At 40.7% G+C, this 144,179-nt stretch overlaps 5 protein-coding genes across 8 annotated transcripts in view; 3 read left to right on the top strand and 2 right to left on the bottom strand.

The window, feature by feature from the left end:
• Nucleotides 1–10,873: 10,873 nt before the first annotated feature.
• zgc:153039 lies at nucleotides 10,874–92,663 on the bottom strand. Of its 2 annotated transcripts, XM_004562847.4 has the most exons (13): nucleotides 92,090–92,663; nucleotides 89,155–89,289; nucleotides 87,355–87,492; nucleotides 86,917–87,219; nucleotides 82,996–83,103; nucleotides 82,804–82,915; nucleotides 60,624–60,781; nucleotides 50,344–50,426; nucleotides 42,554–42,678; nucleotides 27,371–27,563; nucleotides 16,866–17,040; nucleotides 15,403–15,549; nucleotides 10,874–14,600 (listed from the first exon to the last, which is right to left on the bottom strand). In XM_004562847.4, the coding sequence occupies exons 1-13, from the start codon at nucleotides 92,307–92,309 to the stop codon at nucleotides 13,645–13,647; spliced, it is 2,853 nt and encodes a 950-aa protein (XP_004562904.1). In that variant the 5' UTR covers nucleotides 92,310–92,663; the 3' UTR covers nucleotides 10,874–13,644. The 2 variants fall into 2 exon arrangements, 1 of the variants encoding a protein (XP_004562904.1); XR_013101619.1 differs by lacking the exons at nucleotides 10,874–14,600; nucleotides 15,403–15,549; nucleotides 16,866–17,040 and adding an exon at nucleotides 29,176–29,231 and having other exon boundaries at nucleotides 27,491–27,563.
• Nucleotides 92,664–93,213: 550 nt separating this feature from the next.
• Nucleotides 93,214–99,815, bottom strand: LOC143422021 (uncharacterized). The gene is made up of 5 exons (XM_076892158.1): nucleotides 99,572–99,815; nucleotides 98,869–98,999; nucleotides 98,550–98,636; nucleotides 95,526–95,669; nucleotides 93,214–94,960 (listed from the first exon to the last, which is right to left on the bottom strand). The coding sequence occupies exons 1-5, from the start codon at nucleotides 99,582–99,584 to the stop codon at nucleotides 94,778–94,780; spliced, it is 558 nt and encodes a 185-aa protein (XP_076748273.1). The 5' UTR covers nucleotides 99,585–99,815; the 3' UTR covers nucleotides 93,214–94,777.
• An 8,310-nt stretch (nucleotides 99,816–108,125) lies between these two features.
• LOC143422020 (uncharacterized) lies at nucleotides 108,126–113,513 on the top strand. Of its 2 annotated transcripts, none has more exons than XM_076892157.1 (9): nucleotides 108,126–108,799; nucleotides 109,906–110,118; nucleotides 110,362–110,473; nucleotides 110,697–111,190; nucleotides 111,372–111,682; nucleotides 111,794–111,969; nucleotides 112,332–112,504; nucleotides 112,686–112,900; nucleotides 113,192–113,513. In XM_076892157.1, the coding sequence occupies exons 1-9, from the start codon at nucleotides 108,432–108,434 to the stop codon at nucleotides 113,449–113,451; spliced, it is 2,322 nt and encodes a 773-aa protein (XP_076748272.1). In that variant the 5' UTR covers nucleotides 108,126–108,431; the 3' UTR covers nucleotides 113,452–113,513. The 2 variants fall into 2 exon arrangements, with proteins under 2 accessions (XP_076748272.1, XP_076748271.1); XM_076892156.1 differs by having other exon boundaries at nucleotides 108,127–108,799; nucleotides 110,362–110,497.
• A 9,507-nt stretch (nucleotides 113,514–123,020) lies between these two features.
• LOC101478149 (uncharacterized) lies at nucleotides 123,021–135,769 on the top strand. 2 transcript variants are annotated; one of them, XM_004562846.3, is made up of 5 exons: nucleotides 123,021–123,791; nucleotides 130,202–130,241; nucleotides 130,324–130,407; nucleotides 130,574–130,822; nucleotides 133,206–135,769. In XM_004562846.3, exons 1-5 carry the CDS (start codon nucleotides 123,417–123,419, stop codon nucleotides 133,742–133,744), a joined length of 1,287 nt encoding a protein of 428 aa, XP_004562903.3. In that variant the 5' UTR covers nucleotides 123,021–123,416; the 3' UTR covers nucleotides 133,745–135,769. The 2 variants fall into 2 exon arrangements, with proteins under 2 accessions (XP_004562903.3, XP_012777756.2); XM_012922302.2 differs by having other exon boundaries at nucleotides 130,202–130,223.
• A 7,627-nt stretch (nucleotides 135,770–143,396) lies between these two features.
• The window catches only part of chrd (chordin), a 16,145-nt gene continuing 15,362 nt past the window's right edge, over nucleotides 143,397–144,179 (top strand). The window contains exon 1 of the mRNA XM_004562844.3: nucleotides 143,397–143,872. Within this exon, the coding sequence (XP_004562901.3) occupies nucleotides 143,728–143,872 (145 nt within the window). The 5' untranslated portion in view covers nucleotides 143,397–143,727. The remainder of the gene's footprint in view (nucleotides 143,873–144,179) is intronic.

Here is a 144,179-nt window from a genome sequence, read left to right on the forward strand (position 1 = left end):
ACCGTTTAAGCACCGGCACCGTTTCAAAAGTACCGATTTGGCACCGGTATCGGATAAAACCTAAACGATACCCATCCCTACTGCTGATACTGTGTGTGTGTGTGTGTGTGTGTGTGTGTGTGTGTGTGTGTGTGTACTGGCTTCATAGCTCAGCTATAGACATATCAAAGATTTCACCATTGAACAAATGGACTCTGTTTTTAAAAAGTTAAGCTGGTTGAAGTCTCAGTGCATAAGCATAAGAGACAAATTGTTCAGAGAGAATTGGCTGAAAATCCTTCTAAACAAAATGAGATGGGAGTAAAAGAGTCACACAGTGCCTATTGTAGCCCCATAGTTCTTGTCATGAAGAAAGATGGGTCTATATGGTTCTGTGTTGACTACCACAAGGTGAATGAGGTGTCACAGTTTGACGAATACCCAATGCCCCCAGCTCAACAAGCTCCTTGACTGGTTAGGCACTGCTTGGGTTTTTACAACACTGGATGACAGCCTACTTAGATGATGTCATCATCCACAGTGACACCTGAGTGGAGCATATGCAGCGGGTGGCCATGGTCCTGAAGTCCCCAAGGCAGGAGGGGCTCACAGCCAACCCGAAGAAGTGTGCAGCTGGATGAATCTCGGGTACCACTTGGGAGGAAGGCAGGTGCGCCAACAGATGAATAAGACAGCAGCAATCGCATCCTACCTGCCTCCAAAGACCGAAAAAGGTGAGGCAGTTCTTGGGGTTGGCTGGTTACAACCACCGATTCATCCCCGACTTGACCAGCCCCTTGACTGATCTCACCCGAAAGGGTGTCCCACATCTGGTCCAGTGGTCAAAGCAGTGCCAGGCAGCGCTCGTGCAGGTGAAGAGGGCTCGCTGTGGGAAATCCCAACTTCACTCTCCTAACTTTTTCCTCCCTTTTGTTCTGCAGACTGACACCTCAAATAGAGGGCTGGCGGCTGTTTTATCCCAGCAAGTAAGGGGGCCGACCACCCAGTCATTTATATCAGCAAGAAACTGTTAGATCCAGAGGCTAGGTACTGTATGGTGGAAAAGGAGTGCCTGGCGATTTGCTGGGTGGTCAACTGTCTTTGTTATTATTACCCCCTGAGCTGCCCTTTCACCATCTGTACAGATCATGCCCCGCTGCAGTGACTCCATCACATGACGGATAACACGCCCGGATCACCGGATGGTATCTGGCTATCCAACAGCTGACCTCCATCATCTGATCATGTTTCCCCATGTCGAGAATATATCCATAGTGGAATTATGTTTTGATGCTAGGGCTGTCAAAGTTAACATGATAATAATGCATTAACATTGCTTTGTGTTTTTATTTCTTTAATTATTTAGCCAGTCAAGATTCAAAGGGGCTAGGAAAAGAATGCATGAGTGGATGATAGGCAATCTTGATTATAAGGTGCTGTTAAATCAGAATACGATAACTACAATGTTAAATCAGTTTACAAAAGTGCTCTCTCTTTCTCTCTCTCACCCCAACCGGTCGCAGCAGATGGCCCCGCCCCTCCCTGAGCCTGGTTCTGCCGGAGGTTTCTTCATGTTAAAAGGGAGTTTTTCCTTCCCACTGTCGCCAAAGTGCGTGCTCATAGGGGGTCATATGATTGTTGGGTTTTTCTCTGTATCTATGAAGCGCCTTGAGGCGACTTTTGTTGTGATTTAGCGCTATATAAATAAAATTGAATTGGATTGAATTGAATTAAACCAGTCCTTTTATAAAATCTCAATACTAGCCATGTTAATGCACTCTAGTACTTGTAGAATTAACACAATTAGCAATCAGAGATGGGGGGTAACGTGTTAAAAGTAATGTGTTACTATATTTTGATTACTTTTTTCAAGTAATGAATAAAGTAAGGGATTACTATTGTAAAACAAGTTATTAGATTACTGTTACTTTCCCGTAAGCATGCTGCATTACTAAACCGTGATTTTGTTTGTGAAAGTGTCTCATGACAATGGTTCGTGGTAGCAACAGATGTGTGTAGATCAACAATGGATAATATGGAGTACGGGACAGAGTACGACCGTGCAGTATTTAAAGCCTAGAAGTAATGACATTACTTTGAGTTTGATTCTGTAAAAAGTGACGATCGTGGCTCAAGAGTTGGGAGTTCGCCTTGTAATCGGAAGGTTGCCGGTTCGAGCCCCGGCTTGGACAGTCTCGGTCGTTGTGTCCTTGGGCAAGACACTTCACCCGTTTCCTACTGGTGGTGGTCAGAGGGCCCGGTGGCGCCAGTGTCCGGCAGCCTCGCCTCTGTCAGTGCGCCCCAGGGTGGCTGTGGCTACAATGTAGCTTGCCATCACCAGTGTGTGAATGTGTGTGTGAATGGGTGGATGACTGGATATGTAAAGCGCTTTGGGGTCCTTAGGGACTAGTAAAGCGCTATATAAATACAGGCCATTTACCATTTACAAAAACATTAGCGTCGGCTGTAAACTCTGCATGGGAAGAAAACTTCTTTCTACAGCAAAAAATTAAACTTCTAATCTGAGCAAGCAGATTAGAAGTTTAATGCCATGGGAATGTGAAATTCACAGAGAAAGCCCCGGATCCCCCCACTGACACGACCGCTGCGGGACCGGGCAAACCTCCTACAGGCCTCACTCCTGCTAAACAGGTGAAAATAGACTTAAGGGCAACAGTACCGCTCAATCTTTGAGTTTACTTATTTTTTGCTGTCTTTTACTTGCACTAATTTGAAAGAGTGAGTGTAAACACAAAAAAATATTTTATTTTATATGCTGGAATATGCAGAAAATAGGTTTAAATGTTAAACAAATTTCTTCCAGTCAAAGACTGTTGCATATGATTTCATTTTTGCTTGATGCAATGTGCATAAAGTTAAAAGATTAAAACTAATAAAACAAGTTTTAAAAATAGACTTTTTCATTTGATTACATTTCATATGATGGATTATGCAGAAAAAATAGAACTGGGCTAAAAGTCTATTGTTTTATTACATACTCAGGTTGTGTATCATGTTTTTAAAAAGTAACTAAGCAATAAAGTAATTACTTTTAAAAATAAGTAATCACTAAAGTAACTGGATTACTTTCTTGGAGAAGTAATCAGTAATTAATAACTAATTATTATGTAGCCGGGTGGAAGTTCGATATTATGGGACATGCCACTGGATGGCGCTGTTTTTCTTTTGGGGTACCTCTGAGAGCGGAAGGGATCATGGGGATCTACGGAGACATGCCCGAGTGCTAGCTTGCATTGGTTTTATGTGGGTGTGCAATGCCTTTTTTTCGCTGCGTGATCTGTTTTGAACGCAAAGTGTGCAACAGTTAAGGCACCAGGAGTGGCTGCCACCAACTTCGCCGTTCGTCTCAGAGGGATCCATATTCCGTTTTCTGCTGGATTAATGCACTGTATGTATTTGAGTTCACACTTGTATTATACTAGCTCTGTGGGTAAGAGGGAAATGTACCGTGTTAACTGTTTAATCTTGGCTCTGTATCTATGCAGGGGAAGCCACTACAGTTATTTTTGCACTGCTAAGTTTTGTTTTATTTATGTTTGGGTTTATATCAGACACGAAATGACGCTAGATGTCCTTGAGTTCCAGATGCTGATAAAGTTGGGGAAATAACCTGCAGTAGCAGTGGGTTACCAGAGCACAAAGCTGTTACTGGATAGGAGCTGTCTGTAACAATTTTATTTCTTTATTTTTACAACCTTGTTATTTTCTTCTGAGCACTTACTTTATCATTCAGATTAAAAGAACCCCAAAGATAATCTGTGTTCTGGGCTGGTTAATTTAGCCAGGCTACAATTATTTTGAAGTAACTTGATCAATACTGTTAGCAGTACTTGTGCTACACTGTTAGCACAGTTTGTAGCAATTCTGCCTTGTGTCATAAATGTTGAGATTTAAATTCAGGTCCTGACAATGCAATTTTTTGTCTTGGATAAATAAACTTAAACTGTCTTCTAAAAAATAACATTCTTAAAAAAGTGAGCAAACCTTTACTCAAAGTAGCTTTGTACCTCTCATTTGAAACATTTTAGAAGCAAATTGATTATGAAATGGTGTATAATAGATAGGATTTGACATCCTATTGTTGGGGTTGTTTTATGAATGAATTATCATAGTCATTTGCAGCAGTTAAAGATATTAACTGAAATTAATTTAAATAATAAAGGGGCACAGTTGTACTTCAATGCAAAAATAAAAATAAAAGCAGTTTTTTGTTAAAAGATTATTACTGGTGTTTTTTACTAAACTAAAAAAACAAAAAAACTGCCATAATATTGTTACTCAAACATCCCCTTGTCAAATTTGTCGCTGCATGGCCCTGCAGTCTATTGTGACAAGAATTACATAGATGTACTCCCTGAAGCTTAGGCAAAGTCAGTTCTGCACAGTTCTTGGGAGAAGACACTTTAAAAGGGACACTCAGTTCAGATATTTCAACCAAGTAAGCATGAAAAAAACTTCATTTCACATTGCATCACTATCTCAGCAAATCAATTTACAGTGCAAGTGGAATCAGAATAATTTATTAATCCCTAAAGAAATTATATTGTTACAGTTGCTCCAAGACAATCTGGTTGTTAAGTGATGGCGTATGAATCCTACTTATGGGTCCAAACTATACTGCATTCCTTAAGACTGATGTCTTTTAAACGTGTTTTAATGCTATGTATCTTGTTCTATATAATCTGAACAAGCCCCTAAAATAGTTAGTCATCACTGAAGGCCTCTGGGGTTTTTTCATATCATTGTTCATCTGACGCACGTTTTAAAACTCAGTGTTTAAAACCTCACGATGTAACTATAGCCTATCGGCTCAAGGTTTACCAGACACCAAATATTTCAACGTCAGTGAGAATGGTCTCGCTAACAGACCTAACTAAATTAAATAATACCATATACTTGAAAGCTACAAAATAGAAGAAATAGCTCTACTAGATTAAATTTTATATGATTGGTATTCTACTCTAAACCACATTAGATGGTGGAGTTTTAAAGAGAGAGGGCCACAGACAGGATTTCTTGTGTTGTTCAGTGTTGCATTTGGGTAATCTCAGCCTCTCGCTGACTGAGCTACACGTCATGGAGCGGGCAGGAGGTAATGTCAAGCACTGTCCTTGTCTTGGCCAACATTCACCTCTCACCAACTTAATAGAAAATAATAATAATGGATACTTTATTGATCCCCATGGGGAAATTACTTGTTTTTCTCTGCATTTGACCCATTCACTCTGTGAAGCAGTGGGCAGCCCACTAAGCAGGCGCCCGGGGAGCAGTGTGTAGGGACGGTACCTTGCTCAGGGGTACCTCAGGGTAGCCGTTAAGTGGATTCGAACCGCCGACCTTCCGATCATGGGACGACCACTTTACCTACTGAGCTATCCCTGCCCCATAATTTTGCCTCATGATAATTTTGTGACCCCATTATCATATGTAGTTGAGTCCATCGACTTCAGGTGGCATGACGATGTGGGAATTGTAGCTCTAAGACAGAGGCCTCCTCCAGATAATCCTAGCGTACCAGACCTATAAAGAATCCTGCCCTGCCCCTTGATTCAACTCACCACCAGTTAGTGACCGGCTGAGCTCACATCTTAAACTGAATGTACAGGGTGGGCCATTTATATGGATACACCGTAATAAAATGGGAATGGTTGGTGATATTAAAGTCCTGTTTGTGGCACATTAGTATATGTGAGGGGGCAAACTCCTCCAGATGGGTGGTGACCATGGTGGCCATTTAGAAGTCGGCCATCTTGGATACAACTTTTGTTTTTTCAATAGGAAGAGGGCCATGTGACAGATCAAACTTATTGGTAATGTCACAAGAAAAACAATGGTGTGCTTGGCTTCAGGCTGTTTTGTTGCTTTAATTAATTTATTATTAACAATAATATAAAATTATGCACAAAAGGAATTACTAATGTAAAAAAAAGTGGTTTTATTTATCTATGTTTATATATAAATATTTACGGTGGCCCCTAGAGACAAAACACATACAAACTCCAAAAAGCACGTACAAACTCCAAAACACAGCTACCTAGATCACTTAAATTACACAATTGAAAGCATACTTTTATGGTTTGTGTATTCATACACAAGCACTCATATATATTCAAATAATTTTAAGAAAAATGTTCATTTATCTGTTACTACCACACACCAAATCCAGTCGTTGGTAGTTGCTGGCTTGTGTAGCCACTAGGTAACAAAAGCTCAACACAGCGCCTAGCATCCTGGAGCACTTCTGTTGTGTTTTGAAGTTTGTACATGCTTTGTCTCTAAGGGCCACCGTAAATATACTTTTATTTATTCACTCCACATAAAATTTAATAAATAAATCATATAATACAAAAACGAACTATTCACAGTTCAACTTTTAACTTTTTCAATTTTCAGCTTCTTCCTTTTAAACAAATTTAGGCACCTTGCCCATGCCAAAAGTGCTGACAGGCGGAGGATAGTCCTCCCCCAGCTGCTATCAGGGCAGGAGACATTCAAACCTATGCGTCCAAACTGCAAATGAATCGCGCATGAGCGAAGCTGCTGCTCCCGCACTGACTGTAACGCAGTCAGTTCTTTTACTGTTATGTGTTATATATTGTTTTGTGGACCACAAGTTTTTAAAATACTTATAAACACACACACACAAAGTAACTCCACCAGAGTGCCTATTTCGGGTCACTTTTGCCGGTCCAAGCCCGGATAAAGGAGCAGGGTTGGAATTGTGACATTAAAAAAACAATAATTGCTAAAAGATATAAATTATAAATGGATTTAAGACGTTTTTTACTGACTTTATCTCTCTTCCACGATGTTATTTCTCTCTCCAACAACGTAGGTTACAATTACATTAGCATGACCAATTATGCAAATTAGGCGATGACGTCATTTAGCAACTTCTAGCGGCTTTTAGGACAGCCAATAGCGATTTTCCTTACTGTGGAGTTAGCAACACTGTTCGCGACCGACACATCACTACCAGTGTTGCCAACTCCTCAGTAAGGAAAATCGCTACTGGTTGTCCTAAAAGTTGCTAGAAGTCACTAAATGATGTCATCGCCTAATTTGCATAATTGGTCATGCTAACATAACAGTAAAAGAAGAACAGACTGCGTTACAGTCAGCCCTGCCCTGATAGCAGCTGGGGGAGGACTATCCTCCGCCTGTAAGTGCTTTGGCACCTACCCGCTGCTTATTTAGAGTAAGAGCGATACGCGCTTTCACGTCTAAAAGTCGTCATAAATAAGTCTCTAATAACGGCAGATTTGTCACTAGTCGCGTTTTAGAAAAAAAGTCGTTAAGGGGGTCTGGGTTTCGGCAAAGCCATTTTGATCACCGTCTTGGTAGGTTTGTTGGTAGGACTTCATAATACAGCCTACAACAAAGTGGATCATTCCCATCGAATCAAAAACTAAACACAGACGGTGCAGCTTAGCAAAGTCCAGCAAGTGAAGTTGGACTTTGTAGAAAGCACTCATCCAGATGCTCCTGGTGAACACTCACTAAATGATTGACCTGCCTACCTCTTGGTAGGGTTGGTCATCAAACTATGTAATACAACCTAGGGCTAAGTGCATGTCTCCCCGTAGAATTAAATAGTTGCGTTGGCTCTTGTCTGATATCACGATTTAATAAAATCTAACTGCAAATCCTTGTCAGAACATTTCCACCTGGGTTGTCTTGGTGCAGTTTCCAATTATAATGCACATCTTGGTCAAACATGGCGGTTGGCACTGTAGTCCACTGAGAGAAAGCCAGTTAAAAATTAAGAGAGCAGAGTTCATCACATGGCTGTGTTCACTGTAAAATCCAAAGCTTAAAAGTATGAGTGGGTCAGCTGGAGTGCAGTTTGGCCAGTGGTAGACATGACTGGTTATTAAAATGCAATTTTTGAGTACTTTCTAAAGCAAAATGTGCCAAAATTGCTCAGTTGGGAGAGCGTTAGACTGAACATCTAAAGGACTGTATTTCGAGCCTGGGTTTCGGCAAAGTCATTTTGATCACCATCTAGCACTTGGTAGGTTTGTTGGTAGGACTTCATAAAACAGCTTACAACTAAGTGGGTCATTCACATTGAATCAAAAACTAAACACAGACGGTGCAGCTTAGCAAAGTCCATCAAGTGCAGGTAGCATTTGTGGAAGACCACCCTGCAGAACACTCACTATATGATTGACCTACCTCTTGGTAGGGTTTGTAATCCAATTCCTATTCAATTCAATTCATAATACAGCCTAGGGGGGCATGTCTCCCCCTAGAATTAAATACTTGCATTGGCTTTTGTCTGACATAATGATTTAATAATATCTAACTGCAAATCGTCGCTAGTACATACAGTGAAATAACAGGTTAAAAGTTCACATTTTTACAGAACAGAAAAAATATATATTTAAATGTGTGGACCAGATGACAAAAGTGTGACTTTTGGAACCTGGGTAGCTCAGATGGAAGAGCATCAGACTCTTTTGTCAATCACAAGACAACTTGTGTTCCAACAGTGTTCAGTTCCTTACTAATTTTGTTTTTTTTACCAAAGCAACATGTGCCAATTGCAGTGTTGTACACAAAGCTATTTCAACTTTACTCTGACCTTTACTATGGTCTTAAACAGAATCATACCCTGCATTCCCTTTCCTCCCTACACCTATAAACAAGTTCCTACTATTGACCCCAGAATGTGGCAATCTATGCTTTATGAATGCTTTTTCCCCCCTGGTGGTGGTCAGAGGGCCCGGTGGCGCCAGTGTCCGGCAGCCTTGCCACTGTCAGTGCGCCCCAGGGTGGCTGTGGCTACAATGTAGCTTGCCATCACCAGTGTGTGAATGGGTGGATGACTGGTTGTGTAAAGCGCTTTGGGGTCCTTAGGGACTAGAAAAGCGCTATACAAATGCAGGCCATTTACCATTCTTATATTTTGCTTGTTCTTATGTTATTGTATTTTTGCACACCTCTGTTGCTTGTGAAGCTCGCACACAAGAATTTCATTCACATGTACTGTACCAGTGTACCTGCACATGTGATGTGACAATAAAGTGATTTGATTTGATTTGAAGTATTAAGCCAAGAAATTCTTTGTGAAATGGAAAAGTAAATGCCACTTTATGTAATCCGTTTGTTCATACATACACATACTGATTGACCTAAAAAGATGTAACTCTTAGACCCCCTTGTATTCATAAAAATTCGACCAGCTGCCACGCAAGAAAGTTGAAAGAGACTTTCAGGTTTCTTTTCATTTTTTCCAAACAAACGGACTATTCATTTGCCCCAAACAATGACAAATTGATACCAAATACACCCAAGTGAGAGCTGGTAAATAAGGTCAACTCAGCCACATGCAATGAGATACTAGTGTGGGAAAAGAACAAAGGACGAAAGTGAAAACAGTAACCCTAAAAGTAAAGCAGCAAGTAAACTGAAAGAAGAGCAGACAAGAAGAAAACAGAAAGAAGATGACACACACACACACACAAAAAAACCCCAAAACAATTATGACATTTTTACTGGCATCTGTCCAATATTTACAGATTTATCATTTTTGCCCCCTTTTTTCTAACTGTGAGTTCACAAGGTATTGTTTTTCTCCCTTGAATGTCTTTTAAACATCAAACATTAAAAACATGAAATTTTCTGCAACAATATCTCAGAAGGTCAAGCTTTGGAAAAACACTGTTTGTTCATAGTCTATGATTGAAAAGTACCCAGTGAAATGCAAACTGGCTAATAGCTGCTTAGAAAATAGAGCTGTGCCATGAAGAAGTAACATGCTAAGCCTCACTTTATTATTGCATGAGATGTGCAGACCTTAAGGATTGTTATCATCAAAACAGCAGATATTGAGCATTTACTGAACAATCCTAATATCATCCTACTAAAAGTGGACAACACGCATTCAGTATGTAAGACATCTCAAATGCACTGAGACTGCTGTATCAATGTGAGAGCTTTAGCTATTCAAAATCTTAAAATGTGAGGATGCACTTTCTACACATTTGCATGCACACATGATTCACAGGAAAAGCCAGCGGCCTGTTTGGCCTCCGAAAACCTTAACTAGTAATTGAATCTGGGTGTCAGCATGACCAAATCCTACTTGACACCTCCCTTCCTCCTCTCCTCCCGTCTTCTCTCTCCCTCTCCGATCCATCTGATGACTCTGGCAATCTGCGTGTCATGTACAATTAAGTGGATCTGGAGATGTAGAGAGGGAGATGAAATTTAAAGTGCTGTAGAAATTAGAAGTGATGAAGTACGGTGGTGTGTGCCGATGGGATCCCCAGTGGTTAGAGCTCTGACACACTGTAGAGGTGACAGGTTTCCTCTGATCAGGGCTGCACACGTGGCAGAGCAGGGTTGTCATAGTAATAATAATAATAATAAGTGTATAATAAAAAAAAATGTATACATACTCATAACATTTGCATTTCCAGTGTTTATAATAGTGGCTCATTGGGTTGCATGTTTTTGTGTGGGTTGCTACTCATTGTGTATACAGTAATATTTCATTCGCAGCACATTTCTGTATCTCACTGATGGTTGCTTTTGGCTTTTTTTTGGCATCATTTACATTTTTTTTCATGCCAAAATTCAAAAAATGTGTTCATATTTGTGAAAATGTTTTAACCATTTGTTTTCAAGATGCAGTGCATGTACAGGCCATCCTTTTCTTGCTGCCTGTTTCCTAATGTGATAATAATAATTTAAAGGAGTCGAATTCTGGAGTCTAAAACACAACATATGCTATCCATTCAGGCAGCTCATTCCCAAACATAGTTAGTTGTCAGTTTTTCTTTTAATGAGCAAAATTTCTGACTTGCTAGTCTATATTTTCTTCTTTCATTAAATCATGTGTATGGAGAATGAAAGTAAGCAGTGATAGATTCAAGTGATAGATACTTTATTAATTATAAAGAGAATTTAGGCATTCAGTAGCTTGTTAAACACAGTGCATCACACAGGAGATAAACAGCAAATAGACTGGCTCTTATACAGTGCTTTTCTGCTCTATTTGAGCACTCGGAGCACTTATACAAAATGCCTCATTCACCTATTCACACAAGCACTTTCTAAGCCCAAGTGCTCTGTATCTAACATTCACACTCTGATGAATGCATCAGACTTGAGGTTCACATTTTTCTTGCACAAATATGTTGGCTGGCACGCAGATTGGAGCAGCCAGGAAGGAAACCACAAACTTTCTGATTAGCAGATGACCTGCTCAACCTCTTGACCTACAGCCACCCCAAAAATCGTCCTGATGTCTGATTCAAGCAAGCGTTCTTCTAACTGGGTCTTTCTCATGAACAGGTTTGTACAGCTGGGCGGAGCTTCTGTGCTTAAGGCTAGAGGAGTGTGCTTGAGATGACCATATTAGGAATATCCTCTCTTACCAACAGTCAGAAACTGTCTGAGCTTTTGGCTCTCAGGGATTATTTGTACATGGGATGATTTCATTGTAAAACTAATAGTATATTTACGACAAAAAGAAAGGGAAAATCTAATCAAACTGCTTGTCAACTGTAAATTGTAAGAGCATACGCCTTTGTATTTTTGATTCATGTTGGATTATATATCAGTTTGTTTGATTCATACTGATTGGGATTTGTTTCGATCTACTTACAAATTGCATTTTTCTTAAGACTAATTACATGCCATTAATGGTGCAACCAATAAACAAGCACGTCAGAAAACTAAGTTGCGATCTTTTTTTCTCTGCACACACGCAGACCCAATCCTCTCAGAGCCCACGTCTTTCCCTCAGTGATAAATGTCAGCCTCCCTCCTCCTGAACAGATATCGATGGTTATTTGGGCTTATTTCTCCAATCTGTTGTTCACCTCAGAACGGAGATGGAATCCATTTCTGCCTGGTTGGCAGCGAGGGTGACTGTAGGACAAAGTAATTTGGCTGGCTGGCACCCTCTAGAATCTCTCTGTCTGAGCTGCTGAGCTATCTCAGCCCTATTTCCAAAGTTTACCTCACACAAACAAGCGCTCACAAAAACCCCTCAGATCTCTTCTCAAATACGCATAAACTGGTCTAAGGCTGAAGGAAACAAAGTGCAGACATTTGGAGAAGTAGTTAAGTTTGATCTGGCTTTTGCAAACAATCTGAGCAGGTATAACAAAACAAAAAGGACATATAATACAAACATTTTATTATTTATCTGCCATTTCAATTTAAAAGTATATATCAAACTCTAAACATTTCATTCTTTCAATAAAGCATGTGATTTATTTTTTTTGCAGGACAAAGAAGAACTCTATAATCAGTTGCTTGTTGGGGGCTGTAGTGTCCAAAAGGGAACCCAGCTGTAGCAACAGAGTGGACCCAGTGGGTCGAGAAATAAAAATATGTGTCATTCCAAAAACTGCAAAAAAAACCCCCAACAAACATTTCAAGCCATGTCCAAAACCAAGCACCAACCTCTCTTCAAGTACCACACAGGCATGTTGGAGTCAGGGTGAAAAAGAGTTTCAAGTGTAAGTTGAATTGAATTAATTTATTTTACATGAAATATTTATGGACCCCTAGCCTTCAGATTTTTACAGAAAAGAGAGGGATTTTCCAAAGAATGGAAATCCAATTTGCCACAGAATCCTGGGTCACACAGGGATGACACACTATGTATATTGGTAATCTAGCAGTTACAAATATCCCATAAATTTGTCCATACAGTTTAGCAAAAGCTACATAGACTCACTAAAGAAATGGTTTAGGTAAAAGGCAAAGAAGTTACTTCAATTAAGCCTGGCCAACAACGCCGTACCAAAAATGACATATCAATAAAACATAGATAATCACAGTAACGATTTGCATTGTAAACATGTTAAATTAATGTTGGAAGGCTGCTATTTGGCAGTGGAGGGACAAAAGTGTATTTGGATAAAAGGTGGAGTGTGTTTCTCAGATCCCACACGCAAGATGTTTGGAATTAAACCTTAAAGGCATCAAGCACCATTGTTATTGTTCGGGTGTTTCATTTGTAAAGGCAAAAAATGCAGATTTCACGAGTCAAGGTCTAACAGTCCAACTCCAGCTCCCTAACTAGCAAGGCACTTTTTGATCTGGAAAAGTAAAAAACTAAAATAGAATGATTATTGTAAGAAAACAGGGAAGGAAGCTCTAGGAGAGGGGAAATTTAAAACTAGCTGAGCCTGCTGCGAGCGATTTAGCTCATTAATGTAACACTGGTGAAAAGTGAGAACAATTGTGCCATTTGACTGTGGTTTTTTGATTGACTGGCTCTACTTTTTCAACATTCACCTCCTGCTTTTCCCCTGAAAACATTATTTTGGTAAATCCAATCATCATCTGATTGTACTCATCTTATATTGAAATGAGGTCCATAAATGGAATATGATGGTGCCTTCAGGGGCTTGATTGGAATACTAGAATTTTTACTGGAGTGCACATATAAAATAAAGAAATGGTAAATATGTAGACAGTCAAGTTGAAACTGACGACTTTGTTCTGTGTCAGTGTAAAATGTGCAAGGGAGTGCAGACGGTCTCTGTGAGTGACGAGGTGTTTTGTTGAACTACTGTTGGGTGGACAGGTCAGACAAAGGCAGCTCTGAGGTCCACACACCTTCAGTGAATTCAAGAAAACTCTGTGTGTGAAGCACACTTCATCGAGCGTGCCGTTTCAAAGGTCGGTGGTGATGACTGGTGTTACGCCGTGGATGAGCAGCGTAGGGCCAAGGTCCTGAGTCAGCAGCTCCAGCTGGCGCAGGTAAGCAGTATAGCGGCGGGTGTCAGCTGGGGGGCGTGGCAAGTACAAGAAACGCACAGCGGGTTGGGGCCGGGACTGATCCAGGATCAGCTTGTTGACAGCTGAAAGGTAGTCATCTGACACACGTGTGGCGTTGCTTGGGAAGCTGTTGACGTAATCTTCTTCGTTCTCCTCATCCTCCTCCTCCTCAGGTTGCAGCTTCTTCTCTTCCGTAGTAGCATCCAGCTGTTTCTTCCCCCAGTTGCCTTGACGCTGCCAGTGTAGTGCCACCTGCTGATCCCAAGGCACGGGGTGGATCTGAGCCTTAATTCTCAACTCCTTAAGCAGCTGGCTGAGCTTCTCCTCCGGGCCCCTCACACTTCGGCCCTCCTCAACACACAGGAAGAGACGCAGTGTAGCTTTGCGCCAGTCCCGCACCATGTTAAGGATACATGCCAGCTGCAGCAGGAATAGACAGCAGGTATCCACATAGCTACAGCTGTCTGGGCGTAGGAGGTTGACTGGCCAGACATCCACATACACAGCTCTCTTCCCGGGAGTGCAGGAGGGAGGTGAGAGAACCTGGGCTCTGTCAAAGTTGTTGAAGTATCGAGCTAGTACCACGTTCTTGAGCATCTTCATGGCATCAGCAATGATAGCTACATACTCCTGGGACCCTAGAACCTTTCCGTCTCCAAATTCACCATAGTCCAGTCTGTTACTAGAGCCCCGCAGGGATACAAAGTGGAAGAGAGGAGGTTGCTCTGGCTCGTGAGAAGGACCTGAGGGATCTGTGGACTGAGTGCTCGACATTGATGGATCAATCAGTTTGTCTTTTGGAAGACAGTCATCATAGAAACCCAGGACAAGGGTGTTAGGACGCATCCCACCTGGGAAGAGGAAAGGCAAAAATTATTTCTTTTATTACCATCATTCATTTCCTATAATGTTGAGAGTGGAAGACTTAGAATGATTCACAATATGTCCGTTACATGGCCTGGACTGAAAGTGAGCAAAAGAGCAACCGATGGCTAAAGAAAATTTTTAAAAGACCTTATGAAAGCCTGGAGAACTATTACTTAAGACAACTTGAACAAAATAACAAGAAAATCTGGCTCCTTGGAAGCAAAATATATAGAACTAGTGAGTAACTCAAGACTTTTGCGCAGTACTGTATGTTTTGTGGCTCTGTAAAGACCTTTTTGATCAAATGTGACTCTTTTGATATGCTGCCAGTCCTTGCCCTTGGGGCGGGATTAGGGTTATGGTGCATTTCAGGCATGTTAAATAAACACATTTACATAGAAACTACAAGAAGTTAAAATCAAGTGCATTTTGGGCACATAGATAAAAAGTGCAAATAGCAGTTTGGATATCGCAGCTCAATAACCGACACAGCATATCATCTTAGAGTGTTAACGTGTCTGCTTCTGGATGTTTGGGCAGTTTAGTTCAATACTTGAAACTTTGAGTAAACATAGTAACCAAACCACTGGTTGAAGAGCAGGAACTATTTTTTGACAGTCTAAATAATAATATAATATAATGTAAATGTAAAAACATTCATTAGGCATTGGCTTTAATCAAAATGTAAGTACGTGGAAGGAACAAAAATCATATTAGTATATTGATACTTGCCTTTGAATTTAATAACAAATAAGGACAATGTGCGTTATTAATAGGGGTACTGACCAAGTCCTGAAATGAAGAGGAGATGTTGGACACCATGACGTACAGAATCAGCTAAGGTCAGGTTGACAAAGGCTTTGATATTTAGATGGTCCACCAGGGACAACCAGGACTCATATTGGGCCTGCAGAGGGTCAGACGGCAAAGTGTCTGGAAAAAAAACCATAAAGTTGAATTGCACTAGAAATACATCTGACAGTTGAACAGAAGTGTGCTAAGATTCAGAGAATGAGAAGGAAATGGACCCAGAAGCAGGAAAGCCAAAAAGTAAAAGGAGGGAGTGGAGAAGTGAGTTGACAGAGCTGGAATTAGAGGCAGAGCGTGAGTGAGATGCAAGAGAGCATGCTGAGATATGGAGGAGAGGGAAGAAACAGAAAGATGCAAGCGCAAATGACAGTGTAGACAGACTTGGATAAAGAATGAAAGATACAGGGAAGCACAAACAGGCGAGCAGGTGATCAGTCATCCCAAAAAAAAGCATCAGCATGTATGTAGAGGGCCATCCAGAGGCCACGTCTACAGGCGTCCTGTGGTTGTTTGAACTGTGCTAGAAGCTGCCATGTATTCCATTCAGCTTTAAGGCAAACAGCTGCTGCACAATTGTAAGCATAAATGGGTAGACTCAAAATAGATTAGCAGGGCAATGTGCAAATCCTCAACAACAAACTCCACTTCAGTGTAATTATGTGAATGAATAGCTCGCTCATATTTCTCAAGACCAAGTGGCTCGTCAAGTGAGAGAAGGGCCCTTCAGCGGCTAATGAACATATCATTTTTTTCCACTGTGAAACACAAAGGATTTGGACTGGGAGCACTCCATTCATGGCCAGTCCCGGTCTGCCATCATCTCCCCCACCCCTTTACACCCCACGGAAGACAAAGAAAAAGACAATCAATGACCTTGCCCCTTGAAAATCTGCAAGTGTGTAGAAAGGAGGTGCCTCCAGAGCTTTGTGCGTGCGATTACTTCCCTCGACAGCAGCAGATGAGGCGATGTCAAAGAGAACGGGTTAGCATTCTGAAGAGGTCCATTAAACAATGAACCGCTCAGTCTGGAACTTTGGACTGCATTGCCAACATAGAGGCGCATTTCTCACTCATATACTTTCCATATTTGGCCATTTTAAACTGAACCAAAATGAAAGGACTTTAGTGATAGTGGTATATTTGATATATTTTATAGCAATACAGTTGAAGTTCTCAGGGAAAGAAGATTTTTTTGTTGCCTCTGCTGCTTTTAAATATCATAATCATGTTAAAATCCTCCAAAAACAATATCTTCTCAGCATCCCATATTTATTTTGCTCATAATTAATAGTCTCTCTCTCACACTGAGTGGGTGTACATGAGAAATGGTGCAGAAGTAAGCCTTCGAATCCTCCTAATGCAAAAGTCACTGGAGAAGAAGCTGATTAAATAAACGAAAAAAGTTTCTCGAGGTTTAAATCGAACTTTGGTGTTCTTACTAAGGTCTCCGAGCTGGACGTGTCCCAGCACGTACAGGCCGCTCTTCTTGATGTCGTTGATGAAGGTGATGAGGCCCACGCTACTGCGAGGGTTGGAAACCATGAGCAGGATCTGAGGTCTCCAGAATTTGACGTGGTCCTTCCTCACGTCCAGCATTAGCAAATACTTACGCACCTAAAGGTTGAAGAGAGACATGTAAGCAGAGCTGTTGGAGAATCTGTGCGTTTTTAACCCCATAAACTCCTACTTCACTAAACCTGCATTCCACAGAAGCCTCTAGTTTGACTTTCACTAAATCTGAGTTGTATCTGCAGCTGTCTCATGCTCAAGTCCATTTGAGTCCCACCAAAATAAATATCCAGATGTGACTGAACTTGCAATGACCTAAATTTTAGTTTTTTCACTTAATGTTAATTTCCATAATATTTGATATTGTGCAGGGGAAAAAAAACAACACTTCAAGCTGAAATTGCCAATATACAGTGGGGCAAAAAAGTATTTAGTCAGCCACCGATTGTGCAAGTTTCCCCACTTAAAATGATGACAGAGGTCAGTAATTTGCACCAGAGGTACACTTCAACTGTGAGAGACAGAATGTGAAAAAAAAAATCCATGAATTCACATGGTAGGATTTGTAAAGAATTTATTCGTAAATCAGGGTGGAAAATAAGTATTTGGTCAATAACAAAAATACAACTCAATACTTTGTAACATAACCTTTGTTGGCAATAACAGAGGTCAAACGTTTACTATAGGTCTTTACCAGGTTTGCACACACAGTAGCTGGTATTTTGGCCCATTCCTCCATGCAGATCTTCTCGAGAGCAGTGATGTTTTGGGGCTGTCGCCGAGCAACACGGACTTTCAACTCCCGCCACAGATTTTCTATGGGGTTGAGGTCTGGAGACTGGCTAGGCCACTCCAGGACTTTCAAATGCTTCTTACGGAGCCACTCCTTTGTTGCCCGGGCGGTGTGTTTTGGATCATTGTCATGTTGGAAGACCCAGCCTCGTTTCATCTTCAAAGTTCTCACTGATGGAAGGAGGTTTTGGCTCAAAATCTCACGATACATGGCCCCATTCATTCTGTCCTTAACACGGATCAGTCGTCCTGTCCCCTTGGCAGAAAAACAGCCCCATAGCATGATGTTTCCACCCCCATGCTTCACAGTAGGTATGGTGTTCTTGGGATGCAACTCAGTATTCTTCGTCCTCCAAACACGACGAGTTGAGTTTATACCAAAAAGTTCTACTTTGGTTTCATCTGACCACATGACATTCTCCCAATCCTCTGCTGTATCATCCATGTGCTCTCTGGCAAACTTCAGACGGGCCTGGACATGCACTGGCTTCAGCAGCGGAACACGTCTGGCACTGCGGGATTTGATTCCCTGCCGTTGTAGTGTGTTACTGATGGTGGCCTTTGTTACTTTGGTCCCAGCTCTCTGCAGGTCATTCACCAGGTCCCTCCGTGTGGTTCTGGGATCTTTGCTCACCGTTCTCATGATCATTTTGACCCCACGGGATGAGATCTCGCATGGAGCCCCAGATCGAGGGAGATTATCAGTGGTCTTGTATGTCTTCCATTTGCTGATGATTGCTCCCACAGCTGATTTTTTCACACCAAGCTGCTTGCCTATTGTAGATTCACTCTTCCCAGTCTGGTGCAGGTCTACAATACTTTTCCTGGTGTCCTTCGAAAGCTCTTTGGTCTTGGCCATGGCGGAGTTTGGAGTCTGACTGTTTGAGGCTGTGGGCAGGTGTCTTTTATACAGATGATGAGTTCAAACAGGTGCCATTCATACAGGTAACGAGTGGGGGACAGAAAAGCTTCTTACAGAAGACGTTACAGGTCTGTGAGAGCCAGAGATTTTCCTTGTTTGAGGTGACCAAATACTTATTTTCCACCCTGATTTACGAATAAATTCTTTACAAATCCTACCATGTGGATTCATGGATTTTTTTTTCACATTCTGTCTCTCACAGTTGAAGTGTACCTCTGGTGCAAATTACTGACCTCTGTCAACATTTTAAGTGGGGGAACTTGCACAATCGGTGGCTGACTAAATACTTTTTTGCCCCACTGTATGTGTTTTGCTCACTTTTCTGTGTCTGTTTTTTTTGGCATCAAGGAAAATTGACTTTTATTGGTCCTGAGATTTAGCATGAGGTACATTAAGGAAGGTTTCAGAAACTATGAATTTCATTCCTCTACCATCTGTACAGGCAGTCATCTTTAGAAAGATTTTTTAGCAACTTCTTCAACAACAGAAGCCCGCTTTCTTCTAAAGCAGTGCTTCCCAAACCTTTTTTTACTGGGCCCCCCTTTGTTTTACAAGAAAAATATTCTCCCCCCCTTGCGCGCGCACACACGCACAAACACATCCTCCAACCACACACACCCATATTTTGCCCCATTGCAGTTTATTTCACACCTCAAACATTTAGTAAACAATTAAGCAAATACAAGTAATCTGCAGGTAGTAAGAAAATAAACTACTAACTCTTTTACGCTGCGTCTGCACGTGATTTTGAAAACGCAGCTGTTTCGTCCACATGTAAACAGCGTTTGGAATCACCGAAAACTGAGATTTTTTAAAACTCCTTTTTTGGGTTTATATGTGGACGAGGAATACGGAGTTCGTCACGCAACATTTTCCACGTCACGCTGTGCGCCACGTTATTGTTTACATGAGATGAATTGCAGAATGACAGATAGTCAGATTAACAGTATTTTGTCTCTATCTTCAGGTTTTATACGCTTACATACACACATGCAGTTACTGTCCCTCCATTTAGAATTCAGAGGCGTCACTGTGTAATTATTTTACATGTACTTGTTTTTTTCCTGTGTATTAATATTCAACATTGCTATCAATACATTTTTCAAAAAATGCCTGTGCAGGTGAAACCAAAGGGAAGATATGCTTCACCAGATTTTCTAGTCTTTGGCTTAGAATGAAGTTGGTTTGGAAACATATTCAGCGATGCGATGCTTCATCTCCTGCTTTGCGTTTGTGTGGGAGCCCCATGCTAGCAGTGTCCAAGCGTTGTTTTTTTTTCCCCTTTTCATGCTGCGCCCCCCCTGCAATGGGGCCCCACACTTTGGGAAGGTCTGTTCTACAGCTTGTAGCAGTGACCAGTGATGAAGTTCCCACAGGACCAGGGATCCCAGTTCAACTAAAGCCTGATCCACACATGTCCCTGTACCAGACACTGCCATGGTTTTGTTGCCATGGATGAGAGGTAGATAAAGTATTTATAGTGTATAGAATAAAGTACTCTATAAATGTATGGTGGAAGTGGTCTCTAAAACTAGAAAAAGGCTATATAACCACTAGTCCAGATCCATTCATTGAATAATAATAATAATAATGGATTGGATTTATATAGCGCTTTTCAAGGCACCCAAAGCGCTTTACAATGCCACTATTCATTCACTCACTGGTGGAGGCAAGCTACGGTTGTAGCCACAGCTGCCCTGGGGCAGACTGACAGAAGCGAGGCTGCCATATCGCGCCATCGGCCCCTCTGGCCAACACCAGTAGGCGGTAGGGTAAAGTGTCTTGCCCAAGGACACAATGACCAGGACAGAGAGTCCGGGGATCGAACCGGCAACCTTCTGGTTACAGATACGCTTCCCAACCCCCTGAGCCACGGCCGCCCAAGTATAGAATAGTCAGACATGTTAAGATGTTTATATGCATGTATAGATTAGAGATGGACCGATCCGATATTACGTATCGGTATCGGTCCGATACTGACCTAAATTACTGGATCGGATATCGGAGAAAAATAAAAAATGTAATCCGACCCATTAAATATCACGAAAGCACCTCACAAAACTTGCAACACGCCGTAACTCACCTCAGAACGTTAGCACGTCGGAGCAGTATGCATCACGTGATAGAGCGGCTGTGGCATGCGGGACCTGTCGGTGGTCTGGATAGCATTTGGAGCTTCGCTAGCAACCCGGCATTTCATCTCCGACAAAGTTATCCCCGAGAGAAGTAAAGCAAGTGTGTAAGTCCATCTCTGAATGTTTGTAAAGCATTCCTGCGTTAAGCTTAACAAGCGATATATGGAGCGACTTCCTCCTCTTGCTGCTACTTCAATCATGAAACTGCTTAATGATCAGCTGATCGGCTTTTCTGTCGCGAGTCCGTGTCTGTAGTTTGCTTTTGGCCCACTTTGCACCAGAAAGAGGAAACCAGCGGTTGAACAACAGCAGCACGTTTAAGCTTGATCAGCTGCTGTTAGAATTTATTTATTATTACTTTCTACACCAGGATCTTTTTCTACGTAGCTGACGCTGGTAACTGTGCAGGGGCGGATCTAGCAAAGTTTAGCCAGGGGGGCCGATAGGGCATTAACAGGGAAAAGGGGCACAAAGACATACTTTTCTTTCTTATTCTCATTTAAAATGTCGAGCTTTTAATAAATAATTATCTGACACCCAAAGTTTTAATTTGATGTAAAATGAATAGAAGTCAATTACTGTATATAGTAACTATTAAGTCTAATATATATACCCTAGTAAGCTATAGTACTTTTTCCTTTGGGAAGGTACCATCTGTGCAGTCTGCAATTCTGTTGAAGAAAGATGTTGAATCTATTTAATATTTCTTGAAAAACAATTGATTTCTGTGCATTTTTTTTTTCCACACTGCATCAAATTAAGGTTGATTACGTCGATTAAGCATCATGAGGTGGAGCATGAGGGGTGGTTCCCTATTTTTTATTTATTTATTTTTGTTGTTGCTGGGAGTTGGAACCCTATTAGTTAGGTTGCTTAATATTTACGCTAAGTACTCTTTAAAATACCAGAATAGGGAGGATGGTGTAGGTTTAAGTTTATTAGATTGATCAGTATTGCTGAACTATGAAATTTTTTTTTTGCATACAGGTATAACAGAATAGCTTTAGTGTAGTTGTTGTTTTAAACTTGAGTATGAACTTATACAAAATGCAGCAAGATATTTAAAAAACAGCTTTGTTGATTAAAAAACACTATATCGGATTCATATCGGTATCGGCAGATATCCAAATTTATGATATCGGTATCGGTATCGGACATAAAAAAGTGGTATCGTGCCATCTCTAGTATAGATGTGTGTCATTCAGACTGTTACTGTGAAAAATGTGCCCATGTGCTGCTGCTTATGAATGTACACTTAAATGCCAGAGTGTATTAGAATTATATATATTATATATATTATTATATTTTACAATGCAAGCAATCATGCAGCCATCATCAGGATTCACGTTGATAAAATTGGCTCAAGGTACCATTAAGGAAATGCAGCTGAGTAGAACCAAACATTAGGACTAAACAGCAATGATTAACGCTGACTACATATTGATCATTAACTCTGATGACATGTTAAAGCTGCATCCTACGCAGCCCAATTTATCTCTATGATAGAAAATGGTAATGGACAATTCCATGCTTTTCTTCAGACTTTTTGGAGTTTTGAGTGTTAAAACCAAGGAGCAATTTCAGGGCTGAAAAGGAAAATGTGACAAGACTGCTGTTCCTCTACTGACCAATTGGGGCTGGCTGAAAAAGCAAAGACATTCCAGTCACTGCCCAACTTCACAGCATTAAATAGAAATGATTACACTCTGATTAAAAAAAAGAAAGAAAGGAAGAAATATTTGGGTCTGTACAGATATCATCACCTTCAAAAAGTATAAGGTGGGTGAATTTTCTTTCTATGTATTTGGACACCAACAAAGCCTGAAGGAAGGACTGGTGTACTCTAATTATCTGACAAATATTATGGACTGGTATGCGGTACAACAAATGAAAAATGTTTGTGCTTCAGTTCTGGTGAGTGAAGTTATAGTATTTTATTATCTGTTACTTAACACTAATTAGCACATACACATCTATGTATTTTGAACCTGTCAAGGTTATGGATGCACCTAATAAACCAATCTTGCCAACATTAGTGGATAACTTAAAACTAGGGACGTGTGCGACCAGTTGACCACGCTATTGTCACTAGTCAGTACCAGACGTATTGGCATTTAATCCGATTGCTATCATTTTAATTGATGCTGAAATACTTTAAATTGTTGTGTTCTAAATGTTATGCAGCGATGTGCCACCAGATGGAGCATCACTGAGAAATGAGATTGCAGGGAAATGAGCGATTTCCAAAGGGTGGAGGGGCTCTCGAAAGAGGAATTCAATAATTCGAGAGAAGTTCAGAGCAGAGTTGCTGCTCCTCCACATTGAAAGGAGACAGCTGAGGCATAAGGTTAAGATGTTTTAGCCAGGGTTGGCCTACTGGGAGGAGGCCAGGGGCTAGCCGAGGACGAGCTGGAGAGATTACATCTATTCTTACATCTGGTCTGGGAATGCCTCGATGTTCCTCCAGATAAGCTGGAGTAGGGGACTGACAAGAGTGAGGTTTCGGCTTCTCTGCTTAGGCTGCTGCCCCCGTTACCCAACTCCAGATGGGTGAAGAAAACAGGTGGATGATTTATCATTTTGTTGTTTTAGACAGTAGTTGTCATGAATCTTTGAACAGCGTTCATAATGCACCACACTTTTCAGCCGCAGTTTATCAGTTTTTCGGATATTTTTAAAATACATGGACTTTTTTTATAGTAAAGAAATCGATTTAGGAACCAGGCACATCAACTAATTCATTTCAAAACCATACACAGAACATACATTACACCCTATAAGAGATTCCAGATGAAACTACAGGATACATATCACTGTCACATATGCAATGATTCGTCACCAGGCACGTTCTTACACATGTTATGAGACTGTCCAGTTATATCCAATTTTTGGGTCTTTGTGAACTCTGTGTTATCTGAGGTGCTGGAAGTTTTTTTATATCCCCAATCCTGGTCTTTGTCTCCTCAATGATACCTCTGAAATCTCCTTAAAACAAATACAATGCAAAATGTTGTTCGCCGGATTCACATCCGCAAAGAAGAAAATTACAAAGCAATAGTTCAGTCCTGACATTTGTATGGAATCATTCTGGATACGATGTCTTATCCGTATCATTAATCTTGAACATACCACAGCAAAATTAAATAAAGCTCGACCCACGACTGTCGAAGCTTGGAAAATCTTCTCATCCAAAGTTATCTCCTGGAAGAGGCAAGAACTGGTTGTAACTGTGTGTTTTTGTGTTTTTTCTTTCCTGTCCCCATGCCTTGTGACCAATGTTTGCTTTGCTACTGCAGTTTACAGTCGTGCTGTATATGTCTGTACACCCCCAACCCTGTTGTAAATCAATAAAATGTTGATCACAAAAAAAAAAGAAATCAATTTAATATCATATTTCACAAAGAGACTGTTTGTTTGAAATACGACGTGCAATGTTGATAATGTGTGACGCGAGGTGCCGCTCAGTTAAGCAGTATGATTCATTACTGAAGAATGTGATTAATGGCTTCAAATGCCTTTGTTTAGATTGATTTTGACATTTTCCATTAATCGATTCACAAATTCAGCTTGATATAATAATAATGGATTGCATTTATATAGCGCTTTGCAAGGCACCCAAAGTGCTTTACAATTCCACTATTCATTCACTCTCACATTCATACACTGGCGGAAGCAAGCTACAGTTGTAGCCACAGCTGCCCTGGGGCAGACGGACAGAAGCGAGGCTGCCATATTGCAGCCCCTCTGAGAGCCCGGGGATCGAACCGACGACCTTCCGGTTACAGAGGCGCTTCCCAACCCCCTGACCCACGGTCGCCCATATCTGAGTGTTATTTAGTTTTAGACTAGTCGGTTAGTAATTTTTTTCCCCGTTTAGTCAGCTGCCAGGAACATCTCTATTTAGCACACCACCCTCTGGTCCAAATATTCTGGCTCCAAAAAACGGACATGGCAACAGCGACTGCTGCTATTGTAGAAGTTTCAAAATGCCAATCGATGGCATAACAGTAGCTTTTATTTGCAGTCTATGGTTAAAATTGGTGTTCCTGGTATAAAAGGAAAGTTGGGGAGGAAAAAAATAGTTTGAAAACCTTTAAATACATTCAGACACTTGCAGGGTGACTATAAAACAGACAAATGGAAAACTTCACTTGAGAATATCCTAAAATAGTTAAAATGGCTTCCACTTAAAAGTACTTTCAGGGTGTGCTTCATTTTATGGACTATAATCACTCTTGTGCTGCAGCTGGAGTTTAGCCTGAAAAGGCCTCGAAAAAGCCTCTGACAATAACGACTGTCTTAACAATCCAAGTTCAGCTCAAGCTGCTGAGTTTATGTTTGTGTGTACATGACTATCAATCAAAACTTGAGGATGCAACCAGCATTATTATATCATGATTGTCACACTTGTTTTCGTTTTTTTGCTGTAAAACACACACACACACACAAAACATGGTCCCAGAGGCAGCGTCCAACTGCCTCCACTCATCTAATCATCTGTCTTCCTTTATCTCTCCATTTTCCCATCTTCTCATCCATCAGACTATCATCATTTCACTGTCGCTTCGGTCTCATCCATCACTTAGTTTCTCAATCACTCAACCCCACTCCCTCCTTATATTCCTGCTTCCTTCTTTCTTTTCCCATGATACCATCAGGCTTTGGTGCCTCAGTTTGTCTTTTTCTCCTCTCACTTTCTTTCCTAAACTCTGTTGTCAGCTGCTTGTTATCTCCAATTGAGATTTTTTTGTTGCTGTTGCTGTCGTTGTAGAATGCTGTGTTTTGTTTTTGTTGCTTTGCTTCAATGTCACCCAGCTGGCAGACCGCCACACTGGTTACTACTCGAGGGTGCAGGAGCATTGGACAAGTGTATGCATGAGCTCAGTAAATGTGCATGTATGGTCTCCTCTGCTGAGCCCATCAGTATAATCATTTGCGCTCTTTGCCTGGGGAGGTTTGAAAGCTCGGAGGGCCAAGCTGAGGCTCATTTGTGAAATGAGTATTCAAAGGGTTTATGACTTACATTTTAGATATTTGGAAATAAGTGCGGATGCACTGATATAAGTACCTCGTTGTTTGCCAGCAGCCTATTGGCATTAAAGATGACATTCGCAATGGCAATGTTTATCTAGAGTGTCAAATCAATTTTGCGCTGGATAAATATTCAAACACATTGTGATTTAACAGGTCACTTAATTTTATAATGACATAACAAAACAACAACAAAAACACTGGAATTCTAACTGACTGTCAGCCAAGCTGTTTTTAAAAATATGAATTACAGCCAAAGACTGTAAACAAAAAGTGGATGTAGTTGCCAGATCTGAAAAGTGATGCAATATCATTCCCTAATGGCCAGCCCCCATGTGGGATTTGAAGATGTCTAAGATTTCTAGTAGCTTCACCTGTGGGATGAAAATCCTTTGTCACCTCGTTTGAGTTATTGTGTTCAGAGTTTTAGAAAATTTGACCTCTAACTTTAACCTTGAAGTTGAAGTCACTGAGATTAATGTACCTATGGTACTAATTTGAAAATCGTACACCACCTGGTTCTCAAATTATCACACTGATGAACTCTGGTGTCAACGGCAACAGCCCGCCCATCAGCCTTTTACAGCTGAGGGGTAAAAAGCTATGGTAGCTATTATATGGATTAAAAACTATAACAAAGGACTTTACATAATTATTATAATAATAACTACACATAGATTGAGTGTTTAATAATGGAATAGAGATTCATAGATTGACTGATGATATGTTAAAATACATTTTAAATATTATTCAACTACTGACAAAGCAGTAATATGACTGACCAGCTAAGTGCAGGTTTAAATAAACCAGTCTTCAGCCCTCATCCGTACCTATCACCACCATTCTGGTAAACAGAGCTATCAAGGGTGGCCAATTGAATTACTTGAGAGTAGCTGCTGCCTCAGTGTTGTGTCTTGTGTAAGAGAAACTGCAGAAGTGGGAGGAGATGATACTAGAAGAAAATGGGAAAAGGGGGTGGTGAGGATTTGGAGGAAAAGTGCAATAAGTTAAGTGGTTGTAATCATGTTCTGCCTCCTGACAAGCGAGTGGCAAACCCAGACACCCTCTCTGCAGCCTTGGCAATGACTCCCCCACTCGGCTGTGGGCCGTCCTGGCAACGGTGAGCTGTCTCCTTGAGAGCAACAGGCTGGCCCGCTAGAGGACATGAAGAGCTGGATGATGTAAAGCTCTGTTTGTGTGTATCAGTGTCATAAATGTAAAGAGCTTTGCGGGGGAATAGATGTAGGTGTGTGTGTGTGTCTGCTAAGCCTGATATAAAGGTGACAGATAGCTGCTGTAGGGATGACAAGGCGGCATGAGTGAGAAAAGAGAGAGGGGAAAATGTGTGTGTTTGTCTGCTAAATGCAAAATCATTGGCTGAGGAGAGGCAGCGGAGAACTGTCTGTGTTTGTATTCGTTTGTGTGTCTCTATAAACCTGATAGAATGGTTGCTTGGCAGAGGTACGGGCTCTTGTAAAGCTGAGGGGATGAGATTTTAGTTGCTATAGTAATGACAAGGCAATACTGAGTGTGTGTTTGTGTGTGTGTGTCAGACCTGGTGGAAAATGAGAGCCTGGCTGATGTAGCCCCAGCTGGAGGTGGGACTGAGGTAGTGAATCAGCAGAAGCAGCAGGAGCATGAAGGCGATGCTGGCCGAGGCGTAGATGGCATTGATGAGGAACATCATGATGGCGCAACCGATGATGCCCAATATGCATGTGTGCCAGGTGAAATAACGAAAGGTGGGCCTGGGGAGAAAACAAGGGTGGTGAAGAGAGCACCACATTAGAATATTAGCCACCCCCCCACCAGCCCTCCAGAAAAACAGACTGCAAACCTCTGAAGTCATTCAATACTGGAGGGATATTTGTGCTTTTTTTAAAAAATTGTTTTCTAACTTAATACTCATTACTATTTTCTTACTAACTAAATGGTTTTGACTCTTCTAATATTCTAAAGATGAGATATTGCTTTGCTTTCAAATCAAGCCTTGAGAAACGAGAGAAAAAACCCTGCAGGAAACAAACGCAGTTTAACTCTCTGCTCTATGCCTGTTTCTTTTTACTTGTTTCCCAAGTTCATTCAAAAGGAGACCAAGTGTGCTTGGTCTGCACTGAATGCATTCACATAATCTAAACTAAGTTCAGATGGTACTATAGGGTATAAGGTTTTTCTGAAATTACCAACCAAACAAATAAGTAGACACTTGTAAACCAACTATAGTAAACTGTTTCAGAGTATTTAAAGTTTAGTTGCATTGAAATAAAGGTGGGTGAGCTCTACAAAGTTCTGGCTGTGTAAGGGGTACAGATTTAAACTGCCAATCTCCCTTTCACAATAACTTCTATCAATAGCAGCAAAGCTTTGGTTTGGCTTTTTAAAAATGCAAATACGCTTCTACTGCAGAGCCCAGTGAAATTAGATGTATGAAAAAACAGACATTGCGAAGGCCTACTTTACACTTTAAAATTGACATTTTATAAACAAGGGCAACACAAACAGACCGTCTGAAATGTCTGTAAAATTCTGAATCCCACGTAATAAACAGCATGTTCCATTTGTGCGTCGCTGTTTGATTGGACTCCTTCAGAGGATACAGTCAGACAAACCTTTTGTTAGTGACCAGCTTCCATCGCACACCTCTGAAGAAAGATTTCCCAAAATGTCAGAATGTTCTTTAAAATGAGAAGGATTTAACAAACCACCAAGGAGTTTAGTGAAACAGCAGCTGCAATGGAATGAAGATTCTCCTAACATGGCTGTACATGTACTTGGGCTGAGAAAGATAACTAAGGGAAGGCCCTACTGAATAAGTAATGTCTGGCAGGAGCAAAGAATTACATTCTCAGCCAGAATAGTACTGCTCCCATTCTCCAGTCAATTTTTATTAGCAATTAGCAGTTGCTAATTTTAGAGTTAGCAACTGCTAACTGCTGATTTAATCAGACACCAACTATGCTTTTAATACTTAAATAAATACTTTAAAGGATGTCTAATCAGCCAATCACATGACAGCCAATGAATGCGTTTAGACACGTTCACATGATGAAGACAAGCTGCTGAAGTTCAAACCGAGCATCAGAATGGGGAAGAAAGGTGATTTGAGTCAGTATTTCAGAAACTGCTGATCTACTGGGGTTTTACCACATAGCCATGTCAAGATTTGTACAGAAAATGGTCTGAAAAATAGGAACTATCCAGTGAGCAGCAGTTGTCTGGGTGAAAATGTGTTGATACAAGAGGTCAGAGAAGAATGGTTAGACTGCTTCAAGCTGATAGGAAGGCAAAAGTAACTCAAATAACCACTCGTTACAACCAAGACATGCAGAAGAGCATCTCTGAATGCACAACATGTCAAACCTTGAGGCAGATGGGCTACAGCAGCAGAAGACCACGCCAGCTGTCACTCCTGTCAGCTAAGAACAGGAAACTGAGGCTATAATTCACACAGACTCATCAAAAAGTAGAGAACAATTATTTATTTATTCATTATTGTTATATACATATATATATATATTTTTTTCTACTTTCTTTTACCTCCTCAGTTATTTTACTTTTCTTTTCTTTTTTTCCGTCTCCATGCTTACAAGTCCACATATGCTAGTAATTGTTTACAATTGAATCTGTATAAGCATGCTGTGTTAAAAAAAAAGCAAAAAAAACAAAAACAAAGAGAGAACAGAACATTAAAAAAGTAATTTTTCATAAACAACAATAAAGAGTGGATCCATCCTTCCCTGTGTCAATGGTTCAGGCTGGTGGGATATTTTCATGGGACACTTTGGGCACCTTAGTATGAACTGAGCATCATTTAAATGTCACAGCCTACCTGAATGTTGTTGCTGCTGACCATCTCCATCTCTTTATGACCACAGTGTACCATCTTTTGATGGCTAGTTCCAGCAGAATATCACATTTTTATCATAAAGCTCAAATCATCTCAAACTTGAAAATAAGATCACTGTATTCAAATACACTCCACAGTGACCAAATGTCAATCCACAGGAGCACTTTTGGGATGTGGTGGACATCTGCCTGATCCAGTCATACCAAAATGATCCAAAATCTCTCAGGTGTGTCCAGTACCCTCTTGAATCTGTGTCATGATAAATTATGGGAGTTCTGAAAGCAAAAGGGGTTCAAACCTGCTACTGGCAAAGTGTAATGAAGAGTGTATATGCTGTGAAGTAAAATCTCAGGCCTCAGACTGCTTGATAATTGTTGTGATCTTCTGCTTTGCCTAGTGTATAGTTGTGCTACTTACCATGGATTCTTTAAGTATATATCGTATCAAAGAAGATAAAAACTGGGAAAGAGCCATCTGGAAACTGGACACATTTTTACCACTGCTAAGGGAATCTTTTATACAGCTGCTACGGCCATAAAAGAATTTAATTTGTCTGAGTTTCACTGGAGAATTTCAGTGACACGTGAATTCCCACTTGCTGAGACTTTTGTACTTTCACAGACATGAAATACATGAATGCTTACCAGTTGTTTGGAAAACACTAACATTTAAAGTATGAATTTTATAGAAATCAACTACACAAAATTTACAGGGAATAAATTGTGCTCCTTAGGGTTTATCACCAAGGTCTTTATGCAACTATCTTAGCTTTTGACATCATAACATTTTAATTTCTGCCTCTCATTACCTCGGTTCTGTGTTCCTACCTGATGCTCCAACAGCTTGAGATGCAAATTTCTTGAGGGCAATATACTATTATCTGTCCTTGATTATACTACCTTAATTAAGTCAGGTTAAATTACTTGGCTAAGTAAACCTCATAATGAAAAATCTTCAATCAATATCTATATTTTAGAAATTATGCCAACTTAATATCTGCCATAATTTTGCTAAAGTGTTTTTTAAAGGTTTTTTTTTTTAACCAAAAGTGATGTCTCACTCTCAATGTTAGACAAACCATAATTAAACATCAGAGTCATTCCCTAATGTGTGACTTCACAGCAGCATCAAAACTAATGTGGCGTTAATGCTGTGACAAGATCAATTAAAACAAACAGCACACATAGGCTGCTGCTGCTTACTGCTTTAGACCTTTCAGTGTTTGTGTGATCGGGCATAAATTCTTATATGAATGCATGAATGCATAAGGACACATTAGCTGGCTTCCATCCACAAATACTTGCATGAATTTTTGTACTAGTTTTAAGTGGAAATGAGTTGGAGGGTCATGGAGTTGGGAACTGCACAGAGGATGGAAATGCTCATATTTTTGGAGGAGCATGTAACTGACCTCGATTTCCCTGCAATAACTGAAGCTGTGCGGATAAACAGCCATTAAAATAGTCCCAGCTGTAATTACACAAAGCAACTCAAATGACCGGCGGGCTTCCTTCCTGGATTCACTTACAGATTTAGACTCTTTGTAAGAGACAGAAGCAACAACTGCTGAACACAACGATGCAGCGAAGTGCTAAAGTACGGAGAGAAGGGCAGGGGGGTGGGCCCACCAGAAAGCTAAATTAAAAGAGAAGACAAACACAGAGCTCAACTGAAAGAAGCAGCCATGAGGTAGTCATTAGTCTTTCTGTTGGTCAAGCTGTTAAAGGCAAAGGAGCAAAGCGAAATGTGTGCAAGTCTAAGATTAAAAACCTGAAAGTGAAATCTTTCAAAGCCAAAAATTGCTAAGGCAAAAATTTTCTTAGTACTGGCTCAATAATGACAGTTTTTAACTGTGTAACTGAGTCAGTAGATCCAGCCTATTTGCCAGAAATACTCGTGACTAAAACACTAGTAACATAAGCCCAATTTATGAGCGGGATTTACAACAGCCGACAAATGAAAATTTAAAAAGCAGAAGTAGAACAGATGGAAGAAACATCCTTCAGTTTTGTTCACCAGAAAGAACTTTGCAACTTCTCCGTTGGAAACACTCCAAACAGCTGATCCAGGGGTAGAGGGTAAGCGAGTAAATAAATAACTTGACATAACTAATTTTAGGGAAAGATGTTTATGGTTTTTGTCATGAGGTGCACATCAGGTTGGTGAGAACAGAAATAATGAAACGCTCAACGTCACACCAGCTGAGTTGCTGATGCAGTTTGTGGAGTTTATATGATTAACATAATTTGGGTTAATGATTAAAACTATAAAGTTATAGCTTGGAATAGAATAGAATAGAATAGAATAGAATAATCCTTTAATTGTCCCACAAGGGGAAATTTGGTATAAAAAAAGAAAAAAGGACTCTGTGTTGACACTGCCAGCTCGGAGTGGCGCCGGAAGAATCTTGGACTTGCTTAGTGTTGTATTATATTGGAAGTAATACTTACAGATTAACATATCAGGAATAATGGAATAAGTTTGTAGTTTAATTTCTTGTGCTTAAAATGTATACTTTTATTTTGATAGTCTGGCAGAGACAGGAAGTTAGGCGAGTTCAGAGTGGAGCCACACAGTTTTTTGACCTCTAAATCTCTGCATCCATTTTAACTGAACTTTGTAAGCCTTCGATAATTCCGGATTCAGTTACTGTGTACCTGTTTTGGACATTTTTGGATAAGGAAAGATTTTTGGATAAGAAAAAAAGGGACTAAGTGGAGAGTCGAGCTAAGGCTTCATTCACTGGAAAGCGACACATACTATTCTCAGAAGCATTTAAAAGAGCAATGAAATAACATGGGGAACTGAAACTCACACCGAATTTGATGGATGGCTGGTTAGCAACTGTTTAAGTTACAAAAACGCTGGTTTCATTAGAGTTTAATGACTAACACTTTAGGGAAAGTTAAGCCTCCATTTTGAAGACGAAACAGTAAAACACTTGAACTTGCTGGAGGACGGTATCTTCTTAATATTTCAGCTCCCTCCTAGCTTGTTCCCAGTGTTGTACCATACAGGCCTTCTGTCTTCAAACTTTGCTTTTATTTCCTCTTGACCTGATCACTTCAGCATCAGCGTTGCCCACAATTGTCTCATCTAATCCTTCTCTTCATCTCATCGAAGAGTTGGTGTAATTACGATAAAAGCTTGCCCACCCGGTCTGCCTCCCCCCTTTACCATCAGCGACGACGGTCCCCTCGTACACTCACCTCGCACGCTCCCCTTTCTCCCCGCCTCACTTGTTCTCAAGCAACTGATGTCACTTAGCTGACACAGCAAAATGCTGCCAATCAAATCCCCAGAGACATTAAGAAACGCAGAATGATGAAGACAGAGAGAGAGAGAGAGGGAGAGAGGGCCAGGCTTTAGCCAAAAGACACGTCATAATTGAGAAGTAGGGACAGAAATGTTATCCTTCCTCACATACACTCCCAAGGGGAGGCGAGAAGAAGATGCCAGATTCTTTAAGTAAGAGGTCAGTGAGTTTGAGACGTTACGTCATGCAGCACCCCAACACTGGCACAACACCAGTGGGGACGGGACTGACCTTAAGAAACCTTAGATCATTTGATATTGGATCAGCCTGGTAAATTGCATCCGCTTCCTCTTAGTGCTTGATATATGAGATACCTGAGCAAAGGTTCAACCAGAAGTCAGAATATTATCTGAAAACTCTTGATGCAATTTAACAAGAGAATCATGGCAGGATAAGTTTTTTGCATCATTATTTTTCTTAAAATCTCTTCTATTTTCTTTGAAGGGAATATAGTATGTCCTGTCCTACTAAGGTTTTTCTCTTCTGCTGTTGAATACCTTCATTAGAAAACACACCGTTTTATCTTTTGTCTCTACATGTTCACGATTAGTAAGTCTGAAGTCCTATCACAAAATATTCCCAATCAATTGCAGCTTTCATAACCTAACATCACTAGCAAAGGGGAGCCAATGACAATCTCCTGCAAACATTGGACAACACTGGTGTACAAATCTATGATTCAGCTATATTTCATAGCTGAATTTGTTTGTACTCTACAAACACATCTAGAACTTCAGATCATGCGTGTGAACAAGCTCTTCTGGTTTTCCTGTCAAATTAAACAATAATAGCATAAGCAGAAAAAATTTAGACCGTAACCTTTTATTTTAAACATATTCCAAAATACTTTATCTTATCATAAAAATAACTTCTGTCATTGTGAATACTATCGGCTAATTTACTTGGAAGTATCTCAGTCTCTATAAACATACAGTTCCAATCGATTATATTACCTCAGTTCTTCTATTAACTGCTTTTAGAAATATAAGCAGCAACTGTAAAAATGTTAAAAAAGAGTAAAGAACCAGACAAAGAGTATAAATCAGCTCTCTCTTATGTATAAAACTGTTAAATGAACTTTATACATAAAGGTCATCCAATACAAGCCCTAGGTGTTGCATTTTAAGATAAAAAAAAAAAAAAACAACATCCAAGGAATACAGTTGTTCTTCAGAACCAGAAAGGGTGGTCTGTAAATCCTATACTGCCTGCACATTAGGGTCTATGGAATCTTTCAAGAATAGTGAGGTCACCTTTCAGTTGTTGATCTCTTAATCCATACATAACCTGCTCCAGAACGCAAGTTACCACTGTGATGGACCTTAATAAGATGAAAAACAAGGATTAAAGCTGAAGTCACCTTAACAAGCTCTGAATCCCCCTCATATTACAGGCCTCTGCCTTTCTGTAAGAAATCCTACACTCTGACATATGTCACAGCAAATCACTATCAGTTTCTGTCCCTGTTGTCCATACTCAGTTCTGAATCAGCAAGTCTTTTGGGTCAGGCTGATATTATGTAGTTTGAATTTGAGTACAGGAAGAGCAGATATCCTACTGTACAGTTTGGTTCCACAGGTTGAAAAGGCCGCCGAGAGAAACTAGTGATGTTGGGCTTGACTTCACAAAGTATGATACAAAGTGACGGTGTTCATGTATGAACAAATATCAGTTTAAAAAACATCTGTAAACTGAGTATCGACTATACTGAATCAGTATCATCACTAACTGAAAGGAAGCATTCAGCAGAGGAGCTCCCCTTAATGTTGTCTGAAAGCAACTTGATGAGCTTAATTGTGATCACTTTGGAATGAATTTACATAAATTAAATAAGCAACATGGAAGCTGAAATGTGTAACATAAGATCATTTTCTCTCCAGCTAATTCTGACACAAGCTATCCAAGTCATGTGGGAGTCCTGCATGTTTCTGCAATTAGAGAGCAACAGTTATTTGTAAAACAGGAGAGAGCCTTCAAATCATAATGCAATAATGCTTTTGTAAATAGGTAACTGCTATGCTGATGGATTTCTAGTGCTTGGCTAGACCTGGTTTTGTACTGAAATGAGCATAATGGCCTGAACCAACAACAGGCAGAGGCACCACTTACTATTCCACTGAAGGGGTTTAGAGTCAGAGCCAGAGTGTCACGGCATTATGAAGTGTGATGTGTTCACTTGCTGATACTGAAGTGCATTTGAATGGTGATGGGATTCTGTAGCTTTGATAAAAATTGAATGAACTCCACAGTTGCTGAATATGAATGGCAATTTGCAAAAGGTTATCCACTGTACATTACAGCATCAGCCTTTCATCGAAAATTGGAGCACTTGATAAAACTCAAGATGAAACGGATCAAACATCAAAGTGTATACCTCAATATATCGTTCGCAGAAGTCTCCCTCGGACAGGATTTTATTTTCAGAGGTGGTGGGGTGTTTCCCTATTACATGCTTTTGTCTGCAATTTCAATGTCTGAAATTTTACACCCTCTCCACCCAAGGAATAATTACAGGCCGGGTTTCACACAGATTTTCACCAAACTCCCAGGTCCTCTTGCATTTAAAATCCAGCTCGGAAATCCACTTTGCATTTTAAAAATATGATTATACAGCTGCTTACTGATACTGAGTTTCATCAGCCTAGGATAGTATGGGAGCCAAAGTTAAATAAAACCAAGTGACACTAGCAAGACGGTAACATGACTCACAAACCAGCAAATAAACTTTCCACATAATATTTGCCGGCAATTGCAAAGTGTTTTAGATATACCTTTCTGAATTACTTTGTCATGGTTTGTGTTTTTTTCCCAGCTGTTTCACCAAGGTTTATGACCAAACATACATTTTTGAATATTTCCTATTGTAGAAACTACGTTTTCTATTAATAAAAAACATGTACTGGGAATTGTGTGTACCATTCGGCCCGTATACAGGAAAAAACATGGATGTAGCCATTATGTTACCCGCTAGTTTTGGACTCACATTTTGAAGCTTGATCATTAGTGTTTCAGCCGCTGCCATATTGTTGTTTTGAAGCTTGAAGGTACCTTGCACCTTGAAAAGGTGGATGGCTAAGTTAACAGTTAATGCAAGCAAGCTTGAATGGCAAGCTGCATCCATAAACTGCATGTGTGCAAAAGCATAGACAAAGGTTATAAAACATTTTTTAACGCATCCTCAAGCAAAACCCAGAGGAACTACAGTGGTTGTTACTTCCATGCTAACTTCATCTTACTGCTCTGGAGGTTTCCAACTGATTCCCCCCTACATTGGCTCCTCCCCGTGTCCTTTCATTTGCCATATCCAAGTTAGAATCCATGAAGAAGAAGAAGAAGAAGAAGAAGATGAAGAAGAAGAAGAAGAAGAAGAATCAGAATCCTTTATTGTTATATTTGGTAACTCTCGGCACATATCAGAAGAGTCCTTCGACCTCAGCTAAGAAACACAAAAAGTGGCAAGGGTTATTTTTTCCAGCCTTCATTTGAAGAAGTTAAACAAGTTTAAACAATTATTTCCACTGGGAGTTAGATAAATGTAACACTGTGCAGGGAACAATGTTCAGGGAAAGAGCTCTTCTTGTGATATATATGGCTATGAAAGTTGATTCAGGGAGCATACTTAAAATTGAGAGTAAAAAACAGCAAATAGTGTTTTTATGCTTTGTGATTCTGTCCCCTGTTACACCTCTGTGGACCCAAATGAGACTGAGAATACAATAAAGTTTAAAATATGCCACCAGCTCTGAAATATACAAATCAAAGGCATTACATGGGCACTTCCACTTAAAGTCTGCAATATTTGTTAATTCATTATAGACTTATTAACAATATTTACTCGAGGTTTCTCCTCAATTCCCCTCCATATTAAATCCTTCCTGTATCATTTCATATGCCATAGAGTTAAATGTTGATTATTTTAAGATACTATTTAACAATTTTATAGCTGAGCAGGGGGTGGCTCTAGCTCAGGATGTAGAGCAGGTCTTCAGCTGATTGGAAGGTTGGTGGTTCGATCCCTGGCTCCCCCCCAGTCTGCATGCCAAATATCCTTGGGCAAGATACTAACCCCCACTGGCTCTCCGATGCACCCATCAGACTATGAATGTTCATGAGTGTTAGTTTGAAAGCACTGACAAGTATAGAAAACAGTGCTTGTGTGAATGGGGCGTGTTGTACAAAGTGCTTTGAGTACTCCAGGAGAGTAGAAAAGTGCTATATACGAATCAGTCCATTTACCATTTACTTTTCATGTCTCCTTTAAAACTGACAGTGTTCCTTTTCTGTAACTCCTGAAATGCAGTTTAACCACAAATGGTTGCCATAGAATTTAAGGGCAAACAGTAGAAGGTTAGTACAGGTCAGCTTTCAACACAATAAATGAAACAGTGCCCGTTGGCCTGTAAAAAAAAAATGTTGGGCAAGTTGAGTGTAAAGCTGCTTGCCCATTTGGGCAAGTCACACCGTTTCCACCTTTTGATTCACCTAAGAAGCAAACTGACTGTTCTTCATCTCATACACATGCACACCTTCATACACCCAGTAACCTTTTGCACAATGCTCAGTCGTTTGCACATTTCTGTTGCACTGTTGTGTCTGCACTGTCTTTGCTTTGGGTTTTTTTTGCAATTTTTGCACATAGTCCTGTAGTCCTGTGCTGATTGTCTGTTATATGTCATATGTAGCACCATGGTCTTGTAGGAACACTGTGTCGTTTCACTGTGTACTCTACCACTACACATGGTTGAAATGACAATAAAGCCACTTGACTTGACTTAAAACTAAAGAAAATGTATCTGTTCATGTGCTCCCGTCTAGCTCCCAGTTGTTTTACAAAGCAACAGCTCAACTAAATTAAAAACAGACTAAAATTTGGCAGATATCTTGTAATTTGCTGAAGGCTGACAGCAGCCACCCTGTCTCTTTCTAACAGTGATACCTGCAGCTTGCAGGGGTTAGCCTGCTAACTTTAATGTATTAATTTAAAAGTGTAACTTACACACTCTTTTCTGATACAGATTTATAACATAAAACATATAGATCTAGTTCCAATTATGCTTTATTCTTGTACAATAAACTGAATTTTGTAAGGCAACTTTATATTGGACCATCACCAAGTCAGATCCCTCCATTAACAGATAATGACTCTCTAACAACCTATTTTTTCTCATTCATCCAGACCTTCCATCTGGATTTTTACACTACCCCAATCTCATTTAATAACACAGGCTGACTCATATTTGGACAAAGGACTGACCCAGCTTTTGTTTTTGGAGCTGATGGCTTGTCAATTTACACGTTATTACAAAGACGATTAAAGAGAACACAGTTGTAATTTGGGCATCACATGGCAACAAGCTGGTAAAAGTTTGTTTTTTGTCTAACTGAAGGTCACTGCATCTGTGAGTTCTATGCCTTCCATAAACACCCTTTGGCATCAATGCAGAGCACACAGTCGAGTCCTGATTCTTGGCCAGTGACCCTACCATACAGTGTGTGTGTGTGTGCGTGTGTGTTTTACATGCACGTGTTCATGCGCGTTTAAGCCACTAGTCCAAGTGGCTGGTGCCTGTGCAGCATCAGCAGCAGGACCACTCCACGCAGCTGGGGCCATTGCTGATAAAGCTGCGGCCAACACAAGCCTCTTCCCACAAAAACGCATAAATAAAGATAAAGCTTCAAACACACACCAATAAAGGGGAACGCAAGCAAGCGCACACATGCACTCACACATCAGTGATCAGAAAAAACAAAAAAAACAAAACAGAAAGCGTGACGGGGATGTCAGACAAACACCCAGGCTCTAAAATTGCATACCTTAACTCTCTCTGTGCAGACACATGCACGCGCGCACACATATAGACACACACACACACACACACACACACACACACACACACACACACACACACAGACACACTTAACAAGCAGGCATCTTTTCCGCTACATCATAATTGCAGCCCCCTTCCCTCCCCTACGCAACAGCAAATTTAAGGGAAAGGGAAATATTTCTGCTAAATTAGTTATGCTAATTACACAGTATTTCTCAGGGGGAGAGACAGCACTAAATGGCTTTTAATTCTTTTCGCCTGGAAAGAGATGTGGGAGAGAGCCAGACAGAGAGCACAGAGAGAGACAGCACAGAGAAAGACAAAAAAAAATTGAACGAATAAACACATAAACAACTGGCGTTCAAATTTGCCCAGTGACACAGCAACAGTGAACTAACGGAATTAATAGTGGGGGGGGGACGACACACACACATCATCTTATCAGCTCCGGAGGCCTTGGTCCCCTCGGCCAACAGAGAGGGGATAGTGGGAAAAGTTTTGAGGCTAACTTTGTGTCCTGTAGCCTTTGCCAGCGGTCACATATTGATAACGAGGCACGAGCAGATAGCACACAGCACTCTATATGGAGGGCACCAGAGGAAACACTTGGTACTGAGTGTGGCACACTCAAAGCTACTTATTCTCTCACACTCACTTTTGAGCAACCCGTTGTTCACTAAAGTATACAGTGTGTACTGGTGTCCACAGTGCACTCCTGTGGCAGTTAGCCATTGCTAATTTGGAAGAATACCAATGAAGGAATCGCAGCTTTGAAACATTTCTGCCAAAATTTAAAGTGAAAACTTTCCCCCATAGAAGACATGCTTTTGAGTGAATTTCCAAAGCTTCAGTAGCTTTTGCTGGAGCTTATTCAGAACTCTGTAGTAAGGCTATTACCAAAATAAAGAGGACATCAGCTCCATTTTAACAGAGTTTCACTGACCTCTAAGTATCCTACAGAATATAAACCTCAAATGGCCTCAGATCACGCTACATTTCTGACAGTCTGTCATGTTTATGCACCGACTCACACGCTTAGATCCTCCAGTGCTGAAATGTTGGTCGTGCAGCAGTTTCCAGAGATAAAAAGAGGAAGTAGCTTTTTTTATCTTTCTGGAATATAGCCAAACTTAAAATATTGGGGAAGCAAACTTGAATGATACTTACAAGAAGCTATTAAAGGTGCATTTTTAACTGATGTTCTTACTAAGTCGCGATTACCAAGTCTAAGAGGAGAAGCTTCAGCTAGCTTCAGTGAGCAGACAGCTACAGAGCAGATGCACAGTTTCTTCATCAGTATCAGATCAGCCTTCTGTTATTTCTCTGCATTTTTCTGCTTCTGTCTCTCTTTCGCTTCATGTCTCTGTTTCTCAGGGTCTCTGTTTATGTACATTTTATATAAAATCTTTGTTTGGATTTCTTGCCTTTTTTCATGTTAATATGCTTTTATATCCGTGAAGCTTTCTAAAACCTTTCTGTGCCATACTGACTTCATTTGACTCAGCAGGTAATATTCAGAAATGGGGATTTCAGATTGAGATTTTTAAGGTCAAACACGTTACTAAAGACACTTGCTATCTGTCTATATTTCTGCTGCTTCTTTGTAGTTATCTGAGACCTACAGAAAAATCATCAACATGCTGGCAAATAAAATTTTCTCTCATGGACACAGACTTTTAATTCTGCACTTTAAGGGCCTGGACATCAGTCTATTCAAAGCAGTTATGAACACATTCTTAGGTATTTTATAGATATGGACTTATTCTGTTGTGATTGCAGTAAATACACATTGTATGCACGCAAGAAAAAGCTGGAAAAAAACATGCCACATGCCTCTAAACAATATCACCAGAGGGATTCCTGACATATCAGTTTTTTTTATTAGTATTTGGCAAAAAGTTTAGTAAAATTTTAGTTCTATTTTTTTAATCAGTTTATTTGTGAAAAATCCCCATGCAATTATTTTGTTAACTAGCCAGCTTCTAGCTAGCTTATACCCCTGATAAAGTCTGTGGCAATCCTTACAGCTCAGCTGTCTCCCTAGAGGATGCTGTACTGTAGTCGGACACACTCAAACACCAACATCATGGACAACAGCTGGCAATGATTGTATCTCTGCTGCTTTAGAGATACAAGATTTAATGCAAGCTGCAGGGTCGAGCGAACAAGAGCTTCAGTAAGTGAAAGCCCGCTTCATTTGTTGCTACGCCATGTGAACCAATACTGCAAAACAGAACAACAATTAGCATAGCTACTGTTATTGCAATGCAGTACAATGGAGTTGGGAGTTCATCCACAGGACAGACAGACTCACTGAAGGGGCACCTAATGATATTTCTCTGTTATTTTCCTAGGCATCGCTTCATCTTCGACCTTCACCGAGTCCCGATCAATAGTTCTATTGCGAATAAATGGTTCCATTCAATATCGAAAATAGAAGCAACTGTTGTTGAAGAACATCATCTTACAAGTGCTCTCTTTCTGTGTGAATGTCCTTAAGTGACGAATTCAATGCCTAAACTGCTCTCCAGGAGTATAATTGTGGTGCTCAGCTCCAATATGCAGCCATCAGTTTAATCCACTCATATTGTGCACCTAAATGTTCAGAGAACAGCTGAATAAATCCCACTGCGCCCAGATCCAATATTACACGAATTACTTATCAACCTCTTTGTTTTTCCTCACATACAGTATGTTTGACGTTTGCTGCTGTATCCCGATTTCGGCTTCACTTGACTGATGTGTCCTTGATATGGGCAGAAGTGTTCTAACATGTCTTCTGCCTCATTTCCAACTATCACTGCAGAGGAATATATAACGGCAAATGCAGCGCTGGAGGCAATTTGTCACAACAATAAAGCGATGTGTGGTTTTTAAACAGTTCCATTTCCCCCATAACAAATAAAAAAAGTGGCAGTTAACACATTGGAAATGTATTTCACAGCCAGCGGAGAAAGTATGAATCTTTAAAATAAAAAAATAAAAAAACACAATAATACAGGTTATTGGATTTTCCAAGAGATTTTTCGTGTGACACCATCAACACCTCACAAAGAAAATATGAAATGAGTCATAAAAAGTTGCAGATCGAATCAAATGCCTGGCTGTGTCATGATGTCATTGAGACAGGGATGTGCATGCACACACACACACACACACACACACACACACACACACACACACACACACACACACACACACACACACACACAGAGTTGTGCTACTGTTATGTGAGAATGGTTTCCAGGAGCTTTTATAAATCAGAATCACTGCAAGCATCCTAGGAATACAAACACAGCACACACACTCTCTCTCTCTCTCTCACACACACACACACACACACACACACACACACACACACACACACACACTCCACAAACATTGTAAATTTAAATCTCTAAGCATCTCCACACGCTGTAGCTTGAGCATCCAGTTCAGGCTGCGCCTCCACAAAAACAAACAGTTTTATTGTCAGTCCCTGTCCAATATGGGGCTATAAGCAGTGGCCAGTTTTATGTCTTTTAATTAGTACACCGTCGCTATAGCAGCATCCAACTGGCAAGCAACCACCTCCAAATACACATATACATAAACAATAGCAGAGGGAAAAAAATACAATGGGGAGCGCAGTGTGCTCAGTGAGTCAGGAAAAAGTGATGGAGAACATGTGCAAGAAAGCCATGAGCTTTTATTATGGCACAGAATCTCTGTCTACATGTGTGTGTAAATTACCAGACGTGTGTGTACCTGAAATTAGGTGCCGAGGCCCATTCTAGGGCGAGACAAGCCAAGTCCACAGCAGCGTACACCAGCAGGAAGAAAATGGTCACAATGCTGGCGATGGTGTTGAGCTTCCCTGAAAACAGGACCAGCTAGAATGACCGAAACAAAGAAGCAGGGAAAGAAGGGGGAAGACAAACAGAGAAGAGATTAGCATTTAGAGCAATACTACATTCTACAGTCAGAACAGTGCATTTTATTCTTTTTTTATGACTTTTTTCCAGCGCCTAACAACTTTTCACTTCCAAAAATCTAAAATATGAAGTTAAAGCCATGTCAGCTGCTCTGATACATCTGAGCTTTGTTTGCCTCTTAGCTGGATATTTTCCAAAAATATAAAATAACCAAAAATAAATATATAAAATAATACCAGCAATCAGAGAATTGTTGGAGCTAAAACGTCTCAGAGGCTTTAAAGTGAGGTCTTAACAAGGGCAGAGGTTCCATACATTTTCAAGCCAAGGATCCCTAGATAATTGAGTTTTGGTCCCAAGAAACCTTTTTGCTGTGAGATATGATTATCTAGCTCCACTGTGGCAAAGAGGTGACATAAAGGATAGATTAGACTAGCATCTAGGGAGCAAGACACAGTTAAACTAAACTGTTCTACATTTTTCTGGGGATCTTGGAAGGACCACAGGTGGTCATCTGGCTCCACTTTGGGAGCCACTTACTGAGGCTAATGTTGAGTTTTAATTAAGATGGTATCAAGCCTGCTGTTCAGACAGGCAGCTATGTTAGCTATGGCAGCTACGTGACAAAACAGCCACATCCGCTTGCACTTTATATTCTCAGTGGCCGATTCAGGGGGAGAGCCGTACATCTAATAATAATGACAGCACATAGATGTATGAGACTCACCCTTTCTTACAGAGGTGCACTAGTTGACTTCTAATGGAGCAGGGAAATGATGACCTCATTATAAGCCCTGCTCCCTGCCATGTTCCCTGATATCAGAATGTGTGAACAAGGCTCTATGCAATTCACTGCGAGTAATATTTGGACGGGGAAGTCACGAATAAAGACAGTAAAAGCTTCGACTGTTTCACCTGACAACAGTTTACTTAGCATAATAAATCACAATGACATAGCTTAATGTTTGGACTAGAAATGGTCATTTTGGATACTGGAGTATTAGACTGTTGCTGCATATGCATCTTCTTTTAAATATATATTTCTCCCTCGTTTTACCAGTACCCTGTAATCAACCTAGAATTAACACACTACTATTAAGCCGTGAAAGAAAAAACATTATTTTTTGAATGACTGTCACAGGTCATCTCTGTGTTAGATGTGATGATGTAGAATATCCCGGGCAACTTATGAACGCTCATTTAGCCTTTTGTTAGCCATCTTATTCCCTAAAACACAAAAGCCAAAAATGGGGTATTTACATATTTATTAAATGGTGGAAAATAAAATGTGAAAATGCCTAAAGCAGTCATAATTTCAGGCATCTAACCAAAAATTTATTTAAAAAGAAAAACCTACATTTAGACCAGAAATGCAAAAGGCTAAGTTATATGCACAAAGCTACAGCACAATTTGAATTTTATACCAAATTATGTTGTTCTTGACTTTGAGCCACGAGCTGCTAGGAGTAAATATTAAAATGTGTCAATTATAAGACTAATACTCACTTTACTTGCTTGTCTCAAACTACAAGTTGCAGAATGTGCCACTAAATGCTGATAGCAAAGTTTAAGATCAGAAATTCAAATCATTATTAAATTATAAGTAGCTAAAAGCTTCACAGACAACTGTGCTAAACTGAAAACTCAATTCTGAGGGTTTCCTGCTCTTTCTGTAAATGCTTCAAACTTTTTATTCTATTCACTTCAATTCAGTTTTAGTTATAAAGAGAAAATTTACAACAACAGCTACCTTACAGCAGTACATATTGCAAGCTAAGCACTCTACAGTATTAGAAAGAAGACTCCAAAATGAAGTGATCTCCTTTTAGCAGCACTTGGCATGAGTGGGAAAGAAAAACGCTCTTTTAATAGGAAGAAACCTTTTGCAGAACCAGGGTCTGCGACGGCCAACTGGGGCAGTGAACATTGAGCAACAGGAGTGGAAAAGGGGGGCAAACAATCTGAGCCTTTAGTAGCACAGCTACGGGATGGTTCAGGTTCTGGCTCCCATTCTACTTTGAGAGACTTCTTAAGATGGAAACTACTTCTCCATTTCTTTATTTTATTATTTGCAACAACGTGTAGGACATCAAAACTATAAAATAACACTCAATGTGTGACATTTATTTAATTTATTCTATGTTGCACTTCATGGTTGTAAATATCAACTGTATCTACATCCAAGAGAATATTACAAGCAGATATCTCAGATGTATTTGACGTGAAACTACACTTTAAAAATAAACACACATGATCACCCCCCTCCTCAGCTCAACTATCCCTCATTTGAACAAAACTCTAATGTCACAGTAATACATGTGTGCTACTTTCACAACACATTATCACCATCACGCAAACCATAGCTTAGCTGTTCATTCAGTGTGTAAATTACACTCATTTGCAACAATCTCTGTTGAATTGTGGCGCGAACACGACTAAATTGTCAGAAATGGATATCTTCCCCACTGCTACCTTCCGTTCCTCAAGCACCTCACCTTCACTTTGGTGGAGAAACAGCACATGTAAATCTTTCAGGTAAAGACCGTCATTAGCTCGTCTGTGCCGAATGAAACATTTCCTGCAGTCGTTTCATCATCATGGAGTGGGCTTTTTATATGTGTTTGTGAGCTGCAGGGCCTGATTGCACAGACCAAGGAGGTAACTGCTGTACTGTACAAACACAGAACACCGCCTCTCTCTCTCTCCTTTTATTGTGTGTTTTATGATTTGCTACTGAGAAACTTCTCCAGAGTTGGGGAACATATTCATGAGCTCAAGGATATATTATTGGTATGTGTGGAGGGGAGATAGCAGCCACCATAAGGCAGATGTACACTGAGAAAGAGAGAGGGGGGAGAAAATGTAACGGTGGGGAGTTGAAATTAATGATGTCACATTATTGACAGGCGGGGAGAACAGGTCACCATGCACCGAGGGAGCAGTGAGGCTGGAGAAGTGGGGGAAGACAAAGAAGAGAGAGGAAGACAAGTGAAAAAGAGAAAGTGTGTGAGGGAGCACTGCTGACCTCTGACAGTCAAAGTCAGTGGGTGTCTCTTCAGTGCACCCGTGGGAGCTGGCTCTACCAGAGCATTAATTAGCCATTAACTCAGACACAGGCCTGCATGTACAACCGCTCTGACAGCACACCAACTGAGTGTGAATGAGTTGCGTTTGTGTGTGCATACACACACCATCCCGCTATTATGCGCTGATTTAAAAGACTGTTTTTACTGGAGAGCAGTGTGCATTAATTGCCACACAGGTCCTTGCAGTGTAAAGGCTCACACACACGTTTTTATTAAATAAAAAGAATAAAGTGGAAAAAGCTGAGTAATGCTTTTTACTACAGAACTGTGCTTTTCCAGACATGGCTAAGCATTACAGGTAACAATCATACAGCACATTCTAGAGTGTGTATTTGAGTCCAGATGCAGAAAGCCGGGTCCATCAGTTAGGACAGAGACAATTCGGTACAACACCACAGTGAATTTGAACTAAAACAATCAAGAATTAAAGACTTTCACCTTTCATTCAAGAGGGTTATAAAATAACTTGACTATGAAGACATAGTCTACAATTTATTATATTAGTATTTATAAAACGTAAAATGATCCTATCACGTTAACACTCAAATACAGACTAGAATGTCAAACGATTGGACCGGTACTGGTCCCAAACTCTGGAGTTTCCTTGTGTGTAAGGTAACCAGGGAGCAAAGTATAACTGACATCAGTCAAACTGTGCATCAAAAACAAAGACATCACAGAGGCAAGGAGGCAATGTTCCTCTACACCAACAAAGGGGAAAGATGTTTGTTGTACAGAGCTCTGCTTTCTCCCATCGTCTGTTAAAGACTCAAACAACTGTTTTATATTAACACGGATTCCATCAGCAGTCATTTCAGATTAAATTTGCATCCATGTCCATAACATAGCCACCCTCAACTCTTATATCCAACTCAAGATTCACGATTACCGGCTGGAGAACACCTGGTGGCTATCGACAGGTCTGTATCCATCTGAATTGCCTACGAGTCATCAAAAATGTTCACATCTGTCACGTTTCTTAACAAGATTTTAGATTCCATTGAGATTATTTGAAACCAAACGCCCGGCCTGTAGGACCAGCCTAAAACTTAAGCCTAAAACTGTGGTCAAACATTATCAAACATCACCGGCAGTGTAAAAATGACTAGTCAAGCATCAACAGTGATGAAAGCTGGAACTGAATCCAACAACAACAATTTAAGTTGTCCCAACAACACATCAGTGCCCGATTAGTGCTGGACAGTAGAATTAAAACTATGGATCAGCTTGGGCGTACTGTTATAGCCAGAGCGTTCAACACAACCATGTTGGTTGACATATGACAAATGCTGGTTGAAGAGTGGGACGCCATCACACAGCAGTGTGTGACAAAGTTGATGACCAGCATAAGGAGGAAGTGCCAGGCTGTTGCGGCTTTGTCCGGTTCATCTTGCTTTGTTTTTGCCAAGTTTATTGACGTCCTTTGGAAGTGACATACATACCATTTATTTTTCTTGGGTTGCAGCCTATATTGTCAGATCACCATCCAACCCTATGCTCTTCAGTCTTCTCTTCAACCATTTATACTTTTCTCTCCCTGCATTCCCCGACCATTTCTCCTTTACTTAGAAGTCCAATAAAGCAAGGCCCCTGCCGCCCTCTTCCCTCCTCCTTCCTTTTCAATCCCGCAGCACATGAGAGTTTAAGGCAAGATTACAATCAGACTTTTGTCATCAGTGAATCATTCAAATGGTGGAGGAAGAGGCAGAGAGAAAGAGGACAGGAGTCAATGATTTCTGATGATGGCAGCAGCAGCGACGCAGCTAACGATTTCCATCTAATTGCTCCTCCTCCGCTCCTGGAGAGTGCCGGAGATGAAGAGAAGGGGACGAGAGGGGGACAGCGAGTGAGAAAAAGAGAGGGCGCAAATAATGACAAGCCATTCAGCCTTTAACACTCACCTCTGATAATGATGGTTTAGTCAGGCCTATTTGCTCCTAAGATCCTCCGCCTGCTCTTCATCTCTATCCCCACCCTCCTCTACTCTGCCAATATTTTCTCCTGGTCTAAATTGGCTTCTTTCCTCCACTTAGGTGACACAATAGAAGAGAAAAACACTATGTGCTGTCTTTTGGTCAGAGTGGGAAAAAAGTGCCAGTTTTTCCCATTCAGCTGCTCTGATATTGTTCAGTCTTGTTCGGTTTGCGCTGCCTCTATACTTTAATCACCTACACACCAGGTTGTTGCTAGTAATGAACCCAGATGGGAAGTGAATCGATTAGATGATAAGTTACTCTTGTTTAGTTATAATTTTGCTTGTCAAAAATGCTTCTGAATGTTTTCCACCTCCCTATTTTTATTCTTGGACAGTTCTAAATAGTTTGTATTTTATACTGTGAAGCTGAAGGCTTAAAGGAATTGAAAGGATTAAGTTGTATAATGTTAATTCCACTTAAAGGTTTTGAATTCATTTGACAGCCTTTTACACCTGATTATCTTGATTAACTTGAACTAAACATCTGCTTAACAAAGCCCTAAAAAGCACACTTCCACGCTATTGGTATGATATTGGTGCTTGCGGTGGGAATTAACAGCAAAGACTCAATGTGAGCCCCATCAGGCTGAAGAAAGGTTCATCCATGCAGTCATAGATTGGTCCAAGTGTGAAGAAAGACAAAATGTAACGGCAGCCACCACCTGCCACCTGTTTGTCAGCTGCAGCTTCGTATTGTAGTCTCCTGAGTAACCGTGTCTGAAATAGCTTTTATGTTTCAGCATAAAGAAATAAGTATGCATGTTACAACATACTAATGTGGTTGTGTTTTATTTACAACTGTGACACTATAAGTGAAGTGGGTTGTTGGTTTGAAGACTAACACCATGCTAATGATAGTAGAAAGGAAAGTGAAGAGGGGGGGGGCTGTATTGACAGGTCGACAGATGGGCTCAATGTGCGATGGTGAAGAGAGAGTGAAGGTGAATCTGTCCATTTAACAGTTGATCTGCATTCCTCCCCTCACTTATGGCCATGAGCTGACCACTCCCTTAGAGACAGGACGATGAGCTCGACCATTTGGGAGAAGCTCAGAGTGGAGACGTTATCCTCCGCACTGAAAGGAGGGGGTTCGAGTGGTTCAGGCATTTGACTAGGTTGCCTCCTTTGTCCTTCCTATGCAAGGTGTTTCAGGCATATCCAACTGGGAGGAGGCCCAGGGGCAGACCCAAGACCCACTGGAGGGACTACATCTTTTTCGCTAGCCCCCTCAGAAGAGCTGAGGGAGGAAAGTTCTCTGCCTCTCTGCTTAGACTTGTGCTCCTGGATCCAGAAAAGTGGCAAAAAAATGAGCAGACGGAGGGATAGATGTTCTTCCTAGATTGGAGAAATGAAGTGAGAAGTCTGAAGCCTGACCGTTTGGCTCACAGGGATTACATCTACATCCACTGGCCTCCCGATTTGAAACTTTGGCAGCCACCATTGTAACAAAATATATATGACAGAAAAATAAAGAAACACATAATGGGTCCACTTTAATCTAAAGGGACATAAATGCCTGCAGCAATTATGAATAACATTATAAACTGTCAGATATCTGACAGATACTGCCTCTGTGGTAGCAGTCTGTAACCATGTTACAAAAGTGAACGCACTTCATCTTGATCCGTTTTCCTTCCAGCTGCTATCCTCTGCAAATCCCACAGCCTGTCTGCCTGTCTCTCTATTTATTTATATCTCTTTGTCTATCAAAAATTTTAAAGTGTTATTAATAAAAGATGGGGAAGGAAAGGAAATTTCAGCATCCTCACCTACCAATCAACACAGTAAAACTACTTAAAGTAAGTAAGTTGTGCTTTTTTGGAAAATTCACTGAACTCTATTAAACCAAAGAGACTTTAGTGATGCAGAAGCACGCCTTTGGAACGCATTAGTCGACAGAATAACTGACTTCAGGTGCCATTTGTTTAATGCAAATGCACAAATTTAAGCAGCACTATGACAGGTGTGCGTGGATGCAGATTGAGCGGTGATAGAAAACAAAGACATCAAACTGCTCAGGCTGAACTGGTGAATGAATACGTTTAGTTTGAAGGGAGAGAGGACTTTCTGATCTTCTTGCCTGAGGAAAGTTTCTTTGAAAAACACTGAACAATCCAAACAACAGGAATTCCCGATGATTTTGTCCCTCTACCTTGCCAACCTTGCATTAATTATACAGAAATAATATTGGCTTGTTTGAAGGTTCTCTACCTTCCTTATGTACTGAGAATTATATCTCTCGTAGAAGAATGTTACTGATTTCAGTGAAATATTGAAAGCCAAGTCTAAGGCTAGTGTTGTCTTGTTTGGACGTTTGATCACTGAAGCTCTTATTTTTGACACAGCATTCCTTTGCTTTTAATTTTGCTATTCAAAACATGTTTCCTCATTTGGATTTGTACAAAACATGAAGCTGACGGGACAAACTCTAACATTAGACTCTTTTCTCCTCAGCCCACACACTGATTACAAAACATTTACTTACAGTTATTTAGCAGTACTGCTTGACGTGATATAAAGTTGCACTTATCTGCTGATACTGATTTGCTTATCACTACTAACCTGCACTAGGAACCAGGAGATCAGCACTGAGACCCAGGGGTTGCCACTGCGAGATGTCTTCTTAGCCAGCCACAGCGCCTTACCTGCAGAGGTGAGAAAAAAACAAAAACAATAAAGACAGTGACCTTTTGAATCTTAGTATTAAAATATTTATCAGCAGCATCACCGTAACAACAGTCTTCCATGTTCACATCAGTAAAGCATGTGTCAACAGAACAGCTTAATCAGTGAAAGATTGTAACGAATGGCCTTTCTCGGTTTTAATAGACAGTGTTATCTATTAAATGTGTTCGTAGAAGCAGAAAAGAGGACACAGCTTGACACAGTGTCGATATCTGGGGAAGTTAAATAGCAAGTGCAGAGCACTGGGGTGTACTAAGAATCATGATTATTGGGTTAGCAAGCTATGTTGAGCTTAAAGTTTTCAGTGTCACAAAAATTTATCCTCTTTTTTAAACTGGCTAAATCACCATGGTAACGTATGTCTATGAACATATAACCTGTTCAGAATTTTATTTATATTGAGTTTCAGTTCAAAACCAGCAGGAAGCTTCATGTTTTCACTGATTCTCTGCAGTATAGATTCTCTGCTAAGGAAATACAGTTTACATGTGCAGTTTGTTGAGTTACACGTTACTAACACCGCCAAATGAAGCCCAACACTGTCAATGGAAGTGATGCAAAAATGTATAAATGTTTTACATACATTCACACAGCAAGAAGACCTGTTCAATAAGTCGAATAATTAATTTTATTTTGATGTGCTGACAAACTAAAGCAATTTACACACCTTTGGTAGACTATGAAAGTAACGTTTGATGTTTAAATATATCCAGTTTATAGTTTCGGTTGTGTTACTAATGCGCAGCTTCTAATGAGCAAACTCATCATTTTTAATCTGTGCTTTGATTTTTCAGAACTACTGCAGTAAAAATAACAGCTTAAAAAACACTGTTTTTCTACTTCACTATTTTATCATCGTCATCATCTCTGACTGGCGTAGGCAGAACTGACAGGGATTATTTTGTGTGGAAGAAGTGGAAGAAGAGTCACATGGTGCACAAAACAACTCTTTTCATGTGAGGAAGAAATAGAAAGCTTGGATAGCCGAAAACGCTGATAACCAACGTTGTGATATCCATTATCCCTCACTGGGTTTCAGGTTTTGTCACAGCAGCTGATCCAAAGAAAGCCTGGCTGTATTGAACTTCCTTCGCTGTATACCCCACAGGTGTCAGTCATTGTGCCTGTTGCAGGCCTTTGGTCTAATGCTTAGTTTATGTGTGCCATTTTTCGACCTCGTGAATGTGAGTGACGTGAAAAGCTAAGTCATAACTGCTGGTGTGCACCACGCTTTAGTGTCGTTTTGTATGGTTGTGTACGTCTCGCTTTTCATAACCTGGGATGTGTAGCGCAGCCATTAGTACATTGAAATGGAGGTGCGGCTGTCGCAGTCTGCATGTGCAACAGTCGAGGCAATGACCATAAACAAGATTTTGCTGGTATGCATTACTGAAAGTACATCCAAGTCCCTTTGACGATCTAATTTGTCACTCTTTAAATTCTGAACATTTCACTCAAGTAGGGAGATATTAACACAGTATGAGATTTAAAAAACAAACTCCTCCTGGAAGCGACAGCCAATCCCGCTCCGACTCGCTAGGTTCTGTTACTGCTTTCTTTCCATTTTTTATTTTATTTCCAAGAGCAACAGATATAAATAATAACCGATGATGGTAAAGTGCACAGAACAGATCTGATTTTCACTGGGGATGGTATTTTCTACCTTTACTGACATTTGCACAAAATTTATGTAATTAACTAAATGTCTGCTTTGAAAAGGGAGAGCGAGAGAGAGGGAAAGCGAGTGGGCAGGCGACAGCGAGGGAGACAAACGACGCGTCACTCTATTTAATACCTTACAGGCCTGTATGGTCTATTGAAAGATATTTACATACATTTACATACATCTCATAGCTTGCACGACATTTCATCGTGTGGCGATGATGGTATTTGCTTTGAACCCTGTGGTGGCTGAGCACAACAGAGGTAAGGCTGGTGAAAGACTATGGAGACGATAACGGGGCTCACACGGTGGAGAGACAGGAGGTGCAGGGACGAGACGGGCGGTCGAGGGGGATCTGAGTTTAAGAGTAAATTTCACAGATGGTAAAGGACTGGAATTAAATCAGCGCGACTTTAAAGTCAAATCAATGCGGCAGAGCAGGGAGATGGAAAGGATGAAGAGAGGCAGGGCAGAGGTGAAGGAGTTAGAGATTAGCAAGTTAGAGAGGAGAAAGAAATGGAAGAGGTGTGGGACAGAGGGAGGAAAAACAAAGAACTTCTTTTGAGTGTGATTGTGTGTGTGTGTGTGTGTGTGTGTGTGTGTGTGTGTGTGTGTGTGTGTGTGTGTTGGGAAAAATTGACGCATCCATCACTTAGTTTGCATAGGACAGTGGCAAGGTTAAGCAGTGAGCAGCATGCATGAGTGACAACAACCAGAACAACACACACGTCATGATCCTACTGTCCCTTTTACACACACACACACACACACACACACTACACATTTATGGTTCCACAGTCACTGACTCTTAATTAAAGACATTAATCTAACTTAAGTTAACCCTTTGGGTGTCAGTGAGTGAACAGACTCGTACCAGAGTCGTCTGCCTCTGCTCCATCAGATCACTTCATCGAGGAACTCTGACTAATACGGCCATTTATCTCCCCTGACACACACACGCACAGAAGTGCGGCTATACACACAGACAGAAACGGGCCAAATCCATTTGCAACAAACTTAACAAAAAAAGGAGAGGACGGGATAAGGAAGTTGCTCAGAGTCATTAATAACGACAAAGCAGCAGGCAGCGTCGACTCACACAGAGAAGTGATTGAAATCACACAAACGCTGCACTCGCTTGATATGGGAATGGCTTTGACTCAGAGGGTTTGTGTTCAGTTTTTTCAGAGTTTTTTTTTTTTAAGAAAAGAAATAAGCACCACTGATCCCTGAAATACACCAGCCGCCTACACATGGACCTACACACATGACAAAAAGTTTCTGCTGGATATTAGGACTGCTTTTTGGATTTCCTGTCACGGTGAAGGTACAAACAAAGTGTTTGTCTTTTAATCTGTGTAAAATTTAAATAAGAAACAGGAAGCAGTAATTTGAAAATCTCAAAAACACATTTTATTCACAATAAAACACACAAGTATATCAAATGTTTACGCTGAGTCTTTTTACTATTTCATGTTGCTCATTTTGAAACTTTCTGGCAGTGCAAAAAAAAAACGTTGGGACAGCTCCATGTTTACACTGTGTAGCATCCCATCTGCTTTAAACAACAGCCTGTGAACATCCTTATTGGGAAGACGAGTGTTGTCCCATTCTGATCTGATAGAGGGTTCTAGCTGCCTGGGTCATATTTTCTTTGTTTCTGTGTTTTCTTTTCTGTTTTGCTGGTGAAAGGTCTGGACTGCAGGCAGGCAGCTGCACTGTTCTACTACAAAGCCATGCTGTTGTAAAAGATGCACTATGTGGTTTAACTTTGTCTTGCTAAAACATGCAAGGCCTTCACTGTTCGAAGGGAGTATAAGTTGCTCTAAAACCTGTGCATACCTCTAAGTATTGATGGAGCCTTTCCAGATATGCAAGCTGCCAATTCCACAGGCACTGATACATCTCCATACCAGAGATGCAGGCTTTACTGATAACAAACCAGCTGGTCCCTTTCCTTTTTAGTTTGGATGATGAAGAATCCAATTTTTTTAGAGAGAATTTAAAATTCTGCTTCATCTGACCACAGAACAGTTTTCCGCAGTTCATTTTAAATTAACTTTGGCTCAGAGAAGATAGCAGTGTTTCTGCATCATGTTGAAATATGACTACTTTGTATCAAAGAGCAGCAGTCCCCAACCCCCGGGCCACGGACCGGTATCGGTCCGTGAGTCATTTGGTACCACGAGAGTTGAGGCTCGGGTGTGAAATTTATGGTTTTCAGGATTTTTATCGGTTTTTAGCGTTATTTTTTTAAATCGTTTTTATCGTTAACTCGGTTTCCCTGGCTCTTTTCCCATGTGTTATGAATAAATCTTATTTTTTTGGTGCAGGTACTGGTTTTATTTTGTTGTATTTATCTGCGACACCGGTCCGTGAAAATATTGTCGGACATAAACTGGTCCGTGGTGCAAAAAAGGTTGGGGACCACTGTCAAAGAGCTTCAACAGGCATTTGTGGATGGCATGGTGAACTATGATCCCAGAAAATGGGTTCATTCACTGATTTCCATGACACTATCATGACGGTTTTTAATGCTAAGCTGCCTGAAGGCCTGAAGATCACAGCCTTATCCCTTGCACACAGAGATTTCTTCACATACCTGAATCTTTTGATGATACAACAAACTCTAGATGATCACATACTTTACAATTCTGTTACGCACTCTTTTTTTAAATGTGAAAATGTAAACACAGCTAGGTGTTGGGTCTGCGCTTCCACAGGCCCCGCTGGTTTAGAAACTTGTTCCCGTTAATGACAAGCAAGGAAACAAGACAAACAGCTTTTACTTGCTAGCAAGGGAGACTGGTCGGAACCAGGCTCTTGGAGCTGAACGCTCCTCACCTGTCTCCTAGCCAGCATCAAATAAAAAGCCTTCCTTGCCGCCTTTTATTGAAAACAGTTACAGTACACACAAGCACCTCCCATTGTAAACCCCCCCTATGGTTACAAAAGATAAGGTACTATGTGTGTATGTATGTGCAAGCATCTGTATGTGTGTGTATGTGTGTGTGTATGCATGTGAGTGTGTGTGTTTGTGTTTGGGGGTGCGTTTGTGTGACCTCCTGCTCACCAAAAGGGTCATAAAAGAAGGAAGCTTACTAACCAAGAAAACAGAACCTTCAGATAGGATGTCCCTATAATAAAACACTGCAGCCTCCCCCATGGCGATCGTGGCTCAAGAGTTGGGAGTTCGCCTTGTAATCGGAAGGTTGCCGGTTCGAGCCCCGGCTCGGACAGTCTCAGTCGTTGTGTCCTTGGGCAAGACACTTCACCCGTTGCCTACTGGTGGTGGTCAGAGGGCCCACCGGTGCCAGGGTTCGGCAGCCTCGCCTCTGTCAGTGCGCCCCAGGGTGGCTGTGGCTACAATGTAGCTTGCCATCACCGATGGGTGGATGACTGAAAGTGTAAAGCACTTTGAGGTCCTTAGGGACTAGTAAAGCGCTATAAAAATACATTTACCAACAAACTGGTTGGAGAGGTGGTCAGAGACAAAGGAATGTCTTTGATCATGCTTGAACTAAGACTTACAAATTTAAGTAACACAATGACAACATTTAACAATTTGACTCCAACACTGTGTAATCTATAGTCAGCACTGCTCTGTAACAGATCACTTGCTCCCACTGTTCACTCTCTGGAGGTGTACATGAGAACAAAGTAACAACTTTGTTTCTAACATTCTCTCCCATTTCAGTTTAGCTCACTGTTGCAAACTTAGTTCAACATTTAGTTACTTTTCTTATTTCTTTAGCAACTTTTTCCTCAAATAACAACCTAGCAGAAAAGACTGACAGACGTTGCGTTGCTTCTAACTTTGAGTCACTACCACACAGCTATCATGTTTAACAAAGGTGTATAATTTTGTCAGATGACACTGAGTTAAAGTATTTGCTGTAGGTTACAATCAGCTCAAAAGATTAGAGTGACCACAGCTCTACAATAACTTAAATAACCAAAGACTTTTTCTTATACTTTCAAGGCAGTAAGCAGTTCTAACATTGTAATCTGTGGGTCTGATTTGTCTTGAGCCTAATGTGAACGTGTTAACAATAAATCCACGGGCATCTACCAGATGAGCCTCATGTAGAGGACCACACTGATACCCCCCTGCTGTAGGAGTAAATTTAATGCTTTCAGGAATACCCAGGGGCGTTCCCAGACCAGCCAAGAGATACAATCTCTCCAGCGTGTCCTGGGTCTGCCCCGGTGCCTCCTTCCGCTGGGACATGCCTGGAACACCGGAGGTGAGGAGGCATCTCACATAGCACTGTCTCCTCACCTAGGAGGCATCCTTGTCAGATGCCCAAACCACCTCAACTGGCTCCTTTCGATGTGGAGCTTCAGCTTCAGCTTCACTTCTACACAACAGACCGGTCGGTACAGTATCCGCATCAATGAGGCCACAGCACCAATCCATCTGTCGATCTCCCTTCTCCCGTCACTCATGAACAAGAACCCATGATACTTAAACTTCTCCACTTGGGGCAGGTGAATGTGAACGTGTTAAGAATATTCCACAGAATAGGAATACATATTAGAGGAAAATATGAGTAAACTCATTTAAATTGGAAAAAAAATATATCAAGAAGGAATAAAAAAAAAAAAGTCTCCTGAACCTTATGTTCTAACACTAACTACAGTGCTGCCAAAAGTATTTGTCCCCTTCCTGATTTTCTGGCAGAGAGCAGAACTCACAGTTTCATAAGTAAGGTCCTAAAGCAGCAAAACAGTCCAAGACCGGTGGTTGAAACCGTGGATGGACAGATCGATCCTCACTGCAGTAAACGCCAGGACCGCCTCCTACAACGCGGGTCTTGCCACTGGCGATATGAGCGCCTACAAAGCGGCCTCATACGGCGTGCGGCGCGCGGTGAGAGATGCCAAACGCCGGTACCGGGAACGTGTGGAGTCCCACTTCCACCAGGGCGACACATGGAGTATGTGGCACGGACTACGCACCATTACGGACTACAAAGCCAGGGACACTGCGCTGATCAACGCTGACTCTGCATTCACCAACGAGCTGAATCAGTTCTACGCCCGTTTCGAGGTTAGCCAGGCGGCTAATGCTATCTACCGCCTGACTACCGAGGACAGTGATGTCATCAGCGAGAGACCGGTGACCAGCATCGCGGAGCATGACGTCCGAGCGGCACTGAGGAGAGTGAACACAAGGAAAGCGGCGGGGCCAGACGGCATCACCGGCCGTCTGCTGCGCTGCTGTGCTGACCAGCTAGCAGGTGTGTTCACTTACATCTTCAACGAGTCCCTGGCGAAGTCTGTGGTCCCCACATGCTTCAAAAGATCCACCATCATCCCTGTGCCCAAGAACAGCAAACCCTAATCCCTGAACGATTACCGGCCAGTTGCACTGACCTCGGTAGTAATGAAGGTGTTTGAGAGGCTGCTGAAGAACATCATCTCCTCCTCCATCCCAGACACCACAGATCCGCTGCAGTTTGCCTACAGATCCAACAGATCCACAGAGGATGCCATCGCCCACGTCCTACACACCACTCTCAGCCATGTGGACAAGAAACAGGGTAACTATGTGCGAATGCTGTTTGTTGATTACAGTTCAGCGTTTAACACAATAGTGCCCTGCAGACTGTTCACAAAGCTGAGGGATCTGGGACTTAACAGCCGTCTGTGTGCATGGGTGTTGGACTTCCTCACTGGCAGAACTCAGGTGGTGAGGGTGGGCAGGTGCTTCTCCAACAGCATCACCATCAATACAGGAGCACCTCAGGGATGTGTCCTCTCGCCACTGCTCTACTCCCTCTACACTTCATACTGTGTGGCCACCCATGGCTCCAACACCATTGTGAAGTTTGCTGACGACACAGTGGTGTTGGGTGCCATCTCCAACAATGATGAGACGGCCTACATGGATGAAGTGAAGAATCTGGCATCGTGGTGCCAGGACAACCACCTCCAGCTGAACGTCAGCAAGACCAAGGAGCTGGTGGTGGACTTCAGAAGGGGTCAGCACAGAGACTACAAGCCCATTATCATCAATGGAGCTCCAGTGGAGAGGGTGCAGTCCTTCAAGTATCTTGGTGTCCACATCTCCTCAGACCTGACATGGGCCGCCCACATTCAGGTCCAGACCAAAAAGGCTAGGCAGCGCCTGTATCACCTACGACAACTGAGGAAATTCAGGGTCTCTCCAAAGATCCTCAGGATTTTCTATACAGGCGCTGTGGAGAGCATCCTCACACAGAACATGACATCGTGGTTTGGGAACAGCTGTGTGAAGGACCAAAAAGCTCTCCAGAGAGTGATCCGTACAGCAGAACGCTGCTGCAGGATTGCTCTCCCCGCGCTTCAGGACACCTACACCAGGAGATGCCGGACTAGAGCAGCGCAGATACTGAAGGACCCGTCCCATCCTGGCAACAAACTGTTCCAACTTCTGCAATCTGGTAGAAGGTTCCGCATCTTCCGGGCAAGGACAGAGAGACTCAAGAGGAGCTTCTATCCCCAAGCCATCCGTGCCCTAAACACACACACCCGCCCTCTCACATCATCTATAATTGACTGAGTCAGGACTCTTCCAGACACTAAACCAAGGCACAATGTACATTTCAATTCCTTTAATTTTAAATATGTCTATATTGTCTATCCTGTAAAATAGTCAGATGTCTATTTATATTAATGTACAGAATTCACCTGCTTGCTGCTACTACTGCACATTCACCCAATGTATATACTACATATATATATATAATGTTCTTCCTCTACACACCCCCCCATTTTTTTGCACATGTCGAGGAGCGTGTCAGGCTACATTTCACTGTGTGTTATACTTCTATAACTATGCATGTGACAAATAAAGAACCTTGAACTTGAACTTGACCATCACACTACCAACTAAGGTGTGAGTGCTAGTGGGATGTTCTTTCTATGAAATGTTGTGTTAGCTTTATGTCAGATGTAACAGGACTCAAACCTTCCAAATAGTTCCATGTCATCATAGCACTGAGGATCAACAAGATGTTTTTGCCCAATATGAGACGAGCCCTTGTGTTCATTTTTGGTACTCGCTGGAGTACCTGTCCTTTGAAATGTCTTTGTAACACAGTCATCGATCATCTTTTGAGAATGATCGATGACTGTGTTTCTCAGCTGTTTCGTTAGATCGTGTCATGATGTGTTTGCTTTTTGAGCTCTTTTATTCAAATTCTTTTTGTCACATAGGTTTTATTTAAATGATTTTCTGGCAGTAATTAGGCTTGAGTGTGGTTAGTGAAACAACTCTGCTTTCAAAACACTATGTGTTAAGTCTAATTGTTGAATGTTGCCATTGTGTTTCTTAAATTTGTATAGTCTTAGTTTAAGCAGTAGGATCAAAGCCATCTCTTTGATCCTGACCACCTCTCCAGCCACTCTGTGCTGGGGGAGGTTTTATTGTAGATACATCCTATCTGAAAGATCTGTTTCTTTTGATGTAAGCTTCCTGGGTTTACGACCCTTTGGTCAGCAGGAGGTCTAACACACACACACACGCACGCACGCACGCACGCACGCACGCACGCACGCACGCACGCACGCACACACACACACACACACACCCAGTGTATACATTTACATACAGTCCTTGTCTATGTAACCAAACGGGGTTGCAGGGGGAGGTGTTTTGTAAACTATTGTTTGAAGTTTGTCAATAAAAGGCAGCGAGAGGAGGCCACCATTTGGGGGGTTCTTTGTCGTGCTGGACACAGACGAGGCCTCCCTTGCGCAAGAAATCGATCGAACACCGTTGCCTTGTTTTTCTTTCATGGGAATAAGTCCTGGATACAGCGGGGTCTGAGTTTAGACCCAACACTATGGTTAATCACACTTCATTCATGACTGATGATTGTTTTTTTCTTCAAAGGGCCAATTGGGTTTCTATAGTTTTTATCCACTTAATACATGAAGTCATCATTAAAAACTACATTTTTTAATTTACTCAAGTTATCTAATATGACTTTTTTTTGATGATCTGAAACTGGTGGCAAATATGCAAAAAAAGAAATCAGGATATATAAAACACTTTTTTTAAAATATTTTTAACAAATACTATGAAAATAACAGATTATATAAGGCTTTAAAAATACTCCATCTGAAAGGGTAATTATGGCTCTAGTTATTAAAGCTGATGATATTGATGATTATTTCACCTGCATCAACTATAATCCATCTTATCGCCTTGCTGCTATTATTATAAGCAATACAAATTTTACAGTCAGGATTAAATGATATCATCTTAAGATTTTTAAAGAGTGTTTATTTCTCTGCAGCTGTAGGTATACAGTTGATTGTCTGGCAGCCAGCACTGCTATGAAACAGACACCAATGTTTTCTCTGTTGTCAGTGGCATTTTCATATAACAAATCACATCTGTGTTCCTGGCATATTTTAAACACTGAAATGTCAGTAACGATGGTTTCAGTCGAGATTTTGCGTCCCTTGGAAAAAAAAACAAAAAAAACATAGAGCCACCTACCAAACAGGTCATCCTTTGCCATGGCGTAGAGGACGCGTGAGGCCCCGATGAGGTTGCTCATGGCAGCAGACAGCGTGGAGGAATAAACTCCGATGAGGACGAAGGGGTGCCAAACATTGATGTCTCTCAGGAAACTGTAATCCCTCTGAAGGAGAAGGCTGCAACGGTTTGGAGAATAAAATTGACAGATAGGAGGAACCAGAGTGAATATTAAACTATATAGGACAAGTACTTTAACAAAGCACTGGAATTTTCGGGAGAGGTTTATGGCACTGAACACTGTTAAGTTGATAACTTGAGGATTTCTTGAACATTTTCAAGCACAGTTTTTGGGGGGGAAAAAAAGATTGTGCTCAGTTTTGACTCCTTTCTTAGTGCTTTCTATGTTTTAGAGTTGCTGATTAATTAGAATGATTTTCCCCTCCCATTTAACAAACTAGGAAAGAAGTCGACAGGAACATCATGGAATTTCAAAACCGTTGTCAGAAATTTTCCGAACCTTTCAGATTAACAGAGTATATCTTAGTACAACTTGGTCCTAGAAAAACTGTGTGTGTGAAATATCCACTCGCTGTTGCTTTTCTGTAGTTGTGAACTCTTTAATGAACACGTTCCAGACAGCTTTTGGTACATCTCTGACACTACATAAACATACCACCGCTGCATAATTATGCATCAGATACTCCTCATTATGTTTGTCGCCTAAACAAATGACAGAACATCTGCACCACAATAAAGTCTGACAACACAACAGAGCTGCTATTTTTGGATAAATACACTTGGTAATTGGCACGTCTCTGCAAAACACTGAAATGAAAGACATTATAACATTTGTAGGCACAACTTCATTTAGAACACACTTCAGTTATAGGTCCTATAAAGGTTAACTAAAAGGGTTAAAAGGAAATACCAAAGGCAGCAGTACACATCAGACAAACAATTCAACACACCAACCAGTAAAATGCTTCCCTCTGGTGGTGAAAGCTTTTGTGGAGTTCTACAAAGAGTAATTACAAAATGTAGCTTTAAATACTTGTCCCATTGTTTTTATAGCTCAATTGCAAATATTTGAAAAAAACAAACCCAGCTGCCTCACTAAACAGCTGTGACAAAATTAGAATTTTTATATCAAAATGTAAACTTTAACATAATCTTAACACCTTTACAACGATTTTTGTCAGTTACAAGTTCTGAAATAGTAACACAAATGTCAGCAAAATCCTAACACAATTCCATTTTGGCATACGATGATAACCAAGTAACAGAACCCACCCCAACAGAGATTATTAGCCAATACTATCTGTTTGCTAATTTATGTGTTATGGTATTCATAACGGGCAATCAGGTGAACTGACCCGTGGTCATTTTTTTTTTCATGTTTTCTGATACTCATCGATGCTGAAGAAAAATCCAAGTATGAATCAGAACTTTCACTCCAATTCACTATTTATCTAAAATGATTTCGATGCCCTGTAACAGACCTGCACTGACTTTTGGTGTGAAGACAAAATGGTAACCTGCTACAACCTAGTACGAAAAAAGAATGATCTTCCATCAACCCAGAGACTTTCATTTTAATCGTATTCTGTTTATAAGAGGAGCTCTAAATCAAGTAATTCAAAGGGTTATTTATCATTTCAAACTTGTTTGTCCAAAATGCGCTGATGTTCAATGAAAAAGAAAAAGATTGAAGAGGAGGTGATGATTACAATGCCAGGGTGCCTAATGATGAGATCCTGAAATAGCGGGCCCACTACACCGTGTGTTTGTGTGTGCGTGCAAGATAGACATGGAGAAAGAGAGATCAGAGAGTACAAAAAAAAAATCAGCAGGGAGCGCATGATTACGGCCAGCCCCCCACCTATTTTCAATACAACACAGCGAGAGAGATGAGAATTAGAGTGCAAAGTATTTCTCTCTTTTTCCTGATCCATCTCAGTCTCTCTTTGTAACTTAATACACACACACACACACACACACACACACACACACACACACACACACACACACACACACACACACAGTCCATCTATTACCCTCTATCTCTTTCATCATGGTGTTTTTAAACCCATTCAAGAGGTTTTTCTTGCTTCTCTTGCTCAGCCATCTTCATTTTATATCTACATGTACCACTGTCCGCTATCTGTTTTTCTCCATCTTTCTCTCCTAATTAAGTGTCCCATCACGTTTTCTTTCAGGTCCGCTGATTTTAATACTTATTATCATGGGCCTATTAAGTATTGTTCACTCCATCTACAGACCTGAGAACACTATTATTTCACATGGAGCCTGAGACGCAGTCAGTGCACGCACACGCGCAGGTTTTTTTGCATTACCACAAATCAACTAAACAAAAGGTTCTGCAGCGAAGTTAACATCACCCTCGAAATTAGGAAATGCCAACTACTTTGTTTATGGCGTGCGTGTGTGTGTGCGCGTGTGTGTGTGTGTGTGTGTGTGGTTGTGTTTGTGTGTGGTTGTGGTTGTATGTGGCGTGGGGGTGAGCACAGCAGTGAAAAGTTGATGAACTATTGCTTTAATCAGACTCCATGACATTTTCATAACACAGGAAAAACGGGAAAAAAGTTCATTGGGCTGATACTCAAATGTGCACGTGTAATTTTCACAGAAAAAGATGCATGCATGATGAGGAAATAATGTGTGTGTGTGTGTGTGTGTGTGTGTGTGTGTGTGTGTGTGTGTGTGTAACACAGGTGACTGATGATTTGGGTCAGAACTTATAGACTGATTATTAATTTCTCTGACGTGTGGCAGCAACAAAATAAATCTCAAAAAAGGTTGACATTTCCAAACTGACTCCCAAAAACAAAGCCACAGTGAAATGACAGTGATGACAAATGGGGTGTTTGTTTGTGTGTGTGTGTGTGTGTGTGTGTGTGTGTGTGTGTGTGTGTGTGTGTGTGTGAGTGAGAGAGAGAGAGAGAGAGAGAGAGAGAGAGAGAGAGAGAGTTGGTTCATAATAGAATGGCAGCAAATGCATTTTGCAGTTGTTAAGCACTACGACCTTGGCAGCAGGATAGTCCTGGGACAGACTGTCTCAGCAGGACAAAAGTGGAAAACTAGACACCAGCTACGTTTTGAAGGGTGGAGTTGGGCTTGTTGACATATTCTACTTTGTGACTACCTACATCACTATCATTAACAGATGACTGGACAGGAAAGATGGAGTATGATAACTTGTTCTTAATAAAGTTCATGCTTAGGGTCCCTGACCAACCCCCCCCCCCCCCAGTGCAAGCTACAGGGTAAACCAACAGAGCCACATCACCTGCAAAAACTAGAGATGAGATCCAGGGATCACAAAACCTGACGCCCTACATCCGTTTGCTGCATCTAGAACTGTTTAAATAGAATTTATGGTTGAGCACTGGTGTTTGCACACAAAGTTCTCTAGCTGCTGAGAGAAACTGACTGGGAGAATTCATCTAGCATGCATGCATTCCTCCAAAAAGATACCATGATGCAAAAGAGACACAAAGATAGCATCTAATTATGAAAAAGCAGCCCTGAGAAGCACAGACAGCGGGTACACACTGGATAGTTTTCCATTGTGTTTCTTTTATATTATTTAGTTTTATTTATATAGCGCCAAATCACAACAACAGTTACCTCAAGGCACTTTATGATGTAAGATAAAGACGCTACAATAACACACAAAAAAAAGCAACCATCAGCTTACCCTCTATGAGCAAGCGTGTTGGCGTCAGTAAGAGGAAATAATGGGAAGAAACCTCCGGCAATCAATTCTGACTTCTTACTTCCACACCTCAACGGTCAATCTAAGGACCAGTAGCACAACACTGCTGTGTGAATCACAGCAGAATCAAATTTATAAGAAGTTTGCCACCTGAAAAGCTGAATCATTACATCATCAGCCAGCCTGACTCCACCTGTGATGGTGGATTTGTTTTCAAGTGCAATCAAGTACAGCAGGAGTAAAAAAAACACTATGAACATAACTATAAGTTACAGAAAGAGAAAAATAGTGAAGAATTTGGTTCAAATTGGACAAAAAAAATCCCATCAATGTGAAAACAATGAAAGAAATAGCTATAGTCAAGGATCACCATAGACAAGTATAAAAATCATATTTAATTAAATTCAGTTAAAATTTAGTTTTAATAAACTGCCTACATATGATCAGTGGGGGCCTAGAATGGGTGGGGGTGCTGGTTAGCATAGACAACCCATACGGAAAAGAAATAGTAAAAACTTATATGTGATTACTCATGAAAGTGGCCACTTTCGCATTACTTTCATACATTGTTTTAGTAAGTATCCAAAACATACAAGTTTCATTATATAATTTTTCAAGGGATCTTATATCTGTTTTCACACTTATATGCTTTTCATACAAGTTTCACACAAGACAGATACAAACTTTATAAGATTTATATATATCTTTTCCATATGGGAATGGATGGATAAATAAGTCTCTACTGCTTTTGAGGCTGTGTATTCGCTACCTATGGAGTACTATATATGTATATCTTTGTGTGACCGTTGTGTGTTTAGCCTGTATAGTAATTATTGATCAGATCACCCTGCTGAAATGAGCTCTGCCACTGAAATAAAGAGGAGAACAAAAGCACAAGGGAGCGAGTGACAGATTAAAGGAACTCATTTAGAAAAGAGGAGGAAACAAAGCTCGATGACTAAAAGGAGCCCACAGAGATTGCTGGTCGATTGTTCTCACTCCTCCCAGTCCGCTCCATCCTTCAGCTTATTTGTTTACCATTTTTTATTCATGCCCTCATTTGTGTATTCATGCACATTCATCTTTTAATCCATCATTTCACGTGTTGTGCTCCTGATAATTCACCATTAAATTCACCTTTAATCTAACATTATGGATTAATTATCTGAGATTTTTCAAATGGGATGATAAATTATGAGTTGACATGAGGAGCGGGTACATGTGTGTGTGTTACGGTGCATTATGACATAAGTGCGGCATCGCTATCACAAATGCTGTGTATGCTGCTGTCAGAGGCCGAGGTCACCGCTCATCAGGAGTAATGTAACCACTGAGGATCATCTAGTTTAATGATCCCCGAGAATGTTCAATACATACTCGGATGAAATCAGAGTTGGTTACTGAGATAGCTTTAGCTTATGGCTAACATCACTTTTATGCTCATTGCACCATTATGTGGCCATTTGCTTGTCTAAAATATAGCTGTGACGGTCCTGTAAGTCAATCATTCCACTCACTATAAGATTCAAAGGTGCATTAGAAAAAATATACACAGTACTGTGGAAATAAATCTTGATTCACCACTAACTTATTTAAGTTCTGCTAGGGAAATGGGAAGTATGTATAGTTGGCACAGTACAGTGGTGTAAAAAAGTGGTGGCCCCCTTCCTGATTTCCTCTTTTTTTGTGTTTGTCACACTTAAATGTTTCACATCATCAAACACATTAAAATATTAGACAAAGATAACACTAAACCTATATGGCCCAGTGTGAAAAAGTGATTCAAGAATGCTCTTTGTGGACTAGCTCAGTGTCCAGACTTCCTCACCACCAAACTGAAACACCTTCAGGTCCCCTCTGACACCTGCTCCTGGATCAAAAACATAGCCAACCAGCCTCAATCACTCCAACTCAGCCCCCACCTCTCCCCCCACCACTGTCACTCAGCACCGGATCCACAAAGTGGCTGCGTTCAAGTATGCCAATGACACCACCATGGTTGAGCTCGTCTCTGATGGAACTGAGACAGGTAGAGAACTTGACCCGCTGGTGCTCAGAAAATAACCTGAATGTGCTCATAGCAAATGAACTCATAATGGACTTCAGGCGGCACACACAGATCCACTCCTCTCTCACTAGAAATGGAGAATGAGTGAAATCTGTGTCCCCACATCTCTGCTGACCTCACCTGGAACCACAACACAAATGCCCTGGGAAAAAGGCCCAAAAAGCAGCTGCACTTCCTCCATGTCCAGAGCACGAATAACCTGGTCCTGGTGCTAACTGGTGTCAACACGTCTGTTTGGTGATGGCCTGTAAAGACTACCATATCTTAACAGACATGGAAGCCTACCATGACCTGAATGACTAAAACCAACATAGTCATATTCTCTGTAAACAAGATCTCACACTGCTTCAATGATGTTGAGGTCTCGGCTCTGGGGAGGCCAGTCCATGGCTGATAGTGTTCAATTGTGTGTTTTTCTATCCAGCTGTGCTTTTATTGTATTGGAACTGTGTTTGTGATCATTGCCAAGCAGAAAAAATGAAGCCGTTGACAATCAGATGTTTTCTGGATCACATTGCAGGGTGCATTAGAGTCTGAGGGTACTCTTTTTTTCCACATTCACAGTTGCATCAATTTTGGCTGAAAATGCAGGATTCAAAACATGGCAGAGCCTCCACCATGTTTTTTAGATGGCTGTAGAAACTAACTATTATGTGCAGCAAAAGTTTCAAATTTGGATTCATCAGTGATGGAGTCCCGTTCTTGTATAACTTGGCATACATCAACCTGTTCTTGTTTCTCTTCTGCAAGAATGACTTCTTTACTGCAGCTCTTCCACTGAGACCATTTCTGATGAGCCTTAAGTGTCCTCCACCTGTTCAGTTTCCCCAAATGTTTCAAGGACACACTGCACACTGTGCTGAGATATGACATATTTTGGGCTAATAGCTCTTCAGGATACCCTTTAAAATTGTTATCTTTGGCAGTTTTCAAGTAAAGAAACGGAAGGAAATTACATGGGTGTTTTCTTTCCAAAAAAGGGGCTGGTAACAACATGCCTAACACGCCTATTTTAAATTGGTTCTTTGCCAAGTTGTGTTTTATGTGTAGCTGCAACACTGGTGCAGTTTACTCCTTTGCTTTGGATATCTGGAAGCAAAATATAAAGAAACAAGGGGTGGTTCAAGACTTTTGCACATCACTGTAGAATCTCACTGTAACATTGATGGAGAGAGATTCACTTCTCTGTTTGCAACAGAGATGGTGGTATGTAATGCTAAGACTTTTAATTAAAGACAATAGGTGATGATTATTTATTCCTTTAGATTTCAGAAACACATTTAATTCAATTTGTTTTCAGGCAAAAACAAATTCCAAGACCTGCACTATCAAGAACACCTTTAAAGTGGATATGAAACTCTTCAAGTATAACGGCTATGTCTAACCTTATTCCCCAGACAATCGCTTCACTTTTGTACTGTTTTTAACATCTTAGCTACTTACTTTTGTTTTCCAACCTTCAAATTCTGCCCACATGACACTGCCATGTCTTCATACACTCCTGCCATTTCAGGAATTTGGGACCCAATGACTTGCTTTCATTTCTGATGGTAATGTCCCCAGAAGTGAACAATTTGGTGTGTTTCACTCAGCTAAGACACTTCAGCAGAAGCGACTTGTAAGTACAGAAGTACAGAAAAAGAGCAGATTGTGAGGCAGCGGCTCATTCCTTCTTCATCCTCAAATCAGTTAACCTAGGGGACCTGACTGCTCTGGGTCAGCAGCCACCCTGGCTCGGTTCTGTCAGATGAGCATTCTGTTAAAAGAAGTTTTTCCCTCTCCAGTCTTGCCAAGTGTTGCCCAAGGAGAAAATTGTTAGGTTTCTCCACATGACCTAGTAAGGTGTCAGGCTTTTATGTTACTTGGACTTGTGCAGCTTGAGCTCATTACTGATGATCCACCTTTTTCCATGAACTTCAAGTCCCTACTTCAGTGGATCTTTAAGCACATGTGTTGCACAACATCTTTCACTTCAGTCAGGAACAAAATTAAGTTAATTGTTGCATTCAACAAAGCAAAACCTACATGAGAGACTGATTAGCAGGAGCAATGGAGAAATCCTGATTTTTAATTTCTAGCATCCTTCATTCAACAGCAGTAACATCTAAATAATTACTTCTTTCAAAATCCACATGTACTGCCATTTTTAACCCTGACTTTCTATTAAAATATTACCGTTTGCAGATGGGATTTACTGTTGGTCTTCAACCTCCCTTCATCTTGACCTTAAATGTACTTTTACAGCACAGCCAAGAGACACGAGGAGTGAGAAAGAGATGCACAGAGACAAAGCAACAGCCGAGAAGGAGAGGAACACAAAGTATAAAGGGAGGAAGAGAGGGGCCGTAAGAGTCAGCAAGAGATGGGGAGGATGGTTAAGTGCCCGCAGGGGAGTAGACTGTGGTTAAGGATTATTAAATGGGATCAATATCTAACAAGGCCTCTGCGTGCACAAACACACACACACACACACACAACCTCCATCGCTTTTTTCCTTATCAATTCCTCAGTCGCCTGCCTTCCCTTTCTTCCCAACCCTTCACACGTTCTCGGCACATCTTAGCCTTTTCAGGAACCGTCATCTTCTTTTATAAAATGTTTATCAAATCCTTTCCCCTCCAACATTGTCATCTTGTTTTTGCAGCAGCTCTTCATTTTCCATTTCCAATTTTCAGGGTTTTTTTATTCAGTCATTCTTTGCACCAACTTCCAATTTCCAGCGTCTTGTTTTTATTACTCGATCATTTGCAACTGATGCTTTTAACAAAGCATGACTGATGTGGGGTTCATGGTGAGGGGAAAGCCTTTTTATTAGGATTGCAAAAGACTCCAGTGAATAATTAACATTTTGAAGTGATGTGCATTAAATAAACTCACTGAACAGTTTGTGATGTGGTTATACCCAGACAGGGAAATATACTGTTACAAAAGGAGATGCTACAGAGTGGGCCTGTTTCAGTTAGTTGCAAAACTTTGCTGTTCCCCAACAATGAAGGCAAATGAGCAATTAGTGGCCTTGAATTTAAAATTTAGGGCATTGCCATCTACATCTTTTTGGGGGGCCAGAAGTAACCATTTATGGACAAGAGGACTGAGTGATCAGCTTGGTAGCCAGTAAGCTTGAGTAAAGGGTGCATCCAGTGGCTATATGAGTGAAATGCCTAGACACAGAGAGCAGACAGTGTTACTATTTTAGGAATACATCAAAATAACAGAAGCAAACAACTTTTTGCATGGTACTATATACATTTAGAACAATTAATCACACAAACAGCCAATTCATTCATCAGACATTTGCATTAAAATGCCACACACCACAAACATGGTATTGAGGTCCAGTTTTTTCAAATTAACTAAGGTGACACCTAACAGACAGCCATTTCATTTAGCTACCTGTGTTGGCAGCAACTTTTCACTCAAGGTAACAGTTAACCTTGTTAACCTTATGACTCCTAGGGAACCCTAGCTGGCCTACCCTGGCCCTAACCAAAACTGGAATTCATACCAGACTTGTTTCTACTATAAAGTTGTGCAGTTCAAATGGGAATCTATGTTAATGAGACTCACTTTGGGAGTTAACCTCAAAGGGCCACTTGAGGAACTGCAGCTTTTGCTGTTGTTGGTAACAATTTTTAAGTCGGGCTGCTTGTAATAGCTTCAAAAAGTCAATACAATGGCCTATAGAAATTTAGTTAAAAATAAAGAAATCAGTTCTGTTTCTTTTCCTTATGAAATCTAATATGAGCAGAAATTTACAGATACAATTTCAAACAAACCCTGGAAGCTCCAGAACAGCTCTATTGTTTCTATTATCACAAATGAGCTTAAACAGTTTATCGGAGTGAAAATGTTCTTTTACTTACAAGGTACAAGTTACAGAGGTGAAATATGGACTTTGAGTAGATGAGATAAAATCCTATATTAGCATAAGAGTCCATATTTCACCTCTGTACTTATACCATGGTGTAAGTAAAAGAAAACTATTATTATTATTATTTATAATTCAAGTTTAGTGCATCCCACAGACAACAGGTGAGGTAGCCATCAATTATAATGAGCTTCCTCATATCCATCACGGACAACACAAATGCCTGCCAAACCATTTTAAATGAAAAGCCCAGCGTCCACACCTCTCTGTGACCCAAATCCTCCCTTTCTCTCCTCTGTCTAAAGCCCTTTACTCCTGTGTCTCTCCTTCCCATTGCTGTAGCTTTTTATCCCGAGAGGACATGTTGTCGAAAACTTGGCCTGTGCCGCCGTCATTGTTACCACCTCCTCAAAAACTGGGACGGCAGCGAGAAAAAGAAGAGAGAGTGGGCGAAAGTGACTGGAATCTCTGCGGCAGAGAGATAGGAGGTGACTAACAAAAGGAGGGAATGCAGCTGTGTGGACGGATGAATGAATGATAGACAGGGAGGAGAGAGAAACTGGAAATGGAAGCCAAGAATGCTGCTGTGGGGTGATAGCACCAGGAGAAAGGGATGGGGAGAAGGAGGTGAGTGAGGATAAGAGCATAAGGAAGTGACTACACAGTGGACAATGAGGAAGAGAAGGCCAGAGAGCAAAGGGAACAAGCACAAGAATCAGCACACAATAAGTTAATAGACTACAGAAATAAGCATATGTAAGCTCATGTATCCTTTAGCTTTGCAACGCCGCCACAAAGAGGGGGCCTAGGAAGTATAAGTGTAGTTTTTGTGGTCTTTTTTGTGGTTTCTAGTCTTTTTACTTTTGCATCAACAGAATGAGATACAAGACAGCTCAGATATTTTGGCAAACATTAAAAAGCAAAACAAAAAAAACCTTACCATTAGCTAAATGACTGATATTTACTACAGAGACTTTGTATCTTTTTTTAAATATTAAAAAGTGACTGTTTTGCCCAAAGCTGGAAAAAAGAAACTGCAATCAAGAGTCAGATCAGATGAAATTCTTCTGTAGCTTTCCATTTTGGACTTTTAGTGTGCCATAAATGCATATGCCAACATCATACTGTCTTTACAGTTCTATAAATGTACCTCTCTTTTTATGGTTTTTAGGTGTTTTGAAGTTCAAAGGCATGATTTTCTCTATGTACCACAACATGCATCATGTCCTGTTTGGTAAGACTAGACCTCTATGTTCCCCACTTTCTCATTTGATTAGGTTAGTTTGAGCTCCCTCAGTTCTGTTTCCATCTCTGTATATGTGATCTTGGACTCTAAATGAGCATACTTGCATAATTTAGAGTTACTTTGTTAATCCTACAGTAATACTGTGTGCAGCCCCTCAGTTCATCCACTTAAATAAATCCCCCCCCCTTTAAGCCAACTTCTTCTGATTGGATAGGCCTCATGCACCTGCCTGAAATGCCATTTCAAGATATCCCCTCCCCATGTCATGACACAATCCAAAAATCCTTATGTAAAACAGAAATTCTGCTTGACCACTCTGAGTACCTTGGCTAAATCGTGTCTGTCTTCTTGATACTTCCACTGTGGGACACCTAAGCCGAAACTCTGAAATCCTACACGTGCTGGCTTTAAGCACAAATTTGAAATTGCATGTGTAGCACGCTGGTTTGCTTGGGTGCCAATATTCAAATGGAGAGCTGTGTAATTCTCTGATCAGTCACACTTGCTTTTGCAAACTCTATCTTAATAGCTTGTGGCCCACCCTTAGGCCACAGTCATTTAGTGGGAGACAGTAAAAAACCCTCAATTCTTAAAAAACAAAAAAGTTGAGTTGTAGGACTTGATCTACACAGAAGGTGCAGAAGCAACAGAGGAGATGATATTGAATAATTAAAAAAGTAAACACAAGCATGAAAGGTAATCCGCGCTAGGGGAGGGACGGTTAAAATATAGGATAGGAAGGCAGTAGAATGGAAATTGGCAGTGCGTGGGAGAAGACAAGAGACCGCAGACATACAGTGAAGTGTTTGGAAGAATAGCCAATGGAAAAAAGTGTTAAGCTCTGTGAAGAAAGATGTGTTTTCTAGAAAAGTGAGGGGAATTAGACACTGTGTGTGTGAGTGTGTGTGTGAGCGAGAGAGTAGAGGGGACAACAGAGGAGCTAGATGAGAGCGAGAGGCACTTCAGGGGGTGTATGGATTGCGCATGCATTTACAAAGCTGCATGTCAGAGATAGCACCACAAAAGGAGGCCCAGCAGATTCAAATTAATATAATTATCAAGTCGGTTATTAATACAAAAGCTTCTATAGCATAGGGCGGATTAGCCCACAGGTCACTCATGCACTGTGCTGCGCTCACACAAACACAAAGACGTCAATCAAGCAAAGACAGAAACCCCGACTACATGACTTTAACCTGTTAAGACTCAGCCCAATAATAATAATAATAATAATAATAATAATAATAATAATAACCATCATCATCAGCTTGGAAAAGCACATTGAGTTGTCATGCATTTCATTATCCACACACACATTACCAAAAGAGCTTGATAAAGTAGCGACAGGGCAATCTGTCATGGCTGGCTGGCTGGTCACATGAGGTTAATAGATTCCCCTTTATCTCCTATCCCCTCAGACTACATCGCCATCATCTGCAGCCCCTCTTACCATAGTGGCATATCATCAGCGATAATCTCAAAACAGACAAAATGCAGCCGCTCGATTAATGGTGACCTGAAAAACAGTTGGACAGTTTTTCCATCCAAATAGGCTTCATTTTCTTTGCAGTGCTAATAGCTGCAAAGGACAAAATGTGCTCTTAAAAAGTACATATGCAAAGTCAATCTTTCAGTGAAGGCCTTCGCACTTTTTTATATTTTGAAATATTTTATAATGATGTGGCATTGCTAAACTATAATAACTGAATCCATCAAACTTCAAAAGTCCATTCTGATTTATACTTAAAATAAAAATCCAACTCAGTTACTTCCTCTGCATGGAAGTGACTGATCACACTGCTAGGAAATTACAGGAAGGAAAAAAAGAAAAAAAATCTGTGAGCCCTCCACCTACAGCTCATAACAGAAAAGTTCAGCTAGCTGAAGCACATCATACATTAGTTCATGTTAAAACCGAGCCTGAACCATCTGAAGCTGTCAGCGCCACGGTGAATGATCTTATCCCTCGTTATAATGAGCACACGCTGACGATCGCTCACACCTAAGACAAGAGAGATGCTGCAAGAGCGGCACAAACACACTCTCGTAGGCAGCTATCAAGAAGCATTTTCAACAGCCCTTTTCTCACCTCCCTAACATTTACTTTTAAATACTCACAATCTTAACTGCTTGGCTTTTAAAAGCTATGATGGAGAGCTACAATTTGCAGAGGGTAGCAATTTAGAAGAAGAGCTCTGTGTAAAGGTTGGTCTGTCTGTCGAAATCTTTCAAAGAAGAGCTGCAGTTTGTAGAGAGAGCGTCACTGCCACACTTTGGACAACTTGTGGAACAGCAGGCAGAGGGTGTTCTGTTTTTGCTTTTATGGACAGACATTGGAGAACTTCAAAGAAAAGTAACCTGGACATATTAGTGCCAGACATGGACATGGCCAAGATGACCTACTCATGTTTCTACAGAATAGAGAAGAACGGTGATTTAAGAGACTAAACATGGCACAGTTGTTGGTGGCAGACAGTGAGCAGCACTGCTCTGAGTGAAAAGACTTTGTTGATGCTAGAGATCAAAGGAGAATGGCCAGAATACTTTCAACTGACTGGGGGTCAACAGTAGCTCGAACAACCACTTGTTACAACCAAAGTATACAAAAGAGCATCTCTGAATGCTCAGCATGTTGAACCATAATCATCTACAGCAGCAGACGACCACACTAGGTGCCACTCCAGTTGCTAAGAACAAGAAAAAGAGAATACAATTTGCACAGATTCACTAAAATTGGGCAAGAGTCTTGATCTCTGAGTCTGATGAGTCTCAATTTCTGTTACAACAATCAGAATGCTGTTTCAGAATTTAGCATAAACCACACAAAGCATGAATCCATCCTGCATTGCATCAATAATTGAGATTCATCAGGTTCTACAGCTGCATTGTGGAGAGCACACTGACCAGCTGCATCACTGCATGGTACGCAAACGCCTGCAGAGAATGATAACAACTGCGGAGAAGATCATCAGGACTCCACTGCCCTCTCTGCAGAGCATCTACCATCACAGAGTCTAAAGGAGAGCTGCCTCCATCCTGAAAGATTCCACAACCCCCAACATACAGGGAGTGCAGAATTATTAGGCAAATGAGTATTTTGTCCACATCAACCTCTTCATGCATGTTGTCTTACTCCAAGCTGTATAGGCTCGAAAGCCTACTACCAATTAAGCATATGAGGTGATGTGCATCTCTGTAATGAGAAGGGGTGTGGTCTAATGACATCAACACCCTATATCAGGTGTGCATAATTATTAGGCAACATCCTTTCCTTTGGCAAAATGGGTCAAAAGAAGGACTTGACAGGCTCAGAAAAGTCAAAAATAGTGAGATATCTTGCAGAGACCTGACATGGGCTGCCCACATTCAGGTCCAGACCAAAAAAGCTAGGCAGCGCCTGTATCACCTACGACAACTGAGGAAATTCAGGGTCTCTCCAAAGATCCTCAGGATTTTCTATACAGGCGCTGTGGAGAGCATCCTCACACAGAACATGACATCGTGGTTTGGGAACAGCTGTGTGAAGGACCAAAAAGCTCTCCAGAGAGTGATCCGTACAGCAGAACGCTGCTGCAGGATTGCTCTCCCCCCGCTTCAGGACACCTACACCAGGAGATGCCGGACTAGAGCAGCGCAGATACTGAAGGACCCGTCCCATCCTGGCAACAAACTGTTCCAACTTCTGCAATCTGGTAGAGGGTTCCGCATCTTCCGGGCAAGGACAGAGAGACTCAAGAGGAGCTTCTATCCCCAAGCCATCCGTGCCCTAAACACACACATCCGCCCGCTCACATCATCTCACATCATCTATAATTGACCGAGACAGGACTCTCTTCCAGACACTAAACCAAGGAACAATGTACATTTCAAATTCCTTTAATTTTAAATATGTTTATATTGTCTATCCTGTAAAATAGTCAGATGTCTATTCATATTAATGTACAGAATTCACCTGCTTGCTGCTACTACTGCACATTCACCCAATGTACATACTATATATATATATATATATATATATATATATATATATATATATATATATATACACACATATAAATAAATAATGTTCTTCCTCTACAGCCCCCCCCCTATTTTTGTACATGTCGAGGAGCATGTCAGGCTACATTTCACTGTGTGTTATACTTGTATAACTATGCATGTGCCAAATAAAGAACCTTGAACCTTGAACCTTGAAGAGGGATGCAGCAGTCTCAAAATTGCAAAGCTTCTGAAGCGTGATCATCGAACAATCAAGCGTTTCATTCAAAATAGTCAACAAGAAGCGTGTGGAAAAACCAAGGCGCAAAATAACTGCCCATGAACTGAGAAAAGTCAAGCGTGCAGCTGCCAAGATGCCACTTGCCACCAGTTTGGCCATATTTCAGAGCTGCAACATCACCGGAGTGCCCAAAAGCACAAGGTGTGCAATACTCAGAGACATGGCCAAGGTAAGAAAGGCTGAAAGACGACCACCACTGAACAAGACACACAAGCTGAAACGTCAAGACTGGGCCAAGAAATATCTCAAGACTGGTTTGTCTAAGGTTTTATGGACTGATGAAATGAGAGTGAGTCTTGATAGGCCAGATGGATGGGCCCGTGGCTGGATTGGTAAAGGGCAGAGAGCTCCAGTCCGACTCAGACGCCAGCAAGGTGGAGGTGGAGTACTGGTTTGGGCTGGTATCATCAAAGATGAGCTTGTGGGGCCTTTTCGGGTTGAGGATGGAGTCAAGCTCAACTCCCAGTCCTACTGCCAGTTTCTGGAAGACACCTTCTTCAAGCAGTGGTACAGGAAGAAGTCTGCATCATTCAAGAAAAACATGATTTTCATGCAGGACAATGCTCCATCACACGCGTCCAAGTACTCCACAGCGTGGCTGGCAAGAAAGGGTATAAAAGAAGAAAAACTAATGACATGGCCACCTTGTTCACCTGATCTGAACCCCATTGAGAACCTGTGGTCCATCATCAAATGTGAGATTTACAAGGAGGGAAAACAGTACACCTCTCTGAACAGTGTCTGGGAGGCTGTGGTTGCTGCTGCACGCAATGTTGATGGTGAACAGATCAAAACACTGACAGAATCCATGGATGGCAGGCTTTTGAGTGTCCTTGCAAAGAAAGGTGGCTATATTGGTCGCTGATTTGTTTTTGTTTTGTATTTGAATGTCAGAAATGTATATTTGTGAATGTGGAGATGTTATATTGGTTTCACTGGTAAAAACAAATAATTGAAATGGGTATATATTTGTTTTTTGTTAAGTTGCCTAATAATTATGCACAGTAATAGTCACCTGCACACACAGATATCCCCCTAAAATAGCTAAAACTAAAAACAAACTAAAAACTACTTCCAAAAACATTCAGCTTTGATATTAATGAGTTTTTTGGGTTCATTGAGAACATGGTTGTTGTTCAATAATAAAATTATTCCTCAAAAATACAACTTGCCTAATAATTCTGCACTCCCTGTAGACTGTTCAGTCTTCTGCCCTCGGGACGAAGGCTCAGAAGTGTGAAATCTAGAACATCCCGACTCAACAACTCCTTCTTCCCCACTGTTATCAGACTCTTGAACAGCTGACCTATTTTTAACAACATTAATAATTTTTGCACATTAGGTCATCTTGCATATTAAGCCAGTATATTAAGCTAATAGCTCTTTTGCACACACATCCACTTCAAACTTAAATTTTTTGTCTTCATTTATCTCTTCTATTTGTATATATTAACCGGCATCTGTGTGTGGACAGCAAAAAAAGAATTTCATTGCACAGAGAAATGCTTTCTTTGTACATATGACAATAAACACTTTGAATCCTTGAATTGGTAGTGATAGTCTAATTATGTGGGGCATACTTTCTTTGCACTTTTTGTGCCCTTCAGTGCCCAGTGAGAATTATTTAAACACCATAAGCAAACCAAGTATTGTTTCTGATCATGTTCATCACTTTATGACCACAGTACACTGATTTTCTAAGACTGTTCTCAAACAGGTCTCTCGGACATGACAATGAGTTCACTGTACTCAGATTGCCTCCATAGTCACCAGATCTCAATCCAGTAGAACACCTTTGGAATCTGATACAATGGGAGACTGGCATCATAGATGAAAAGCCGACAAATTTGCAGTAACTGTGAGATGCTATTATGTCAACATAAACAAAAATCTTCCCCCACCTTGTTTAGTTTATGCGAAGAAGAATTAAGACAGTTCTCAGGGCAAAAGTGGGTTCAACTTGGTACTAGCAAGTTGTACCTAATAAAATGTTAGCTGAGTGCATTTGTCAATGCTTATGGTGCCTAGGGCAATAGTATCGCTGTTTTGGGATAAATGTTACATCAATTAGTGAGCGTTTTCTAGATCTTAAGGTGGCAAATACTATTTAGTCTCAGAGATATACAGAAGGTCTCCTTTAGCATCATGTGACATTTCTGTCATCATGTTTTAACCAAAGCCACAATGTTTTAATAAATTTTAATATGCAGTTTTGTAGTATAAGTCAAGCTAGTAAGAGTAAAAGAAAAATTGAAATTCTACTCTGACATCCCTGAGATCCAGCATCCATCCAAATGAGGTCTATATATGCACTAAGCTAAACTACCTATTGACAATCTACAAAGTTTAATAAATAGCTGCACCATCATAATAACCATCCAGATAATGTTCATAGATTAAAAAACAATTTTTAACCAATTAGTAGACTTTATTTAATTTTTCTGCAACAATTAACTCAAATTTAATCAACTAAAAATTCATAATTTATTAACAAAGTGCTATCAAGTGTTTGATAATTGAAGCAAATATATTTCAGATCAGGACAATTTGGCTAGCCAGAAAAAAAACAAGTGTAATTGACTTTGACTTGACGTGAATAATAACTCGTGAGGATTTTTAGTATCTTGATAATAATCAGCCTGTTTTGTTTTGTTTTTAAACCATAAAATGAAGACATAGTTATTGTAGTTACATCACAACATCTGGGGGTAGTTTTCACCAAGTATACACTCTGAATAGGTGTATGAGACCTGCATTCATAATGGATGGCAGTTTTTTTCCCTCATTTCTGGAACCATTTGCACTTGAAAAATAGATGTTACTTGAATTCTCGCAGTGTGATAAATATGGGTCTTCCAGCAATTTCCTTGCAGAAATTCAATAAAGTTTTATGATGCACTTCAGGTATTGTTGGTAATATTTTTCAAGGAGTGAGCCAGCTTAATGTAGCAGAAATAGCAGTGAAGGTTTAAAATAAATGGGGTTTTTTTTTTGCAAGCGGGAGATGATGTACAAGGCAGCTCACTACTTACAAGCAGGTAATGTCTATAAGCTCCTGTTTGCACCATGAGAAAATGAAAGCTGAATCTTAAAATGGACTGTTCAGTGTCCCCTGACACCACAAGTACACTAATTAGCTGATGGTAGCAACTAGTGAGCAAATTAATACAGTCTTAAGAGTTTGCACAAAACATTGGTCTGGTGATTCACTCACCCACCCCACACCACAGATTGCACAGACTATTGCATAAATTGTGGAAAGTACAAACAGTGAATTCCAGCTTCTTACAGGCAAAAGACTACAACGTGAAAAAACTACTTCTTTCAATAGGATGAGAAAAGCCAACATGCCAAAGTATGCAACTGGTTTAAAGTTAAAATTAGCAACCATCCTTTTCCATGTTTTCCACAATTAAACACATTTAAAGTCAAAAATCTCAAAGTCAGATACCTGAACCACACAAGGAGGAACAGAAATACCAGCAGTTCTAGGAAATGACTTCATATTAACCTCAATAAACCAAATGATCCTAAGCAAACTAACGAAAATAAAAGAAATGATTTACCAGGCATGAAACCTGCTGTACGCAACCTTACACCACGTGTGCCGATGTCTCCTTCTTTGTTGGAAAGATTGCACGGTTCTGCAAATAAGTTGATGATTCACTTTCTGTCTCACTCATCTGTTCCTTTTACTGTCCTTTCATAGGAATCCTTTGCACTTCCTCTGTACAGTGAAGAAATAAGTCGTATGACCAGGTTTCTAAGAACAAGTGCAAACAAGTGCAAACAAGTACAAACAAGTGCATCACTGACTGATAAACATCGTCCGTCGTACATAAAACTCAGAACTAGGCATCAGTTATGTTACACGTTTGTGCAGTTATATATGTTCTTGGTTTGTGGTCACCAACATTTTGGTTTGAACACACCTGACAGCCCTGTGTGACCAATTCATACAAATCTAATTGTTTTAATTGTTATTTATTCATTTTATAACATCATGGAGGTTTTTTTGTACATCAGTTATTTTGTATTGAATAACTGATTTTCTTTTGGCTAACGGTTTGAAAAGTTTTTGATGACCCTTTTTAAACGTTTTACCTTTAATCAGAGTTATAGCTTGCTCTAACTGGCTTGCTCTACCTGTTTGTCAATTAAGCAAACAACTTTTAACAATTTACTTACATTTAATTATTTTGAGGATTTAGTCTTCACTTTTAGTTTTGGTAATTAACATCGCCACTTACACTTGTTACGTCACACGTTCTAAGATTTACCACAGTAGTCTAAAAACTTTACATTGTAATGACGTGGCGGGAATGAGAATTGGCAACTCTGAGAGTACTCGGGTACAAGTTAGTCAGTGTAAAATCACCACTCTTCCACATCAAAAGGAGTCAGTTCGGATAGCTCAGGCATTGGACCAGGACACCTCCTGGGTTCTTCTTGAGGGAAGTGTTTAAGGCATTTCCAACTGGGGTCCCCTAGGTGGGTCCTCCCAGTTGGACATGCCCGAAGACACCCCGGGACATGTATAAGAGTTTCAGTTTCAGTGTAACTCTATGAGCTCCAGGTGTAGGCAGGGGAGAGGGAGGTCTGGGCTCTCTCCTCATACTGTTCCCCCCACAGCCCAGAAACAGATGAGCAGTGAGGAAAAAAAAAAAGCAAAAAAAGGATGTACACTAATGGATTAGCAGTTTTCTTACTTCCCTATTAAATATTAGCCACTTACAAAAACTCAGTAAGCTATCCGTTTCATTTCTTTATTACTTTCAGCTAGTATTCAGTGTTCATTCAGTATACAATCAATCTGTATTCCTACTGTGTACACATACACATTTAGATCAGAGAATACGTCACCACCAACATACACGTTTTCATCCCCGATACGAGTCATGTGAGAATGGCCTACTCTAGTGATAAACACAAGGTTACCTTTGTCATAATTTGTTATAATACAACACACAATATGTGTGCATTTAAATAGCTACATCATGAAAAGGATATATGAACATTGGTGATTCTAGAAAAACACATTCAACAGTGCAGATGTAGAGAAAGTGTGTTAAGAAGCTTCTTGTCACCAAGTATATGTGTATGGTAGGCAGATACAGGGAGGGCGCTGCAGCAGAGTAAATGGTGGCAGTATTGATCTCCGATGCTCTTTTATAGCCCTGTCATGTCAGTTTAGCACCTTGGCAACATTCGCTTTAAAGCTGCATCAATTCTGAACTCTGACTTTCAGCAAAAGGCAGATAGAACGAGACATTTAGAGTGAGGAAGACAAAGGACAGCTAACCAGAGAAAAGCAAGTGGTAATTGCTACATCAAGAACTTAATGTACCTAACCTTAAGTATGAAATGAAAACATTTCACACTTAACAACATACCTGGATTTAATGATGCTTTTACTTTTATAAAAAAAAAAAAAATCACACTTGAGCCACTATATAGTAACATCAGTCACTAGAGCAAACATACTGAACAACATATAAAAGATATGAGAATCCCAAATGTGTTTCCATTATAATGGTTGGCTTGATTAACTGACACCTGGTATTGATAACATCTCGCTGGAATGAATGGTTTTGAAATCGGCCTCCTCTGACGCTCCAATTCTGCGTGGTGAAGCAGAAAATGAACCCTCTCTGCATTATCTGACACCTTATGAGTATTGGATCGCTGAAGGGAAAATGTGCTGTGTCCACTACTACAGCACTGCATTTGAACTCAAAGATTTCAGCAATATGAACGGCTCTGTGAACACTGGGCTGTTACACTTAGGGATGAGTACTGAGGCACTGTGTGAAACTGGTAAAAAAAACCACCATACTGGTTAGTACCATAGTATTGCTGCTGTTGTTATTCATGCAACCTTAATTCTTCCTTATACAAAGCCACCAGGGTCGAGAACAAATGTAAAGTTGCTGTGTGTTTACAGCTCTCTGATAACTGCTGATCCAATATTTTAAGACAACAGAGCTACATGAATGAGAGGTTCCTTTACCAGAGCCTTGATGGGATTAACTAAACTAAAAATGCAATACCTCTGGTTGCAAAAAGCGACGACACTTCACAAACAATTTCCTAACGTCACCAACATTCTTTATACTGTTTGTGGTTACTACTCAGGACAGAGTTGGCTTTGATTTAAAACACGTCTTTAAATGTTCCTAACTGATCACAAGTACCTGTCACAGATTCTCAGTGATTACATGCAGGGAACAAGAAAAAACACTGTCACATGTTTACTGGTAAAGCTTTTTAATGGTAGATAGAGTGGTTGTTGTATAGTGTTTTTCTACTCTACTTGACAACTCAAAGCACTATATACTAAAAACCTCAGTCTCCCATTCACACAGGCTTTTTTCCTATGCGGGAGCTTTCTATCCAACATTCACACTTCGATGAATGTAGAGCAAATCAGTGAACAGTACATGGTATCAGGGATACTTTGACATGCAGACTGGAGCAGCAAGGGATCAAACCACAAACCTTCAAATTCTAGCTCCTCCTGAGCTACAGCCAGCCCAAGTTCAATCAAAACCTTCATGGATAAAAGCCAACTAAATTCTTTGAGCACTCGACCTAAACAAGCTTAAACATGTAGAACTATCTTTTCACCTGCTTCCATCCAACACAGTCCAAGTGGATATGAAGTGTGTGTCTCATGAAGGCTGCTATAGCCTGATCTGCAACTTGGAACTGTAAACGTCCGTGAGCACTTTTCTCTAATAGTAACACTGTGATGCAGAGGGCGTGTTTAAAGGGCTGGTAGAGGTGACTGTGGCCTCACGGGGTCCATAACAAGCTAGAAAGATTTGAGTTTGCCTGTTTCAGTGTGAGCTGCCATGACAATTCCAGAAAATTTATTTTGTGGTAATAAACTACATGTTCACTGGCACTACAGGAACATTACCAAACGACCTCATATCTCGTTACAATCAGGTTGAGATTCCATTCAAAAGTAATAATTTCAGACCAACGTTTTTACTGACCGATCGCAGGTGCAGGCGACCAGCACGCTGAGCATGATGTAGACGATGAAGGTGAAGATTACGGCTGTGATGGTGCCCCGGGGAATGGAGTAGCTGGGATTCTTCAGGTCACCTGATGGATAATGCAGGTTTTATGGTGTATGTTCTGACACAGGTAACCAGGCGGCACACACACAACATCTGTTCACTTACCTGACATGTTGGAGCCGGCCATGATCCCCGTGCAGCCGTTGAACATGACGGCGAACACGGTGGCGAAGGTCATCGTGGTTTGCGTTGTGTAATCTACAGTGTAATCAGCTGCAGGAAGACATCCCTGGAGTCAATGCTTTTATCGACACCACCACTCTTCAAAGAAAACTTCAATCTGCTGCACCTGCCTGCCCATCCAGCTTCATCATGTTTTGGAGCATTAGAGAAAGCAATCCTTTGTAAAGCTTCTCTGCTGTTTACAGAGCGCCATCAAATCTATCACATGATTTATTTCGAAAAATTCAATTTTGCAGCTCCAATCTGTGAGACATCTATTCTCTGTCTTCTCTATTTGTATCAGACAAAACAATTGGGAGTGCACATCCTATCTAAGAACAAGACAGACTTGTGATCACCGTTCAGTGATATAAAAGCTCAGTGTCAATGGTTTCCTGGCCTTTGCTCTGTATAATCTCAGTGAGGGCGGATAGCACTTATTTGGTCTGTGCTCAATGTGAGCACGTATCTGCTGCTTAAAACTTCTGTCTGCAAGGGGCAGCCAATTAGTTAGAAATGCAACAGCCATTGCACAGCAAGCACGTGTGAAAAATAACACAAAATTCCAAATTTTTTGGATGCAAACTTGTCATCTAACGGATGTACACACCGAAAGCATTCATTCTAAAAAAATGAACCGTGAAAAAACATGAAGTTCACATCAAGCAATGATGTCAAGCTTGGTTCGAAAAAATAAACGCTGCAAATTCATCCAGCGACATCATGCAGTCGGTGTGAATGGCTGCATTAATAGGCAAGTCCAAAAAATATTTCTAATGCACAAATTATTTGCACAGATTTAACATGTTTGGTGTGTAAAGGTCTTAAGCAGAAAGGAGGCAATCAACTGAGCTGCTGAACCAAGGCCCAGGATAAGAAAGTGATGCACTATTTTGAACTGTGAGGCACGCAAAGCCACTATAGTAGGCTCCATAAATAAAACCTTGCCGCTTGGAAATGAGCATGACAGGGTCCCTTTTCAGGGAGGTACACAACAAATAAAAGCTCAGTACTGATGTTGTCACTGATGGAATAAAAAGTCAAATGTTTTGCTGCAGAACAATTTTCAGTCAAATCCTAGCACAACCTTTTATTTTACAAGCATTTGTGCATGTGTATGTGTGCGTGCATGTGCGTCCTCATACTGAAAACAGGGATTATCCAAAGATGTGTGTTTAATAGCTGCCACGTGTGCATGCCTGAGTTAGAGCAATTAGCTCACAAATCATGTGCTTTACAGTAAGGCAGTGCAAACACAGAGCAGCGCTTGGTTTGGCTTCTGTGAATATTAAGATCCTGGACACATGTATAACCTCTAATTACGAAGCTTTCCTTTTCAGTCAGCAGTAAAATGAAAAAAAAAAAATTAATGTGCTTTTAGGAAAGCAGCCACTGTCAGAAGAATGACACCATTTTCTCCACAACAGCGACTTCCGCTGGTTGGTGTTTACACCTTCACATGTTTGGCTGAGATTGCAGGGAATAGAGTCAAATCAGTCCAAAGGTAACAAAACCTGCCGACCAGCATGTATGAAGCTCACTTATTAACATGCTGCATTTCATTTTCCGAGATTTTGGAATGAAGAAAAAAAAAGAAAAAAAATCACTTAAGCCGAATACACAGTGGAAGCAATTTGCTGATTATGCATCGCTTTGAAGCTGCCAGTAGGTCTCTTGCGGACATGCAAGGCTTCAGCTGCCTAGGTTACCCCCTAATGTATTTACTAACAAGTAATACGTCAACTGTTTTCTTCACTCTGATTGGTAGTCTCTTCACTTGCCCATTGGACCTGCGCACATCGCGTCATCAGCAGTTATTTTGCCCATAGTCGCTTGAGGTCACCTAATAGACTTCACTTTCTATGGTCTCTGATCACTGTGAATCATTCCCAGTGTTTTCCAGATCAAACAAAAATACTTATTTTTGTTCTTCCCAAATCAGATCAGTATGGATACATTTTATTACAAAGGTAAAACTGAAAGAGTATCTCTGTATGGGGATGTTTTTATTATTCTTTCATATAATAACATGAAGACATGACCAAATGGAATGATTGACCCACGATTCTCATGAATGATTAAAATGATCATTCAGATTTTCTAACTTATTTATAAGGGAACAATTATCTGCATTTGCATTCTTTTACTCTTTTGCAGTTGCTTTTGTTGCTTTGGAATATTCACATTTGCAATAACTGTAACCCCCAGGCCGACAGGACACTGGTAACCGGGTGCATGTCAACAGTTAATATGTTATTAACTTAGCTGATATTGTTCTGTGGGAAAGAAGTTGGTATATTTTTAAGTGCTTGATGTGTGATGTTATAATCCTGTAAATAATGGGCCATGAAATTAATTTGCTTAATCATTACATAAGACCAACAGAAGCTTTTTATAAGGAGTGATATATGCAGGACAACATCTTCCTGAAGAATTATTCCATGAAACTGCCAGGTAACAAGTTAAGACTACAGGAAGTGACAGTAAAATTAAATATAGCAATGAGAAGGGTGGCTGTTCCTGATGAAAGGGCTCAGGTAGTAAGAAATGAGTCATCAAGGTAACATTGTGCTAACACAAGTCTGTTACCATTTGAATACTTCTAATATCTGCAGAAAATAATATTTGCACTAGCGCTAACTAGTTATTTATTCCAGTTAGCTGGTTATTACAAACAAATGATCTGAAGAGCAGGTTCCTGAGCGTCCGTGCTCACAGCCACCTCTGTATATCTAAAATATAACCCTATTAGGGATGCACTGTCTCTGACACGATGCACATCCAAGTGTAGAAAGAACAGTCTGAAACTGAGCATTCTGAAGTATTTTGGGTCCGACCTTGATATTTGAAATTTGGCAATCAACAATGGCAATATTGGAAAGAAAACCACCGTTATAATAGTAAATCTATGAAAAAAATAAAGAAAAATTTGTTAGAGCTCTCCAAGGTAAATTGCTAAAATGCTTTGTGGGCTAAATCAGGCAAACCCTTTGATTCTGTCTGAGTAAGTAATTACTATGTAATGAATGTATCTTTAATGCTAATCAGTTCTGTCCACACCTCCTGCTATTCACCTTTGTCCCTTGCACAGTTCAAAGACCACTTTACGTCATCCAGAGCTGAGCTGGTTATTATTAAATCTTATATATAGCACTCTGGCTTGTTTGAGCTTTCTTTCATAGACTGTAAAAGATGTATGTAGATATCTTCAGGATATCAAAGTGAGGCCAAGACGAAGTTCTATAGTGACATAGGATCAAGTCAATAAAGCCAGAGTTCTTCCACACACAGAGTCCAATAGAGTGGTCTGCGACCAGCTGACAACCACTGACTCCAGTGAGCTAAACCTGCGCCGAAGGTGAACCTTTTACTGAAATTTTACTTTTGGCTAGTAGCTAGTGAATTTTTCTATTCAGGGAAAACATCTCCAAACAACCGGGGCTAGGGAAACGTTCACTATGGCAGACAACTCTTGAGCAATGTGCACATAACGTTATGACTAAAAACTGAAAGATATCTACTGGAAGCAGTGTTCTGATGAATTGATGGCTTCAGTCCGTAGTTTCAAGTTTTTCTAAATAGGACATCGTGGTGTTTTTGTGGTAAAAAGGATAACAATCGCTGGGTGAGCTTACCCAGTGACTGACGAGTAGCTAAATTTACCAAAAAGTTTAAGGCTTCACAATGGGCCAACCAATATTTGACATCATGGTGGCTAATTCTTTTATAGGGAGTGTATGGGTATCATGCACAATGTACACAAGCAGTAAACATACAGAAGAGCATAAAAGACACTTATTGCTCATACCAACATGGTGGTATAATTTTTTTTATACTTTTTGACCCAGCAGTCCTCTAACTTACCCCATACGTTCCCAAGCAGTGTCTCCAACTTGAAGCCTGTAAAATTGGCTGTGGTGGGGCCCGTCGCATTGGGCTTCAGGTCAGGAAGCGTGATAGATTGAGGGTGCACGGCGAAGAAGCTGATGAAGACAGTGATCAGGACAACAATAACAATCACAAAGATGAGGAAGGTGGTTTTGGCATAAATGTGGGCTCCCACCAGGCACACCAGCAGGCACAGTAGGGCAATCCCAGTGCCATAAAGCAGAGACCACCAGTAGCCAGATGGAAGAACCTGGTAGTGAGAAGTGGCTACATTCCCAGCTAGAAGGATGAAATGAGAGACCCATTTTAATAATGTTAAGAAAGCTTAAATACACCACTCCCAACCTGATGTGAGTTTTTCAAACAAAAGTACACAATTATGCTAATGAGACAAACTATGAAAGTGAAAGTTACCTTCAGGGACTCCAAATGTGGACAAGATGGCTTCAACCAGACCGAGCACCATCAGAGCACTGCCGCACACATTAGCCAGGAAGAACATGATGCCGATGCTGCCACCAAACTCTGGTCCCAATGCTCGGCTGATCATGTCTGAGTGCCATTAAGGCAAAGCACACTTGTTTCATTCATTCACATGTATGTGCATTTCTCTACGGATAGTAGTCTAATAGTTTCGGGCAATATCATTACCTCCCTTGTAGTTTTTTTGGTTTATATTAGCTTAGCTTAGCATAAAGACTTCAAGCTGGGAAAAATAGGTAGCAAGCTGTCCAAAGACCAGTTAGTGAGTTTTGGGAGTGCTGGTAAGTGGATTGTGTTCCTTTTAAACCGAGGCATACTGGCTGTTCCCATATGGAAAAGAAATAGTAAAAACTTATATGTGATTACTCATGAAAGTGGCCACTTTCTCATTACTTTCATACATTGTTTTAGTAAGTATCCAAAACATACAAGTTTCATTATATAATTTTTCAAGGGATCTTATATCTGTTTTCATTCTCATATGCTTTTCATACAAGTTTCACACAAGACAGATACAAACTTTATAAGATTTATATATATCTTTTCCATGTGGGTTAACACCCACTTCTAACAACATTTAAACAAACAGCCGTAAAAAGAAAGTAGACAGGAATACTGGGAGGCTAGATATACAGCAAAGGCAAGAAGCGGCAAAGACAAAGGAAAAGGCTTACGGTGAATTTATAGTGACACCAAGATAAGATCAAAAGACTTGCATCAATTGGCTAGACAGACAGAGACTAATCTGAAAAGGATATGCGTTAGTGATTAAGGACAGAGGGAATTTCAACAAGTGAAAAGTGTGCATTGAGAAGATGGAAGGAGTACTCTGAGGAGCTGATGAACCAAGAAATAGAGAGAGAGAAGAGGATGGATGGAAAAAAGATGAATTAGGAAGTGCAGAGGATTAGTTAGGAGTTGTAAGGGCTGCTATGAAGAGGATGAAAAGTGGAAAGGCAGGTGGTTCAGATAACATAGCTGTGCAGGTATGGAAATGTTTAGGAGAGAGGGCAGTGGACTTTTTACCAGGTTGTTTCACACAATCGAGGAAAGTGAGAGAATGCCTGAGAAATGGAGATATACAGATATGTAGGGTGAACAGGTGAAGGGCAGAGCTGTAGCAGCTGCAGTATAAAGTTGATAAGCCATGCTATGAAGATGTAGGAAAGAGTTGTTGAAGCTAGGCTAAGAGGAATTTTGAATAATCTTGGAAATGCACCATTTAGAACCGTGGACATGGTCATGGTTGGAAGGCTGGATCCTCCCAAGTTTCCTCCTGCCAAGTCAGTGCCTCATCTAGGGTCATGGCACAAATAAAATGAGAGAAAATCCGAATTGGAATTGGAAAAGCAAAATTGCTAGAAGGCTTTATTAAGTTGCCCAGATACTACAAATGAACCAAAATCCATAGTGTTATTCTTTCACAGTTACCTTCAAGCAAAAATACTTAAAATGTAATCCTGGCTTATTTACACATTTTAGCATAAATGTGGCTATAATGGTTCTATTGGTCAGGACCCAAAATAAACATGATACTTTAAAGGTGTCTTTAGTACAAATAATCGCCAACCCTAGGTCCATTCAATGTCACTGACAAGTCTTGAACTGCACCAACATACAGATTATATTTGTTTAACTAGTTTTTGTTCTTTTAGTGCCTGCACCACTGGCACTGTTACAGTCGTATGCAGATGGCGTTTCTGTGTGTGTGTGTGTGTTTTAAGAGGATACAATAAGCTCCCCCGGCATCAAGGGCTCCATTGGTGGAGATGGCGCAGACAGACAGCACGGTCATACAGATGATGATGTAGGCCACAACATACATGGCAATAGCCTGGTAGAGCCCAGCCTGTCCCACTGCAAGTCCTAGTCAGAAAGCACAAACATGGTGAGATGAAGCACTAGAAACAATAGAGACCTAGAAAAATCTAGGATCTCTTTCTCAGACATGGTTTAATTTACCCTGCGGCACCTGAATCAGAAAACCCATAAATTACGAGCATGCAAGGAAAAAAACAGATAAATTAATGAGGGCAAGATGAAAAGTTTTTTAAAAAATTCATACAAAAGTCAGTCTGTATGGGTGGGGGTGGCATAAGGGTATAAAAATTCTGCAATATCAGGCAGAACCATACCATGTAGTGATTTCAAAGTAATTAATAAAACCTTAAGTTGAATTCTGCAGCAAACAGGAAGCCAGTGAAAGTAAGTACCCTTTCAGCTGTGTGCAGCTATACGCAGGCAACACAGTGAGTTTAAATACTCAATGTGGGAAGAAATGAGGGCGCAGATACGTACTTAAGTAACTGTCGAGAATTGTTCAGATGTTGGTAACATCTGTAATCTGTACATAGAAAGTCTGACCTAAACTCTTGACTTGCTGGTTGAAATCGAGGTGTGGCTCATATTCCTAATGTGTTGCTTTGGGTCAGTTATCAGTCATCCAAGGTAGGGAGTGACACTGAGAAATATTACCCAGACTATAAAAAACAAAGACTTCAGTTTTATTTATTTTTTTGTCTTTTGTAAAGCCAGTAGACAAAATTCTCTTTGCTTGGAGATGAACCCCAGTAAGAAGTGAACCATCTTTGAAAAATACTTTTAAACATGAACTTCCCTCACTGAGCCACTAATCCTGTGCTCAACTGTCTGAAAGCAGAAGTTACCTATGTGGTGTTGCACTGGTGACACCACCAAATGTGGTATCGAAAATGTGAGCAATTTAGAGTAACATGATAATTCCCCCAAACAAGCAGCGGAACCATCATGAAAATGGCCTTTTGTACTGCAGAAACAAATTCATGCTTGCTTCAACTGTATGATGAACACATCTGCAAAACTCCTTCAGGAAATGAAAAATGAAAGCAGCTCTGTCTTCGGCTTAAAAAATGACTCATCAAAACATTCCAACCTCAGTGAAAGCGAAACTGGAATCACATGTTGGAAGAAAATTCCCACTTCTCACAATAGCATCTGTGGTTGGAATGGTTCCTGACAGAAAGAAATTCCGAGTTTTTACACAACAATAAGTATAACTAAAATTTCTGATATTCAAAAGCGAATGAATGCGCATCTAAATACATTTGGGACAGGATATTAAGCTCACTTTACACCATGCTAGACACACATTTACCACATTATCACTAGTTTCTGCTGTAACCTTTGAGAGGCATTAAAAGCACCATGGTTTCATACACTGTGACCAGTACTGCTGTGGATCTCACATGATCTCCAAGGACCAGACCTACAATCTCTTTAAGAATGCAGCAGGCACGGTTAATGAATGCAGCTTTACTTTCTTGTCACTATTATCTTGTCAGTAGGGCATATTTTAGTCAAAGTCTTCATCCTTATCTGCGCCAATTGTCAAGACTGATAAAATAGTAATTTCACATCCACAATGAAACCCCTAACAGTTCCTGTGCAAGGAGTCTGAAAACAGACACAACACTGTGTTTTCCCTGTGTGTGTGTGTGTGTTTTAGGAATCCTCACTGCACAGCAGCTGACGTCTCACGAGACTGAGGGAGGGGGACAGTAGTGGTGGTGGGGTGGGGAAAACAACTAACACAAGCAGCAATGCCCAGATATGAGGGGTTGTGATGAGAGAAAAGAGAAGGTGAAGTTAGATGTGACCTCTTTTAATGCTTTAAACACAGAAATAGGGGAAAGTGCATTAAATTATAAATATCTGCTTATTTTCATAGCAAGGTAAACAGTGGATGACCTCAGAGTGCTCCTTACTTAATATAGTATAGTCTATTTTTTATATTTGTCAAATATGTTGTTTTAGCATTATTGAGTATGGTAGGAGGTGTTAGCATACCTCCGATGAGATTGACGCAGATGTTATCTGTCGTTTAATATTTGGAGACCATTTCACCTTCTTTTGCATCCTCTCTGCTTAAAAAGGGGGGGGGGGGGGGGAGTCCTTCTCCCTAGTACCAATAGTTTTTCCTCTCGTGACTAAGGGCTAAATAGATTTGTAGCCCACTGTGATCTTCACTAGAATCTAGTCTTAACTGTAAGGGCACAATTCTTTGGTAGATTCATGGATATATAGAGAGAAATTCATCGTCTCAACTGGTCCACAAACAAGTACAACCTGTAGGCTTTTAATCGGAGCAGAACACTCAGTTACACCTTCCCTCATTTAACAACACTGAGGGAAATTTTTACATCTACTCACTTTTGTATAACATTAAATTCCTGGCTATCTAAAGCTCTTTTTAGCAAATAAGCAAAGGCTGTACATCAGTGAGGTGGGAAAATCTCTCTTACGTCATTCATCCACAGAGGCAGGTTATATGAAAAACTATGTGAGACAGTTTGGGGTTTGAATATTTAAAAAAGCTATAGATGTTCCTCCTCGTGATATCAATGAATGAATGCCGTGCATACAGGTAATGGACATATGCTGTCACACCTGTACTGCAAAGCCGGAATGTCACGGAAGTGACATGTGACAGTGACAAGTAACGGAACATAACGGGATTTAACGTGAAAGTTTAAAAAAATGGGGGGGGGGGGGGGGGGGGGGGGGTCACAGTCGAGACATACACCCTCAACTTTGCTGAAAAGTGCACAACTTTAAAAATCTCTAAAGAGTTTGGCATCGCTCTTACCAAACAGGTGATTAGCGCACGTCCGTCTAAATGAGCACTCACCTATTCTGAGAAAGACTACCACGCTGAACATCGATAGCAAGGTAGGGATGACTACACCGAAGAAGGTGGAGAGTTTCTTCTGTTGCTTCTGCTGGGCAGCCCTCCGCCCTTGGCTGCCCGGGTTATGAACCGGGGCCTGCCGGCCCGCCTGTGACCGCAGCTCGGATTCATTGACGCTGGTAGAGAGGCGGTAGTGGAGGAGAGGAGTCCGCTCTGTCATGGTGAAACCTGCTCCCGGACTAGATTTCAAAACTTCATTAAAAAAAAGTGTCCCGGATAAATTTGAGCGATCAGACACCAGAGTTAAATTTTCAAGTCTGCCCGGTTCGTGGAATATCTTCGAGCGTACAAATGAGCGTATTCCAACCGTTTCAAAAACCGAAGCAAGTGTATCAGTGGCGAGTCCTCATCAAAAAGAATCAACTTTACCTACCTACATAGCAAAGCAGTGGTTATGTTAATAATAAAAAAAACTAAAATACAAATGCGTGTTAAACCTACATTTTAAAACGAGTAGGCCTTTCCTATAGCGTTATAATTCTGTTAAATGCCACATCAAGCGACTGTTGTATCGTAACATCTCATACAACTATATAGAAGAATGTCATGTGACACGGGAATGTCATTTTGTCTTAATAGCGGTGATTTCCGGTTAAAACTGCCACAGTAGAACACAGGGAACGTAATGAGAACGTAATGTAATTATGCCTAACTACCCCGGATGCAAACGGCAGGCAGGTGTATGAAGAGCTACCGTGTGGTTTTCATATGTGTGCGTGTCATATGAAGACCAACATGATTTTTTTTTAATGCCAGCACAGACGACTATACAAATGTTTTATTTTGTAGGCAATGTGCACAACTTCCGGTTTTGTCCTGTGTTTTCAATCAGTGCAGCGTCTTGATTTTCTGATTTTCCAGCGCCCCTTGGTGCCTGCCTGTTGCCTTTGGTCATATGACCGGGTTGGCCAATCACAGCAGTCCATTTTACCGGCCACCTGCTGCATCAGGTTAGCCAGTTATTACGCTTGTGAACCTGGATACCTTCAAGGTCTTACAATGTTACAATGCAAAGTTACCATTCTAAACTTGAAATTATGACAGAAAACATACTAAATGCAGGCTTATTGTTATTATTATATACTTTATTATTTTTTGAAATTGCCGAAGGCACACTGAACATTGATGAACACAGATCAGTCATGCTCCTTCAAAATTTTTACACTGTAATTTTAAAATATAATTTTTTTAAAAAAGCTATTACATTTTATAGCTTTTTTATGTTTTAAAAGTTCATTTAATATCAATAATTAAAGCGATCCACATAATACAGAGTGGTCCAACTGCTGCCACAGACAGTCCAAAGTCCTCCACAATAAATAAATAACAAAAAACAGAGTGTCTCTAGCAAAGTCTTTGATGGGCACTGCAATCATTCAGCAATAATTGGCTAGCGTATACATATATATAAACTGAGCAGCACTTTTACATGTTTTAAATAAGCAAACACATACATACATTTTGTGCAGAATATATAGAAATAAGGCAGAATACCACATACTCTCTGCATCCATACACATCCATCTGTTATTTATTAACATGAGACATGAGTGCAGTTATTATGATCACTTTTGTTGTAGAATACAAAATTCTCATAAACTTAATCAATTCCTTGCACTCCAGGCCAAGTACACAGAGTTGGGAGCCATCCACAGGTGGTGACGGTGATGAACAATATCTGATGCATATTGACACACAATACGATTAATGCAACCTCATACCTACAGAGGGTGCTACAGTCACAGTTTCTGTTGCACTTTGCCATAACAAGTATGAGCACACAGACAGACTTTGTTCATTTGTAGGTAGCTAGTCATTACACAGATTCCCTTGCATGATTCATCTGTGGGCCAGGAGAGTAAATAGCACTTTAGTCAGATTTCCTCATCTTAAAAGCCAATTTGAATTTTCCTGGCACAGTTGGTTGCGCAATATATCTTTGTAAAGGCAAACAGTGGGCTTTTAGATCTAAAGCACACTGCCACCACCACTATCAACTCTACTATCAGTCACTGTCGGCTCCTTCACTTAAATCCATGTGATTCAAGGTGAATGGAATGTCTTAATATTAGTCATGCGTGGCAATCTGTTGATGTGTCAGTTGCTTGGCTCCAAACTTGAGTACACTCTCACATTTCCCAACTTAGTTGGATGATCTGAGCATATTGACTGCAGTGATCCCTAAACATTTTCTCATGCCAGCATGAGGTCCAAACTTCAATTTATCCACTATTGTGATTTAGGATTAAATATCTGCAGAACTAAAGGCAGCCTTAGTAAGCTGTGTGTTCTTCTTCAAATGCAAAGCAGTGTATAAAAAATTATACCTGGTCAGTTCCAGCTTGTTATCACGGTGATGTTGAGCATGTTATTAGGCTTTATGCTAGCACTTGTCTCCATGCACCGATGTAGGTTTCTCTTTCACTTGTACAATTAGAGTCTTTAAAAACTGCTCTTGTTGCCTTTTGGAAACTTTTCTGCAGAAGCATTTCCTCCATATGAGGTTTACATCTTCCATTTGCACTCAGAGCACTCGCAGATTGTTACCTTTAAACATCCTTCCATTCAATGCAAATGTCACAATGTTCCAACTCCCAGTCTTTTCTTCCTGGGTCCTCTCAGCGTACTTCATTCACATCTTCGATCAGGATCAGATTCCTTCCTTTTACTAAGTGAAACTTGTGGACACTCCTTAGCAAAGAGCTCAAGTTTTCCTTTGAGTAGCTGTTTGGAGCCAGCCAGCACTTTTTTCAGTGTGGTTTCATTTGAGCAGTGCTGCACTACCGAAGGAGACGCTGTCACCAGACCACTCTGTAAGTAAGAAGAACTCAGTTAAGCATTCATTGGCTTTTTTTTTTTTCAGAAAAACTACAAACATTTCTATATAAAGGCTGCTGATAGCATGCATGTGTCCAAATCTATATGTAAAATTTGTGTCATCTATAAGACGCAGTATGTTGAAAAATTAAAGATGGTTTCATTGGGTCTCATTAATCATAAAAGCAACACCAAGGGCACCTCAGGTGTTACATGAAACAAGTGAGTTTCTTCAATTAATTAGATGAAGTCAAGTATTTTTTTTTACATGGTGTCCCCTTTGTACTCATTCTCTAAATATTCCTGTTTTTTCTCTGTCTTTTCCAAGGGTATATGTTGTCAAGTAGTTTGAATTCTCCGTATTTGTAACAAACTATATACACAGCCTACACTCACTGGCCACTTCATTTGTTCCTTACTAGTACCAGGTTGGACGCCCTTTTCCTCCCTGCCTTAATTCTTTGTGGCATAGATTCAAGAAGGTGCAGGTCCTTATTTGACTTTTATCGCCTTAAAAATTTGCACAACATTTAGGAAAAGTAGTGTTATGATGCATTACCTGAAGGTTATTTTTGACAAGTATCAGATAATTGCGGACAATAGCACGCAGGTCAACCAAGCAGCTCTGATTTGTTTTAGCCTGCTCTAAACCGTCGTGTAACATTTGGAGGGATGCCAGTACGTCAGCATGCTTCTCCTGGAGCTTGAAAAAAAAACAAACACAAACACAAAAACGATTACAACTTTGCTATCGGTTACAATCCCAACATACGTGACGGTATCGTGGTCCCATTAATGTTCAACAATACAAATAGAGCATATCAACATATGCTGACATCCAGATGACCTGTTTTTAGGGGAAAATAGTAAAGCTTTGTATGTGAAACTTATACTGGAATCAGCAAACTGAAAGATCGTTTGAAGCCTGAGTTGTAATGTTGCAGCCTCAGTTTTACAAATCAAAATATTAAACAGAAAAAATCATTAAAACAATCATTTCAGTAATGCTGGAAAAATATCATGCCTTATAAATTTGCAGTGCCACCTTCTTTCAGGTCTATCTGTCCACTTAATGCATGTTATTACTTCCTATCATTCCCACAGTGAAGTTCAGATTGGGCAATATGTGTTTACTAAAGGCCTACAGTTGTCTGCACCATCATGCACGCCAGCATCTTAATGTTGGCAATGTGAACTTTGGATTGTGTTCATTTCTGATGAATTTCATTCAGGACTTGAAAAGGAATTAAGTTCAGTAGAATTTCACTCATTATTCATATCATCATGTCCCCATGTACGATATGAATAAATGAACATGAATGATGCAAAGTTTATTTTTAGATGCTTCTTCCATGCCATACCTCTCACTCATAGGCGAACAGCAGCAGGCAGTCTGAGCGGGGTCATGCTAAATTCTTTCCTTCCAAAGTCTTTATCAGATTTATCTTAGCTGTTATGGCCTTTGTTTCTCTTTCGAGAGTTTTGAACTGCACATTTTAGTTAGTCTTACAGCTGATGTGAAGTTATCGCAGTTCAGTGAATCTCATTTGATAAGAAATGATTAAAATGTTTGTTGTTGGCTTTTTCAATGATTTTTTATTAAAGCATTTTACTTTTAATCACTTTTGATATTTAGTAATATATCTGCAGACCTAATATTAATTCCAACAATCAGGTGTGTTTTGTGTTTAGAACAAATTGTCAGCACGTCCGCATTCTTATTGTTAGCAGTGTTTGCAGGGGCTTATGCAAGGAGACATGACTGGGCCTCCCAGGTGCCTACCTATTGATGCAGTTGGGCTACAGTACTGCTAGTCTTACAATGCACAGTGCCATTCGCTGATAGCACAGGACCAGTGATTAGGGATGGGTATCGAAAACCGATTCTTGTTGAGAACCGGTTCCCACTGTTTCAATTCCTTGGAATTGTTTGCCATTTTTGCAAACGATTCCCTTATCGATTCCAGTCGCCCCGAATGATGTCACCACGTTGCGGAGCGTCATTTACCTGGCAGGAAACATGGCGGCTCAAATGCTCAAAAGTTTGATTATACTGATTATACGGATGACAACAGGGCAACTTGCAATACTTGCAAAGTAGATATTTCATTTAAGGGAGGAAACACTACGAATATGCAAAAGCATTTGCTCACAAAACACGTGATAACCTTAAATGAATGTCGTGTTTTTTAATTCCGCTCCGGACTCGTGAATCTCAACCCAGCAGCAGCGGTAACGTTTGCACGTCCTCTCCCGTTAATATGGCAGGTAAATAATCAACTAATAGTGCATATTATGTTAGCGCGATCTGCCTTATTACAAAACCTGCCATTACTGTGCGTTTAGGTGACCATGATGAGAGAGACAGACAGAGTCTGGCTGGCTCAGATGCTGGCAGTTCTCACTGCAGTCTACCGGCAGCGTCTCAGGCCAGGATAGACGAATGTCACCGAGCAGTGACTAAGTTTGTGGTAAAAGGCTTGCACCCATTTGCCACAGCAGATGATTTTCAGTAAGTGAATGTGTTTAATTGTAGGCAGGGACATTACTGGATATTCTTGTGTAATTGCTACTGAATAATTTATGTTATACTTTATTATTGCTACAGAAGAATATTTATTTTATTATTTTACATTTACAATTTATTTTCCTGAGGACCCTGTGACACCCCATTGAAGAGCCATAGGCTGTGGATCTCTTAAGATCTCACTGTTGGGTTTGTAAGGCCATGTTACTCCTAAATTTCTATCTTGTTCAAAGAGAAGATATAAAACAAAGTTCTAAGCTAATCAACCTTAGTGTTCTTTTAAAAAAAAAATAAGAGAATCGATAAAGAATCAAATCGTTAAACAGAATAGAAAATGGAATCGGAATCGTGAAAATCTTATCAATACCCATCCCTACCAGTGATAGACTATAACTTAAAATACACACTTCACAGAATTGCTGCTTGATGTCCTTAAACATGTCACTTCGTTGCTCGTTGTTTTGCAGATTTTCAAATATATAATCTATAAATCTATGGGCAGAGTCAGGGCAGAGTGTATATACAGTAAAAATCTATTATAGTTACCAGTAACAACACTGACAATGCTGTCAGACCGGAATAGCAGCAGATTTTGGCGAGTGCAACGTAGTGGGAGTATATTACTTCCATGGAAGTCTGTGCAGTATGTGCCAGAACTTTTTCTGTCTAGTTTTGTGCATGTGACACAACTGACTGTGATCCACTACATTATATCTCTTCTAAACCTCTTCTAAGCCCTTGAGACAGCCTTAAAAACACAAGCTGTTACTGAACTTTTTAACAAAGTAGAAATTGCTGTTTGAACAGAAGACAAGAATGCTGCTTTGTTTAATTGTCTTCTGTATTCTTGGTGAAGCTTATTGCAGTTAACTAACTGAAAAAAAAGTTTAAAAGTAAGAAATAACTGAAGTTAGACTGTACACTTGCAGACAAAATAAAATGAGACTTGGTCAGTGGCCACTGACGCATACATTTACTGAGAGTAGGATGTCTGGTAGCCTACTCTTATATTTGTTGACAAACTGTTTTTGCTAAACATACTTCGGTTGTACTTACAGTTTTATTATTCCATTCTGCGGGTCGTATTGCGGTACATAGCCGTACTGAAGAGGGCAGCTTCTCTGAGACGCTGCACTTGAGTACCTGAGTACATCAACAACAGCACATTATCCATGCAGTCATGAAAATGACTCACTTTGTTAAACAAAAAGAGTCAAGATCTTTCAATAAAAATTCAAAATAAATATATAAATAAATGTTATAATTGTGCCTCCTAAAATGTGTACATTTAAAAACTGCTTATCAGCATCCCCACATTTACATTGTTTTAATGTTACTTTGGTAGATTGATAAAATGCAGAAATCATTTCCTCACCTGCTTTTTAAATCTATTCATCAGTTCATCCCTAACACATTTTTTGCAGAACTGCAAAGACAGTGATGTTGCATGAACTTCAGGTCGGTGGGTAAAAATCATTCCTGTCAGCAGCAGCAGCAGCAGAAGTCCTGGAGGAGCACACAACGGAGATGACTGACGAGCCATCTACCTCATTCATGCAACAGCAGACACAATTTAACCTGTCTGTGTTTGTTTCATTATATCTCCTCCCCTCTTTTATCCACATTGATGCGGAAAGTTCAGTGAAGTAAGCAGCATGCAGCATAGCCCGCCCATTTATGCGTCGCTGTCTGATTCTGCCAAATACCGTCGCATCTTTACAAGCCTTACACCCATTTCCATTCATGTGTTCTACTCGCATATGTTTATGTTAGGTGTGAAAGTTAGGATGGGGTGAGTAAAAGTGTGAAAGCACTAAGTATCTTCATTTAGCTTTCTATTTTTCTTGCTGATTACATAAGTCACAATGATGTCATGAATCACTGTTCCGAAGAAAAAGCATGAAATTCTCAGGTTCTGGAGAAATACATCAGAGCAGGAGTCCTAAAAAAAAAATCAGGGCCGAGACTACCACACCATGTTTGATATAAAACACATTTATACACCACTCTAAGTAACTATGAGTCTCACTGTCGTTTTATCTCCTCCTCTTCTCTGCGAGTACAAGCAGCATACTTACTGCTATGCGCCATAACCCGCTCCTGGACGCATGGTTTCCTTAACTATGGTTCCTCAACCTCCATTCTTCTTCTTTTTGTTGCCATAAAAATTAGGGCATATGTTCAGAAATCATTTCGTATTAATCATATAGTCTCTTTTCAGTCTACAAAGCTCCAGCAGAGTCCCAGAAATACTGGCATCAAGATTCCATTCAGCTATTTTCTCTTTCACTTGTTCACCGCAATAAAGCGTGTATTGAGAGGGGCTCGTGGCTTTGCTGTGAGCTTTAGAGAAAGAAGCCTGTGTATTTGACTTAGCCCGAAGTTAATATTTGACTATGGTTCAGTGCAAATAAGACCAGAGAGGCACCACATAGACCCAGACTATAGTAACCAGTTATGACACCATGATGCAGACATATGGAACTCATAATGAAATACTGTAGTAATTTCGCTCTTATAGTGCTCTGTTTTGGGTCATAAGGCACTAGGCTAGAGAAGGCTTTTGTGACAACAACATTGTTTCAACTGCTGCTTTTGGCACATCCAGTAATGGTCAAGCCATGTTCATTGCTCATAGAGGAATCCAGTTTGTTTTGGATCACCATCATAGAAAGAAAAGATACCAAAAGAAAAGTGATGAAACCATTGGAGGAGACCCTCTCCAGAACAGACATGCATGCTATATGGGTAAAGCAAGCAAGCTGAGGTTTCCCATGAATGCACTTTACATTCAAGTGGCATTCTTTGAATGTTTCCTGCAAGGGAAAATACAGCAAGCTATTTTCAGCAGCTCCCATATTCACATGAGGTCACCACAACAAGAAACTCCACTCCCCATCTTTGATTTGTTTTTTACACCATATGCCTTTCCTTCCTGTCACTGCACACATGTAGAGTGTAATAGACAGCAAGAGATATTTTCATCATAAATGTATTTTCTCAAATAAACTAAATATATGTAGTTAAATATTTTGTCAATGTTTTTGTATGGATGTGCCCTATTTTCATGAGGCATTGTTAGACAGTTCTTTTAAAGGGAATATCTGGTTTGAACCTTCAGGTCCTCAGGTGTGCTAGCTGTACTTTGGAAGCATTCTTTTCAGGTACTCCAGGCTCACTGTTTCACATAGCAGTTGAGAAAGTGAGTCATTAAGAAAGAAGATGGAGTTTGTTGATTCAAATTGTGTTCAATTGTGTGTCAAACACAATTGACAAAACAATAACTTCGGTAACAAACACAACGCGGCAATTGGGGAAAGGGTCGTTAACTGCAGCCCGAGAGGAGCCAGAACCAAAAGGGAGACCAGTCCTGACTGTGGATTACACTAGGTTGAAGCCTCAGGAACTAATTGAGCGTGCCACTGGTTTCAGTGATAGCAACCTATGGCTGGACTGGGTGGCTCAAAATACTAAAGAACAACATATCTGATTGTGTTGCCTGTGCTTCAGCCCGACCATGTTTGTTTATGGAGCCCGCACCACTGTATCTAGAGGACAAGTGGGGCTACGACTGTATGCTGCGGCTGACTAAAAGTGCAGTGAGTACTGGCAACTGCACTCTGTTGTCTAGTGTTTTTCCGCCAATCCCAAAGCAGACAACAGTGGGACCATTTATGCCAAGACAAGGCAACTATACATGTTTTAAGTTTTCAACGGATGAGGTAAAGTACAAATTGGGAGAAATTGACCCAAGCTGGTGTGCTGTCACACTCACGGGAAGAACCACAAACAATGTAAGTGACCCGAATACTCTGATTGGAACATCTGCTAGAAGTGGGTTGTATTATTACTGTGGACACAACACTCTTTTGGTTCGGGTTCCTCAGGGGAGTGAAGGGACATGTGCTATGGTACGGCTGGGAGCTCCACTCACGCTGATCGGAAACCAGGTAAAAGCCATACCACAACACAAAACACGCACTTTAGCTGCCAGACATAAGAGACACATTTTGGCAAAGAGAGGGACCCAGGGGGCACATGCTTATGACCCCAGATTGAATTCACCCACCTGGATTCCCATATGGAAAAGATATATATCAATCTTATAAAGTTTGTATCTGTCTTGTGTGAAACTTGTATGAAAAGCATATAAGAGTGAAAACAGACATAAGATCCCTTGAAAAATTATATGATGAAACTTGTATGTTTTGGATACTTACTAAAACAATGTATGAAAGTAATGAGAAAGTGGCCACTTTCATGAGTAAATCATGTAAGCCTTATATGATTTACTCATGAAAGTGGCCACTTTCATGAGTATTCACATATACGTTTTTACTATTTCTTTTCCATATGGGTTGACTCAATAGGAGTGCCCAGGGGAGTTCCAAATGAGTATAAGCTAGCAGACCAAGTAGCTTCAGGATTTGAAAGTATATTCATCTGGGTAACTCCAAACAAGAATGTTGATCGCATAAATTATGTTCACTATAACGTGCTGAGACTCTCTAACCCAGACCTTCCCAAAGTGTGGGGCCATGGCAGGGGGGGGCGCGGTATGAAAAGGGGGGAAAAAAACAAAACTCTTGGACACTGCTAGCACAGGGCGCCTACAGAAACGCAAAGCAGGAGATAAAGCATCGCTGAATATATTTCCAAACCAACTTCATTCTAAGCCAAAGACTAGAAAATATGGTGAAGCATATCTTCCCTTTGGTTTCACCTGCACAAGTGCCGAGGTTGGTCTCCCCTGCAGAATTGGTTTTCCCTTTGTCGGGAGCAGCGCTGGGCTCTCCAAATCACGGACAAACAGTATCCCACATTCTTGATTTTTAGTTCACAAACACTTATTGTAATGACTAACTACTCCTGACATTTTGGAGATGTTAGCTCTTTATACAGTAAAGTTACAGCGGGATACAAATAATATCAGGCTCATCCTGCCACGATTTGTCCCCTGGTTCAAATCACGGACAAACAGTATTCCACAGTTGTTTATGTTTTTAAACTCATTTTGCACCGAGGCATTTTTTGATTTGATTGCAATTTTGAATATTATTACACAGGGGAAAAAAACAACTACACGTAAAATAATCACACTGTGACGCCTCTGCCTTTCTAAATAGAGGGACAGTAACTGTGTGTGTATGTAAGCGTGGAAAACCTGAAGATAGTCAGATTAACAGAAACGGTATTTTGTCTCTATCTGCCATTCTGCAATTCATCTCATGTAAACAATAACGTGGCGCACAGCGTGACGTGAAAAAGGGCACATACCTTTGACGTTGCGTGATGAACTCTGTATTCCTCGTCCACACGTAAACGCAAAAAAGGAGTTTTAAAAAATCTCAGTTTTCGGTGATTCGAAACACCGTTTACGTGTGGACGAAACAACTGCGTTTTCAAAAATACCCGTGTAGGTGTGGACGTAGCGTAAAGGAGTTAGTAGTTTATTTCCTTACTACCTGTCATTTATTGCAGATTACTTGTATTTGCTTAATGGCTTACTAAATGTTTGAGGTGTGAAATAAACCGCAATGGAGCAAAATATGGGTGTGTGTGGTTGGAGGATGTGTGCGTGTGTGTGCGTGTGTGTGCGTGTGTGTGCGCGGGGGGGCGAACATTTTTCTTGTAAAACAAAGGGGGGCCTAGCAAAAAAAGTTTGGGAACCACTGATGTAACCTAACCAGAGACGCCATGGAAGGGTTTGCGGAGCAGTTGGGTCCAACCTCGCTAATGGGAGTGCAAAATCGAATGGCCCTCGACATGTTGTTGGCGGAGAAAGGGGGCGTATGTGCCATGTTCAGAGACATGTGTTGTACCTTTATCCCCAACAACACTGCCCCAGATGGCTCAGTAACTCGAGCTCTGGAAGGGCTGAAAACTCTGTCTAAAACTATGCATGAACACTCAGGAATCGACAACCTGCTGGAGAGCTGGATGACATCAGTGTTTGGACAATGGAAGGGGTTTGTTATGTCTGTAATGCTTTCTGTTGCCTGTTTCCTGGGAATTTTGGTCACTTGTGGTTGTTGTTTCATTCCTTGTGCCAGATGACTGCTGGAGAAGGTAATAACCAGGGCCGTGAACTCTGAATTGGTGAGTTCGGTGGCTATGATGCCACTGATGGGCGTGGAGGTGGCCGAGTGGGCCGAGGAGTGACACAACAAACGGTGTGGTGAAAGAGACGTTAAGAGAGGGAATGTGGAGATGAGGAAAATATTTTACTGTTACTCATACTTATCATTATTACCATTGCATTAATTAACTTTGCATTAAGTCATAATCAAATTAATCATCATTTCATTAAAGCATTTATTGAAGCTTTTGGCATTACATTAACATTTTTATTACAGGTGCAGCTATAACCATTTTATACACATTGCATTTTGTGCTTATTAAAGAGTTGAAGCTCGGTCAATTAATTAAAGGTTGTAAGCCTCGTTCGGCGCGATGTCCGGACAATCCACGGTGTAAGTGACTTGGAGCTATAGAAGGTTAAAACTGCATACATGCCTACAAAACACATAATACATATAATCTAGAAACAGGCTTGAGTGAAGGCCTGAATGTATTCAGCTTCTTGTTGCATTTGAGTTTGCTTAGTAACAGGTGACAGAAGATGGGCCAAAGAGGAGGACAAGTCCATGGGGACCTTCAGGGCCTGAATTCATCGCCATATTTGGAAGAAGATGCTAGAGAGGGGAACTTCGGTGTCTGCATTTAGCTCTTAAAAATGATCATTGTCTGTAAAAGATGCAAATAATGTTCATAAGATACAAATTATGTTCTTGTAAAACGCAAGAAGGGGCGTCAACCCTGACATTATAAAAGTAATCTGAAATGTATTTTTGGGCGGAGATCTACATCTGATGTTTTGCAGTGTATATCGTCCCACGCGTGTGTTCAATAAACTCATCTGTTTGATTGCATCCTTCTGGGCCTCTGGTATTTTGTTTTGGTTATCAACATCGCAAATCGGGACAGTACTGTAACTATGAGTCACACTGTCGCTTTATCTCCTCCTCTTCTCTGAGAGTACAAGCAGCATACTTACTGCTATGCGCCATAACCCGCTCCTGGACGCATGGTTTCCATAACTATGGTTCCTCAACCTCCATTCTTCTTCTTTTTGTTGCCATAAAAATTAGGGCATATGTTCAGAAATCATTTCATATTAATCATATAGTCTCTTTTCAGTCTACAAAGCTCAAGTAGAGTCCCAGAAATACTGGCATCAAGATTCCATTCAGCTATTTTCTCTTTCACTTGTTCACCACAATAAAGCGTGTATTGAGAGGGGCTTGTGGCTTTGCTGTGAGTTGGGATGGGTACCGGTGGTAACATAAATGGTGGTAACCAGACCGAAAAGCAGCGCACATTTCGGTGCTTTATTTCGGTGCTTTTTTTCCGAGATGTCACACACTTTGAATTCTAGCCAATCATTTTACCTTTCCAAGGATAGTAGGCAGGCCCAGGTACGTACGTTCTTTTAGAGCAGAGCTACAGATTAAAAATGCCCAAGGCGAAGCGGTCAAAAGTCTGGCTGTACTCCACAGCAAAAGATGCAAACTCAGCAGCCTGCAACAAGTGCTTTAAGGTGATACTGTGCAAAGGAGGTAACTCCTCGAATCTGATGAAACACCTGGTGACGCATAGAGAAATGCGCCGTATTTGATAGCTTGCTGCAAGACCTCACACCGTGCACATCTACTGTGGGCGTGGTGCCTGTTATCGGACCCGGAGTTAGCAACATCCCCCAAAAACCCAAAGATTAGAGTCCTGGCCCCTAGCCCTGCCAGTGTAGCAGAAATGATGACGGATGATGATGGCAGCAGCAGCAGCCGTTCTTCTCTGGGTGAGTCGCTTAATGTTGTTCGTGTGTAATTTACGTTGAGTAGGCTAACCATGTTATTACATTAATGCATGTAAGGTGAACTAGCAAACACCGTCGTAGTTACATGCGGCTGTCTTCTTGTTTGATGGCAGATACTCCCTTCACCCTGGCCAAAAAAGCTAAAATGACCAAAGAAAAAGTGGAAAACAGCTAAACATGAGAGGTTTTTGGATAAAGTTTGCCTTTTTTTTTTCCATTGTTTAGGCACTGCTTCCAGCCAAGAGTGATACCATATATCCCCTATAGCTGCAGAAAAGGCTAACATTGTTATCTTTTTTACAAAAAAAACAGCTAAACATGAGAGGTTTCTGGACAAAGTGTGTGTTCTCCATTCTTTAAACACCGGTTCAAGCACCGTTTAAGCACCGGCACCGTTTCAAAAGTACCGGTTTGGTACTGGTATCGGATAAAACCTAAACGATACCCAACCCTAGCTGTGAGCTTTTAGAGAAAGAAGTCTGTGTATTTGACTTGGCCCGAAGTTAATATTTGACTCTGGTTCCTCAGTGCAAATAAGACCAGAGAGGCACCACATAGACCCAGACTATAGTAACCAGTTATGACACCATGAGGCAGACATATGGAACTCATAATGAAATACTGTAGTTAATTTAGCTCTTATAGTGCTCTGTTTTGGGTCATCTCATGTACGTCCCTGTACATGGTGGTTGGGTCCGGATGACAGGTTGTTCAGTGGCAGTAAGCAGATGGTCCTCTTCATACTCCAGTGCATGAGTAAAGGCAGTGGTTAAGCCATGGACGAGTACCTGAATACTCTTCAAGATGGGCTGACCAAGCGTAGAGTATTGTAACCGGTCCGGAGGTTTCCTGGTCCGAGTTGATGTTCTCAGAGGTTCTAGTTCAGAGCTGGAGGTGTCAGAGTTAGATGGTAGATCAGCAGCAGAGGACATACTGGACTCAGTCGGCAATTCAACATTGGTAGGTTCAGCAGAGGACAGACTGTCCTCTCTGATTCCACAGTATCAGGAGCTTCCTCCTTGACAGGGGTTTCCGAGTCAGGGGTTTCGCTCTCTGCTGGCTCAAGAGGAGGCAAAGGGAGCGTAGCAGGTTCACAGACTGGTGTATCAGATGGTAAAGGTTCAGTGGCTGGAACGGCGGATGACGGTTCTGGTAGATTATGGACAGTGGTGAATTGCAGAGGCTCTGAGACAGGATCATACCATTGATGCGGTATCATTTCATCCTCATCGTCTGACTGAGGTTGTGCACAGTCCTCATCAGAAAGGTTGAATGACTGCTTCCTGGTTGGTTTTACAGTTGTTCGGTTGGTTCTAGTGGAATGCGGCAAAAATCCACATGGTAATAGGAGATCTCTGTGTAGCGTACGAATCGGTTTGGATTTGTTCTCTGGTCGGACAGTGTACACTGGAAGATTTTCTGCTCTTTTTACCACCACATAGATGTCTGGTTCCCATTTGTCTGCGATTTTGTGTTTGCCTCGGAGTTTCACATTACGTACCAGCACCCTGTCACCAACGTCCAGTTCAGAGGGGGTGATATGTTGGTCGAAACGGCTCTTGTTTCTTTCCATGAGCTTCTCCGCATTGCCAATGGCAATTTTGTAGCTCTTTTCTAGATTTGACTTCAGGTTCTGGACATATTGCGAATGAGTCAGTTGATTGCCGTCCACAGGCAGTCCAAAGACCAGGTCAATCGGGAGGCGAGGTTGTCGACCAAACATGAGCTCATAGGGTGAGTAGCCAGTAACATCACTCCGGGTGCAGTTGTATGCGTGGACCAAGGGCTTAACAAAATCTTTCCAGTGAGTTTTCTCTTCTGTGGTGAGTGTTCCGAGCATATTCAGGAGTGTTCTGTTAAAGCGCTCGACTGGATTTCCTCGTGGATGGTATGGTGTAGTTCTTATTTTGTGAATTCCAGCCATTTTGCAGAGTTCTTTTATTGTGCGTAACTCAAAGTCTGGTCCTTGATCACTATGGAGCTTTTCTGGGATACCATAATGAACCAGAAAACTGTCCCAGAGACATTTGGCGACAGTCTTTGCTTTTTGGTTTGGAGTGGGGACAGCGACAGCGTACTTGGTAAAGTGATCTGTTATTACCAGGATGTCTTTGGTTCTGCTCCTGTCGGGTTCCAGTGATAAAAAGTCCATGCAAACCAGTTCCAGATATGAGGTGCCGTAAGGGACATTATTACTGAAACGCTCTCACACACACTACTGAAACGCTCTCACACACACTACTGAAATGCTCTCACAGACACTACTGAAACGCTCTCACACACACTACTGAAACGCTCTCACACACACTACTGAAATTTTACCTCTCACACACACTACTGAAACGCTCTCACACACACTACTGAAACGCTCTCACACACACTACTGAAACGCTCTCACACACACTACTGAAATTTTACCTCTCACACACACTACTGAAACGCTCTCACACACACTACTGAAATGCTCTCACACACACTACTGAAACGCTCTCACACACACTACTGAAATTTTAGCTCTCACACACACTACTGAAATGCTCTCACACACACTACTGAAACGCTCTCACACACACTACTGAAATGCTCTCACACACACTACTGAAACGCTCTCACACACACTACTGAAATTTTACCTCTCACACACACTACTGAAACGCTCTCACACACACTACTGAAACGCTCTCACACACACTACTGAAATTTTACCTCTCACACACACTACTGAAATGCTCTCACACACACTACTGAAACGCTCTCACACACACTACTGAAAATCCAAGGCATTTCAGTTGAACAGGAAGGTGTTTCAGTTGAACAGGAAGGCATTTCAGTTAAACAGGAAGGCGTTTCAGTTGAACAGGAAGGCATTTCAGTTAAACAGGAAGGCGTTTCAGTTGAACAGGAAGGCATTTCAGTTAAACAGGAAGGCGTTTCAGTTAAACAGGAAGGCATTTCAGTTGAACAGGAAGGCGTTTCAGTTGAACAGGAAGGCATTTCAGTTAAACAGGAAGGCGTTTCAGTTAAACAGGAAGGCATTTCAGTTGAACAGGAAGGAGTTTTAGATGAACAGGAAGTTGTGTCCAGACCAGGAAAGTGAAGGAAAAAGTGGTACACTTCAAACCACTACACAGATGTCTACTCAGCAACCTGCTAGTAGCCTAAGTGAAGCAGCCGCATTACTCAACAGTATATTATCCTCAGCAGAGACCATCAGAACTTTGTCAAATGCCACAGTCGTGGGGCAGCAACCTGTTGCAAGTACCAGTGTGGACGGACTGGATAGTCACTTAACATCCCTCTTTCCCTCACGTCAACGTAGCAGCTTGCCCATGCCAGCGACATCTACAGTCAGGAGAGAATGTGCACCTGCACCACGTTATCAAACTCGGCAATGCTTCGGCAGCTGGACATCAGGCACCAGAAGAAAAAGGTAGTTACAAAGTTTAATGAGTTTGTATTCACTTGCCTGAAATGGGGCCATATGTAATAGTCTGATATTTAATAGCAGGGCTCGCAAAATCGCTAGCCCGACGTCCCGGGGCTAGCGATTTTTCCAGGCTACCAAAATCTATCTCTGCCCTGCCCGTAGGAAGGAAAAATATATGTCTATGCTTTTGCATTCTTTCGGAAATGTAGCTGGGTAATTATGTCATTGGCATCGGTGAGCCACTGTCAATATGTGACATATTGAAATCGCGTTTGAATTTGCGCTTGTTTTTTGCTTTCACTTTGCAATCACGCGAACTGTGTATAGAGAGCGACAGCACTGATTGGTGAGTGATGATAATTTGCGCACCAATTCCTCTGACATCGTCTTATCAATCGTTAGCTTACTATGCAAACATGACAAGTGAAATCTCCCGCAGCTTAAACATGTGAGAGGTTGATTGCGCAGAGAATCGCTGAGCGTTATGTGTGTGTGTGTGTGTGTGTAAAAGCAGCAGGATTTATATTTTAGTTCTGCTGAGCCAAATAAGACAGGTCAGGGTGAAGAAGTGACAGCCAAAGAAAAGCTTACCACAAAACGGAGAAGTTATGACAAATCAGACTATAAGGCAAAAAGAAAGTGCAGCTTTATGGTTTCATGGACAAAATAATTTCTGTGGCTGCAATGACGAGCTAAATAACCAGGGCTGCACATAAGTGGTCCGCAGGTGCGCATTCGCTGTCAAAACAAAAGACACGCACAAGATAAGAAGTTGCAACGCGTGTTTGCGTACATAGGATTTTCTGGAGGAGGACAGACATTTGTTTAGAACTCTTAAAGATGTCGAAGAAGCTCCTTTAAGCAATTACTTTGGTTTTCCTCCACCTCCAAAGAAATGTCAGAAGGAGTCCGAACCACAAAAGAAGCACGTATTCTCGGAAAAGTATAAAAAAAAGTATATAAAATTAACCCTTATGTTTGCCTAACTACAACAATTTTGTCTATGAAAGCATTCTGTGTAGGGGTTTGGATAGTGTTCTGCTGTCTGCATCTCAGTATTATTAGTTATCACTTGCTGTTGTTTATGGTATCTAATATTTATATTTCAGAGCTATGGCCCAGCAGCATGACCATTTCAACAAAGATGTTATACTACTTCCAACTCCATCATGGGGAGTAGTGTGCAAACAAGGTTCAAAATTATGGTTACACAAACATGGGCACATCCTCAGTGCTTTTGAATTCCAGAAGACCTGGGACAACCAAACTGTCGTGAAACACCTCAAGGAAAGCTTTGGTGAACGCCTTCCAGAGGATGTCAGGTAAAATACTATTGTTTATTGTTACTGTGTGTATTCATGTAATGACTTGTACTTAAAGATAATATACCAAAGTAAAGAAGTTTAAAATATCATTCATCATTATAAAAACATATGACTATACCAGTAGAATTTAAGTCATAAAAGCATACACACAAACAGAACAATATATAATAAAATATTTAACTAATACTTAAAATATTTAACTAATTAGCAATTGCTGTTGTCCCTATTTATTTTTTGTAGCCTCGAGTTTCTAATGGCTTGTGGCAATAAGCTGGTGTCTCCAAAGCTCCAAGTTGGTCAGGAGCTGAATGGGATGCTGATCCTAAAGGTTTTTAAAACCAAAGCCCTCTATGTAAGGCCATCAAGGACACTTTTAGTAAGTTACTAAAAGAATGAAAAGTAATCATGATTTGGGAAAAAACATGTCAACAATTGGGCTTCTAACAAAATAGAATATATTTATTTAAAACAAGTGTTTGGGAGCAATCAATATGGATATTTCTTATTTTAATCTTTTTAAGATAAGCTATAATTACTTGCTTTTGATATATGTTTTTGGTCTTTTTCTGTTGAAGAGTGAATCAGATGAAGACAAAGATCCTTCCCACATCAGCTCCAAATCAGCATTAAGCAGTTGTGCAACTGATAAGGACAGTGACAATGATTGTTTTGAAGTTGATAGTTCAAAAATCCAACAAGACATGAGCAGCCAAGTCACTACAAGGTTAAGAAGTCATGTTAAAGGTGATAACCCTGGCACTAGCAGTGATGAAGAAGATGATACTGGGACCAACTGTATTCGAAGGAGTGTTGGTAAAAGGCAACGAGCAAAGCAAGGAAGTGATGGGAACAGCATTTGTGATGAAGGCTACATGGCAAGAAGTGATGACAAACCTAGCACAAGCAGTCACAGCAGAGATTTCAATGCAAGAAGTGAAGACATCCCTGCCATGAGCGTTAATGATGAAGATTATTCTTCATATTTAACTCTCGTGGCATCGCTTTCTGGCGATTCTTCAGATGATGAGGATTTAAATCAAGCTATAATTGCGAGCTTGGAGAATCAGATGTGAGTAACAAACATACAGAATTTGAGTTTGAGACATAATTTGGGCTTTCCAGAATTGTCAAATCAATATAAACCTTTAAAGCTTTAACTCTCTATGATCAGTGTGACACATATTCTCAAATTCTGTAACATGACTACATGGCTGATATATTTTATTTTCTGTTTTATTTTCTTTTTTTAGTGCAGAAAAAGTCCCTGTTCAAGAGATACTGCTGGAACTATCAAGCAAAATTAGCACAAAACAGCAGTGCAAATTTAATATAAATCGCTCTGCTGTGTGGGAGGGAGCCTTGCGTGGTTTTCAAAGGCTATCTTATGATCCCAACTTGATGATCTGTGTGAAATTCTCAGATGATATGGGGAAAAATGAGGAAGGGGTTGATTTAGGTGGGCCAAGGAGGGAATTCTTGAGACTATTGATGGACACCATTGCCAGGTCAGCCATGTTTGAGGGGAAAGAAAACTGCAAGAACTTGGCTCTTGACAGTACTGGTAATTACCTATTTTTCTAAGATTAATAGTGGGAACTGTTTAACTGATATTTATTTTTACAGGCAACATTACTGACAATTTTGCTTTTCCTTTTATTCTGTTGCTTTGCAGCTCTCAGAGGGGACTGGTACTACATCTCTGGGAGAGCCATTGCAGTGAGCTTGGTACATGGTGGTCCACCACCTAACTTTCTGTCACCAACAGTATTTTCCCTTCTGGTTGGAAATTCAGCAAATCCAGCCCTGGAAGACATAGCTGACCTGGAACTCTTTGAAAAAGTCCGAAAGGTCTCTATATGTTTATTTTATAAATCTTATAGTGAATTGAAAATAGTTTGTGTTCCAGTTTTCTTTTGCAGGGAATGTTTATCCGGATCAGTCTGGCCATTGCTGAATGCCAAGTTTTTATATTTTGCTGCTATATTAAACTAAGATTCAGTAGATAAGGGTAGACGAAAGAGTATATTTTATCATTTTTTTAAGCACATTGTAAACATATTAAAAAAATATGTGTAGTCATTTGACTTCCAATGTACGCGCGGGCATATTGTGATTGTGTAGACCACTGGTGGCTGGGTTCCTTCTAATAGGTTATAAGACTACTGAGTAACTTCCATAACAAGCCCTTCCTCTGCTCTTTGTGATGCTAGATATCTCAAAGTACAACCCTTGAGGACCTTGAAAAGTCAAAAGAACCTCTGCTTGATTACTTGGCCAATGCAGGATGCCTGAGGCCTATGCGTTCACTAAGAGACAGGGATCTGCTGGTACATGATATTGTCATGTTTCAGGTCATCCACAGGGTTCAAGGTCCATTTCAAAGGTATTTTGGTATTCTGTGTTTTTCAGATTAATTAAAATGTGATAAAAATCTTACCTATTAATCAAAATGGCCAGTTAATAACCTAGTATAACTGATTGTGCCAAATTGATAATATACAATTAACTTAGAAGCATGAAATTGCAGAATTATTGAATAAAATTTCTTTGTGCTGTTTATCCAGATTTTGTGAAGGTCTGAAAACTCTTGGGGTTCTCGAGAAAATGAGGAGGCATCCAGACAGTTTTCGCCCGCTGTTCTGCTATGAGCCACATATGCTGACTGCTGACCAGGTGGATGATCTTTTCAACATTCATCTATCTCCAGAAGGAAGCAACAGAAGAGCTGCTGAGGAGACAGTTGTTACCTTCTGGAGAGACTATCTCCAAGATGCAGAAGGTAATTGTCACTTTAGTGCACAATAAATAGATGTAACGATTTATAGGTTAGCATTTCTGAAATCTTTATTTTAAAGAACATACTCATATAACAATAACACCACATTACCCTCTTGGTTGTAGTAACATTTTTACATAGTTCTTTGAGACTATTGAAAGATGAAAAGCATGCTCTATAGTCATTGCAATAACAGTCATTAAGATTCTTGCTTTAGATTTGTACTCACTGACAATTTATGTTGGCCAAATGAAATAACCTTTTAACACTTTTTTCCTTCTCTGTTTTATGCAGAAGAAGAAGGACCTTCCAAATTACAGAAGATATTGGCCTTTGCAACTGGAGCAACTGCGGTGCCACCTATTGGCTTTTCCCCAGCACCCTCGATTGAGTTCATTCATAGAGGAGACGATGACTTCTCTTCTACACCAATTTTCCCTCTTGCCAACACGTGTGTTAACTGCATTAGGCTGCCACTGCATGTTTCATACCAGCTGTTCAAGGAGAAGTTTGATTTTGCATTAGGTAACACTTACGGCTTTGGCAGGGTATGAACACATTATGCTGGAGGAGTTTGCGTGTTTCTCTTTTGTATTGGTCTCTCTTTTGATTCAAAGTGAGTATTGAGTATTAACTTGTTAAGGTTTTAATATTTCCAAATTTACCTGCTTCAGTCAAATTGATGTTTTAAGACATCAATTTGACAAGAAGTGATTGTTCTTCAGGATTCATACAGGTAGATACCAATTGTTTAACAGCACGTCAGAAGTTAATTTAGATTGTTGAGTTTGAATATACAAAATTTGTGTCACTTTACTCATTTCATGTGTATGTCCATCGGTTTTTGATTTGGTTGTCTTTGTGTCTGTTTATTCTTCTGCCTGTGTCAGTTTCTGTTTGACAACAGAGCTGTCATTTTATCATTTTAAAGAAAATGGTTTCAATATGTTAGTTTCGATCACATATGTTTTCTGAAATGTTTTTTTTATATATCTTTTTTTTATTTTTTGCAAAATATTTTATTTAATGTAGAAGGTGTAAAAGTGAAGAAAACACATCTATTCCATGATTTCCATCATTTTCTAATGGATTCACTTGTTGAATTATGTTCATTGCAGTCTCATTTATGTTGATGTCAATAGCTGGAATATTGACATTATTGTTTGTTTGAAGTTCTGGTAATGGCCCTTCTTCATCAACGCCATAATAGTTATCAACATGAAAAATGTCATTTATAAACGACAGGATTCCCACATTGTTTGTGACACCTGTATGCCACAGCTGAAGAGGGGTCTGTCCTCCTTGTGTAGAGAGACCATGGTTGTTCCACTGATTGACAAATTCTGTTAATGCTCTTTCAATCCTTGGCAAATAAACATAATGCAGACAAAAAAGATGTAGCTCATTCAGTGAATCCAACATACCCTGTTCTTCCATAAAGTTAAAGATATTTATAAAGTGTCTTGATACAACTCTGTTGAGTTCTGCCCACAGTCTTTCAATTCTTTGGTTATGTACTGAAACACCTGTAATAACACTGCCTACTCCTCTTCTCTGTAACATAAAACGAGCAACCTGTATATTTTCCATACCATGATCACACCTGACCCTTAAGGGCAAACCAAAGTTTTGTATTCCTTCCAAAAATAATGACAAGACACTTGAGGCTCTGTTATTGGATAAGCAACGTAAGTATATGATAGTTCGGCTGAAGCCATCAACACAGCCATGCAGGACCAAGCGCCATCTAATCAATTTGTGGTTGCCGTCAAAATGCCTGTTGAGAGATCAGAAAGCATTACTACAGTTCCACATGTTTGTTCATATTATTTAGTAGTGAATTCCTGACCCTGTACTTAAACAAAAACTAGAGGTTTCATTTTGTACATTTACTTCAACAACAGCACACCTCTGTCTCTCACACACACACACACACACACACACACACACACACACGTGCACACACATACACACAGTGGCATAAAATGTCTTTTTCCACACTACGTTTACCTGGCACAATTGATGTTAGAGATTAAAATTGTGATGTAAAATAAAGGATTAAACAACTCAACAGTATATACATTAGACAACATCTAAATTGATGTACTATGAATCCCCCAAATATTTAACATACTTATATCAATTTCAGTTTTTTTGGTTATTGTTATTTTTTTATTATTATTATCTTATGCTGATCATATAGATTAACTTCAGTAATGTTTTGAATGAAGGACCATTAATTTTGATGTATTGTGTTAATACTTTTAAACACAAGGCCTGATCATTTGTTTCAAACCAGTGAACTTACCATAAGTGGTTGGGGGCCTGAACACTATAGATCCTTCGCCTTATCGCATGACGACGTCTAAATGCACGTCCAATAGGATCCACTTCCTGTAGACTTTGTCTGACCCTCCAACGTTGAACTCTTAAGCCACGAGATCTCAGACTTCCAAGAATGTATACTTCCCCTGCATTTGGAGTGTTCTGTAGGATATCCGTCACAAGGCCATTCAGTTCTTGATTTGAAATATCCACATAGCTTAATGGCTCAACTCCCAAAGTTTGTCTGTGTCTGTACAGGGTTCTTCGACTTATTCCAAAGCATGATGCAATTCTCTGCCATGTCATACCAATGGAAACAAAGTGAGAAATCTGTTCAGCAGATATAGTGTATCGTGGCCGACCTGGATGACCACTCAAGGTGGTTGGGGGTAACAATCTGTGGGTCACATAAGCAGATCTCTGTCTAGCATCATATTCATGTAGCAAGCTGCAAAAGCATCTATACAAGGATTGTAGTAGGTTGGTGGCAACCCTATTATTGGGATCATATCGAGATACAGCAGCAAGAAATTCTGATAGAGTTCGTGTATGATCATCTAGCTCTCTATAAAGCCGCTCTTGTCTGATATTGTCCGAATTTTCATTTTGGAGCGCCCCAATACATTGCAGAGCACAAGTAAAAAATCTTTCAACATCTTCTTCATTGGTTCTCACCTCAAAAAACAAAGAAAGTATGTAAAAAATGACAAGGATCTGATGTAATTTCATTGTAGATGAGGTACTGTCAGACACAGTCTTTCCAGATTATACGGGCAGCTAGCATAGCCAGGATGCCCTGACTTGTTGCAATAGGCTGCTACCCTACAACAATGTTTGGATAGTCACTGATGAAGGCAAAATATTTTTCAATTATACCTCTAACAGACTGTTGTCGACGTCACCGCGGTGTTAGCTGTGCATTAATGTGTTATTTGTTTTTCCTCACCTTCCTGTACAGCTAAAATGCCTTCCTGTTCAATTGAAATCCTCTTGGTTTTCATTAGTGTGTGTGAGAGCGTTTCAGTAGTGTGTGTGAGAGCGTTTCAGTAGTGTGTGTGAGAGCATTTCAGTAGTGTGTGTGAGAGCGTTTCAGTAGTGTGTGTGAGAGCGTTTCAGTAGTGTCTGTGAGAGCATTTCAGTAGTGTGTGTGAGAGCGTTTCAGTAGTGTGTGTGAGAGCGTTTCAGTAGTGTGTGTGAGAGCATTTCAGTAGTGTGTGTGAGAGCATTTCAGTAGTGTGTGTGAGAGCGTTTCAGTAGTGTGTGTGAGAGCGTTTCAGTTGTGTGTGTGAGAGGTAAAATTTCAGTAGTGTGTGTGAGAGCATTTCAGTAGTGTGTGTGAGAGCATTTCAGTAGTGTGTGTGAGAGCATTTCAGTAGTGTGTGTGAGAGCGTTTCAGTAGTGTGTGTGAGAGCGTTTCAGTTGTGTGTGTGAGAGGTAAAATTTCAGTAGTGTGTGTGAGAGCATTTCAGTAGTGTGTGTGAGAGCATTTCAGTAGTGTGTGTGAGAGCGTTTCAGTAGTGTGTGTGAGAGCGTTTCAGTTGTGTGTGTGAGAGGTAAAATTTCAGTAGTGTGTGTGAGAGCATTTCAGTAGTGTGTGTGAGAGCGTTTCAGTAGTGTGTGTGAGAGCGTTTCAGTAGTGTGTGTGAGAGCATTTCAGTAGTGTGTGTGAGAGCATTTCAGTAGTGTGTGTGAGAGCGTTTCAGTAGTGTGTGTGAGAGCGTTTCAGTAGTGTGTGTGAGAGCATTTCAGTAGTGTGTGTGAGAGGTAAAATTTCAGTAGTGTGTGTGAGAGCGTTTCAGTAGTGTGTGTGAGAGCGTTTCAGTAGTGTGTGTGAGAGCGTTTCAGTAGTGTGTGTGAGAGCGTTTCAGTAGTGTGTGTGAGAGCATTTCAGTAGTGTGTGTGAGAGGTAAAATTTCAGTAGTGTGTGTGAGAGCGTTTCAGTAGTGTGTGTGAGAGCGTTTCAGTAGTGTGTGTGAGAGCGTTTCAGTAGTGTGTGTGAGAGGTAAAATTTCAGTAGTGTGTGTGAGAGCGTTTCAGTAGTGTGTGTGAGAGCGTTTCAGTAGTGTCTGTGAGAGGTAAAATTTCAGTAGTGTGTGTGAGAGCGTTTCAGTAGTGTGTGTGAGAGCGTTTCAGTAGTGTCTGTGAGAGCATTTCAGTAGTGTGTGTGAGAGCGTTTCAGTAGTGTGTGTGAGAGCGTTTCAGTAGTGTCTGTGAGAGCATTTCAGTAGTGTGTGTGAGAGCGTTTCAGTAGTGTGTGTGAGAGCGTTTCAGTAATAATGTCCCTTACGGCACCTCATATCCAGAGGTCGATAACTTCGAATGTTCACCAGGGGTGCCGCTCTTTCAGGTAAGGCTTTTCGTTTGGTGCATCTCTCACATGTCTTCACTTTATTCCACACATCATTGGCCATTTTTGGCCAGTAGAATCTTCGACGTACGAGGTCAAGAGTACGTTCGATGCCCAAATGACCCATCTTGTCATGCAGTTCTGACAGTACTTCAGCCCGAAATTTCTGAGGTAACACTAACTGGTGATAGAGCTGGTCCCCAACTTGCCTCCTCCTCACAAGAATGGCGTTTTGGAGCTCCAGGCGATGTTGGTCTCGGAGTAGAAGGGGCAGTTCTGGGAGTTCATCCCGCAAGACGGGAGGTGGGCTTTCCCCAGTCTCTAGCAGCAATATGACATGCCTCAGGGTCTAGTCTTCCCTCTGTCTCTCAGCGATTTCAGCATTCGTCAGCTGAGGAACAACAGGAGGTGCAAACTGAGTGTCGTTGACGAAGCTGTCAGGCAAACTGTCGGCATGGGCAGTTAGTGACTGGATGAGTGCGGTGGTGGACATCTTTTCAGCCATACTATAAACGAGCTGCCGGTCACAAAGGGCCTTGACTGTGTGTTGATCAATGGAAATTGAGGAAGACTGATCCAGATGATGTTGGGCAAATCGGAGAATTCTCTCCCTCTCCTTTTGGGACATCTGGTCATTGGAGAGTTCTCCATGTGGCCTGCGAGAGAGAGCATCAGCATCTGGATTTTGCCTACCAGATCTGTACATGATTTTGAATGAAAATGTGGAAAGAGCAGAGAGCCAACGGTAACTGGTGGCATCTAATTTAGCAGAGGTAAGTAGATAGGTGAGTGGGTTGCTGTCAGTAATGACAGTGAAGTTGGTGCCGTAGAGGTAGTCATGAAACTTCTCCGTCACAGCCCACTTGAGAGCCAGAAATTCCAGTTTGTGAGCTGGATATTTTGACTCACTCCTCGACAGACCACGACTCGCATAAGCAATCACCTGGTTTTGTCCTTGTTGCTCCTGGTACAGAATAGCTCCTAGCCCGGTAGAACTAGCATCTGTATGGAGAAGGTAAGGCTTCTGGGGATCGGCGAAAGCAAGTACTGGTGCCGTCGTGAGTTTTCTGATAATTGTGTCAAAGGCTTGTTGACATGCAGGAGTCCAGCGACTGGCAAGTGGTTCCTTAGGATCCAAATATTGCTCTCGCTTGAAGGTGGCTCTGAGTTTCCGCTGTGATGGAGGATATCCAGCAGTAAGGTCATGCAAAGGTTTAACGATGTTGGAGTAGCCTTGGATGAACCTACGGTAATATCCTGCGAAACCCAGGAAAGAGCGAAGTTCTTTAAGATTCTTTGGAACCGGCCAGGACTTAAGTGTCTCGATTTTATCTGGATCTGTCTGCACACCATCCTTTGACACAACATGCCCCAGGTATTTAACGGATTTCTGGAAAAACATGCACTTTTCAACTGAGAGCTTGAGTCCAAATTCCTTCAAACGGTGAAGGACTTTCAGTAGTCTCCTCTCATGCTCTTCAAGCGTTGGTGCAAAAATAATCAAGTCGTCAATGAAGACCAAGACTTCTTTCAAGTTCATTTCTCCCATGCACTTTTCCATTAGTCGCTGGAAGGTACTGGGTGCGTTCGTGACTCCCTGGGGCATTCTGTTGAACTCATAGAATCCAAGTGGACATACAAATGCTGTTTTGCTCTTGTCTTCCTCCTCCATTTCAATCTGATAATAACCAGATTTAAGGTCAAGGACTGAAAACCATTCTGATCCAGAGAGAGCTGTAAAAGTATCCTCCAACTTTGGCAATGCATATGCATCTTTGATGGTCTGCAGATTTAGTTTCCGGTAATCAATGCAGAGCCGCACACTTCTTCTTCTTTCGCACCACGACAATGGGTGATGCAAAAGGTGACTCTGACTCTCTGATGACCCCAGAGTCAACCAGCTCCTTCAGGTGTTGGCGCACAGCATCCAAATCTTGAGGATGGATTGGTCTTGGGCGCTGTTTGAAGGGAGTAGGGTCAGAGAGCTTGATCTGATGTTTCACTTTGTCGGTTTTCCCGAAGTCAAGGTCGTGTTTTGCAAAGACATCATGGAGGGCGTTTAACTTCTCAGTAATACGACTCTTCCATTCCGGTGTTAAGGGGGAGTTACCAAAGTTGAAGTTGAACCCAGAAGTCACAGGGTTGGGAGGCATACTGTCATGACTCTTTTCCTGACACTGAATAGACTGAATGGCACTGATCTCCGCAATGATGGCTTTGGCTGGGAGGGTTACGTCATGATCAGACTGGTTGCAGATTACCACAGGTAAGTGGTATGGCTGGTGAGAAGGGAAATCCATGACACAAGACGGGACCATTAAGCCACCTGGCAGAGGCGACGAAGTTGGATGTTCCACCAACACAGCCTTCTCGGCCTGGAGGCAGCGTCCGCAAATTAAGCCCTCCAAGGCAACAGTTTTTCCAGCTGGGATGGTCTGTGGTCTGTCAGTATGCAGCTTGATGATTCCATGATGGTTACTGTTGGCCAGTCTGTATCGTTGCTCAAGGATTTTCAGCACCGTTCTGTATCCATGTGGGGCTGGAATGGAGGGTTGTTGGTCTGAGAATGCTCTCTCATATGCCAAGTCCAGAGTGTTTGTACCAATCAGTATTGACGGCTGTTGAGCTGATTGGACATCAGGAACTACCAGGGCAAGTGTGTCAACAGCTGTGGTGGAACCCAAGAAGTCGGGAGGGAAAGAGACATTCAGCTCCACATAACCAAGGTATGGAACAGCTTGGCCATTTGCTCCTTCTATCTCCAGTAGATTTTTCAGAGGTTGAATCTCATGGTCAGAAAGATAATCATGGTGGAAGGAGTGAGAGATGGTGGTTACCTGAGACCCAGTGTCTAACAGGCAGTTGAATACGGTTCCTCCAATCGTGACCTGTGCTGTGCTTCTGGTTCCAATGAGTCCTTTAGGCAATGTGATGGAACGTCCATCCTGCTTGTAACTGGGACATGGGTCGATTGCAGCCTCCGTCTGTCCCTCCACAGAGACTGCCTCTAGTTTGACGATTTGTTATTGCTGTCCCAAGCCTGCTGTCTTTTTTCAAGTTGTTTCTTCTTTTTCAGAACCAGTGTCGGGTTCGGAGGGTTGGCGCATCCTGCTGACATGTGCCCATCCTCTCCACATTTAAAGCAGTAGCCTGCTCTAGGCCGGGAACTGGTTGCACTGCTGCTGGATCTTGGTTGTGCTGATCTGAGTTGAGGTGGTGCTGGCTTGGAGAATTGAGATTTCTGTGAGAGAAGAGCAGCCATTTGACTCTGCAGTTTCTGCATCTGTTGCTTCAGCTCATTAATAGCCTTGGTGTCTGAATGGCTACAAGCACATGTGCTCTGGGAATGAACAGCGGCACGAGGCTTGGATGCAGTTAGGTGCTTCTTCATGAGATTCTCCTTGGCCAGCTGTCTACCCTCCTCAGTTCGAAGCAGTAGGAGGAGCTCTGCAAAATATGGGGGATCGCTCCTCAAGTTCTCCAACTGTAGTTTGTTTAGGATATCGCTATCCCAGCATCCTCGACAAAACTGCTTGAGTAAATGTTTGTTGAAGTCTGTGTGGCACAGGAGACAGAAAATACAGCAAGCTACTTTAAGCAGCTCCCATATTCACATGAGGTCACCACAACAAGAAACTCCACTCCCCATCTTTGATTTGTTTTTTACACCATATGCCTTTCCTTACACAACCCCAAAGGGATTTGTGTCTCCTGCTGTGAATCTTTTGTTTATTAAATGATTGTGTAAACCATTACACCAGAAACACAGACAAGAAAATTCAGCAGTGGAAGCTACTCACTACTCGCCTTTCCCGAGTGATCTCTATATGGTGAGGAAAATGCAAAAATATTTTTTGCACACTACTCAGGTCATTTAATTGTCACTGCAGTCACACATGTAGAGTGTAATAGACAGCAAGAGATATTTTCATCATAAATGTATTTTCTCAAATAAACTAAATATATGTAGTTAAATATTTTGTCAATGTTTTTGTATGGATGTGCCCTATTTTCATGAGGCATTGTTAGACAGTTCTTTTTAAAGGGAATATCTGGTTTGAACCTTCAGGTCCTCAGGTGTGCTACCTGTACTTTGGGAGCATTCTTTTCAGGTACTCCAGGCTCACTGTTTCACATAACAGTTGAGAAAGTGAGTCATTAAGAAAGAAGGTGGAGCTTGTTGAAAGAAATATCAGCAAGGACAAGTACAATAGCTGAAAGTGTTATGGGATAACAACAAGTCTACACGTGAACTTCGGTACTATTTCGCAATATATTAGTATCAGCAGGTCCTGAGTTGGATTCTACCACCTGGCTGGGGCCTTTCTGTGTGGAGTTGGCATGTTCTCCCCAGGTTTCTGTGGGTTCTCTCTGGATACTCTGGCTTCCTCACACAGTCCAAAGACATGCACTTAGTTGGGTAAGGTTAACTGGTAATTCTAAATTGCCCATAGGCGTGAATGTGAGTGTGAATGGTTGTCTGTTGTCTGTCTCTACCCTGCCTCTCACCCCATGGTAGCTGGGATACCATGGACAGATGGTGTAGTATTTTCAAAATGTATGAATTTGGCTCACTGGAGCAATCGAATAACTCCTCTTGAGCGCCAATTACCTCAGTGGGTGAGCGAGGGAACATGTGCCACTTGCCTGATGCGTAACAGCCTGGGATCGGGTCTGACCTACGGCCCTTTCCCTTCTCTCTGTCCCCACCTTCCTGTATATCTTGACTGCTCCGCAAAGACAGAAAATACCCATATGTCACTAGCCCCCCAAACCCTTCTCTGAATATGAAAAAAATTTGCTTAGTCCAACCCACTTCTGAATCCTAACTCTCCCATGCTACAGTAACAAATTCATACATTTGTGTGAGCCCTTTGAGATTACAGGCTTTGACAAACTTCTCTGGTATTATGTTAAGCAATACTGCAACTATGTGATCGTGGTTCACAGGAATTCCCATGAGGAATACCGGGGACCTTGCCAAAACAGATAATCACACTGATCACAGAAGTCTGTTCATGCTTGTCTAAGATGTTTTTATCACACACATTGTCATCGTTAATTATTGTTTTAACGTACAAAACACTGATCTTTTAGTGCAAAATAATAAGATAAGATAGAACTTTATTAATCCCTCGGGTGGGTTCCTCTGGGAAATTCGACCCAGATCCCAGATCCTGACTTGATTATATCACTGTTGTTTTTGCAAGCTTTTGTGCACGTGTGTGTGTGTGTGTGTGCGTGTGTGTGTGTGTGTGTGTGTGTGTGTGTGTGTGTGTGTGCCTGCATGCACAAGTGGGTTTTTGTGGTGCATTATCTTGCAGCTGTGAGTCTCTGCAGGAAGAGCCATAACCATGGCAACGCCAGGCAATAAGTACCTTTCAAAAGGCTGGCCTCCTCTCTCCTGCTCCCCACTAATCATATTCTCCTACACCCTCTCTCTCTCTTTGTCTGTCTCTCTCTTTCCATATTTTATCTGCTTGGTCATTCCACCGGTTTCACCCCTTCATAACCAGCTGGGAGGCATACTGGACACCACAACAAGAATACATCTATTCAGCTGGGCTCCTCCTATTCTGCAGTTTCACTTTGTGAAAGGCCACAGGAGGATACCACTTCCCATTCGAACATCTCTGCGGTTTGCTAAAAGGACATCTTTATAAACAGACGTTGCACGCGTGGTCTCTTTTGTTTGGAAGAACGGATTTCGAATGCTGCTTCTACTGACTGATGCCTTGTGAAGACCATGGCTGTGTACATGCAGTCAGACAGCTGTGGATCTCAAACAAAAAATTGATGTAGTGTATCTACAATGACATTGCATTTAGACAGAACACCTAAATAGCAATGAAACACGGTTCTTCTGAAATAACGAGCAAGGAGTTGACTGTGGGAAGATGCAGAAGGGGAGAGGATGAGGGCAAAGACACAGATTGTTTGCAGCAGTTCCCCCACTGTCCAGCTTGTAAACAAGACTATGACATCACTCTGATCCTGCCATGCTCTCACACCATGTGTGGTCAGTGTGTAGCAGCTGGAGAGGGAGCGAGGCTACGCCGTCAACCCATGTGCTCTGTGCGGTGCCCCTGTTGTCGGCATCCTGTGGAGCTGCCGTGCTTGACCTGGTCATCTGCCATATCTTGCCTCCCAAAACATCCCAGCATGAGATCTAATCATGTCAACAGAGAGGCCTCACCTGAGGATCACCCGCTACATGTGCAGGTCAGATGTCCTTTAGGGAAATTCTGGCATTTCCACTTAAACACAATGTGGTCTAGGTAGGCTAGGTAGGTACTCTGCCTTTTGGGGTCTGGGATAGTAGCCATAAACCTGATAGCACATTTAAAAAAAAAATAGATTGTCTAACCCACTTCCGAATCCTAACTCTCCAATGCTACATTCACAAGAGGGAGTTATTACTGTTGGTAAGATAATACTACACTGACAATAACCATTTATAACCCAGATCATGACTTGATTATATCACTGTTGTTTTTGTAAGCTTTTGTGCAGTTATACTTACAGATCATACCTAATATCTTTAAAACTTATTAGCTATTATACCTTTCCACATTTCACACATGTATTGCAATAATATTGTTGGGATTTTGTTGACCACCATTATTATGAATTGTAATGTGACAGCGCTAATGAAAAACAAACAGATAAAGCCAGAAGAGTCTGTCAGTTGGTGCTGAGACTCCCTTAACCCCCGAAACACACAATGACCAGTCTCACAGCATCACTGCTTTTGAATCACCAGTCAAGCAAAACCAATTATCCAATTCAAATCTATCCAACTGTATTGATAGCAATGCTGAATTGGTATAAGATTCATACTAGAGGGATAGGATCAATACTTTGTTTTGATTTTCAAAGTTCTTTCTTTATTTTTTTTTTTATGAAAAAATACACCTCAAACATGCCCTATCAAAAATGTCTGATCTTTTTTTGTGTTACCTGTCACGACTATTTTATTTATACCATATAGAGCATTTAAACAGCAAGCTGACCCTAAGTGCTTTAGAGACAGACATATTTACATTTCAGGTCTCTAGAAAACCCAGTTTAAAAATACATGAAAAGCTGCAAGGTGTCATTATTGTGGAAAGTAAAACTCATAATTTTGCAGTGTTAAATAAAATGTGTTCAGAATTTGCAAATTGACTAAGAGTTATCTCATGATTTATGACATGCTGCCTTTATAGGTTAAATGTATCAGTATCTGTATCAGTATTGGTATCAGCACCACTGGCCCTGAATTTACTTGGTATCAGATCAGTACCAAAATCTGCAGTATCACACAGCACTAGATGTCTGTGCAATCACCAGTTCTCTGCACGAGAGGACCGATGCTTGCACATTTTGTTTTGTCACCCTCTTTCCTGTTCTGGTGTGTTTATTTGTCCTGCGGTCATGTGACTCAGCGGCTCTGAGTAGCAACATGTAGGCTGCAGTAAGAAAGCGCAGCAGATGGAAGGAAATTTTCTCCTGGTCCCTCAACCATTATTAACTTATATAAAGATATGAAGGAGCACACAAAAAAGAAACGAACAGGAGGAAAGATATCCCTCAGGCAGCTCTAGAACCCCAGCACAGAGACTGACTCTGTACTCACGTATTATTGGTCATCATAGTTGTTATTTTAACAGACTGATTACCTTTATATTGTATCATTTGTAGATTAAATTAATAAATACATATAATAATGAATTAATTATTGTATTAGAACAGAAACATATTCTGTCCTATTTATTTATTTCTATTTTATCATTATGTATTTGAAGTGTTTCAAAGACAGACAAATTTACATTTCAGGTCTTCAAAAAACTGATAAAAAGCTGAAAGTTGGAATTTGTTGCATTAACAAAGTATGGTACAAAGTACATTCACCGGTATTTAATGGTCCCTAGAGTGTGTTTATAATTGGCAAACTAATGATGATTCATCAGTCATTCATAAATCTTGACACACTACTCTTCCTTACATAAGTCCTTACATAAGTTTAAATTATCAGTATCACCAATACTGAATTTGTATTTACTTGGCACTGGATCGATACCAAAACCTGCACAACACTAGTAGCCAAAAACCCGTAATCGAACAAGTGTCTCTTGATAGATAGATTTAGATTAATTAAATTAAAAGATTATTAATACTTCCAAGGTACACTAAAAGCCAAAACAGCATTGCTTGGCTCAGCACAGAAACACTTGAAACCTATGGAAACAAGTCTGAGTGTTTCAAGAGAAAACAAAATACACTTGCCAGCATGCCTAGAATTCAGGTTACCGCTTATTTAATGTGTACCTAAAGTTAACATCTATACTGTTTGCCTTCTTATGGCACATCAAGGCCAGCAAGTAAGTAATGAATATCAATAAACATCTACAGGAATAAAGTTAACTGTATGACGAGTTTTGAGTTAGGTACTTTACTATTGTATGTACTTTTTTTGGTAACTAAGCTAGCTTAGTCTGGCTACTCCACATATCACTAGAGATGACACGATACCACTTTTTTATGTCCGATACCGATACCGATATCATAAATTTGGATATCTGCCGATACCGATATGAATCCGATATAGTGTTTTTTAATCAACAAAACTGTTTTTTAAATATCTTGCTGCATTTTGTATAAGTTCATACTCAAGTTTAAAACAACAACTACACTAAAGCTATTCTGTTATACCTGTATCCAAAAAAAATATTTCATAGTTCAGCAATACTGATCAATCTAATAAACTTAAACCTACACCATCCTCCCTATTCTGGTATTTTAAAGAGTACTTAGCATATATATTAAGCAACCTAACTAATAGGGTTCCAACTCCCAGCAACAACAAAAATAAATAAATAAAAAATAGGGAACCACCCCTCACGCTCCACCTCATGGTGCTTAATCGACGTAATCAACCTTAATTTGATGCAGTGTGGAAAAAAAATGCACAGAAATCAATTATTTTTCAAGAAATATTAAATAGATTCAACATCTTTCTTCAACAAAATTGCAGACTGCACAGATGGTACCTTCACAAAGGAAAAAGTACTATAGCTTACTAGGGTATATATATTAGACTTAATAGTTACTATATACAGTAATGGACTTCTATTCATTTTGCATCAAATTAAAACTTTGGCTGTCAGATAATTATTTATTAAAAGCTAGACATTTTAAATGAGAATAAGAAAGAAAAGTATGTCTTTGTGCCCCCTTTTCCCTGTTAATGCCCTATCGGCCCCCCTGGCTAAACTTTGCTAGATCCGCCCCTGCACAGTTACCAGCCGTCAGCTACGTAGAAAAAGATCCTGGTGTAGAAAGTAATAATAAATAAATTCTAACAACAGCTGATCAAGCTTAAACGTGCTGCTGTTCAGCCGCTGGTTTCCTCTTTCTGGTGCAAAGTGGGCCAAAAGCAAACTAGAGACAGGGACTCGCACAGAAAAGCCGATCAGCTGATCGTTAAGCAGTTTCATGATTGAAGTAGCAGCAAGAAGAGGCAGTCGCTTGTTAAGCTTAACGCAGGAATGCTTTACATTCAGAGATGGACTTACACACTTGCTTTACTTCTCTCGGGGATAACTTTGTCGGAGATGAAATGCCGGGTTGCTAGCGAAGCTCCACATGCTATCCAGACCACCACAGGTCCTGCATGCCACAGCCGCTCTATCACGTGATGCATACTGCTCCGACGTGCTAACGTTCTGAGGTGAGTTACAGCGTGTTGCAAGTTTTGTGAGGTGCTTTCGTGATATTTAATGGATCGGATTACATTTTTTATTTTTCTCCGATATCCGATCCAGTAATTTAGGTCAGTATCGGACCGATACCGATACGTAATATCGGATCGGTCTATCTCTACATATCACTGCTTTAGTTTTCAAAATCAAAAGATACCTTGTAGCTTTTTTTCCTGTTGAGATAATTACCCATTCAGGGATGGGCTTTATGTGAAAACTGTGAGCCTAGCCAGGCTCCCATAAGCACAACAGCAAGTGCATGTGTTAGCATGCAGTGCTGAGTGTCACACTGGCACTACTGTCAAAACATATTCTGTTTAAAGTATTCAAGCTAATGTTACTCAGGCTCTAGTTATAAAAAAAATATCTGTTGACATAAATTAACAAATAAATTAACAAATACAAACGGCAAAAGCTTTTCTGGACCTAAGATTTGGTAACTTTGCTCACGTCACTGTTATTAGTTGTCGTTGTATTTGTGACATATTGCAAGCTTTACATAGCTATGACAAGATCAGACGCCAGTTGTGTAGATCAGATTTGGCCTACTAAAATTACAGGGTTTTTTCTTTTAAATAAATGTTTTTACAGTAGAATTTATGTATTTATTTATTATTTAGTTAGTGTCTTTAACAGAGCTGTAGCCTATTACTTGATAAAGCTGTTCCATGTTCTCTCTTCATGCACACTTCTTCAAATCTATTATTTCACTAGCTGGGCCCATGTCCTCATTTTAACTTTGACAGTGTTTTACTAGGTAAAAGTCAATGCTTTGACATGAATTGAGCTGCGGTTTGGGGAAGGCCTCAAAGGGGACTGCCAATGGCTCCCGGGCCTGGCAGATCCCCGTGTACTAAATAGAATTGAAGAAGTTGAAGAATGGAGAAGAAGGAGGGAGGGAGGGAGGGTGGGGCACGTAAACAAGAATGATCAGCTTGCAGAACTGGGGGAACCCAGATGACAGCCAGAAGGAGCATGTTTGGAGGCGTGGTCCTGCTCCTGAAATTCCGATACATAATCTCCAATTCTAAGTGCCGCCTGCTGTTTCAACCCTTTTTGTGTATCATATTTGTGGGAAGTGATAAGCACATTTTTAAATCTTTTTTTGTATTTTGTTGTTTTGTTTATTGCTTTGTTACATTACACTGGACCTTTTATGGGGCATTGGATATTTTGTTTCATAGACAATATACACTACCCCAAATAAAATACTCAATGTCCCATAAAAGGTCCAGTGTCAGGAAAACTACGAGCAAGTCAACGTTGAAAATGTAACAGGAACTTTCCTCAATGTGTAAAGGTGTCACCGTGGGTTCTTATGGGTTAATTTTGTACAGTCAAATAAATCCCCTTTGGTAACCTTTTTGAAATGTAATTTAACTACTAGTGCCTCTGATGAAGGCAAATATAAAAACAGCAAGACTGATTTTATAAAACCCCTTTCAATCCCCTTATCCATTCATTCAACAAGATTGGCATTATAGACTAAAGTGTCTGATGTAGAGTAAAAACAAAAACAAACAGGTACAACCAAAAAGATGAATGAGATGGATCAACAGACTGGGAACTAGAACTACTACAGTCATGTGAAAAAGCTTTAATACCAATGGCTTGAAGTCAAGAGTCAGGAGAAGCGACTACCCACCTGTCATCTGTCACCTAAGATGCACAGAATGGGTGAGGTTGGAGAAGGAGGGAGAACATCTTTGAAAAAAGGTGGAGTCATCAACATTTTATATATATGTACTAGCAATAAACAGATCTATATTTTGAATACAGACCAGTCAGGTTTTAACTGGTGAGGTTTAATGGTTTAATGCCACAATTACTAACTTAATTGTGATTTAGGAAAATTTTATACCCCTACAGTGTCATTCCTGTACAAGAGTAAACATAAAATGCAGTTTATAAATGATGATTTTGTATTTACTTATCAGTGAAAAATGCTTATATATTATATATCATATTATATATTTACTCAGGTTACCTTTGTCCAATATTTTTTGATGATCTGAGACATTCAAGTGTGACATATATGCAAAAAAAAAAGCCCAAATCAATAAGGGGGCAGATAGGGTTTTTTTAAGGCACTATGATTAAAAAGGCAATGAAAATGGACAAATGTTCAGACAAGGGGAAGTTTCAGCAATAATATGTTGCTGTTCAGTTTGAATTTCTTCAATTCAGTTCAATTCAATTTTATATAGCACCAAATCACAACAACAGTTGCCTCAAGGCACTTTATATTGTAAGGTAGACCCTACAATAATACATACAGAGAAAAACGCAACAATCAAATGACCCCCTATGAGCAAGCACTTTGGTGACAGTGGGAAGGAAAAACTCCCTTTTAACAGGAAGAACCTCCGGCAGAACCAGGCTCAGGGAGGGGCGGCCATCTGCTGCGACCGGTTGGGGTGAGAGAAGGAAGACAGGATAGAAGACATGCTGTGGAAGAGAGACAGAGATTAATAACAAGTACAAAAATTCTTGTAATGAAAAGGTTTTAATTCTAAGACCAGTGTCCATATTGAAATTTTATCCAAGACGTCCTTTTCATTAATAAAACATTGTGAGGTTTTTAAAAACTTGGGTCATTATGGTCATTATTAATAGGATCATTATGTTATTACTTAACAATCCAATCCAACAACCTCTGCTGCAAATAAAATGTGTTTGGTTTTTCTGGCATATTTATTTGATAAATAATACATGCTTCATCCTGAATCTCAGATGGGTACTGTGATTAAATAAGAGAGATGTCAGAGAGTCATGGAAAGTTTGATTGTGCAAATAAATAAATAAATGGATTATTATGCTGTATGACTAATGTCTCTGGCATTTTTCTTCTGTATTTCATTATTTCTCACCACACATCGCCACATTTAGGAGGACAGCAGTAAAGTAACAGGTCAGACCAGTTTATACTGTAAGTATAGCAACCTCACTTTCAAGCAACAACCCAAAAGATTCTCATAAGGTAACCTAGACATTTCCCTCTTTTGGCCCAGATTCCAGTGTTGCCAGTTCCACGATAACACCAGTGGATGGTGCTGTAGATCTCCGGGAGGAGGAAATGGAGGCTTCTGTCTTTGGTAGGTAATCATATATATATATATATATATATATATATATATATATATATATATATATATATATATATATATATATATATATGAGAGAGAGAGAGAGAGGTGTGTGTGTGTGTTTACATGCTGTACTTGATCTGCTCTGTCCTATTTTTACTCTGGCCTAATTTAGGACTGCATTTTGCTCTGGATCATCTTGATGCTTCAACTACCCCACCATCTCTCCATCTTTCTGACTCCTCTTTAACTGTCACCTACCACGAAGAGAATCCCCCTGTACCAGCTCCAGAAGGCAAAATTGGAAGACCTGTGATGACCTCAGACCCAGGGACTCTCCATCATATTCGTGCTGATGTAGTAATTGCACGGGGGCAGTACTACTGGGAGGTGGAAGTGTGTAATAGCTCCATCTACAAGATTGGTAAAAACAACAACTTAATTATTCATGGCACACATAGGAAGACACACACAGTGTCTAAATCAGTAGCATTACAGCTTCCCTCCTCTTTTCTTCTGTGCTGTACAAGCAGGTTGATAACAATGGAGAACTGAGAAGACAGCCAAACGTTAAATCTGCATTATTTTAAATGGCCAACAGAGGACAAGTCTTCCATTTAGAACAAGAAGTGTCTTTAGATACAAGTTTATATTAAAACAGCCCTTATTGTCTTTTCACTTTGACCTCAGTAAACTCTAGTGTAATGAGTTTATTTGTCAGTCACTAAATTCAAATCTTATACAATACAACATGAAGCTTATTTGGTCAATAATGGTCTCCCCAGTTAAAAAGGGGCAAGAAAACAGGATATGTTTTACTGTATGACTGGCAAGAATGTATGGTGTCCATCATTCTTCGGTCAGATGAAAAGGGAAAGACCATGTCTGAAATGAGGAGGGGGCCTAAGGGTACATCTTTCGCCATCTTAAAATGCTGTGATTGCAGCCATCAGTGGTCTTTGATCAATGATCAATGGTCTTTGATCAGTAGTTGTTAATAAATGGTCATGAGAATGTACATATTAATGATCAAGGAACTGACTTCACAGCCTATTGTTCATTCAGTGGTGCTAGTTTCAGTCATTGTGCAATATACTCTTTATAAGGTTGGAGAAACCTGCAGTCAGCTGAGGCAGAAGAAGTCACCTGGATGAGTGATGAAACATTTCTCTCACTGAAAACGCTACGTCCAGATGAACAGAATCAACCTTTTGGGACTTACTTACCTGGATGATTGAGCATGCATCAAGACATTTGGATTTGTGTTTGTGGATATATGTGTGTGTGACAGATCAGATGCTTTCTAGTGGTTAAAATCACATTCAACGGCAGTGATGTGAGTAACTGAGGTTTCCTTGTTGGTGTTTTTCTGAATAAACATCATTGGATCTTTTTATATTCAACCGATCCAAGATTAAGGCAGGGCTGGAGCTTATCCCTGCTATTATAGGGCAAGAGGCAGGGTACACACTGGACATGCTCTCAATCTGTCACAGGGCTAACACAGAGAGACAGACAACCATTCACACCTCCAGCTCATTTAGAATCACCAGTTAGTCTAACATGCACATCTTTGGACTGTTGGAGGAAGCTCGAGTATCCAGAAATAACCTATCCAGGCACAGTGAGGACATACAAGTTCCACACTGGGAGGTCCCAGGTGGCCAGCGGATTTCAACCAGGACCTTCTTGCTGTGACACAATGGTGGTAACCACCACACCACCATGTTGCCCAACAAAAAAAAACACACAAAAAATTAAAGTTTTCCACTTAAGATATAAACTCGTAGAGGACATGCATGTAACAAAGTTAAAATGTTGTTTTTCATAGTCGCCCAACTTTATACTTCACAGTATCAGAACAGTACCCAGCTGTAGATGACACTCAGTAAAGACATTTATTCACTCTGTTTGCCAATACAACACAAAAATGAAATGAAATGAAATCAGTCAAATTAAAACAAAACAAAGATTTAACATAAAAAGAAACTTGGTTTCTTACTTATTTTATTCAGAACACCATTGCAGACCACAACATTAAACAAAAACTCAACACTTCTTTTGGATTTAAATATTCTTTTTAGTTATTCCCACTCTTTTGAGCAATATCGTTGAGAGTGTTGTAACTCATAACTATGAATCACAGCATTTCTTGTTCCTGTCCAGGCTGCGGTGATGGTCCCGGAGGGTATCGTTTATGCAGGAGGGGTATATCTGTGGTGTTTCAAGGAAAGATGTCTTTTGTCTTCTCCTTGTTTATCCATGATACCACCAAGTTGGTGGCTCACCTCCTCAGCATCCAGACTACATCACAGACAAATAAGAGCAACAATTTCCACTAAGCAAAAATAACAAACACACAATGAAATGCCTACAGTTTATAGTAGCATTTGATTTATTCCTTAAGCTATTTACTTCAACCCTAAATTATTGTACAGTTGTCAGCTTATTTTAGTTACATTATATTAACTTAGCCACACAGATGGGAATAACATTAATTAAGCTGACTCGTTATAAAAGTATTGAGCAATGTGAACTAATGATCTGATAGTGTCTATAAACACTACAAATGTCAACCTCATGGTGGTGCAAGAGGAAAAGTAAGAAAGCCACCAAAGTCAAACAGATGCATCGTCTTAGGAGAATAAATAAATAAAATATTGTAAAAATCAATTGAATGGCTATTGGGATATTTGAGCGTTGGCCAAAGTGTTATCCCCAGAGCCAGGAATTGTTAAAGACTATTTTAATGCATAACCAAATCCATAAAAGTGCAGAGAAAACTGAAACTTTTCTGTCTCCCTCAGGTGTGATCTCAGTGGATGGTTCTAATGGCTGGTGGCTTGAGAGGCACAGTTTGACTTTTTGGGCAGTGTATGATGGGAACTGTGAACAACTTTGTACCATCCCACCTCAGATCAAAACCATTGGGGTCTTCCTAAACATTGGAGGAGGGACCCTAAGCTTCCACAACCCTCTAACCCAGGAGCATCTCGCCACACTGCCAACACGTTTCAGCAATGCTGGAGTGGTCCCAGCCCTGGGCCTGGGCCAGGGCAGACTGAGACTGCGCTGTGGCCTACCCCCACCTGTTTACGTATTTCTTAGTAAGAGCTCAACCTACAGGGAGCCTCATGGAAACAGCAGAAGTGAGTGGCGCCAAGAGGTTCCCTTTCAGTCGGTTAGGAAAGTGATCCAGAAGTTTGAGAAGCTGGCACTTTCTGACTCAGACTCAGGTCTGGTGTCCAGTTTTGGATCATCATGCTCCACCTTGGCTTCCTTTCCAGATGTGGGGGTTCCTGGGACCTTTCAGTCAGGGAAAGCAGGACAGGAAACTGAACCCTAATAAGAAGAGCTTGTGAAACCTTCTCTTCAATGAAAGGATAAACAAAAACTCCCACAGATGACCTGTGTAGTTTTAACTTTAGCTGTCATTTGAAAGGCTAATTTTTAATCTTCACAGACTTTTGGAAGTGTCTCTCCACTCCCTGCGTGACCCCCGGACCTACAATTGACTTTCTCACCAGGAGACAACCTTTTTCTCAGCTAAACAACCCCCACAGATTTGGCTTGGGCCAGAAAGAGTCCTCTGTGATGTGAAGTGTGAGGAAAGGGTGGGTTTTTAGCAGCAGGACTCCTTGATTTGTCTCTGTGTGATGGTTGTCAGACAGTAGGGGTCCTGTGCTCATAGTGCGCACATTTGTTTGTGTGTGTGAGAGAGCAGAAGCACTAACTCTGAGCATTTGCTCAGTTAGTCTTGGATTTCAAGGTGTGTTTGTGTGTGTGTTTGCGTGCATAGGAAGAACCACTGTACAAGTAGCCGGGGGTGGAGATGATGATGCATGAGTACAGCGACACCAGCAGTGTTGACACAGAGCACCAAGGACAGGTGGTATACTACGCTTATCCTGCAGCCTGTCTTTGATAGGACAGTAAGCCTGCCCCTTTCTGACCCTTTGAAACCCATAGGGCCTCTAAAGACTTTAAAAGAGCAGAGAGGGAAAAGACAAAACAGCATGCATAAATTAAAGACAACAGGTGATGGACTGGACAAAAAGGAATGAGCTCAGAGAGTGATTCCCATCTGCTTTCACTTCCAAGACATCCTAATGGATCAAATGGCTCAGACCATATTTTTAAGGCAGCATACAGTATATTAATAGAATGGCATACTTTTTTACATTGCCAATTTGCTCATTGAACTTTAAGAAGAATCAAACAGGGAAATCAATTAAATTGAAACAATCTTTATTCAACACTATTTAATTACAGTGTCAAATCTTCATTAAAACCCGACAAGACTTTAAGACAAATGCATAAAGTCTTCTCACACAGAGCACACACTGAGGAATGTTTACTGCGTTGTTTTTTTTTAAATGAAAACCAAACTTTACTGGAATGTCTTTTGAACTAAAAGCCTAGCTATAAAATACTTTATATTAATTACACAATTACTGCAGTCACAGGTCTAATGACTACTTTATGTGCTGTGCCGGCTCAGCATTCACAATAAAGTGGTTTATATTTGTGTTGTGCACTCACTGAAATCAAAGTTATTTTGTTTGCAAATATCTGGATGTGCATGTTAAGCTGTCTGAGATATTATAAGACAGATGTGGCACACACATAAATTTGGAAGACAAATCTATTGAAGAAATGGCACAGATGGCATCTGTCTCGCCTCTCCGCTGATACATGTGCACAGTAAAGATTCAATTCAGTTTAGTTTGATTTACACAGCGCCAAATCACAACAGCTGTCACCTCAAGGCGCTTCATATTGTAAGGTAAAGATCCCACAATAATACAGAGAAAACATCAGCAGTCAAGGATTTTTTAGTACATCCTGGGGATAAGGAATTATAAGAATACAGCTTAGAAGCAATAAATGCATGGGCTAGTTTTTTTTGGCATAATTCTGAGACAGGATATGTTTAATTTTAGAGATATTGTGCAAATGGCAGAAAACAGTCCTACAGATTTGTTTAATATGAGCATTGAAGTACGTATGCTGGTCAAAAATGACTCCAAGATTCCTCATAGCGTGATTGGGTCCCAAGGTAATGCCATCAAGATTCACAATTGTTTTACTGTAAGGCATGGGACAAACACTGTTTAAACCTTATTTTGAGGAAACTTTGCACACTTTTCCAAACGTTGATTCTGTTCATCTGGAACAGAATCAACTTTCGGAGATTTACTTACCTGGATGATTGAGCATTCATCAAGACGTTTGCACACTTTTGAAGCATTTTTATTGTATTTCTTTCTTGATTTTACCAGTTTTTATCTCCTACTCGTCCTAGCTTCTTTCAGTGACCACTTGTATTACTGCAACAACAGCAAGAACAAATAAAGAAACCAGCATTTGACCTCATACACCATAATTTTCAGATATGTCTGAAAACTGTTGACAGGGACTGAAATTGAACACATAATCTGGTTATTAAAATTTCACTGAGGTTTCATATCTCTAGCAAATCCCTAAAGAAGTGTGTTGTCTTGATAGGAGCATATTTGGACACTTGATCAGCATTTCTAGACATCTGATTGGACAAAGGCTTCTTACTGGATATATGACCAACTTGGTGGCTCATTTTAGTTTTTCCACCCTATTTGCAGACAAATCCTTCTCCAGAATGGAAAAATATATTCAAAAATAAAAATCATTCATTAGAATCTATCCTTAGTATCTTTAGCTGGTTTAGAAGTTATCTGGGAGACCTCAACACGTTGAACAATCCTGATTTGTGCCCAGTGACCTAGACCCAGTTTCGTTGCTGAGCGCTTTGGGTTTTCTCCTGAAATTTTCACATATCCTTTTATATATTCATGAAACATCCACCTTAGTGTGATTCCCACTTCTGGACATACTGCAGCATACTCCCACCACCGTGCTTCACTGTGGGGCACACTGTTCTTTGGGTTGTATGTCTCTCATCTTTTTAAGCAGTGTTTCTGTGGCCAAAGATCTCTAGTTTCATTTAATCTTTTCTGTAGAAATAGAATTTTCTTTTTTGGTCTTAATCCTCACAATCCATTCCTTTGCAGGGTTCCAGTAATTGTTTTCTTTAAATCTACAATTCTTGACTTGGTCAAGTCATTGTGTCCTGACAATTGTTCTGGGTCTTTAGACAAATCTCACACTTTTTTTTCATACTCTTTGAAATCTTTCACTTCCTACCTCTGCCAGGCCTGTATCCTGCTAAAAAGTATACTAACAGAAAGTATCTGACTTGACACAAGAATAAAGCAAAAATATTAGTAACAATCTGTGAATCTGCATCCAATAAGACCCAAGCCTGTGCTGCAGAAAAGCATCATAAGAACAGTTTAAAAACAGTTTAAAATACTTAAGAAAGAGGGAAGGCAGAAGAAGACACCAAACGATGATACTAGCTGGCCATGTTACACACGTCAGTGTGAAACCATTCTGAGCCATAAGTGTGTTCATTCTTTGAACAGAAACAGCTATTTGCTCATTTCTTTGTTATTGGTGTTTAAATTCATTTTAATCTGCAGATTAAAAAAAAAACAACAAAAAACTTTAAAGTTGTGTTTTTTGGACATTTCATGCCTTGTTAGGTCTCTGGCTCCACTTGGTTTCACTAATGGCCTCACCACACTAATAACATACTATATTTTGCATACTATACAATGAAAGTGGTACTGTGTTTGCCATTTTATTTGTCAAATCTGTAATATTTTTTTTTTATGTTTTTATTCCTTTCTTTGCACCTCCCTTTTTTCAATTTTTTTCTTTTTTGTTTATTTTCTTTGTTCCAAACACTTCTGGACTTGTAAGTTTGGGAAAGATTCATTTTGTGATTCTCTGGCAAAGAAAATAATGAAAGCATAAACTTTCCTTCATTTTCTCCTCAATCTTCAGGGCTCCAAGCCCCGCTGGAAGAACCACTGGTGCCGAGGACTATTTATTCTTGGCTCGGCTGATATTCACATTCATTCTTGACCACTTGACTTGTGATTAGGCAATAAAGCCTTTTGCGCAACTCCCTCCTGTACCATCCTCTCCTCCCTGCCTGTCTTCAGCGATTGTTTGCCTTTTCTTTCCTATTCCATTGTCTTCCAATGTTCAGTCAGACCACCCAAACAGTAAATCTCATTGAAAAAGAAAAATCCTTGCAATTAAAACAAGCATCAACCAGCAGAAGTTCTTCAGGGGCACTTTTGAAGAGGTGGAGGAGTAGCAGTGGAACTCAGACCAACTTTACATTGAGCATCATTCATTTCATGCAAGCACGAAATCAGTTAAGCAGCGGGCCAGACTCGGTAATTACTGATGAGTCAGGAGAAGCTTGTTAGACTGTCGCCTCTCGGACCACTCATCAGGATGACTGCGTGTTGATGTTTAACGGTGGAGGTATTTGCCGCGCGAGTAAAAAATGCATGTGCCGTGACCGCTTTTGGCACAGCTCGCTCTCTCCTTCTCTCTCCCCTCTGCACATCTATCGACTTTTACAAATAAAGTGTGTGGAAGCAATTTGAGCCTTGTAAACAGAAATGAGACCGGAGTGATGCAGATTTCAAAGGGCCGACACGAGAGAGCGGGGAGGGCGGGAAGGGAGTCTGCCAGGAAGGATGGATAACATGTCGTGCCATGTGTGCACATTTGGCAACGTCTGTCGTATTCTGGCTCTCTGAACATGAACTGCACAGCAAGATGCTGGACTTTCTTTTCCCCCCTTTTGCTCAAGTACTGCAAGTGCTTGAGATAATTATAATTGAGCATTTCAGTTGCATGTTTTTAGTTGATTTTTTTATTCACCTTTTAAATCAAACACGTCTTCTCTATTCTATGATCTCATTATGTTTTATACTTCTTTATATTTTCTTTTGGTTCTTTGTGTTTGTTCACTTTTTGTCTTTTGCATCCTGTGAAGTAGCTACTTTGAATGGTCTTCTTGTTCAAAGAGGCCCCCCAAAAGTGCACCTAGCTGCCAATATCTTTATTCTTGACCTGATCTTTCAGAGTCTGTGGATCTATCTATACACCTTTACTCTGCAGAGTGATATTTTGAAAAACATAACAGACTAATGCATTTAACACAGGAAAAGAACCTAAGAAGAAACATACTAACTGTTGAAATAGCCAGACTTTAAAGTACCGCACTACATATAATTATTAAATCTTTCTTTAACAATACTGTGCCATCTACCCCCAACCAGCAGATGGACTCCACTCCCTCAGCCTGATTCTGTTGGCGTTTTCTTCTTGTTTTTCCTTTCCACTGTTGTCAACTGCTTGCTCATGGGTGGGTCATCTGATTGTTGCTCTTTATCATTTTAGGGTTTTGCCTTACAGAATAAAGGACCCTGAGGTGACAGCTGTTGTGATTTGGCGCTCTGGAAATAAAATTGAATTGAACTGAATTCTGCTGAGTTTAGCTTGCCAGCTTTGTCAGGTCTCTACAATACTGGGTTGAAATAGTAGCAGATTTTAAGCAAATTAAGTCTCTTGAATAGTCACACAATCTGAGATTTTGTGCTGACTGACAAACACAACCATACCATGTCTTGAATATCGGAGTAATTAAATTCAGACCTATACTTCTAATTGAGTCTTTGCAGGTCATGTTTAAGTTACTTCTATGTATGTATAAAGCTCAGTGCTATTGCAGACAGACAACCTAAACGCTAACCTAAACACTGTGTAAATTTGCTTATTGCATAAATACTTAGAGTATAATTTGTTTTCAAAATCTTCTAAAATATTTCTCCTTGATTTCACTCTGGAATTAACAAAGCATTCTTCTTCGGAATTAGCCCCGAGTAACCACTGCTTATAAAAACATGCTTACAATAAAAAGGAATCGTTATTGTTTCCTTTAAGTCTTAGCTCATCGTTCTACCTACATTTTAGTACAATTATTCACTGATAAGTATTTTGATCACTGAAAATCACATCCTAATCACCGCCGTGCACAGGTCAGTGTCGGGAAGTTTGCTGGCTGGAAATAAGAAGAGCTTTTTATAATTTCAGCATAACTTTGTAGACTCTCCACTAGTAATCATCTGTTACTCCCCACACGCACAAACTTCTCCTAGTGATAAACTAAACGCTGTAACTACACAGGTCTTTTCCCGGAGGTGTCAAAACAAACCGAGCAGCCTCCCCACACACACACTCACCTCCACTGCATTTGGACATAGCCTATGCTCGCTAATTGCCTGCAGTAATTATGGTCACGCCTCCTCCCCGATCCACAATAGGAGACGGTGAGAAGACAGGAGCAGCGCTCCTTTCTCCTCAATTTCGACTGTGTCTGCAAATTGATTCAGTTTGTATGAATAAACACCAACTCTGCAAGACGTCTTCTTCCATTTGCACATTCACATACTGACTGAGCAAAGGCCCATTTGACTCCCCACTCGCCCGCCCCCTCTCTCCCCTTTTCCGCTACCGGCATCAGTACACAATTAGCTCTACAGCCTCTTATTATTATCAGCATCAGCATAACACTGGCAGGGGCGAAAACATGGTGTGCGTCTTAATTTACCATATTCAGAGCACATTTTTAAAAACACGATAGATAGATAGATAGATAGATAGATAGATAGATAGATAGATAGATAGATAGATAGATAGATAGATAGATAGATAGATAGATAGATAGATAGATTTAAAAAAAATATTTTTATTGATGACGTTGATGGCGGTTTCCAGCACCTCGAAGTAAGCTACCTCTTCTTCAGATGTCCGCCCTTGATAGAAACCTAAAACGACGCTGGATTCCAAAAGGGAAACGCGTAATTACAACAGGGGCCGTGTATCTAAACATGAGTCAGAAATAATTTGGGTCTTGAGATGCATGGCGGCAAAAAAGGGAAGGTCACGCAGAGTGTACGACTCTAAACAGAATAATTCCGAAACCGACGCTTCTCAATGTGAGCGCGTGGAGGCACATCGAGTCTGGGAACAGGTGGTGACTGAAAGGGAGGTGCATGAGCGGGGCATCCAGGGCTGACTGATATTCACACCTTCGGTCACTCCGAGCAGCAAACAGGATGCCCCCCCCCCCCCCCCCCCCCCCCCCCCCTTGAGTGAGCGCTCTGAGTCTGGATGTGGAGGTGGGGGTAGGATGAAGCTGTGGTCGTCTGGCGTGAAAAAAAGAGCAAATACACAGCGATTTGCTCTCCGTTACAGAGGAAAGTATCCATGAGCGTATTCATGGGTAAACCTTTATTATGCGTGACTGACAGCCGATACCCACCCTTGACCACCCCCTCCCTCGCAAACCCAGGCGCGCGCAGCAGGATCGCTGAGAACTTTTAATAATGCCCTTGTAATGGTGTCACGTAAAAAACATCCACGGCCGTTCCGTGCCAGCAGTGTTTCATACCAGGTTATTGCGCACTCTTCTGAGAAAGCTCCCCGTACAGCGGAGCGGGAATCTTAATAAAAGAGAGAGAGAGAGAGAGAGAGAGAGAGAGCACCATGTCTGCTTTTAATTATATCAGAACCGCACAGAGCTGCCAGCATCCATATCCACGGTTAATCGATTTTTATTGGGCTGTAACCTTTCGTGGCAAATTAGAGATGATTTAAGACTTTTGAGCCTCTCCTTTCCAGTCCGCTCATCTCCAGCCTTAAAGATTAATGAGGGACAGTGATCAATCCAAGACCATTGTTTTTATCCAGGAAACAATCTGTAATTAATACCGAATAATGACCATTACACGACCCTATAAATTCTGCGGTGGAGGGGAATCCAAGGATCTGAGGCCAAGATACACTCGTTAAAAAAAGATTTACAATGCGATCGAATCTTTGCGAGTTATCAGCAACAGGTCATAAATACGTCATTATAAACATGCTCAGGTTTATTTTTTCTAAATGTGTCTCTTGATAAAACATACACGAATTATGACTTTATTGATCATTTGCTTTTATTTCTGAACCTAAAAGTCCGATTTTAGTTAGGAAATATGACGATTTTCCCCTGATAAAAATAAAATAAAATACTGCAGGTGAGGACTGATTTAACTCACCGAAGGATTAAACTATTCGATCAGCGTTCCCCCTGCCAGCCTTACAAACCATCAAAATAAAAGTTCCGCTCAGAGCAGAGCGGACACCTTGAAACTTAAATGTGTATTTGTGATCTTTTGGTTGATGGTCGAAAAGAATGACGGTGAGACCCCAGAGAAATGTCGTGTTATAAGTACTATGAAACAGAGGTGCCAGACTGATTTTAAGCGCAGGACACCTCCAATACACAAAAACCCGCTGTCAGTATGGGGGGCTGTACACTGCGGGGTTTTTTATATAGACGATTTGCCATCCCGTCTGCTTAATTAATCACTTTGCAGCGCAGAAGAAAAGAGTCGCTTATCACCCTATCATGAAGAGCAAATAGCCCATCATTGAGTCCCATTGCTGAGGTGAAAGAGGGTTGGGCAGTTGCGATGGGGGGAGCCGCGTAAATCCTCACACTCGGGTGGAAGTGGCTCCTAAAGGCCATGTAATGTGACACATGTATAAAAAAATAACACCTTGCCTGCGCCTTTGGCACGGAATGAATGAAACTGGCGCTTTTTTTAATGTAACGGTTTAATAGAGCTATCAATATTAATGCATTTTCTAGCCTATGTGTGGACAAAGTAATCCACGGAGGAGTTTGAAATGGTGCGTAGAGGCGAAAACACATCTACCAGCGAAGCCATACAGATTTAGCACATTTTGCGCAACGATTTAATATGGAGGTAATATTAATGGCCCTTGCAGTCGATTTCTGGTATAGGAGGGGGTACATAATATACAGCGGAGTGCACAATGCTGCTGTGCATCAGTGGGGTGTGTGGATTTGATAGGAAAGAAGAGCAAAATGAGACACAAACTACCAGGTGAACTGTGAACACAGAAAGCTTGGTAACATTCTGACAAAGCCTGACCTTTCCTGAACCCTGTGGTATAAACCAAAGCAGCACTATTGTAATGTAAACCTGACCAGTTTGTTTTGGGCTCCCCTCTGTAGGGACCACAGTGAGGAACTGGACTGTAAACCGCTACTTGTGTTTGATGGAGATATTTCCCAGGGCTAAATAGTCCCTAATAAAATTCACTTGTTGTTGACGTGGTGAATTTTTTTAAAGACTTTATGTTAAATAGCCCCCAACACATCCACAAATGAATACATTTTATTTTAAAATACATGTGATTTTAAGTGGAATCGTTCAAGCAGGCATGGCTTCGAGACAAGCCAAAGGGAAACTGCGCGGGAGAGGGACACAGAGGTCTGCAGAAGGGCCAGGAGAAATTTGCCATGAGGTATTCCAACTATTTTCATTTGTTTCTGTTAAGTCACTTAGGTCTCAGCGCCAAACGCACTTGAAAAAATAAGGGAACAGAAAACAGCGGACACTTACACATTCCTTACTGTACATGAGCTGGAGATTCCCACTTTCTCCCCAGAGCTCGTGGCTCATGTCCGTGGGCGTCAGATGGCTGAAAGCGTGCCGCTCATCGCGGTGAGCAGATTAGACTTTATCTTACGGCACAGCGCTTTAATGTGCGCAAAGGCCAAATGATTAAAGTTGGGGAAACGGACAGATAAATAGGTAATCACCGCTAAATAATACCAATACTGATTCAATTACACAAGAACTAAATCAAGAGAGCAGCATAACTCCCACGCACGGGATTGGCACACAAAAAACAATTATACCTGGCACATTTAATATCGAAGCAGCAGCGTATTAAACTTTATTAAAAGCACCCACGGTCCTTTATAACCTCAACATCAAACATGCAACATGAAAAAAATAGGAGGGGGGTGTTACAGAGAAGCTATTTTATTTTAACAACAACCAGAAAAAAAATATTTACCAAGCTAATTCAATGACAGGAAAGATATTTATGCCGTCACCTCGTCTCAGATATGTGTGTTGAAACACACTGCTGTAACTGCCCAGTCGTTTCGACAGCGTATTGAGTTGATAGGGGTGTCGATTGCCCTGTCCATCATCCACCCCCTCACCCATCACCCGGCCCACCCTTCATCTTCCCCCTTCCTCCTCCTCCCGGCTGTTTGGAGCTGTCAGGGAAGCAGCCTATAAAATCAAACGAGACAAGGCTGCGAAGAGACCGCTGGTACCGAGGAAAGACGGTGCAAGTACTGCCCTGCTCACGGAAAACTTTTTGTCTGGCCGAAACTCGGATGATTCTCAACAGCGGACGTTCACATCTAACGACAAAGGACGTTTTGTTATAAGGAGGAAACGTTTTATTCCCTCTCATTACTGTAATTCCCGGTTTAAAGGAGCCGGTTTCTCGGAAGTTTTTGAAGGGAGTCCTTTGCGGAGGTTTGTGATGCTGCTTCCCTGCGCACTCCACTCCTTGCTTTGCGCGCTGAGCTGCGCGTGGTGGCTGCACGGAGGAGCGGCCTCACGGCTCAAGTCTCCCTCTCTGCCCATCCAGCCCGAGAGAGAACCGCTGCCCTTCAAAGGAACATCAGGTATGTTGTTTTTGGAAACGTAAGAAAAGCCACGTAAGAAAAGCGGTGTTGCAGAATTGAGCTGGCAGCTGGAGTATACTCGTTTTTTTTTTTTATACCAGCAATAGCTATAAAAATGGCCGCACGCTTTGAAAGCCTCTGAAGAAGTTGGCTACCTAAGCTGCATTTGTTAGCATCAGTTTCAGGCTTCCAAATCAGATAACCCCTGCTGTGTAAACAGTTTGTGACCCAGGGGGCAGCACTGAGCAGCAGCTAATTAACAATTTAAAAGTTTTGTTTGTTTTAAAACTTTTGTTATTAATTATTT

Source organism: Maylandia zebra, linkage group LG14 (genome assembly GCF_041146795.1).
Source record: "Maylandia zebra isolate NMK-2024a linkage group LG14, Mzebra_GT3a, whole genome shotgun sequence".
Classification (NCBI taxonomy): Eukaryota; Metazoa; Chordata; class Actinopteri; order Cichliformes; family Cichlidae; genus Maylandia; species Maylandia zebra.

Bases quoted from the DNA above. Each gene is read 5' to 3' on its own strand.
- zgc:153039 (XM_004562847.4), bottom strand. From the start codon at position 92,309: ATGACAGAGCGGACTCCTCTCCTCCACTACCGCCTCTCTACCAGCGTC. The intron at 50,427-60,623 runs GTAGGTGGCTCT...TCACCTCTGCAG, and splicing joins GGCAAAGGATGACCTGTTTG to GTAAGGCGCTGTGGCTGGCT. The intron at 27,564-42,553 runs GTACACACACGT...TTTTCTCCCCAG, and splicing joins GCCTCGGCACCTAATTTCAG to GCCCACCTTTCGTTATTTCA.
- LOC143422021 (XM_076892158.1), bottom strand. The intron at 98,637-98,868 runs GTGAGGAAATGA...TGATGTACTCAG, and splicing joins TGAATAGATTTAAAAAGCAG to GTACTCAAGTGCAGCGTCTC. The intron at 94,961-95,525 runs GTAATGCATCAT...TCTTACTTACAG, and splicing joins TTGTCAAAAATAACCTTCAG to AGTGGTCTGGTGACAGCGTC.
- LOC101478149 (XM_004562846.3), top strand. From the start codon at position 123,417: ATGAAACACGGTTCTTCTGAAATAACGAGCAAGGAGTTGACTGTGGGA. The intron at 123,792-130,201 runs GTCAGATGTCCT...CGCCACATTTAG, and splicing joins ATCACCCGCTACATGTGCAG to GAGGACAGCAGTAAAGTAAC. The intron at 130,823-133,205 runs GTAAAAACAACA...TGTCTCCCTCAG, and splicing joins TAGCTCCATCTACAAGATTG to GTGTGATCTCAGTGGATGGT.
- LOC143422020 (XM_076892156.1), top strand. From the start codon at position 108,432: ATGAACAGGAAGTTGTGTCCAGACCAGGAAAGTGAAGGAAAAAGTGGT. The intron at 110,498-110,696 runs GTAAGTTACTAA...TTTCTGTTGAAG, and splicing joins GGCCATCAAGGACACTTTTA to AGTGAATCAGATGAAGACAA. The intron at 111,191-111,371 runs GTGAGTAACAAA...TTCTTTTTTTAG, and splicing joins GCGAGCTTGGAGAATCAGAT to TGCAGAAAAAGTCCCTGTTC.